At 38.3% G+C, this 127,261-nt stretch overlaps 6 protein-coding genes and 4 long non-coding RNA genes across 18 annotated transcripts; 5 read left to right on the top strand and 5 right to left on the bottom strand.

Annotated features, from left to right (window-relative positions):
• Nucleotides 1-29,065: 29,065 nt before the first annotated feature.
• Nucleotides 29,066-32,258, bottom strand: LOC126620769 (endo-1,4-beta-xylanase 5-like). 2 transcript variants are annotated; one of them, XM_050289047.1, is made up of 8 exons: nt 32,151-32,258; nt 31,978-32,060; nt 31,714-31,760; nt 31,334-31,556; nt 31,007-31,173; nt 30,687-30,785; nt 29,758-30,549; nt 29,066-29,629 (listed from the first exon to the last, which is right to left on the bottom strand). In XM_050289047.1, exons 2-8 carry the CDS (start codon nt 32,027-32,029, stop codon nt 29,279-29,281), a joined length of 1,731 nt encoding a protein of 576 aa, XP_050145004.1. In that variant the 5' UTR covers nt 32,030-32,060; nt 32,151-32,258; the 3' UTR covers nt 29,066-29,278. The 2 variants fall into 2 exon arrangements, with proteins under 2 accessions (XP_050145004.1, XP_050145005.1); XM_050289048.1 differs by having other exon boundaries at nt 31,978-32,055; nt 32,151-32,239.
• A 23,198-nt stretch (nt 32,259-55,456) lies between these two features.
• Nucleotides 55,457-58,345, bottom strand: LOC126624494 (endo-1,4-beta-xylanase 5-like). Its single transcript, XM_050293557.1, has 7 exons — nt 58,230-58,345; nt 57,710-57,756; nt 57,397-57,616; nt 57,128-57,291; nt 56,924-57,022; nt 56,055-56,843; nt 55,457-55,867 (listed from the first exon to the last, which is right to left on the bottom strand). The coding sequence occupies exons 1-7, from the start codon at nt 58,285-58,287 to the stop codon at nt 55,511-55,513; spliced, it is 1,734 nt and encodes a 577-aa protein (XP_050149514.1). The 5' UTR covers nt 58,288-58,345; the 3' UTR covers nt 55,457-55,510.
• Nucleotides 58,346-72,445: 14,100 nt separating this feature from the next.
• LOC126623827 (uncharacterized) lies at nt 72,446-74,440 on the bottom strand. Of its 2 annotated transcripts, none has more exons than XR_007623900.1 (3): nt 74,044-74,440; nt 73,624-73,708; nt 72,446-72,832 (listed from the first exon to the last, which is right to left on the bottom strand). It is a non-coding gene; the product is annotated as an uncharacterized LOC126623827 (long non-coding RNA). The 2 variants fall into 2 exon arrangements; XR_007623899.1 differs by having other exon boundaries at nt 73,624-73,697.
• A 4,985-nt stretch (nt 74,441-79,425) lies between these two features.
• Nucleotides 79,426-82,690, bottom strand: LOC126624649 (adenylyl-sulfate kinase 3-like). Of its 2 annotated transcripts, XR_007624180.1 has the most exons (8): nt 82,254-82,690; nt 81,901-82,041; nt 81,498-81,647; nt 81,269-81,387; nt 81,064-81,148; nt 80,697-80,826; nt 80,473-80,519; nt 79,830-79,922 (listed from the first exon to the last, which is right to left on the bottom strand). XR_007624180.1 is itself a non-coding variant. In XM_050293732.1 (7 exons), exons 1-7 carry the CDS (start codon nt 82,573-82,575, stop codon nt 79,824-79,826), a joined length of 963 nt encoding a protein of 320 aa, XP_050149689.1. In that variant the 5' UTR covers nt 82,576-82,689; the 3' UTR covers nt 79,426-79,823. The 2 variants fall into 2 exon arrangements, 1 of the variants encoding a protein (XP_050149689.1); XM_050293732.1 differs by lacking the exon at nt 80,697-80,826 and having other exon boundaries at nt 79,426-79,922; nt 82,254-82,689.
• A 5,093-nt stretch (nt 82,691-87,783) lies between these two features.
• On the top strand, nt 87,784-88,747 carry LOC126621252 (uncharacterized). Its single transcript, XR_007622861.1, has 3 exons — nt 87,784-87,883; nt 87,976-88,124; nt 88,672-88,747. It is a non-coding gene; the product is annotated as an uncharacterized LOC126621252 (long non-coding RNA).
• Nucleotides 88,748-91,658: 2,911 nt separating this feature from the next.
• On the top strand, nt 91,659-97,422 carry LOC126624767 (DNA polymerase kappa). 4 transcript variants are annotated; one of them, XM_050293876.1, is made up of 13 exons: nt 91,659-91,781; nt 93,000-93,172; nt 93,267-93,440; nt 93,567-93,690; nt 93,781-93,881; nt 93,990-94,076; nt 94,578-94,673; nt 94,828-94,948; nt 95,040-95,168; nt 95,258-95,349; nt 95,551-95,662; nt 96,153-96,798; nt 97,132-97,422. In XM_050293876.1, the coding sequence occupies exons 1-13, from the start codon at nt 91,703-91,705 to the stop codon at nt 97,262-97,264; spliced, it is 2,067 nt and encodes a 688-aa protein (XP_050149833.1). In that variant the 5' UTR covers nt 91,659-91,702; the 3' UTR covers nt 97,265-97,422. The 4 variants fall into 4 exon arrangements, with proteins under 4 accessions (XP_050149833.1, XP_050149834.1, XP_050149836.1 ...); XM_050293877.1 differs by lacking the exon at nt 91,659-91,781 and adding an exon at nt 92,683-92,851 and having other exon boundaries at nt 95,055-95,168; XM_050293879.1 differs by lacking the exon at nt 91,659-91,781 and adding an exon at nt 92,683-92,851 and having other exon boundaries at nt 97,144-97,422.
• Nucleotides 97,423-98,005: 583 nt separating this feature from the next.
• LOC126624408 (uncharacterized) lies at nt 98,006-99,417 on the top strand. The gene is made up of 2 exons (XM_050293464.1): nt 98,006-98,672; nt 98,814-99,417. Exons 1-2 carry the CDS (start codon nt 98,163-98,165, stop codon nt 98,982-98,984), a joined length of 681 nt encoding a protein of 226 aa, XP_050149421.1. The 5' UTR covers nt 98,006-98,162; the 3' UTR covers nt 98,985-99,417.
• Nucleotides 99,418-99,526: 109 nt separating this feature from the next.
• Nucleotides 99,527-105,384, bottom strand: LOC126624407 (mitochondrial outer membrane protein porin 2-like). 3 transcript variants are annotated; one of them, XM_050293463.1, is made up of 6 exons: nt 105,180-105,384; nt 105,006-105,073; nt 100,630-100,743; nt 100,441-100,524; nt 100,033-100,241; nt 99,527-99,888 (listed from the first exon to the last, which is right to left on the bottom strand). In XM_050293463.1, exons 1-6 carry the CDS (start codon nt 105,286-105,288, stop codon nt 99,582-99,584), a joined length of 891 nt encoding a protein of 296 aa, XP_050149420.1. In that variant the 5' UTR covers nt 105,289-105,384; the 3' UTR covers nt 99,527-99,581. The 3 variants fall into 3 exon arrangements, with proteins under 3 accessions (XP_050149420.1, XP_050149419.1, XP_050149418.1); XM_050293462.1 differs by lacking the exon at nt 105,006-105,073 and adding an exon at nt 100,820-100,887; XM_050293461.1 differs by lacking the exons at nt 105,006-105,073; nt 105,180-105,384 and adding exons at nt 100,820-100,887; nt 100,994-101,258.
• Nucleotides 100,134-100,771, top strand: LOC126624410 (uncharacterized). Its single transcript, XR_007624102.1, has 2 exons — nt 100,134-100,258; nt 100,370-100,771. It is a non-coding gene; the product is annotated as an uncharacterized LOC126624410 (long non-coding RNA).
• Nucleotides 101,212-101,569, top strand: LOC126624409 (uncharacterized). The gene is made up of 2 exons (XR_007624101.1): nt 101,212-101,340; nt 101,375-101,569. It is a non-coding gene; the product is annotated as an uncharacterized LOC126624409 (long non-coding RNA).
• Nucleotides 105,385-127,261: the final 21,877 nt, after the last annotated feature.

The raw sequence follows: 127,261 nt of genomic DNA, 5'->3' as shown, positions 1-127,261 counted from the left end.
GAAAGAGGTATCATCTACCCTTACAACGACCCACTGATCGTAGAGGCTCACATAGCCAACTTTGAAGTACGACGAATCCTGGTAGACATGGGGGCTTTGGTCAATATCATGTTTGCTGAAGCTTTCAAGGCACTTAATGCAGTTGAACACTTGTTCGATCGCTTGATTTCTCTTCTGATAAGCTTCTCCGGTGATATCATGCAACCTTTAGGGAGCATACACTTACCTTTCACCATTGGTACATGCCCTTACACAGTTACCATTACCACTAACTTCCTGGTGGTTGATTCACAACCCGCTGAAAAACTGGAGAAGGTTTCTTTATCAAAAGATTATCCGGATAGCATGGTGAAGATTGGCACCACTTTGTCCCCACCCATTCGGTTGGCATTAATCTCTTTTTTGCAAGAGAACACTGAGGTCTTCGCCTGGTCATACGAGGACATGCCAGACATCTCTCCCGATATCATATGTTATTGCTTAAATATTGACCCCAAGACCAAACCTGTGAGATAGAAGCAAAGATCCTATGACGCTGAACGGTACAAGGTAATGAAGGCAGAAGTTGAAAAACTCAAAGGCATGGGCTTCGTCTGCGAAGTCAATTATCCAACGTGGGAAGCAAATGTTGTCCTTGTTAAGAAGAATCCGACCAAGGAAATTCTCTCGCATCAAAAGGTCTTGTGGAGAATATGTGTTGATTACACTGACCTAAACAAAGGATGCCCGAATGATAGCTTTCCTCTTCCTCTCATAGACAGACTTATAGACTTTACGGCAGGGTGTGAACTCCTGAGCTTTATAGATAGACTTATAAAGTCATGCATTCGGCCTAAAGAATGCAGGAACGATTTATCAAAGACTGGTCAATTCAATGTTCGCCGAACAGATTGGGAAGAGCATGGAAGTTTACGTTGATAATATGCTAGTCAAGAGCAAACATGCTGACCAACACATCACCAACCTATCTGAAACTTTCACCATTCTGAAGAGGTATCGAATGAGGTTGAACCCCAACAAATGTGCCTTCGGCGTAGGCTCTGGCAAATTTTTAGGCTTCATGATAAGCCAACGAGGCATTGAGGCTAATCTCGAGAAGATCAAAGCAACCCTCGACATGAAGGAACTGGTAACTTCAAAAGACATCCAGAGCCTTACTGGTAAGGTGGTAGCCTTAACTAGGTTCATCTCTAAGGTCACAGACAGATGTGCTCCTTTCTTTAAAGCACTTAAGGGAAGTAAGAAGTACATTATATGGACTGATGAATGTGCTGAGGTATTCAAGAACCTCAAAGACTACATGAGTCAAGCCCATCTGCTCTCCAAACCTGAGGTTGGTGACACTCTCATTATCTATCTGTCGGTATCAGCTTTAGCAGTAAGTTCCATTCTCATTTAAAAGGATGGTAATGTCGAATGGCCTGTCTACTACCTAGCAAGGCCTTACAAGATGTGGAGACGCGATACTCCAACATTGAGAAATTGGCTCTAGCATTGTTCATGTCTGCTCGAAAACTTTGCCCTTACTTCCAAGCACACTCCATCATCGTGCTTACCAATCATCATCTTTGACAGATACTCTAAAGTCCTGACACTTCCGGGCGAATGATCAAATAGGCGATAGCATTGGGTGAGTTTGACATCTTCTACCAACCAAAGCCAGCTGAGAAAGGCCAAGAAGTGGCAGACTTCATCGCCGACTTCACATATCCTGTTGACATTGTTTCTACGCCTAAAGAAGTGGTTTCATTACCCTTGAAAGCTCAGAAAATAGAACCAACAACCCCAGCATGGAGTTTATATGTTGATAGCTCATCCAACCAACAGGGTTGTGGAGCAGGACTAGTCCTTACGACCCCTGACAAAGTGGCGATGGAGTATGCTCTTCGTTTCAAATTCAAGGCGTCGAACAATGATGCCGAATATAAAGCCCTCCTAGCAGGCTTACGTTTGGCCAAACACCTTGGGGTTAAACGAATTGATATCTTCAGTGAATCCCAATTGGTGGTTAACTAGGTCACCAATAACTTTGACGCTAAGGATAGCTCCATGGCAGCATATCTGGCACAAATACAATTGTTGCTCAAGCACTTCCACTACCAGATCACCTAAATTCCTCGAGCGGCAAACATTCATGCATATACTTTGGCTCGACTTGCCTGAGCAGTGGAAGACAAGATTGGGAGAAAAATTCAGGTCGAATTGTTGGTAGCACCAAACACCATGGCTGCGGAAGTGTGCAACTTACAACAGGGGGATAGTTGGATTACCCCGATTTATAGATTCCTTCCTCATGGCACCCTTCCAAATGACAAAGTCTAAGCTGAGCAGACTGTTACTTGATCATTAATGACCAACTTTACAAGCGGGGTTTTAACCTACCATACCTAAGATGCCTTACGCTCGTAAAGGCAAAAACTGTCATTCGGGAAATACATGAAGGAGTCTGCGGAGATCATGCTGGATCTCGATCCCTAGCACACAAGGCTTTTCACCAAGGATATTACTGGCCAACACTCCACCAAGATGCCATCAGAATATCCCGCTCATGTGATAAGTGTCAACGCTACGTAACTATTCCTCACTCCCCTCTCAAGCCGCTCATTTCTATGATCAGCCCTTGGCCCTTCGCCCAATGGGGACTTGATTTGATCGGCCCAATGCCTGCATGGAAGGGCAAGGTTTGCTATGCAATCGTTGCAGTTGACTACTTCACAAAGTGGGCCGAAGTAGAACCTTGGCAACCATTACTGAGGCAAAAATAGAAGACTTCGTATGGAAGAACATCCTTTGTAGATTCGGCATTCCCAATGCGATAATCACTGACAACGGGCAACAGTTCGATAACAATAAGTTCAGGATGTTCTGGTCCAAGTTCAACATCAACTTATGTTTTGCCTCCCCAGCTCATCCATAGTCTAATGGACAAGTTGAAGCCATCAACAAAATAATCAAGCGAACTTTGAAAACCAGCTTGGATAAGGCTAAAGGTTGTTGGCCATAATTTGTACCCCAAGTTCTTTGGTCATATCGCACTTCGTATCGGACATCAACAGGAGAAACCCCATTCTCACTTGCCTTTGGTACAGAGGCAGTTGTCCTAGTTGAGCTTGAGTAAGCAACGTTCTAAGTCCAGAACTACATGCAAAGTGAAAATGACAAATAACTTACCCTCAACTTAGATTTAGTCGAGGAACACAGAAACCAGGCTCACTTAAGGAATGTCGCCTACAAGCAGCGCATCTCCAACTACTATGACTCAAGGGTCAAACCTCGTTCTTTCAAAGTGGGGGACTGGGTATTGAAGAAAAGATTACTCTGCGACAGAGTCCCGAGTGAAGGAACACTTAGTCCAAACTGGGATGGATTGTTTGAAGTTGTTGGCATCAGTCGCCCTGGCTCCTACAAGCTTAGAAGCTCCGATGGCAAGACCTTTGGCCATCCATGGAACGTTGATCACTTGAAGTACTATTACAAGTAAACTCACATTGTACAAGTGTTAAGCTTCAGCCCTTCGGCATCCTATGTAACGAAGACTATTTGGCATGAATTCAATAAAGAGGTGATTTAGACAACTCGGTCCTAATCCTTTTACATTCCTAGCAATGAAACACTTGGGTTCAAAGCTTCAACATGAATGCTTTCAACATGAAACAAAGTCTAAGTATATGTCAACAAGACTATACAAATAAACTAACAGCTTCACAGTATATTCGTTCAATCATACATTCCAACACATTTATACATAAGCCAACTGTGCTTTGAAAAGGTTCAACATACTTTGTGTCATTCGACACTTGCTACAATGTGCCTAGACACCTTGCTCTTATTCTTACCAACCAGGTGATGAAATGTGAAGAAAGAACCCATCTTCATGCCACCAACCAAGTGATGAAATGTACAACCTGTACTTTCCTTCATGTTACCAACCAAGTGATGAAATGTACAACCCATACTCTAATATCATTTGGCAACTTGCCACTCATGCCACCAACCAGGTGAAGAAGGAATTCCTTTTTATGCCACCAACCAGGTGATGAAATGTACAACCCGTACTCTCCTTCATGCCACCAACCAGGTGATGAAATGTACAACCCGTACTCTAATATCATTTGGAAACTTGCCACTCATGCCACCAACCAGGTAAAGAAGAAACTCATCTTCATGCCACCAACCAGGTGATGAAATGTATAACCCGTACTCTCCTTCACGCCACCAACCAGGTGATGAAATGTACAACCCGTACTCTAATATCATTTGGCAACTTGCCATTCATGCCACCAACCAGGTGAAGAAGGAACTCATCCTCGTGCTACCAACTAGGTGATGAAATGTGATGAAGGAACTCATCTTCGTACCACCAACCAAGTGATGAAAGCAACTCACCATTCATTTCACCTACCAGAAAATGAGTGGTACAACTTGCATCTGCTTCAAACATTTCTCCTCTGTAACAATGCAAACACTACAACTCGTAGAAAGCTTTACACACTCTTGATCAAGACAGTGTGAAGCAAAACCAATTTATGGTACCTACAAGAGGTTCATCAAAGGAGTTCAACCACAATTCTCAAAAGCTTCACACACTCTTGATCAAGACAGTGTGAAGCAAAACCAATTTATGATGCCAACAAGAGCTTCATCAAAGGAGTTCAACCACAATTCTCAAAAGCTTCACACACTCTTGATCAAGACAGTGTGAAGCAAAACCAATTTATGGTGCCAACAAAAGCTTCATCAAAGGAGGGCAACCACAATTCCCAAAAGCTTCACACACTCTTGATCAAGACAGTGTGAAGCAAAACCAATTTATGGTGCCAACAAAAGCTTCATAAATGAAGGGCAACTACAACTCGTAGAAAGCTTCACACCTCTTGATCAAGACTGTTCGAAGCAAATTCAATTTATATGGTTCGTCCAAACCTTTGACTACTATAAGGTGTGGCTTGCATCACAATCTCTTGCTTAACAGTGTGGAAGCAAAATTTGTATATATTGTCTCTCCCACATTTTCAAATTTCTAGTTTCCAAAAAAAAAAAAAAAAAAAAAAAAGGGAAATTCAACAAAGCTTTATCAATGGAGAACAATTACAAATTCTCAAAAGCTTCACACTATCTTGATCAAGATAGTGTGAAGCAAAATCAATTCATGGCACCCAACAAAAGCTTCAACTCCAAAGCATCACCTACAAAGCTTCAACTCCAAAGCTTCACCTACAAAAGCTTCACCTGCAAAGCTTCAACTACAAAGCTTCACCTACAAAGCTTCAACACAAAAGCTTCACCCACAATAGTTTCACCTACAAAAGCTTCACCCTTAAAAGCTTCACCAACAAAAGCTTCATCCACAATAGTTTTAGCTACAAAAGCTTCACCCACAAAAGCTTCACTGACAAAAGATTCACCAACAAAAGCTTCACCGACAAAAGCTTCACCAACAAAAGCTTCACCCACTACAAAAGCTTCACCCACAAAAGCTTCACCCACAAAAGCTTCACCCACCACAAAAGCTTCACCTACAAAAGCTTCACCCAACAAAAGCTTCACCCAACAAAAGCTTCACCAACAAAAGCTTCACCCACTACAAAAGCTTCACCCACAAAAGCTTCCCTACAAAAGCTTCACCCACAAAAGCTTCACCCACCACAAAAGCTTCACCCAACAAAAGCTTCACCCACAAAAGCTTTACACTATCATGATCAAGATAGTGTGAAGCAAAATCAATTTATGGTACCCAACAGAGCTTCAACTTCAAAGTTTCACCTACAAAGCTTAAAAATATATATATATATATTTTCAGAAATTCGAAAATTCAAAAATTCAAAAATTCAAAAATTTGAAAAAAAAAAATTTGTAAAAAAAAAAAAAATAGAAAAAAAAATTGCCTAGGCCTCCTCTTCTTTGGGCCTAACAACTTTCATAACAAATAAATATGAACGAGGACTTTTGGGCTACCACTTAGAAAGGAAATGCCTCATTCATCAACTCCCTCGATCGGAGACTTGGGGGACTCCTACCATATGCTACTGCACCTTGATAATCGAAAGTCTCACGACTACTCAGTGACTTGGATTTTTCAAGTCTCCAACCAAGAAGTTTTCCTCACTCGGGAAATTAAGGGAACACTACCTCAACCTACATGCTTCACTCACAAAGCTTCAACATACAAGCTTCAACAAAAGAAAAAATTCAAAGAACTTAGTGAAGAAGGTTTTGGTGTATTTAATACAATACGTTGAAATGAAGCAAAACTTATTATTGATATCTCCGATAAGTTACAAATATATACATATACATGAGTCAAAATAAACAAACAAGAGGGAGCCTTCACAAAGGTTGCTTGGGAGAAGTCTCAGCAGTCAGTATAGACCTAGAAAGAGAAGGCACCGGAGGGTGATCATTCAGAGCCTCATTACTGGACAGAACCCCAGAAGGAGGAGGCATTGGAGGTTGATCATTTGGAGCTTCATTACGCGGTACCGCCCTAGAAGACGAAGGCAATAAATGCCTTTGGAACAAACCCACAAGCCTCTGATGATCAAGTAAAATCTGACCATCAGATTCTTGCATCTGGTCAAGCTTCCTCTTCATGTTTGTAGCATAATCATGTGCGAGCCTATGCAACTGTTTATTCTCATGCTTGAGCCCTCTAATCTCATGTTTGAGACTTATCACTTCAGCCGCCAATGATTCAACTTGGCGGGTTCGAGCAAATAGGCGTGGGGCCATATTAGGCACAGAACTTGCACACTGAACACTAAAAGCCAGGGAATCCTTAACAACCAACTCATCAGACTATTTGGAAAGTAGTCTGTTATCTTTGGGAGTGAGAAGGTTCCTGGCCACCACCGCAACGGTCATATCATTCTTTATCACAGAGTCTCCAACGGTAAAAGGACCAGTAGGGGATAAAAAGGATGGGCACCATATGTTGTCTTGATGAGACATATTTGCCTCTTCACCAAAGTTCAAGTCAAAACGACGGTCGGATGGGTCAAACATTTTCAGAAATGATGAAGGAAAAATGAGGTCCAATAAATCTCTTAAGTAACAAAATAAGGGGAAAATTCCTACAAGTAATAACTCTTTGAATGTACTTCTTGCACACAATTGGTGCCCTTATAAAAGAAAGGGCAACATGGTCGTTGGTTCAAAAATCGAAAAGGTACCACTCTCTGGATTTCGAAGAGGCATCACTTTCCACACGCAACACCAGTTTCTCGGGTACCACAGACAACTTTGCCAAAGATCTCTGACAAAGTTTAGACATAAAAATTTTGAAGGTCCAGCTACCCTACTATTACCCATAAGGGTAAAGGAACAACACCACTCTTCGGATTTCGAAGAGGCACTGGTTTCCACACGCAACATCAGCTCCTTGGGTACCATATATAAATTTGCCAAAGATCTCTGACAAAGTTTAGACACATAAATTTTGAAGGTCCAGTGATGCTAAAATTAACTTAACACACAAATTAAACTCTCTTTTGACAATTGTAGTATATGTATAAGTAGGGATCGTTCTGGACCGGGGATTAGGAAGGCTTGCTAATAACCTCTAAACTGACTCAAAAACATAAAACTAAACTTAAAAACACTTAACAAGACTCACAAGACTCAAAGCAAACTTAAAATACTCAAAACAGCTTAAAACAACCAAATAAACTTAAACTAGACACTAGGAATGACTTTGGACGAAAATTAACTTTTACTTGAATCAAAACACTTAAAAACACAAACTAAAATAGATTCTAACTAATTAGACACACTAAAGTAAAGGGGGATTAAGTTTTGGATGAATTTAAAATAAAAACAAGTAACTAAAACTTAAGACAGATTTTGGACGAATTTGGTTGAATTAGATGGATGATAAGCTAGCTAGAGGCTCTTTCTCCACACATGACATGTATGCAAACGAATCAATTTCCAGTTACTCCTTCATCGAATTATGAATGACAATGCTCCAAATTAACTGTGACATCACTAGTTAACCCTCAAATTTTCCTTGTATTATTGGATTGGATGACATCATTCGACAACCCAAAGCATTCTTCAAAAGTTCCCTGCATGACATCATAATAAAGATACAATCAAAGATCATTACGTTCAATAAAAATCATAAGCATTGACAAAGCACTTGCAACTATGACATCATGTCACTCATGCTAGGAATTAAACTTAACGCGATCGTTTATAAGCGACATCTACTACTTGTAAATATAAGTTTGTAACGATTATGTGAAACTTTCTTATATTCTAGCAACAGATTTATGCATGCCAATTAAGTGTCAACCCTTAATCAACAAATACAAATAAGTTATCAATCAAATAGTTAAGCCAATTGCATTCACGATTCAAGAACTCATAACTGGAATTTATCAACTCATATTGCACACATAATCATGGCTTTGAAATCACCCCTAGCCAAGAAGGGTTTAGTTCCTCATGTTCGCAAAACAAAGATACATAAACTTAAACATTGAAAACAAAGAATGAAAACACCTAAAAACGCTCCAACAATCCAACTTGAATGGCAAACACATCCAAGGGTCCTCATTCTTCTCTTTGTTGCGACACAAGGTGTGGTTTGATGGGTGAGTGGTAAATTATGGTGGTGGATGGATATAGGTGAGTTATGGTGAAGGGTGGATGGGTGGACTGTGTTGATAGATCTCCAAATCTCCTCCCCCTTGGCTGTTACACACACTTCCTTTTATAGAGGAGTACACGGCATGAGGGGGGTGTAAAATGGAGTGGTGTGTGCAGCAATGATTCAATGGAGTGGTGCTGAAATGATTCATTGAAGGGGATATGGAATAGTGCTGCAATGAGTGCATGGAGTGGAGGTTAAAGTGATGAAATGGTGCATGAAATCTGATATGATGGAGGGGACAAGGAATGGTGCAGTAATGAGTGCATGAAGTTGAGGTTAAAGTGATGAAATGGTTCATGAAATCTAATATGATGGAGGGGACAAGGAATGGTGCAGTAATGAGTGCATGGAGTGGTGGTTAAAGTGATGAAATGGTGCATGAAATCTGATATGATGGAGGGGACAAGGAATGGTGCAGCAATGAGTGCATGGAGTCGAGGTTAAAGTGATGAAATGGTGCATGAAATTTGAAATGATGGAGGGGACAATGAATGTGCACAACATGGGTGGATTTCTGCACTATTTGCCTTGTGTTCCAGCTCACTTCCACACGTCCTAGCTGTTAGACAACTTTCACACACATGTTTTGCATCATTTCATCTTGCAAACACCAACTTTTGGCCACTTTACACCTCTTCACACATGCACCTGCTGCTAGATACTTTCACACACATGCTATGCATCATTTCAGCTTGCAATTATGTTTGTAGTTGCTGGAAATGTGAATACAACTTGTAAAGCAATCCAACAAATGGCATCTTTCACTTCTTTTCCTTTCAAATTGTTCCTTAAGTGTATGTATCTGCATACTTCCACACTTCAACTTCATTATTTAGATTTTTGCATATGTTGAAAACCTTTTTAAAACACCAAAACGTCCATCCAACTTGCTCCATATGCATGCAATCCATTTCAGCCTAAAATTGCTCCAAAATGCACTTTATTGCCAACTTTGTTATTAGGACCTACAAACACATGAAAATAGCTTAAAATACAAAATTGACTAAGAAATAACAACATAAATGCACAAGAACGAGCTAACTAAGTCGCATAAATATGCTCTTATCATCCAGCTACCCTACTATTACCCACAAGGGTAAAGGAACAACACCACTGCTTGATAACTGGAAATTCCCTATGTGTGTCAACCTCCGTGCTCCGTGGCAAGGGAGAATGGCAAAAATGCCCAACCTTTACTCACATTCGAGAAAACACTCCTAACAAGATTGCTTGCTCAAAAATGGAAGAGGCACCACTCTCCGATTCTCAAGAGCCAGACTCCCAACAGGATTACTTGCTCAAAAATCGAAGAGGCACCGCCCTCTGAATCTCGAGAGCCAGACTCCCAACAGGATTACTTTCAAAAAAATTGAAGAGACACCGCTCTCCGAATCTCAAGAGCCAGACTCCCAACAAGATTGCTTTCTAAAAAATCGAAGAGGCACCATTCTCCAAATCTCGAGAGCCAGATCCCCGACAGGATTGCTTGTTCGAAAACCGAAGAGGCACCGCTCTCAGAACTTTAAGAGCCAGATTTCCTTGGATAAAGCTTGTCTGCAATCTTCACACACAACATCAGCTTTCCAGATACCACAGACCACTTTTTCAAAGTGCTCTGACAAAGTTAAAACACGTGACGCTTGCAGCTCCCACTACATTGCTCTGACCAAGAAGGGTAAAGGAATAGCATTACTACTTGTTGTTAGGGAGACTCCTATATATGTTGACCTTCATCCTCCACGGATAGGCATACCTGCAAAAATGTTCAACTTTTCCTCATATCTGAGAGGGAACTCTCAACGAAGCCTCTCGAAATACTCAGCTTTCTTCCCCCGCAATAATACCTATGCAAACCAGCCGCACCAGAGCAAGAGTATCTTATATCATCGGGGTCAAAAGCAAGAGTATCCCATATCATGCTTTTTCCCTGTCTTTTCATTTGCCCTTGTTCTTACCTGCAAGACAAGGAGAAAGAGAGCAATCAGTCATCACTTGGAATCAAGCTTCCAGTCAGGAACTGACTGCCTAGAAACCCTTACCTGATTACTTACCTGACATTGCTCTCGAGTACTCATCTTCAACATCTTATGCTTCTTGAGAAGATACCACATCTGCCTGAGGAACATATAGGGTAAGTGAGAAGGATACAAGGAAGCATGTGGAGACAAGTGTAACAGAACACGTGCCGATACATCCACTACTTTGTCAACAGCAAAAGTATTCCATATCATCAGGGTCGAACGTACTCTAGATTTGATGGACTTGTTTTGACCTTCAAATTCTTGAGTCCGCCTTATACTCTGGAGGAAACCAGAAAATCCTCCAGCTCAATTCAAGAATAAGCCTGTGGAAAGTTACTTCTTCAAAAGTAAAAATATCTCATATAATCTATTCTCATTTTTCTTCTCTTTATCCTTCATGCTGCCTGCAAGATAGTGAGAATGAGAACAATCAGTCGGAATTCGAAATCAAACTTCTGATCTGGGACTGATTGCTTGGAGCTCTGATTGCTTACCTTGTCTGTCACCTCTTTCGGCAAATCTCCTAGCTCGGCGACTTGGGGGACTCATGCTACATTGTTTGTATCGCGCTTGACCAAGCCTGAAACTACAAGTAAGCTTCAAGTGAAATTGATACATTACCTTGTGCATCTCCATCGGTTAAAGATACCACCCCTGGATGGAGGAAAATTACTTTCAGAGAAGATGCCACATCTATCTATGAGACAGATAAGGCAAGTGAAGACGATACCACACTTCGGTACTTAGAAGTTTTGTGATTACTCAGCGGTTTGGATCTTGTAAGTCCCCAACTGAGAAGCTTCCCTCATTCAGGAACTTAGGGGAGCACTATTTGTACCATACTTGACCAATCCCGAAACTACTAAGCACCGGTCAACGTTATACTGTCAAGGACCCATAAGAGTTTCCCTCCAACCAGGAAGCTAATTACAGCGCGACACGTGTCGACATCAGAAGCCAATCATAGCACGACACGTGTCAACATTAAAAGCCAATCACAACACGACATGTGTCAATGTCAGAATGAAACTAGAAACTCTCTTCTATAAATAGAGATCATTCTCTCACAATATTTCCTAATTTCATTTGTACTAAATCATTCACTAGTACTCACTAAAGGAGAGCTTAAACCTATGTACTTGTGTAAACCCTTCACAATTAATGAAAACTCCTCTACTCTGTGGACGTAGCCAATCTGGATGAACCACGTACATCTTGTGTTTGCTTCCCTGTCCCTATCCATTTACATACTTATCCACAGTAGTGACCGGAGCAATCTATCAAAAGTCACAAACTTAACACTTTCTGTTGTACCAAATTGCTCACTGATTTTGTGTATCAACGATATCATTCACCATTAAAGGAATGGTGGAAATAATTCTAATTCATTTTCGTTATTCGATGGTTAAGATCTAGGGGACGAGATTTATTTTAACGGGGGGTGAATGTAACACCCCGAAAATTTTAAATACACATGAATTACATATTCATCATCAGGAATATGTGGAAAGAATCGAGAATTTATATTAATTTATTGAGTTTAGTCGTAAATTAAACTAGTTTGGAATTTTGGAAATGTGAACTGCGAATGGCTTGATCCCTGTTTAGGGTACGTAGGTAGTCTAACGAGACGTTAGATGCAGCCATACAATAATTGAGATTAAATAATTGAGAATTAACATTTAGATGGAATTTTGATCTAAGAGAAGGAAATGCTTCTAAATAGGAAGTGAAATTGTATGTTTTGGTAAATGATTAATGGTTATGGATTACGTGGGATGAAGGAAATTATTTGGAGAATAGTGACTAATGATAGTGAATTCAAATGTTAATTTAAAGATATGTTTTGACATTTAAGAAAATATGGATAGATTGTAAGAATTCTAATTATTGACTTAGAGGAATGTGATTAATGGAAATAAATTAACTATGATTGTAAGTTGGGCCTACTATAATTAACTCCCGAAAACATATATTTCGAGGGCGGGGCATGTGAAATAATTATTTCAGAAAATAATATCGGTGATAGGCCCAAACTAAACTCTTGTTTAATTAACTACAATTAAACACAATTCTTTATGTACATTTATTAACCACACATCAAATCGTTAACCAAAGTTTACTTACCAAAAACATAAGATGAACCTTGATCTTATTCACCAAATTTCTTTTCATAGTTCAAGTTCCCAACAAAAATTTATCTCAAATTATTTAAGAAATTCTTAATTTCTCACAAAACCTATAGCTAAATTTATTTGACCAAACAGAGGTTAAATTTATACTAAACACCCAATCCCTTTTCGTCCTTCAAATTTTCGATAAAGGTTTATCTTAATTATTTTTAAGGCTGCATCTAACTCCTGTTAGACTGCCTATGTACCCTTGAACGGGATCAAGCCTTTCGTAGTTCACCATTCAATCTTAATCCATTTCCAATTATATTCCAAATAAACGAAATATCCAATATTAGTTCTAATGATTGAATCACCTCCAATGGATATCAAATTCGTACTTAGAATATCCAAATTTGTACAAAATGATAAAATTGGCCCACTGGCCATACACCACCGTGGGTGGCGGTTTCCGGCGAATGGAAACCCCAAATTTTGACCAACACTAAAAATTACCAAATTTTACAGACAAGTAGATCTCAGTGAGGGGGGAAATTTTAATACCTGTGGCCAAGTCCAATTTGGTTGGGAAATACCCCAAATCGTCCTCAAATTGCCGAAAAACCCTAAAAATTGGTTGTTTCAATCCATCACTTCCGGTGCTCTGCCACCCCTAAGGTGGTTTGGCCCTTGTTCCTAGGTTCAAGGTAAGTTCAATGGTGGTGGAGATCGAAGGAATCCGTTTCAAAAATGGCGGATTGAAGATAAAGGACCCTCGCACCCATCGGTGTTGGTTTCACCAAATTCAAACCAATTTCATAAATTTTGGGGTGGAGTGGATAGAGGGAAAGACTAGGTTCAAAGTATGGATCATTTTGGCATCGGTCCCGTCATCAACGGTGGTTGAAATTTGAAAATCAGACAGGGTCGGGTTGGCAGGTCATAGGGGATCCGATTTCCTCTCTCATTTCTCTCTTTCCTCTTTCATCTCAGCCACCCGCGTGGCACTCCAATTGCTCTAGATTTTCTGGAGCATTCTAAAATAAATGGGAAAATGACTATTTTGTCCTCAACTCCAATTGTTAATAACTTCTTCGTTATAATTCCGTTTCATGAACAGTTTGCTCCTACGTGCTCCTGAGATCGAGCTCTATTCAAAAATATAAATGGTGACCTTGAACGGTTTACAGATTTTAATTAATTAATTTCCAACGATGAAGTTACGAAAATGAATTAGAACTATTCCACCATTCCTTTAATGGTGAATAAAATCATAATCTTAGTCTACGATTTTATTCAGGCTCCAAAAATAAGCAAATCAACGAATAATAATCAGGATTCTTACCCCCATTCTCAGATTCCCAACCACATTTATTGGTAGAATGAATATCCACATCAACCCACAATCCTCATGGCCTAAAATAAATACTAGATTATCAAAGCGCATCTACCATTGGTTAGGTAAATACTACCATAATAATCAAAGTCATTGGTAAACCATTTACCAACACTAGCTATACCCCACTGTTACAACAATTCGTCCTTATAATTTCTAGTCACACTCACGGGTGATACCAACATCAGAAAATTTTTGCCATACTCAATACTGGCAAAAACAAATATCATAAATTCCAGTTATAACTATCGTAGGCCAAATATATATCATAATTTCAAGCTATAATCATCAGTGGCTAAGTACATATCAAGACTTCAAGCCAAACCATTTGAATTGATAAATCAAATATAAAAAATTCCAACTAAAATTATTGGAATTTCAAACTTAATTACTCACCACTATATATTGAAATAAGATTTGCAATACCGTTACCATGGAATGAAATCAAAATCTCATTCTATGATTTCCTTCATTTTCGCAATTAACTAAATTACCCATAGTAAATTTAAAACCTTATCTCTTTTTTTTTTTTTTTTTTTTCAAATCTCTCTTTCAATTGGTTTCATCATCTAAGGAAGAGAAATTTAAATATATTACAACTCTATTGGCAGACAAATTAAACCTCATCAACCACATAGCCACGAGAGTACATGCTCATCATCAGTTTTGTTAGCAATATCAAATCTAACAATGACAACTCATAACTGAAGCAACCCAACCAATCGAATACGTAATTATAACTTTCCCCATCAATTCTTTTCATCAAATGCAAAAACTCAACTGGAGAAACATTTATATTAAACGAACTCAAAATCTCATTCCATACTTCCATTCATGTCCACCAATAATAAATGAAAAGATCTTCATGGTGAAAGATCTTTTCACCATTCCAATTAAAGTGATCAAACCATAACCACAGTGTATAATTTCATTCCCATTCGATAAATCATCATGACTTTAATAAATATTAAAATTTCCAACCATAATTATCATTGGCCACAATATTTTAAAATTTCTAGCCACAATTATTATTGACAAAACAATGATTTCCTCTCTTTTTTCTTTTATCCCAATCAGTGACTTGTAGACTGGAAAAGGTTGTAATATACCTGGCCAATATACATCACACATTTTAATCGCTTCAATGATTTGCTCTCACATCCCACACATGGAGCTTCTCCTTGGAAACATTGGGTCTCTGTGCCCATTCAACCATTCCTTCACATTTTTCGGGTCATTTTGCCCAATTCATCGTTCACGAGCCACTTTGCCCAATCCCACATCCTCAGACCCTTTTGCCCAAATCAAACATTCCTCCCATTCCACGGGCCATCACGCCCAAATCAACATCCACGGGCTTTTTTTGCCCAAATCAACATTTCTCAATTGCATAGGTATAATATGACTTTTCCATCTACTTGTCACAACTTCATAATCATCATAACATTCAACATTTTCATAACGCATAACATAATATCAACTCAATTCAAGATTAATCCGAGACTTTAATCAAATACTCATATCCAAATGAATTCATTTACATTCAATTAAACCAATTCACTTCTTAGGGATTCACAATATAAGAATTTCACATGACTTCCTCATTATTCAAAGAACTTAGGGAATAATGCAATATCAATACAAATCATAATTCCCACTACCGAAACTTCATAACCACCATGAAATTTGCACCACAATCACAATGCAAATCATATATGTATCACACACACACACACACACACACACACACACACACACACACACACACACACACACACACACACATATATATATATATATCACTTTATTCACAAAAATTATGAAATAATGCAACCACAATGCATATTATAATTCACACCAAAAAGAACTCGAGAGAGAATATTGCACTTTGTAGAGCAGGATCATTCGCTCTGATACCATTTGTAACGCCCTACCTTGAAATAATTATTTCGGAAAATAATATCGATGATAGGCCCAAACTAAACTCTTGTTTAGTTAACTACCATTAAACACAATTCTTTATGTACATTGATTAATCACACTCCAAATCTATAACCAAAGTTTACTTACCAAAAACATAAGATGAACCTTCATCTTATTCACCAAATTTCTTTTCATAATTCAAATTCCCAACAAAAATTTATCTCAAATTATTTAAGAAGTTCTTAATTTCTCACAAAGCCTATAGCTAAATTTATTTGACCAAACAAAGGTTAAATTTATATTAAACACCCTATCCCTTTTCTTCTTTCAAATTTTCGATAAAAGGTTTATCTCAGTTATTTTTAAGGCTGCATCTAATTCCCATTAGACTGCCTACTTACCCTTGAACGGGATCAAGCCTTTCGTAGTACACCATTCAATCTTAATCCATTTCCGATTATATTCCAAATAAACGAAATATCCAACATTAGTTCTAATGATTGAATCACCTCCAATGGATACCAAATTCGTATTTAGAATATCTAAATTTGTACAAAATGGCAGCATCGGCCCACTGGCCATGCACCGCTGTGCGTGGCGATTTTTGGCAAGCAGAAACCCCAAATTCCGACCAACACTAAAAATTACCAAATTTTACAGACAAGTAGACCTTAGTGAGGAGAGCAATTTTCATACATGTGGCTAAGTCCAATTTGGACGGGAAACACCCCAAATCATCCTTGAACCGCCGGAAAACCTTAAAAATGGGTTGTTTCAATCCATCACTTCCGGTGCTTCATCGCCCCTAAGGTGGTTTGGTCTTTGTTCTTGGGCTCAAGGGAAGTTCAATGGTGGTGGAGATCAAAGGAATCTGTTTCAAAAATGGCGGATTGAAGATATAGGACCTTTGCACCCACAGGTGCGGGTTTCACCAAATTCAAACTAATTTCATAAATTTTGGGGGTGGAATGGATAGAGGGAAAGACTAGGTTCAAAGAATGGATCATTTTGGAACCGGTTCCGTCGTCAACGGTGGTCAAAATTGGAAAATCTGATTGGGCCGGGTCGACTGGTCATAGGAGATCCGGTTCTCTCTCTTTCTTCTCTTTCCTTTCCCTTCCGTTCCTTGTTTCTAGATTGGGCTGTCCCAATCCCTCATCTCTCCCCTTTCTCTCCTTCCTTTTTCATCTCAGCCACCTACGTGGCACTCCCATTGCTGTAGATTTTCTTGAGCCTTCTAAAATAAATGGCAAAATGAATTTTGTCCTCAACTCCAATAGTTAATAACTTCTTTGTTATAATTTTGTTTCATGAACAGTTTGTGCCTACACACTCATGAGATCGAGCTTTATTCAAAAATATAAATGGTGGCCTCGGACGGTCTACAAATTTTAATTAATTAATTTCCAAACTTCACTCTTTGTAACTAGATTAATTAAAATCTAAATTCAAATACATTAATATAAATTCTCGAAATAAAATAAAATCTCAATAATACAAATACGTAAATTATAATAATTTCCAGAAACAAAATTTTAAAATTCCTCAATTAAATTTTCATAACCATAAATCGATTTATTTTCAATTTTCTCCACATATTCATAATGATGAATATCTATTTCATATATTTATATTTTCAGGGTATTACACTTAGCCTGTGAAACCTGTTGCTCCGAAGGTAGCCACGACCATTGCTGAGAGGATTGCCCAGCAAAAAGGTTCAGTGCTGCCCCTGATGTCTAGGTTTGTGTAGAAGCGTGCGTCTGGAGCTAAGTCTAGTTCAACTTTTGAGAGGCTTGCCGCTATGAAGAGCGGGAAGGTGGATTCTGTTGCTAAGGTTCCACTTGGGCCTGTTCCTCATTCCGTTGTGACTGATTCGTCTTCTGAGAAAGAGAAGTCTGCTCTCATTGGTAATTATGAGAGATCCATTAAGGCTAGGGAGTTTCCCGAGGTTTGTGCGCTACTGAATGTTGACCTACTTGAGGATGTTGATGCATGCGCCAAGTTTGTTGATAGCATTGGGAAAGTTGTCGTCTGCTTAAACTCTTTTGTAAAACGTCCTACCTACTGGAGGAGGTCTTCCCTGATTGCTAGAATGCATAAGACTTTGATCCTAGCAATTGAGTCTATGTGCATCAATCATGATGTTGTCGAATGTGCTAAAGAGGCCGAAGTGGCATTGATGGCTCAGCTTCGCTCGGCTGCTGAAAAGATAGAGAAACTCAAATCTGAACTCGCCGTTTTGAAGAGGTCAGGTGTTTATGCCCTCACTTCTATGTAGTTGGAGACTGTTCATCAAGAGGTCATCCATTTGAAGGCTAAGCTTAGTGCGACTCAAGCGATGTTGGAAGATGCAGTGAAGGAAGTCAGTTGTGTTGCACTAATGGTCAATAACCTTGAGCGTGTCAATTCAGAGCTACGATCTGTTTGTTTCGCCAAGGACGAGAAGCTTGAATCCAAGGAAATGGATCTGCAAGGTGAGCTGTCTGCTAGTGAGAACCTGAAAAAGGAACTAGGTAAGCTGCAGGATGTTCATGCTGGGCTTATTGAGGAGAATATGCAGTTGAAGAATGGGAAGGTTTGTCATGAAGTGGTGTTTGCTTCTTATCAGGTTGATTTTTACAAGCTTGGCTATGAGTTTTCCAAGAAGTACTTCGAGACTTTCTCCATTTCTCCAGTTGATCTACTTGACTTCTCATTTAAGGATGCCTTTGGTGGAGCAGCTGAGGGTCTGGCAGTCCAGATAAGGGTGGCTGAGGATGAACTGATGGAAGCTTTAGCTGCTAAGAGCGGTGTGGCTGCTGAAGGCGTGGCAGTCGAGGGGCGAGTGGTTGCGCAAGCTACCGATGAGTAGTTTTTTGCTTAGACTTAGGAATTTTCTTCTTTTCCTTTTTGTTCTGCTTTATTTGAACTTTTTTGGCCTTCGAGTTGGTTTATCACTTAGCTAGAAATTTAATAAACAGTTTTCCTTGCTTTGCTTCATCCTTCTATTTCGCCATGTCTTTTACAAAACTTTACTATAGTATGGGCGACTAGGTGAGCTGCCTCAATGAAGTAGTTGATCCCACGTCGTCACTTAGGTTCTAATCTCGACTTTGATGCTCAAGGAGTTTTACCTGGATGAGGAAAAAAATGCAAGATTTCTAACATATAGAGCCGGCGGCTGAACTTGTAGCCTCCAAAGAAAGCTGGCGAGACCGCGTACCTGCTATAGTTATGAATCTTGGCTTTAGCGGCTGCACGAGCCTTGGCCCTCCCGGGACATGTTGTAGAATTTTTAACTTATAGAGTCGGTGGCCGGACACGTGCTTCTTATAGAAAGTAGAGGAGTCTGCATAGCTGCTACAGTCATACATTTCGACTTTAGCGGTTGCACAAGCCTTGGACCTCCCGGGGCATAATTGAAAAACTTTTAACTTATAGAGCCGACTGCCGAACATGTGCTTCTTATAGAAAGTATAGGAATCCACTTAGCTGTTATGGTAGTACATTACAGGTTTAGAGATTGCACGAGCCTTTGCCCTTCCTGGGCATAATTACAAAATTTTTAACTTATAGAGTCGGCTGCCGGACACGTGCTTCATATAAAAAGCAGAGGAGTCTGCGTAGCTACTACAATCATACATTTCAGCTTTAATGGCTGCACGAGCCTTAGCCTTCCCAGGGCATGTTGCGAAAATTTTAACTTATAGAGCCGGCGATCGGACATGTGTTTCTCATAGAAAGTAGAGGAGTTCGTGTAGCTGTTATAGTTGTACATTTCGGCTTTAACTCTTACAGATTACCTTAGGCTGCCAGCTGTTGAGTCGTCGGCCGGACGTCTTACTTACAGAAGGAAATGGCCTGCGTGACCACTTAGGCATTGTCCTTGGCTCTCGGAGGCCTTTTAGGCTTACGGTGTAGGCAAAATCGCGCCTCAGAGGCTAAATCTTGTCGAACTGTTGGTCATTTGATCTTTTAAGCTGCACGCAGCTCGATACGGATCTCTAAGGCAACAATTTGTAACTCAATTCTGCAGGTCACTTAACTAGTATTGCAACACTTTAGAGCCAAGTTACGTTCATGAAGACTTGCACGTTAAGGAAGGAGCATCTAGTCACACAAATTATTTCATGGCAGGGACCCTGCACTTAGTGTCTTTTCCGGTTAGAGACCTGGGCTCTCGGTGAATTGAATCCTTCACTAAACTAAGTATTTTTAGGAAAAATCTATTGTGGCCAATTTTGGGAGCAGTCAGGCGTAGGTAGTCAATGCATTTAGGGGGAACTGGGTAGTCTTAAAACCATCCACGTCTGGATATCCCGGATCAGTTTACCTTTCATGATGGGATAACACACGTCATGTTTGTAATGGTAGAGGTGTCTTCTGCTGTCACAGAAGTGGTCATTTTGTTTATGCATTTGACCTATGCTTACAAGTAATTCCTTTAGTGTTCATTGAAAATAAGGAAATGTATTAACTTTGCTTGTAGGCAATAATAGCATAACAACTGATTGTCATCAGCATGCGAGGTCTTGTTCGTCGAGTTGCTTGAGTCTTCAAACTTTATTTATCTTGAACAGGGCCCAAGGAATGGTAGGAGGCCACTTTTCGATTTCTTTGTCATGGTGAGGGTGTAGCTGCCCTTTCAGCTTACTCAGCTGATTTTGTACGGACCTTCCCAGATGGGAGCCATTTTTTTAGAGCCTTCTCGGCGGACGATTACGAAGGCTTTTTTGAGGACTAAGTCTTCTGGTTGGAACTGCCGGATCTTCGCCCTCTTGTTGTAGCTGGAGATGAGTTGTTGCTGATAGGCCACAGTGCGGGTGATAACTTTCTCATGCTCTTCCTCTGCCAAGTCTAAGTTTGTGGTCACCTCCTTTTTATTCTGCTTAAAATTCGATAATACAATGCTAATGCTCGGCACCACGATGTTGGGAGGAATGATTGCCTCAGAGCCAAACGACAGGGAAAATTGAGTTTCACCGGTTGCTCATCTTTTGGTGGAGTATAATCATCTTTTTGCACTTCAGCTAACACTGCTGAGGCAAAAGACTTATTATTTAACTCCTTGAGAACTTGTACAGTGCATTGCCGAGACATGGCCTGGTTGCCTTTGATCTCTCCGACTGCTTTTCTTGGGATGCAAAATTGGATCTTCTAATAGTCGATTGAGGTCACAGCTTCGATCTTCACTAGCTTAGGTTGGCCTAATATCTCGTTATGGGGAGATGGGTCACTAACAATCATGAAGGTTTACGATGAGACAATTGAAGGGCTGGTTACATCGAGCGTGATTGTGGACCTATGTTTTGCATTTGATCGTTCTTTGCAGGCCCATTTTATGGATGACTGACAATTGTAGGATATTGATTGAGATGCCGTTGTCCACCATAATTTTGTCAACGATGGCGTGGGCCAGTTGAGCAGAAATCACCAAGGTGTTGTCGTGGGGAAAGTTTACTCCCTCAATGTCATGCTCGGTGAAGCCGATGATTGGTCCAGGTACATTATCTATGGCTTGAACCTGAAAGACCGAACTCGTCTACTGGATTTTCCTCTTCTTAGAACTATTGGTAGCCCCCAAATGCTCGGATTCGACAAAGATGCATTTGATTCGGATTGTCTTGGCTGGGGGTTCGACTTCGTCATCTGCTTCTTGCCTTGGCAAAGCAGCTGGCTTATCGACATACTGGTGTCGCACTTGCCTTCCTTCATGAGCTTTTCAAGGTACTTCATCCATGTGGTGTAGTCGTTTTACATGCCCCGAACCTCTGTGGATTTCACGGTACTTTGTCTGGTCCATCTTGGAGGTGTCCCCCCTCATGAGTTGCAGCATCTTGAACCACAGCTTGTCTTTAAGGTCACGAAAGATCTGGTTGATCGGAACTGAGGTGCAGTCGTTTTACGTGCCCTGAACCTCTCTGTGGATTTCACAGTACTTCATCTGGTCCATCTTAGATGTGTCCCCTCTCATGAGTTGCAGCATCTTGAACCATAGCTTGTCTTTAAGGTCGCGAAAGATCTGGTTGATCAGGACTGAGAACTTGGTGTACGTTTTAGGCGCCGTGCCTCCTTTAGTTGGGGATCTGTCCCTGCTTCTACTTTCTGGCTTGTTTTTTTCATTGAGTGGTTTATCACTCGCCTTCTACTAAGCTGGTTCTGCATTTTTGCGCGGCTACTCAGGCGGCTTCTAGGAGCGCTTGGCCTCATCCTAGAAGAAGTGCTTTTCTGCCAAAGCATAAGAATCTGCCAAGGTCAAGTTCTCGCCCATGAGCAACTCTTTGAAAAGTGGGTGATCTGCTAAGAACCTATTTTGGAAAGATAAGCTTGCAAAATAGTCATCGCATCCGACGATCTTCGTCTTTTCCGCCTTGAACCTCTTGACGTATGTGCTGAGTGACTTCTTCGGGTTCTTCTTCATGTTGAAGATGTGGTCAGACTTTTTTTTAATCGAGCGGTAGGATGAATATTCCTTATTGAAAACCATAGAAAGTTTGATGAAGTTTCGGATTGAACATGGCGGCAAGGTGGGGAACCAGTCTTGCGTCTTACCTTGGAGCATCATGGCAAACATTTTGCATATGAGAGTGTCATTGTTACTGTAGAGGGTCATGGTGCTTTGGTAGTGCATCAAGTGTCTTTCCGGATCTTTATCTCCTTTGAACAAGGTGAAATGTGGCAGGCTAAACTTCTACGTTGACTTCGTCTCCTCAACTCATCTGTAAACGGTGACCTGCTCATGTTGGCCACTTCTTTACCAAAGGCATCGTCAGTAGTCTCAATGTGCTAGAATCCACGCAGCTGCTCTACTACGAACATTTGTACTTCATTTTGGATTTACGCTTGGTGGGGCATCGGAGACTTCGGCTACCTCCGGTGTTGACTTGCTAGTCCATGTTGCTATTCGGCATGTCCTGCTCGTTTATGCTACAGTCTAGTGCATGTGGTTCATTATATGCTGCTCGCTGTCGCGCTTGGCGGGGGCTGCTAGTTGAGTTGGAGTTGAACTGCTCTTGTGTTCTCCTCGGTCCGTCATGTGGCTTCTTACTCCGATGCCTCGCAGGAGGATCTCCTTGTGGGCGTAGCCTCGTGTGGACGCTTCACTTAGAATGTCTTGAATGCTCATCAGAGTATGGACTCAACCTCGAATGCACACTGACTCGTTAACCGAGTTGGGAATAACACTTCTATGTGCACTGAGGTGAGATAAGAAGTTTTCTCGAGGGCTTAAACAAGAGTGCACACTATTCGAATGCACAATTCGTGGCTGGCGGAGCAGCTCTTTCATGGGACATCGCTGGAATAAGTCACGTTCTTCCGTCCATGTCCTGCTTCGGGACACCTCGTCTGGTGCGCGTTGCGTCTTGATGGTCTGTTGTGCGAGGGCGCTTGTCAAATTGATGACCTAATAAGCCAGGTGGTGCTCGCCATTTGGATTGGAAGAGTCTAGATAATAGGCGTATCCATGTATGGTGGAAGTGTAGTGGACTGCAGGTACAAAGCTTGAGCCTAGAGCGGGGATTTTTGCAGAAAAGTGAAATGAAAATAACCTTGGGTCGATCGCCAGACCAGTGGTTAGAATCTGGATCACTGGAGGTGGCCTCGAATTGGATTGGGTCGCGGGCTGGGTCGCTAGAGCAGGTCGTAGGGCAGGCCAACCTAGATGGATGGCTGGGATGTATGTGTGGGCACGCTGGGCTCACATGTGTAGCAATTGGCCTTGGGCTGCTGGTTGGGCTTCAGCTGCCACAGCTTGGGCTGCAGTGGTCTGAGCCTCTTAGGCACGGCCTGCTTTTCCATGAACCTAGGCCTCCTGCCCAAGATTTTGGTGGTCTGTGCGCTACATGGGCAGCAGTGTATGAGATTGTACTGTGGCCTGGTGGCCTTGTCGTGGCTGTTGGGTTGTGGTAACGATGGTGGTGCGGTCCGCAATGGTGGGGCTCCTCCCACCGTCGTGTTGAGTCTTGAGAACCGCCGTCATGGGGTTATGTCATCGTTTCTGCTCTCCGGTTCAAATCCTTATACGTACAGGGTTCTGTTCGTCATAGTTTCTAAATTTCCTATCATTGTATCATTTCTCTAGGGTTTGATCAATAAACTTTTCTAGGAAAATTAATTGATACGACGTGTGTGAAATTCAACGTAATAGAAAATTTAAGAAACCAAATGCAAAAGGCTTCTTTGTGTATTTGAATTAGCTCTCAATGAAAGCACCAATTTGTCAATGCAAATTTCTGCCTTCTCTAGCTTTGACGAAATTGCACTTGCAAAACAATCAACACCTTTGATCAATGACCTAAGCCTCACATGCCCACAAGGTGGGGAGGAATTAAGTCAATGGATCTCTGATGTCTAAGTTAGTTTCTCTGAGAAGAGTAAAATGTTTAGGGCTTTTTAGGGTAGCAAAAACCTACAGAAATTTGGTAGAATATGGGGTATATATAGGAGGAGAGGACCGACCATAGTGTTAGGGTTTTACCCTACACATGGCAGCATCCTATTGGCCAAGGTTTATGGAGAAATATTCTCAAGATATTAAATAGGAAATAATATATTGAGATAATGAAGTACTTATCCCTAATTGGTTTAAATTGGGATTACTTGAATGAAGTCAATCTTTAATTAGGAATTTATTAAAGATAGGATTTGGGTAATTAATCCTTATCTTTAATGCTTTGACTTTTCCTTGCCAAGGGCATGTGAGATGCGGGCAGTCATATTCAGCCGCTGGGACCTTCAGGGGTGTGAACTGTGCATGGGAGTATCAGCTGCTGGGACCTTCAGGGGTGTGAATTGCTCGTGGAAGTATCTAAGGAGCCTGCCCATTTAATGAGGGCAATTTGGTCTTTCTTGAGCAAAAGTTCACATATCACCTCCAGAATTTTTGGACTTATTTTAGGCTCTACAATTTGGTTATGTACAAGTTATATAAGGTGATCACTAATTATAAACTCAATTTTGACCCAAATACAAACTTTGAGTCCAAAATTGGTGGCGTGTAAAAGGCTAATGAGTGACATGTACAAGTTCTATAAGGTGATCACCAATTATAAACTCAAAATCTTGACGCAAATACAAACTTTGAGTCCAAAATTGGTGGCGTGCAAAAGGCTAATAAGTGACATTAATATTTTTTTCCCCTGCCATTGGAGCAACCAAAATGTTTGGTCTTTATTTTTCTGGATTCTGAGATGGTGTTGGAGGGACTCACACGGCTGTAAAACCTTCTCTTTTCTCTCATGTTTTAGAATCATCTGGACCTATAAATTGGCATTGGTATTTGCGGCCATTGAAAGCATCCTAACAAGATTGTCTAGTGTACGCGTGAATAAATGTGAATAAGTCTAGTCCATCAAGAAGAATGTAATATATTAGTTGAATTTGTAATTTAATTCCACAAAAAATATATGCCTTAAATTAGATGTGACATATGTGAACTATGTCAATTGATCAACACAGTATGCCCATCCTTCGCAACCGAGTACGAACCAGAACCTCATATAAATTAAAACGTAGTTTAGATATCACATTATAACAAAAAATCCTTATCCCACTAAGTGAGATCGACTGTATGAATTCTGAAATACCACTACACTTGATTTTGGGCCAAGTTTCTTTCTTTCTTTAGTTTTTGTATATGATGGGGTATTAGGCTGCCTAACAAAATATAGTCCCAACGTTTAGAGAAAATTTGATAAAACCCAAAATAAATTGTTCACAAAATTCGATCACGGAAGTTTCCTTTCGAGCTAGTTACTTAAAAACTTACCTTTTGACAGCAGATAATTAACCAGAAATCTTTTGGATCACACCAAACCACAAGTCGACAACGCATGCAAAATGAGAGTTCAATCCTTGCGAATATAAAACTGAACAGAAACATTGCAACATCTATTGCCTAGTATACAGAGCCAAGAAATTACATGCAGAAAATTAAATCATCGGTAGTTGACGACAAATGTGATTTCCTGGGGCCCATCCTGGTGTGGATCTTATATCACAGAAAATAGTAGGAAGCATCCTAGAAGCAGCTGAAAACCGTGTTATAAGCAAAACTCCAAGAACTTATTGTACAATCTGTGACACACTAGGTTAGCTCTCTCTCTCTCTCTCTCTCTCTCTCTCACACACACACACACACACACATATATATATATATGTGTGTGTATAGATTTCCTTCACTACTATATATGTCAACAATATTAGGGATGAGATAGCTGCTAGGTCTTTTTTCCTTTTATTTCCTCCTGTCTAATGCTCAGAATTCAGTTCTAGTAGTACTTGTAATGCCATTGCATGTGATTGTGGTGATACCAGAAGGAAATGGCTATTTTGGTAATGATTTGTGCGGGGCTGAGTCACTGCGCTTCGACTATTTGGGAGCTGCAAGAAATGCGTTTCGCGGCCATCTTTGACGATGTAAGCCTTGTTGCAATCACCATTATTATGGCAGCAGTGTCGTGCTTCATAGCTATAAGGAGCTAGGCCATGAAAGTGTTTTCTCTCCTCTTTTGTTTTCTTTCTGAATCTTAGCTTAAGCATTGCACATGCAGCATGTAGTCAATATGTAGTTTGTATATACAAATATATATATATATATATATATATATGTAAATAAACCATCATTAGTGATTTCTAAACGTGCTTTAAATTGGTAGCTGTTTGAAGTTTTGAGACTCTTGTCGCACATTGGGGAAAACAAAATTCCCAAAGGCCTTTATATAGATTTAGTGCTTTAGTCTAGTAATTACAACATGAGCCATTTGGAAATGGATTGAAGGCTTGGGCCTTATGGATTAGGCTTGTATAATATAGCCTAAATACAATTAATGTTAATTAATCAAGACAAGTGCCTTGGGATTAATCTGATTCATTAATTTTAATTTTCGGATTAAGTTTTTAATTAATTTATTAATTAAAAACGTTTTGATTAAAAGACACAGCTCTTAGAAAGAGTTGTGTACCTTCAAATACACTAAACAGGTATTTTATATCTGCAATCACAGTATCCAAATAAATATATCTTTTCTTGCTCTTTCCTTCTGTACGAATTTTCTAGAGAGTAAACACACAAAAAGCAAATTCGCTAGAGTTCTAGAATCCAGTGCGGATTGTAGAATTAGGTAGTTGAATTCTGGTCGAGCAGACGTTATAGAACCACAAGCACAGGAGTGGGACGAAAATATTGTTTGCAGGACATAGCTTTTACGCTAGCCTTTACCTTCTGTAATCAAGTTAGTAACATTAATTTATGTATTTATTGTGTAATTTTCGTTTTGTATAGCAAGTATATTTTGATTAATAAAATATTAGAATTTTTATTATTTTTGTTTATTTCTGAATTGTTCTCGCTTTGGTTCCATGGGCGGGGTAATCAGCATTGCCTATCAAGTTGCTTACTCACCCACAATTGGATATATGCGGACTTGCATTTTTTTTTTTTTTGGGTCAATAGATATGGACTTGTTATATGAGGCCATGATATATGGATATGATGATGAATTCAAATATCAAATTCATATTTGATGTGAGTGTGTAGTTTATTTGGTTTGGCGGCCATTGCCAAATTCAAGGCAAGGGCAAACTTGTGTTGCCTTCTCTTGGCCTATGCTGGCAAATGACATAATCTGTCTATAACATATTATAAAATTGCTCGGTCCCAATGTGTAAGCCATTAACAAGTATTGTATTGTATTGTACGTCATGCTTTTCGGGGGAAATATTTACTGGAAACAAATTCACCATCACAGTGATAATAAATCTATTACATGTAAGTTACTCTCACTTGTCCAAGCTAGCTAACAATAGTCAGTTCGTCTCAAAAAGGAAGTGTGCAATTTTCTCCTTTCATATTCTAGAAATTAACGTTGCATTGTAGCTGCGTTATAAACTAAAAGAATTGTGGATTTAGAATTATTTAGGCTAAGAACTTTGACAGACAATTAGGATTACGTGTTTCCGAATTTACATGAATTTATAGCTGAGTAATTTAATGCTAGAGAAATTCAATTTGTAGACTAAATTTGTAAATTAAATGATTGTGGAAATTGATAAATTTCCAAATTTATGCTCCCTCTATTTTGTTTAAATTTCTTTGTCTTCCCAAATTTTTTATGCTCTCATATATTACAGATTATGGGGGTTTTAATTACAAAATGTGGATAAATTCATTCCCCTTCTAATTGAATTTGAAAGTAAATGAATTCGTAACATTCTCAAATTAGTATTAAGTAATAAATGCATGAAGCGGAACAAAGAATAATTGTTTGGCGTTTGTGAATATTTGATGTTATTCAATCTTTGATTATCCATGCAATGAACCTTAACTTTGTTTTAGTAAAAATTGGACAAATATGAAAACTCTTAGATAGAAATTGCAGACGTGGGTACAACCACTTGGCTAGTGCAGGTGTGCTCCCTTTATGCACTCGAGTCCGAATCCCCCCAAATCCCCCATTGTGTAATTTATATTAGATTGGGGCATGCTTACTTACCATAATAAGGTATGGAATACCCAAAATCAATGTGGATGCACTTATTTTCCGTTCTGCTGGCTTGGAAGGATGCTGTTAAATAGAAATATATGGCAGTAAAGACAATGACAGTGGTGCTGGAGTTTTACTTCACCTTTTTACTATGTATTCACTTAGGGTTTGGTCTCATAGTCATTGTAGAATTATGACACAACTGTCCTCTCTTAAGTAGTGTATTAGATTGTATTATCTGAGGTTAAAGGGGTTCAAAGAGTCTAGATCTCTATGTTGGCGTGTGGATCAAGTTATTGGCTTTCCAGGTGAATTGTGGGTTCTTTTATGGACGGAACTCTATGATATATGCCACTATAAATACAAGGGATCCCTGCACATATAGTATACGCATCAAAGCTTACAAACTCCCCATTGAGTCTATGGCACATAAAGGCTAGATTTCCTTGTGGTTCAAGCAACCAAAGCTTTCAGCATCTCCAGCTCCAGGTCAGTCCATATATAGTCATGTATTTTATTGATTTAGTTATTAAGGTCTAACAAGTGGCAATGACTGCAATTTGTTGCGTATACTCTTAGGCAACAAATTTTCAACTTTTGGCAACAACTGCTATTAACTATCACAAATTTCTGTAGGCTGTTGCACCAGGATTTTGTGATAATACTGTAGAAATTTATTTTTCTCATGTATACATTGTGTTTCAGTTTCAAGTATCAATATGAACGTGAACAATTGCCTGCGGTTCATGAGCTCGTGCAACCCTAAGACTTAGGGTAGCCGAGGTATTAGCAACGCGGCCTTCTGCAGTTATCTCATAATCACCGTGGAACAAAGAAACATCGATATATCCTTGATCATCTGCTATGATTTCCTGAGTGTTAGAGTTCCACTCCTCAATCAGCTTATCCACAACATCTCCTGCTGGTGTATTCTTGAAGTTCTTATCTACAAGGGTGGTCACATTAAACCCGGCTATCTCTGGACCTACAAACATGATGATCCCTTGAACCGCCGGATGAGAATATCCCTCCCTTAGTACCTCTTCCAAATACTGAGCCTGCAAAAAAAAATAAAATAGTAGTGTATTAATATAAACTCTTGCAATTGAAAATGTCACGGGCCAAGTTTGCTATTTTTGGACTTTTATTGATCATCAAATTGCTTTACATATTGCAGTTTTCGTACCTGATTCGGGTCTTTTTCCACATCCACTTCTGTAAGCCATATTGGCAGTCCGATTGCACCTAACATGTCTAAAGTAGATCTCATGTACGCAAGATTTGGCTGACCAGAACCAAAGTGACCTTGCAACCCTATTCCTAGCGACAAATTTTCATTTCTGGGATATGATAAGATCTCCTCAAGTTTTTTCTTGTAGTTGGCTGGACTTGATTTCTCGTCGCTACTATATTCCATGGTGTTATACTCATTCATGAACATAGTTGTGTCAGGATCAAGCTGTTGAGCTGTGGAATAGAATTCTGCTGAAGCATTCTCGCCGAGGTTATCTTCATAGAAACTAAAATGAAGATTCTCATTCACTACATCCCAAGCAATGAGTTGTCCTTGGTATCTAGAAACAACTGAATTGATTCGCTTTGCTGCTGCTGTTCGTACTTCCTCAGGGGAAAGGGATTTAACCCAGTCGGGCTGGTACTTGGGATCGTCCCAGAAGACATTGTGACCTCTAATAGAAATGCCATTTTTTTGTGCAAATTTGACCATGTTATCTGCAATAGTATAGTTTTCTTGGCCACGTGCTTTCTCAGTGCTGTACCATTTCATCTCATTGGTGAAAGTAGTCCATTTAAATCTCGAGGCGAACCATTTCTGGTAATCGGAGTTTGTGAGGATGTAATGGTTCATGCCACATCCAAATGGGAAATGCGACTTAACTTGCTTGATGGAGACTTTAGTACCATTAAGAGGATTTTTACTTGCCTGAGTTACATGGAACCTCACCTTACTTTTTCGCAGCTGCAGGGATTAGAGTGAACAAAATTATCATCAAATGACACGACATAAACACAACCTGCGAATACGAATTGACACTATCCCTATACTTATGCATAACGCAAAACAAGGGATTCATCGTGTTTGGGTGTACCAGGTACCTCTTTAATGCTTTTGTCTTGGTGGGATCTCCATTCCTCCTTGGTGAAAGGTTGCAATGAGACATTATCCACCATTATTTCCACTGATGTATTTTTGCTCTAGTTAAAAGATACATACAAAAAAGCATATCGGTCAAGAAACTCATTTAATTTTGAATTTCTTGTGGTATCAGTAGGATACTTGTGATTCTTCCTTGATCGATAGTTTGAAAATAGAAATGAAGAATTGCCAATATTACAAGAACCATAACATATACATATTCATATATTCATATATATATATATATATATATATATGGATATATGTCACCTTACCGTACCTCAAAAAGAATCTCAACAGGGCTTGTGAAATTGGCTACGAAACCGCCTTTTAGCAGTGTCCAACACCCATGTTCAGCTATTACATCACCACCACGCACAGCATCGCGGTTGGGAAACTTGAAAACAACAGCTACTATCCCACTTCCTTCACTCACTTGAACAGAAGCTGAAAATTTCCAAAACTTGCCTCAATCAAATAATAATGTAACAAATAATTAATAAATCACATAAGTTCTAGCTGAAACAAGTATTATACTCTTAAATCTACAATATATACATTACATCCAATTAAAAATAGCTTTTAAATTGATGATGAAATTAGTTACCAGAAAAGCTATAGATTTTCCCTTTCTCAACCCAAACCTTCTGCGAGAAACTGTCTAGTGGATGTTTTCTACTGTGTGCCACCATGAACCTGTTTCCTTTCTTCGATATCCGTTCTTCTATTTTCCCTTTTCCAAAAGCCTCCCATCTTTCAATGTTGTAATTAAATTCTGGATTTACTATAATCCCTCCTCCATATAGGGCATCTAGTGGCTCTACCAAGCACTGTAGCTAGGAGTTAATGATTTTCAACAATGTTTCACAAGTCATGTATAATAAATTCATATATATATATATATATAATTTATAAATCTGATCATTAAGTGACAAAACCTATACAAGCAAAAGAAAGAAATTATTGTGAAGGGAGTTTGATTCTTGCCTTTGTTGTTGTGGAGTAGTTGTAGTATGATGCATGGGTGCCATGCCCTGTAACAGTTGAAAAGGTTTACTTTTAGAAAGATGAATTTATACGACGGCAAAACATTCATTGCATGATTTAACAGTAACCAAAGGAACAAGAAAAACAATTAGGATCCTAATGCTTAATCACTTTTCTTGGCAAGGTGAAGATATATTTTTGTTAAAATAACATGAAAAATTTACATATATATAAGAGAGAGAGCGAGGAGAGAGAGAGAGATACCAAAATACAGAAAGATGCATGAAAGCAATAAGGTGCAAGCTTCTGTGAACATCTTGATCCACTTCAAAACACAACAGTCTTTCCTAGCAAGAAATAAAAGTTAATTACTTCATAGTTTTGGGAAGAAAGATCTAGGTATGTTATTGTGAAGCAACTGGAGACACAAAACACACAATATTGCAGTGGAGGAAGAAACCACTCTGTGATGACAGTCTACACAAGAACCTATCTTCAAAATGCCAGACTTGTGGTTGTGGCGTCGACGCTATTGGGGTATTTATAATGTAAATTGAGTTGAGTGTTTTGCATGGTATCTTTCAAAAGCTAATCTCCATAATAATTTTTGGTTTTCTTTTAAAAGTCTCCTCGTGTGCCATTAAATGTCTTTTTGTGCCAAGTGATTTGCAATATAAATAAATGTATCCAATTTTAATATCTCATTTTACCTTGATGCTTTCCTCTAAAGTTTTGTTTTTGTGCCGTTGGAATGTAATAAGCGTGAGTTTATATTAGAGAAATTGGGTTCATAAAAAGACAATAACCACGGGTAACAATGGCAATAGTTGACTGCTTAATTTGCAGAGTTTCATGGTACCCCGTGAATTATCTTCAGTGTTTGCATATAATGAGGTTAAATCTAGAGTGCTACGAACCTGTGATTGTTAAGAATAAAAAATATTAATTAACAAGGGAACAAAAACTCTGATCTATAAACTTTAAAAGTACATTGATTTAATAGGAGCTAGTAGTGGAGTCTGCACTAGGATGAATACATCCAAATTTTGATGTGTCGTATTGGAAGTCGCCATCTCCATTTCTTCAATGTTTGTTTGCCTTTTCCTTACTAAGCGATCACGAAGTTTTAATTAATTAATTCAAAATTGTATATAAGTAAACATTTGTAAAATAGGAATTAGTAGAGGAAATGGCAGTCTTTCCTCTTATCCTACAGCTTTTTTTTATTAACTTTCATGCCCTAAATACCAAGAGCATGTGACTTACCGGTAGGGACATTTCTACAACACAAAGCTGGAGATTATCATGAAGCTCGTTTGGAAGGGCTTTAAAGTGATTGCAAACGCTTTTGGTGAAATTATTTTTGAGTTCCACAAGCATTTGAACTTCATGTACTTTTTCAAGTGTTTTTTTAGGATTCATTTGCATTTTTATCAATGATTGGTTTCAAAACACTTTCACAAAAAACACTTTACTAAAAGCATTTCTATTAGAACTTGGTTTCAAAAACATTTTTACCAAAAATGCTTTTAGTCATATTAAAATCATTTTTATTAAGGATTGTTTGATTACGTACTTATTTTGAAGATACTGCTAAGTGGCATTCTAATACGGAATGTCAGATTGCCCTGAGCGGTTAAGTTGGTCAGGTCAGAGTCCAACGTACCACGTCTCTCAGGTCTGAGAGGTCCAGTTACGGTGGGTGTGGTTAAATAAGTTTGATTGCATGACAAGTAAGTTAGGATATATTTATCTAAATCCAGATTAGTCTCTAGTTTATGGATTTGGGTGATCTAAAAAGTAAGGAGATATCTTACTAGATTTCCTCTTGGATTCAGAACTACACACGGACTAGCTAGGGTTGGCAATTCTTTCAAAGACTCTCCAATCACCACTGTAAATGTCTCTATTCACCCATCATCTAAGGTATGCAATTATATATTCAAGCTCCAAGGCTACTGCTCTGAGTGTCACTTTCACTCTTTGAGGGTTTTTTGATAGCTTTAGAGGTTATTCTAGTCATTCTGATTACTGCTGCAAATTGTGCTCAAACAATAATTAAATGTCCATAACCGAAATATGGGAGGAGAAAAAAATTCACATTAATTGAAACGTCGAAAAAAATTCCAACTTCAAAGAGCAAGAACCAAGATCCCTATGAGGCAAATAAAGAGTGTCTAAAGAGAGAAATTACTTTCGTCCTTGAGTTTGTAGAGGAAAAACTTACATTTTTGGGTCAGAAAATCAAGAAGTACTTGCTAGAAATCATGACTCAATAGATTTCACATTTTGATGAATAGGCAAAATAATAGTAGTGTTGCAGTCATATTTAGAATAGGAATGTGATTGTGTAAATTTAAGTAGATATGGGAATGTATCTTATATTCTTATTAGGAGTATATTACCTATTAAATGTTGTAATCCTAAAAGAAAAGGTTTTTACCTATCCTACTACTATAAATAAAGGCACAATGGCATGAACCCCTATATGTTTATATTTTCCTTTTGATATATATATATATATATATATATATATATATATATATATATATATATATTTGTTTCATGCATCGCACAATTAAATTGTTATGTGGAATATGTGAGTCAATGTATAAAATTAAATTAGAAGCATATTTAGGGTTTCCTCAACCCTAAGGGATTTCGAAAAAGGGGAAATTAAACATGGTGCGGTACACCCACCGCACCATCACTGTGCACGCAGAAACCAGGCCTCGGCCTGGGGTCAATCTGATAGGCCTGAAGCCCTTCGCCTGTTTGTACCATGGCCTGTGCCATTCAACAAGCCCAAATTGGCTGGGTTTTCCCCCTGCACCCAGCAACCTTTATGGTTGTTAGGTTTTGTGTTGCCCAGGCCTGCAACCTGCACCTTGGCCCGCGTCACAACTCGTATCCTCCACGTCAGCCCATAAGGCTGGGCTTGGTCCCTACGACCCACTCCACGCATCACCTGCAACTAGCCCATGTGGCTGGGCTTTCCGCGCCAAACCCACAGGCCAACTTTTGCTGGGCCTTGTGATGTGCCATCCCCTAGGCCAAAATTGAAACCCAGCTACTGCTGGGGTTTCTCCCGCCCCTCCCCCTCCCGGGGCTACAACCCATTCCCGAGGCCCTTTTAGGCCTTGCCTTTTACTCAAGGCACCCACCCCGAGCCCAAATATTTTTGGGGCTATATTTTTTATCCAATAATATTATTTTCGATCCAACACATGCCTAAAGCAACACACGACTGGGAGCATCTTCGCTTCCAGGACTTTAAGTCAGTGAATGAATACAACTCTAAAGTTTGTAGAATTGTCCTGCAGCAACAATATAGGGCACAAAAATTCACCAAGTTTTCAGATTTGATCTCTGTTTTACTTCTCGCTGAAAAGCAGAACCAGGTTTTGATGAAGAATCATCAAGCTTGACCAATTGGCTCGAACGCCGCGCCTGAAGCGAAAAAAATACGATTAATTCTAGCAGCCATAAATGACGAAAGAATCATCGTAACCGTGGCAATGGGCAGCAAGCCCCACCACAGGCCCACGATCAACAGAGTGCCGCACCTAAAGGAAGAAATGTGATCTAACAGCGTCCACCACTCACCCTTAAGGCCCCAAACTTCATGAACAAGGGCAAAGCTCCAGTTCAGCCTGCTTCTACTGAACTGGACATGTGTTATCGATATGGATCAATGGATCATTGGTCATGCATATGCTGAACTTCCCCTGAGGCTATTGCCAAGTATCATTCTCGTCGTGAGTCTAACTTTGCACATGTGGATCATTCGGAAGATGCAACTACATCAATGGAGATTTTTAGGAGACGTAAGCTCTTATTGATGAATAAATTAGACGTGTTTTAGAGTGTTTACCCCTAGTGGCCAAACCTACTATGAGTGGCCGACCTTACCCCCTTATTTTTCTAGGTTTATGGTTTAATTTTGAACAATTTTTCTAAGTATTTGGAATAATTTGTTTGGTTTTGGTTTGTTTTGAATTATGGATTGTTATTTGAATTGATATTATTTTCTTGAATTGCTTAATTGAATGAAAGGACTTATATTTATACATGTGACCAGTGCAACCACGCACACCATCTTGCGTGAACGACGACACTATTTTACTAACTTAATACCCAAGAAAGCTCATTTGACAACTCTCTCAGGCTCATCCAACCTGGTTGAATGATACGGAAAGGCATGTATCATGTTGTCCAATGGTACAAACTTAAGATAATGGTTCTGAATTTCTTTGTGTCATTTTGTACGAATATGGCCATAAGCGTATTCATGAGAAGTTGGAACGTCTGCTGAATAGGTTGTACATCATAACCATTCGCAACATAGAAACCCACAGTGTGGCCGGCCCTATGCATGAGTTCTAGGACTCTTTGTTGCTTTGGCATGACCGTTTGGGACATCCTATATGTGACATGATGCGCCGTATCCTTAAATCTTCATACAGGCATAAGTTACATCCTTATGTTAGACTCCTGCCATGCAAAGTGTGTTCTTTAGGGAAGTTGAATACTCAACCCTCATATAAAAAGATTGTTCATAACCCCCCTAAGTTTCTTCAGAGGATTTAAGGGGATATTTGTGGACCTATCCAATCAACCTGCGAACCATTTAGATACTCTACGGTGTTGGTTGATACATCGACAAGATGGTCACATGTTTGCCTGTTGTCCACAAGCAACGTCGTTTTTGCTAAACTCCTAGCTCAAATTATTAAGCTTAGGGCTCACCACCTTGATTATCTAATTAAGTCGAATCAACTGGACAAAGGTGAAGAGTTTACATCACAGACTTTTGACGATTATTGCATGTCAATAGGGATTGATGTGGAACATCCTGTACCCCATGTTCATTCCCAAAATGGCCTGGCAGAAGCTTTCATAAAACATATTCAATTGATAGCTCAGACTTTGGTTATGAGAATCAAACTGTTGGTATCAGCCTGGGGCTATGTAATATTGCACGCAGCTATGTTGGTCCTCTTGAGGCCCACCACTACTCAACCACATTCACCGTTACAGTTGGTCACTGGATACGAGCCTGACGTCTCGCATTTACAGGTGTTTGGGTGTGTCATTTATGTGCCAATAGCGCCGCCGTTACATACCAAAATGGGTCCTCAAAGAAAAATGGGAATCTATATCGGTTATGATTCGCCATCAATTGTTCACTATGTAGAACCCTTGGCAGAAGATCTCTTTACCACACATTTTACTAATTGTCACTTTGATGAGATTGTCTTCCCGTTAATAGGGGACATAAGCATGCTAACGTTCCCATAAAACGCCGTGAATTGTCGTGGTATGCTCCCACTATGTCTCATTTAGATCCCCGCACCACCCAGTCTGAAACTGAGGTGTGACGAATTATAGATCTTCAAAGCATTGCTCAAAGCATGCCATATGCTTTTAATGAACTAGCAAAAGTGACAAGATCAAATATACCCGATGCAAATGCACCTGCAGGGATAAATGTGCCCCGTGTACATCCACAACTTACTTGGGAAGGTCGAACCATCCTTAAAAGTGGGGAGGCCGCACCTTCCACGCGATAAGGTACAATGGCGGGTAGCCAATCATCTGCTTCGACCCTGAAGCGTGGCAAATCCCTTGGTTCAAATGATTCACAACCTCAGAAGAGGAAGATGTCATCAACTAGTGACCCTAGTTTGAATCCAACCATCGCTCACTCATCCGTTCTAACGCATAAGGTTATTCTAGATTACGGTAATGCTTCAGACGAAACATGCCGGCCTTCCGAGAATCATGAGATTTCAGTCCATTACGCAGTATTGGAAGATGTTTGGAATATGAATGAGATGATCGTCGACGATGCATTCGTGTACTCAGTAGCTACTGACATCATACTTTGCGATGACATTGAACCACGTTTCGTCGATGAATGCTGAGGTAGAACTGATTGGTCAAACTGGAAACAAGCAATCCAGGTTGAACTCGATTCGCTCGCGAAACGTAAAGTATTTGGACCTATCGTTCTTAAACCACCACGTGTGAAGCCCATTGGCTACAAGTGGATTTTCGTGAGGAAGCGTAATGAGAAGAATGAAATAGCACAATACAAAGCACGTCTCGTAGTGCAAGGCTTCTTTCAGTGCCTAGGATTGATTACGAGGAGACGTATTTCCCCGTAATGGATGTTATAACGTTCCACTACCTAATCAGTTTAGTAGTTTTCGAAAAACTGAATCTGCAACTTATGGACGTGGTAACTACGTATCTCTATGGGTATCTAGATACGGAAATTTGCATGCAAGTTCCAGAATGACTTCTATTGACTAGTTCAAATAGTTCTAGACCATGGAATACTCTCTCAATCAGGTTGAGAAGGTCACTCTATGGATCGAAACAATCCGGGCGGATGTGGTATAACCATCTAAGTGAATATTTGACAAGTTAAGGTTATGTGAACAACAAATTATACCCATGCGTGTTCATAATGAAGTCACATTCCGGATTTGCAATCGTTGCAGTTTATGTTGATGACATAAACCTCATCGGGACTCCCGCATAGCTTGAGGAAATTGCTGCACACTTGAAATCAGAATTTGAGATGAAGGATCTTTGGAAAACTCGATACTATCTCGGCCTGGAAATCAAGCATTGTTCATATGGAATCCTAGTACATCAATCGAACTACACCCAAAAGGTTTTGTATCGTTTTAATGAGGATAAAGCGAAGCCTTTGAGTACACCCATGGTTGTTCAAACTTTAGAAGCTAAACGAGATCCTTTCAGTCCAAAGGAGGATGAAGAAGAGAGTTTGGAACCCGAAGTTCCTTGCCTAAGTGCAATTGGGGATTTATTGTACTTGGCTCATTGCACTAGACCCGACATCTCATTCGCTATGAATCTTTTGGCAAGATATAGCAATATGCCCACACGCAGGCACTAGAATGGTTTTAAAGACATTTTCCGCTACCTCAAGGGTACTACAGATTTAGGCTTGTTCTATACCCACGAATCTTCGAGTGTTGCCGCCCCTTATGGTCCTCGGATTGATTCTCGCCTTGTTGGTTACGCATATGCTGGATATATGTTTGACCCACATAAGGCACGTTCTTAAACAAGTTATGACTTTACCATTGGAGACACCGCTATATCTTGGAGGTCTACCAAGCAAATGCTAGTTGCGACTTCGTCGAACCATGCTGAGATTCTTGCCCTGCATGAAGCATCGCGTGAGTGCTTTTGGCTAAGAGAAGTTATGGGACACATTCTAAGCACTAGTGGTCTTACATCGGTCGTTGACCTTCCTACGACGATCTTTGAAGATAATACAGCATGTATCGAGCAGTTGAAGAAAGGATACATCAAGGGAGACAGCACCAAGCACATAGCGCTGAAGTTCTTTTACTTACACCAGCAGCAACAGCACCAGAACATTGAAGTCAAGCAAATCCGTTCCTAGGACAACCTGGCCGATCTTTTCACTAAGTCATTACCCAAGTCTGCTTTTCAGAAGCTCGTCCAAGGAATCGGTATGCGTAAATTATCTAAGTTGAATCATTTATAGTTCTCTTATTTAGAAGTTATGTCTAGCTTAAGGGGAGTATCTAGAAGCATACTCACATGATCTTAATGTACTCTTTTTCCTACGATTAGGAGCATTTTCCCATTGGGTTTTTGCTACCTAACGAGGTTTTAATGAGGCACCCATCCTGGGATGATCATACTCCATTGAGTTCACTATTTTCATCATGTTTAAGGTTTGTTTTAGACATTATGCATACTTCTCACTTGTCTCCTTCGTCTGTGGGTTTTTCCCATGCCTTGGGTTTTACCATAGCGAGGTTTCGTTAGTTTTACTACAAATGCATACTTCAAATAAATTTGAGACTCGTGATCATCCGTTGTGCCGATGACTTCATCAACTATTCTACCTTATATGCTGAAGATCCAATGCGATGGTTTGTTGAGTATTTACACACTCAAGGGGGAGTGTTGCAATCATATTTAGAATAGGAATGTGATTGTGTAAATCCTAGTAGATATGGGAATGTATCTTATATTCCTATTAGGAGTAGATTACCTATTAAATGTTGTAATCCTAAAGGGAAAGGTTTTTACCTACCATACTACTATAAATAAAGGCACAATGGAGTGAATCAAATACATCTCACAATTAAATCACTCTCTTCTCCCTCAATATTGCCAGCCCCTCCCTCTCTCTAAACCCTAGATCATTCAATCAAATAGGCCTACAACAAGTAGGCCTTAAAAATGATTTTAAAAGATTTGAAAAAGTCTAAAACTTGGTACTCTATAAAAAAAAAAAAGTTTATGAAAGTTCGGAGATTAAAGGAGTTTATAAAAGTCCACATGTATTGAAAAAACATTGATTTGAATGGATTTTTAAAAGAGTAATGCTAGGGAGACAATCTTTTTAAACTATATTTTGTAAATCATATGACGTGGTTGTTAAAGATTGGATTATCACTCAAATGTTAGTTAATGTGCTTATTTTCTAATTGGTAACACATCACATAATTTACAAATTTAGTCTAAAAAGTTGGTTCACCTTGAATTTTATGAGAGTTCATATATAGTGTAGGTTCAACTTTAGTTATGGGTTACTACCTCTTATTTATTTATCAAATGCGTTTTCCTCATCTGATTTTGCAGTGTAGTGGTTTCACGACATCACAAAGTTGTAATTTTTATATGTTTTCCACTCAGCTTTTTATGCTCAATTCTCATTTGACAAACAGAAAGCATGAGATTTCTGATGGAGGGGGAAGAGGGTGGATAAGTTGCAAGCATGCAGCTGTGGAAGAAAAGCAAAGGGAAGATCAAGTAAAGAAAAAGGGTTAAGTAATGTGCAATAAGAGTATTGGCGATGTGGCACAGTTTTAACTCTTCATATGTATTTTGTTGAGAGTTCAATTTCACATCAAAAAGAGAAGTGACCTTGTATGTGCTTATAAGTAATTATGTTGTTACTCTCCATCTAGCCAATTGATTTTAAGAAAAACTAAAAAACAAAAGACTTGAACACTTTGAGTTTTAACCAAAAGGACAAAAATGTGTTGTAAGTGAATAGTACAAGGAGTGATTTTTTAGAGTAAAAATCTCCTTAACATTAAAAGTGAACAGTACCAAGAGTATTTCGTTAAGACTCCCTCCATTTTATGGTGGAACTTCAACTTTTTTTGTAGTATCAGAACAAATTGTCCTACGTGTGAAGCCTAGCGGCCACAAGTGCTAGGCTTGAAACTTCGCCACATGTGAAAAACGTGTTGAGAGTATCAATCCCACATCAGGAAAACACGGGACCTTGCATGTGCTTATACGTAATTGCGCTACTCTCTATATAGCCAATTAATTTTATGGTAAAACCTCAATTTTCTTCATATTTAATGGACAAGAATAAAATCCATGAGAATCCATAGAAATCAAGTAAATTATTAATATTCAAACTCTCACAAACTCTACTGAAATCCAAATAGAATTTACTTGAAATATTCACATACATGAAATCTATGGAAATCAATTGAACATCCAAATAGAATTCACTTGAAATATTCATATACATGAAATCTATGGAAATCAATTGAACATCCAAATAGAATTCACTTGAAATATTCACATGCATGGAATCTATAGAAATCAATTGAATTCTTTCAAAATCCTTGAATTTTTAACTCGATCACGAGTGTTTAAAATCTCAATTGAATACACCACTTAAGCAATGATACAGCACCTGACTTTGACCAAAAAAAATAAAAAAATAAAGATACAGCACTACCTGGCATGACTGAACACAACAATTCATAGTTTTCATAGTGGATCACTTGCACGTTTGGGGTTGAGTTGAGCAGTTCCATTAAAATTTAACAGGAGAATCGTAAGAGAGATCGTGATTGTTTTGGATTATTTTTTAAGGCATGCAAATCCCACTTTTCAGGGAGATAAAGTGCCTTGCCATTATCTCAAAGTGGATTTTCATCACGCTAGCTTCGTGTACCACTAGTACAGCAAACAAGGATCTGTGAAAATATACAGACTCCAGGGCTTTAATGTTCTTCGTAAGGCATTAACTTAAGCTCCAACTACACCATAAACCCTTATGGTGAAATGTAGAGAGAGGTAGTCAACTTGAAAAGAAGAAATACCATGGTAGCTTCATCAGCATGCCTATTTCTCCTTTTCAAGACGTCAATCAATGTGTCAAAATTTCCGTTGTCATACCTGCGTAAGGAGACCTGTTGGTTGCCCTGGTAATTCCAACTTTTAGCCTTTTTATTTTTTTTATTTTTTTTTTGCTTAGAACACGGAAATTTTCACACTCAGATGGACAGAAAGTTTCTAATCAAGGACATGGATTTGTGTTTTTTGTTCTTGAGGTCGAAGGTGATGCTGCTGGTGTAATTTTTCTGTTCTTAAATCTTAAAAAGGTTCACTCGGTATTAGGGCGATGACGACCATAGCAAATTAAGAATACATTTTTTCGGTTCCATGATGACCCGCTGTAAGATATTTCTGAAATCATAAGAACAACAACAAGAGATTAGGATCACAGATTTGATAAACCAAAATTACAATAAATCAATTACAATTTACTTATCTTTGGAATATGGAAGACATGGCTCTTGCGGGTAACAAATTAGTCTTCTACTTTCAACAAGCGGAAGTGTTCCAGCAATAATAGGGTTTGCTCGGAATGGAACGTGTGTTTTGTGAAAGCAGGGACACCCTTAATATAGTGATTAGGGTTCCCCTAATTCCGCCTATTATAGTAATTAGAGGAATACACCAAATCACCATTTATTCTTAATGTTGTCCCACCAAGGCATGTACAATATGTCCTACTTAATTAGGGTTTCAATTAGTCAACTAAATATATCTTGGTTCCATGATTCTTGCCAACCAATATTGAATCACATTAAAAGCCAAATATCTTGAAGATCAAGTTATTTGTCTTTCAAGTAATTCGATTCATAATAATTGACAACTCAACATGAGTCTTACACCCGCATCTAAAGTAATTAATAACATATATAGTCACAAAGGTATATAAGAATATAATCAATTAGTTATTAAGGAGATAACATTAACAACACAAAATGCAAGAGCATAAAACTTGCACTAAAACGTCAACAAAAGGCATAATAGAATAAAACTCAAGCAGAAAGTTGGAGCTGCAAACGTTGGTGGGACGCAGTAGTTGGTGCCACATTCAGTGTTTGAACTAAGGACGAATTGGTCTCCACTGATGGCCGGGTGATTTTCACTTCGTAATCACCATGCGGGAGAGAGGCCTCAAAAAGAAACCATTAGCATCTGTCGTGCCAGAAATAATATCTTGGGAAATAATATCCGGTGTGTGTCATCCGTTGGATGAATAAGGAAATAATATTCCCAATATATTAATTAGGAAAGAATATCTTGGGATGATGATGGAAGCATATCAATGATTTATTGTGATAGGGATTCCTTACTTGATGAAGTTTATCTTCAATTGGGAATATAATTAATCATATCTTTAATGTCTGCTTTGAGGTAGTCAAGCCGCTTAGACCTCTAGGGCTGCTGAGCTACGGTAATGAGGGCATTCTTGTTTTTGTCTTCTAGATTTTTTGGATTATTTTTTGCTCTACATCCTACAACTTAGAGAAATTTCCAAGTTGAACTTCTCAGCTATATATTCATTTAACTGTGTATGACTTGTGTCTTTATTTTTGGGTCGATTGTCAGACTTATGTTTAGCAACATCAATGGTTATGTTTGTTTTTATTCATCAAAATTCTGAGTTCTTCATGTTGGCCCGCAGATGAAGCACACAAATATATATATATATATATATGTGTGTGTGTGTGTGTGTGTGTGTTCGCTCGCAATGTATAACAACATAACCAACTAATAATTGTAGGAAAACAACAAAATCCGTACATCATAAACTGTAATTACATTGGTATCTGGTACCAAGAAATCGTAATCCCATGCCAATTAAACGCGAGGATACTTAAACTATTTTTAAGCAATATGAAGGACAGTTACCCTTTATGCCCATATGCAGAGATTCATCTTGAGCTGGCGTCCAGAGCTGATAAAATCACTTGGGATTAAAAGGAAACCTGTTTTAGGAGGCCGGCTATCATCATTAAGTACCTGCTGGCGCGGGATGCTCTTGGTGAAAGACTCTAATATGAGAGAATTTCCATTGCTTTTTGCCACAAGATCATAGTAGAAGCCTTCCAAGAATGTGCATTGAACACAGGTAACCATCACCGCATATCCTATATCTTCCGTAGGATAGTTCGCAAGGACAAATAATGTGCCATCTTTCTTTTCATGGAGAACAAGCAAGGTGTCAGAAAGATATAATGTAACGGAAAATCTGCGGTTATACTCAAATCTTGTTGCAGCGGATCCCTCGTGAGCCCTGCTGAATTGTGGGTATAACTTCTCGGCTTAAGAGCGATAGGTACAGCCTAGATGGGGACATGAGCAAGGTGAGTACACACATGCCTTTTGATGTGCACTTCTTAGATGGTATGTCACAGATTCTTTACATCCATAATGTACGTTTGGGCATGATCTTGCAATTGATTACAAAGCCTTCTCGATTCCCCGACAATGATTAAAGCCAACTGACCCGGAGCATGAGTAGCATAGACATTTATTTTTACTTTTGGAGCAGCAGGAAACGCAGGCTAAGTAACAATTTTTGCCACATTGAAAGACAGGGATGGTCAAGGGTTCATAGCAAATTGAACAATCAAACACTTGTGGGTTTGTAAGCGTTACGACAATATTATCAGACCCCTACTACTTGTGGCTCATTATTAATTGGCTCTTTGTCTGCCATATGATCATCGTCTTCGATTTCTTCATCTTTTTCTTGACTTTTGTGGCGAAGTTCTTCACTTTCGGACCTGCATGTGCTGTAGGCCTTCGAGAAACGTCATGAATCAGACGTGGTCTGTTACACCTGAACCAGATGGGTTCTTCATATTCTTCTGAAAAGCCACTTAACGGTGCAAAACGCTTTTGACTTTGAGAAAAGAAGTCTTCATTTGATATATATAGCCATCTGCTGGAAGAGTATAAATCTTATTTGAATACTACTTTTTGCCATTCCGTTTTCAATCCTTACTTTCATCAAGCAAAGAGGCCTGTTTGGGGAAACAAGGCTTTGATAAAAAGAAATGGACAAAAAAACCCCAAAAATGGCAACTGATTTGAAAAATAGAATTATAATCCATGAGTGAATTTTCGTAAAAGAACAAGATGACAAATAATAGAAGAAAAAAATAATAAGCAAAAAAATAAAAGAAATAAAAATACTTTTCCGAGAATGGAGTCACATACTTCTCTCTGCTCTTATTCAGTTTTTAATTGTGTTAAACTGAAATTACTTAACACCATTTGTTGATCAATTAAAACCGAAAATAAAGAAATATCCCAAGAGAAATAGAAATCAAGAGGAGAGTTAGATGTGGGAGGCATTAATAGTTGGTGTCGCATTCAATCTCCGAACCGAAGAGGAATTTAGCACCAAAGGGTGATTGATTTTGACTTCATGATCTTCATGGGAGAGGGAGGCCTCGAAGAAACCATTAGGCCATCTCCAAACTGAGGGTTGGCCAGAGGGCTCATTTTAACCCTCTGGCCCTCCAAGATATTAATATTTTAATGACTAGTACAGGGTCATATTTGCCTCCATCTCCAACCAAGGGCCAAAAGGCCATAAGGCTCGTTTTAGCCCTGTCACAAAAAACCGTCTCCAACCAAGGCCATAGGGCTCGTTTTAGCCTTGTCACAAAAAATCGTCTCCAACCGAAGGCCAAAGGGCCATAGGGCCAAACATAATTTATTATTTAAAAAACTACTACTTAAATTCAAATCCAACGACTAAGTGACGTCAGCATGACGTCAACTAGCCGTTGAATTTGAATTTTTTTTGCTATAAATAGGGTGGATATTGGGCTATAAATCACACAGCTTTGAATTCAATCTATTTCAATTCAATCTCTTTCAATTCAAGTTTGCAATGAATTCCAACTTTGGATTCTCTTCGAATTCCAACTAGGGGTCCTCATCCAATTCTAAATTGGAAGAAAAATAGGTACAAATGAGACAAGAAGATGAGGAATCTGATGAAGAAGTTCAAGTAAGGCGCAACAAACAAAACAGAGCAGCAGCCATGGCTGTGGCCATGGTGTGTCAACCAACTGAGGAACAACCTCAATGGGGTGGCTCTGTTGCTGGTCGCTCTTACAAACCACAAAACAGAGTGATGACGCATGCCAATCTGATGAACAACTACTTCAACCCCAACTTAGTGTACACAGAAGAGGATTTCAGACGTCGCTTCCGGATGAGGCATTATGTCTTCGAATGTTTACTTCATGATGTCCAACAGGTCAATCCATACTTTCGACAAAAGCGGGACAAAGCAGGCCGCCCTAGTTTCTCACCTCATTAGAAGGTTACTGTTGCACTCTGAATGATGGCCTATGGCTCCCCAACTGATTTGATGGATGAAACCCATGGTATGTCTGAGTCTACATGCCTTGATACTCTTGAACAATTCTATGACACAATTGTTCAGGTTTACAAAGACGAATACCTCCACAAGCCAAATCAAGAAGATCTAAATCTGCTCTTTCGCAAAGTTAAAGACCGTGGGTTTTCGGGCATGATAGGATCATTAGACTGCATGCATTGGGATTGGAAGAACTATCCCACCAAATGGCAAGGAGGCTTTAACGGAAGGTCGGGAAAGCCAACTGTTATGTTAGAGGCGGTTGCCTCATATGACACATGGATCTGGCATGCTTTCTTTGGAGTCCCTGGATCCCAAAATGACATTACAGTTCTTGGGCGTTCACCCCTCTTCAATCGTCTGACGAAAGGTAAAGCACCTTAAACTTGACTACTACATCAACGACCGTCAATACAATATGGGGCATTACCTGGCAGATGGCATCTACCCAAAGTGGGCGACACTTGTCCAAGCAATTCCAAACCCTAAGAATGATGCAGAAAAGTTGTTTACCTTACACCAAGAGGCATACCAAAAAGATGTTGAGAGAGCTTTCGGTATTCTACAAGCACGATGGAAGATCATTAGCGAACTGGCAATAGGGTGGAGTCGAGAAAATTTGGACTCCATCATGATGTCTTGCATCATATTACACAATATGATAATGGAGGATGAGTGAGATGGGTATATTGATGGAGAGTCCGATGATGACCAAGAAGATCCAAATAGGTCAAGAAGGGCTCGTGCAAAAATATATGATAGGCCTAATTTGCCTTTCAATCCAAGAATTGGTAGTATCTCTATAAATGAGTACATGAGGCGTTATAGAATGATACATTCTTGTGCCACAAACAAGTACCTACAACAGGATCTTGTTGCACATCTTTGGGACAAAAGAAGCATGGAGTAGGCGTTTAAGTTTTAAGTTGTTAAATGTTTTTAAAAATGTTGCTTAAGTTTCATGTTGTTAAATGTTTTATTTATGGTGTATAATTTTTGTGTTGGTTAATGTTATTTAATGTTGTTTCATATTGTTTAATGTTGTTTCATGGTACTTAATTTAATTTAATGTTGTATAATGGTTTAGGAAGTTATAGGAAAAAAAATAGAATTTAAAAAAAAATATGAAACAAATTTTGTAAAATAGAAGTTATAGGAAAAAATAGAATTAAAAAAAATATGAAACAAATTTTGTAAAATAGAAGTTATAGGGAAAAAATAGAATTTAGAAAAAATATATGAAAAAAATTTTGTGAAATAGAAGTTATAGGAAAAAATGGAATTTACAAAAAATATGAAACAAATTTTGTAAAATAGAAGTTATAGGAAAAAAAAATAGAATTTATAAGAAAATATGAAACAAATTTTGTGGAATAGAAGTTATAGAAAAGAATGAAATTTAAAAAAACATAGGAAACAAATTTTGTAAAATAGAAGTTATAGGAAGTTATAGAAAAAAATAGAAGTTATAGTAAAAAATTTCTATATAAAAATAAATAAATAAAACTGTAAACCAAAAAATTCAAAAATAACGGCTAGTTGACGTTAGCTAGCCGTTGGATTCAAAATTTTCTTTAAACAATCATATCGGTTATAATCGACATGAATATATTTATATTAAATATATTAAATATCCTCTTGTCGGTTATATCTGACAAGATTACTCTGATTTTCTGGCCAGCCCAGGCTGGCTAGCTGGCTGTATGCGGCCAGCCCTTTGGCAGTTTCAAATTCTGTGGTAGCCACTAGCCTTCTGGCCTAGCCCTCTGGACCCTTCAGTTGGAGATGGCCTTAGAGTCGGTTGTGCCCGAAGTCAAGCCCTTCAATAATCCCCTTTCATGGAGTAACTCGTCTATAGCAACTATGATGGGCAAGTTTTTGAAATTAATGTTATCTATTAAGCACATTCTGTAACATCCCTTTTCCGCGGTCCAGTGCACATAACAATTCCTTGAATGTGAGGGTGAGCATGTGTCTCCCTTAATATCTGCTCCAAGTTCAATGCCTGACCATAGAAACAAATAACTAAGCTTGTTAGAATGCCATAAATTCCAAGCTCAACTAGAATCGTTCATGGATTCACTATAATAATGTTAGAGTTACTAAATTTATTCATCAAATTGTTAGATTTGGACAAACAGTGAGTAAGTAACATTTGGATTTTCATAATATTCTTATTATTTAGTCTTATTCATCGCGCACTCTGATCTGATATTCAACTTGGTATCAGAGCAAGTTTGATCTTTCGGGATTTAATCTTTTCTATTTGCTCAGAAGTCACACCACGCCCAGATTCCTGCATACCTGAACCCCTGATCCGCCAGCTACTCCACCAAATTCAATTCGACGTGTTGCTCAACCCGTTGTTGCATTTGATGCAATTTAACCTCCGCATCTGACCCGTCTCTATCATGACGTACTAGATCCGACTCACCATTGTACCCATCTCTGTCGTGCACTTGTTTTGTGCATTATGGAGAAAACCACTACCCAGAGAAAAAAAAAAGGAAAAGAAAAAAAAAACAGAGAAAAAAAAAAGTGAGATAAGCCTACACAGGCAAGGAGAAAAATTGTTAGGTTTTGAGTTTCTGAGAGGCCCAAACAGGCAATGCGGCATGTTGTTGAAATCTTCTATTGTTGGTGTTGGCATGTTTTGGAGAGGGTTGTCAATTTTTTTCCGAAAATTCCAAACCAAACAAAAAAATTCTAATCCCATACCGAAAAATTCTGAAACCGATAATACCAAACCATGATCAATACTGAACCGATCCTGAACTTTTCGGTATGGGAGTTGGGATTACATATTCAATGGTTTGGAAATCTTGAACCAAACCGAAAATATATATATTTATTTTGGTTGCATGATGTTGAATTTAAATAGTTTCATAGTAGACTATATTAGTAATAGAAGTATGAAATTAAGTAGTTTGGAACTTTGGAACAAGTCAATCTTTTAAAAAAAATAATTATTTTTTTCTGTATTTTTAAACAATTTTTTTTTATAATTTTTTTTCAAATTATTAATATGGACCATTGGATTTCAAAAAGATTGAAATCCAACAGCTCAAAATTGGACACGTCACTAGCCGTTATATTTCAAATTCAAATTTTTTTTTACCATGGGAAATCCAACGGTCTAGAAAACTACCGTTGGAAATCCAACCGTCGTTGCCGCACCATATGGCCCAAGTCCCGTGTTCCTTAGTTCTCATGTAGCACGGGCCCACCCCTCTACGCGCTGTCAGGAACGCGCGCCCACTTGCGCGTGTAACGACTCATCCCCAAAAATTGCGGTTTTTATAATTTTAAAATATGAAATTACAAAAATGCCCTTCGAGGTAAAGACATTGACTTTTGCTAACCGCCTTGTCGTGTCATGTAAGATCCATTTTCTTGGCGTATACTCGTAGTACTCTTCACTACGAATGCGTAGGCACAAAAAGAACGTAATTTGAAGTTATAACGAAGAAAATATTAACGTTTAAAGTTAGGGGCATTTTAGTAAATTTATCATTCACTTTAAAAGGCTTCAGATTTTCGGGAGCAATCTGATTGAGCCACATGCACAGTTGTGATAATGAGTGGATGAGAAAAATGAGAGAAATGGACGAAAGAGAAGGGGAGAAAAGGAGGGAAAATGAGGGAGGTTGGGCCAATGGGGGGAGAAAAAGAAATGGAACGAATCAGAAAGAGGGAAAGGAAGGAAAATGAGAGAGGAAGAAAAAGAGAGAAACAGGCTGACCCGTATACCCCCATCGAACCCGACCCGTACCACCACCTTTCTGATACTTTATCGTCAATTTTCCAACAATCCAAACCTCTCCACCCCTGCAAACTAACCATCATCTTCCCCTCTTCCATTTCCAACCAAATTTTATGGAGTTTAGCTTTGAATTCGTGAAGAACGAAACTCGTTGGTTCCGGAGGTGCCACGTCGGAAATGTGATGATCGTGAAGCTAACTTAGCCAATTACCACCATTAATGGACCCCCCTTAACCCCAGGAACAAAGCCTAAGCAATAGTTGAGGCGTCAGTGCTTGTTTGGAGTCGAATGAAGAACACCCAATTCAAGGGCTTCCTGTGGTTCGGGGGCGATTTGGGGTGTTTCCCAGTTGAATTGGACTTTGGCCCATGTATGAAAGTTGTCCCTCTCATTAAGATCTTCATTCCTATAAAATTTGGGAATTTTTTAAGTTATTCGATTTTCCAGCAAGTCGGGGCGGCTGGTAGCCACGTGCAGTGGTGCGTGCGACGACACGTGGGAGAAAAACCCGAGGTCCTTCCTTAGGTTTTCTGACCTATCGAATCCAAATTCGCCTTCCGTTTTCCCAAATTCTATCGTTGAGGTATAGTTTTACTAAAAGGTCTCTAATTGTGCTTAGGCGCGTTGGCGGGAAGCGACGTCATTCTCAATAGTTCGAGTGGCTTCTGGGCAATGGAAAACTTGTGAGTGGACCCTTTCTTAACTTACTTGTTTTTATAAAATGTTAGCCTAGCATGCATTCCATATTTGATGATTTGAATATAATTTATAATATGCTTTATGGACTTTTATAATTATGGTTTATGAAATAGTTTGATTTGTCAAAATTACGTTTTATTAAAGGTATTGAATTATTGGATTTGCATATATGGATTTCTATGATTTTCGAATACGATTTATATTACAATTTTACGGACATGAACTATTTTATGGATTTCATGAATATGATTTATCTTGGATTTATGAGATGAGGTTTGACCTAGCAAGCTCCAGATTTTGATACGAGTTTTGAAGACATGCTTTTAGTACTACCTAGTGGGTTATCATACAACACATCCGCACACCACAGGTATAGATGCCTATGGCCATAAGACACAAATGATGGAGGAGTGAGATATGATATCTTATATACCCCCAGCTTCACTGCCGAAAGCATTGTCAGACAGCTTTACTAGCCACGACTAATGTCGGTGTGGATGTATGCTATTTTATACACCTTCACCTTTGGGTGATGGACAGGTTATTTAGCTTCACCTTAGGGTGATGGACAGTTACTACCTTCGGGCGACTATGATACCCCTAGTTGGGGTGTCTCAGTGCGTGTTTCCCAAGCGACTGGCGTAAAAAAAAAAATTATGTCCTTGTCTGACATTATGCTGGCATCAGCCTGACGTCAGATGGGAGGGTTACCGGGTCAGTCCATTCTAGGCTGGGTAACTAGCTGGCCTCCACCTAAGCCCAGCTAATTGGATGGGGTGGAATGGTTTGTTTGTTTTTTTTTTTTTTTTTTTTTGGGGGGGTGGGGGGAATAGTATATGGGACTAGTCCACCCTAATTAAGGTTTCTAGGTTTTGCTCTATATAAATATAGCTTATAGTTTAGTATGAAAAGCAAATTAGACGTAGACTTTTGGAGTTCTGTAGCCATTTCGGCATTCTTATTTGTTTAATAATTTTCTTATTATTATAGTCTTATTCATCGTACACTCTGATATTCAACTATGTTGAAGTGTGCAGAAACCCAGCTAGACAACAATTTCCCCAAAATCCACCCGCACAACCACCCCCAACAACACAGCAGCGCCTACCCACCAACACCCAGAACCAACCCCAGTCCCAAATTTTGCAGGACCACCACGGCTCCCAACACCTCCACCCATCTAGGCCTCCTATGCATATAATTTCTAATCGTCAAATTCCAATTAATATGTCACACTATTGTGTGAAAGAGAAATAACATGAAGTGCACAAAGAACTCCAACCTTCTTTCAGAGAAATTAAAATGTAAATTTTCATTAACGATATCCCACGCGATGAGTTGGCCCTTGTATCTATTCATAATGGAATTTAGCCTCTTGTAAGTAGTCAACCTAAGCTTTAGCCGAGAGAGTGATTTGACTAACCTAGTTGGTAGTATGGATCGTCCCAGAAGACATTGTGGCCTTGGGACTGCAATGTTGAGTTGTTTTGCAAACTTAAGCATGGCATCAGTTGCCAAATCGTCCTCGTGTCCCTGAGCTGTATACTCTGTGCTGTACCATTTCATTTCATTTCCAAAAGTTGTGAACTTGTGATTGTAAACCAGGTTTGGTAGGCAGTGTTGTTGAGGATGTAGTTGGTGATAGCACAACCAAAAGGGAAATTTAGAGATTTGTGTTGAATGGAGATTGTTGCATTTGCCAGTGGTTCCCTTGTGTATCAATTGCTTGGATTCTCACATTGGAATTAATTTGTGTGTAACTTATTACTAATTGAGTTCAAGTGTTAATGTTTAACGTTTAATCTATTTGTATATCTAATGTTCGTAAACTCACATAAGTAATGCTTAGATCTTGATGAGGCTTCCACTGCTTTTCGATGAATGGTTGCAAGGAGATGCTACAACCCTTAACTCAACTGATGTGTTCTTGATATCAAATAAACAAAGTTTAAGGGTCAGCATCCTCACTCGGGTACATTTAGATTCACAATCAAAGGGCCTTAATAATATCTTCTCCCAATTTGGTGCATACAAGGAAGAATGGGGAGGAAATGTTGGAAAAATTAGGGTCTAGTTGCTATATTAAATCACTAGAAAATTAAGAAATAATTCATGCAATTATATATCAAAGTAATGCATACATATGAGTAACCAATGTTAAATGAACCTGACATAATGGATTAGAAAAACTTAGAAATAGAGTCAAGGCAAATGTCAGATATTTTGTTCTTAAAACAAGTTTACACCCCACTATGGTATTCATATTGATCAGTCATCGTCTTCCAAGATACAACGACCAAGTTCTTATAATAGTAGCATTCAAAATCACAAGGCTCCAATGGATCACGATTGTATTGAATACCCCCTCATATGGACTCAATGAAACTCTGCAAACTCTCTAACAATTAATAGTGCACCATATGAATGAATATGTGAATGCAAAAGTTGTTAAATGAGATTATAGGGGGGATTCCTTATGTATAGAATTTCATGTACTTTTTTGGAAAGCATGTGACTATTTATGAAAATCAAAATATGCAACTCTTTATTTGAATATTTCCACCAAACGACACTACTTCTAATTTCCATTCAACTAATAAATCAATATAATAATATTTTATTATTATTAAATTTTCTAACCATCCTCCACACAAATGGAAATTGACTCAACACTATGCGAATTACAATGTAGACACTAGAGAGAATTCAATTGCAAAAGTACTAAATCGGGATAGGTAGTTTTAGCTTTGAACCTTCTGTAGTGAATTACTATCGGATTTACTTAGCTAATCAATAAGCGCGATGTCTTAAATTGCTCAGCCGTTTGTGTAAACCAAGACAATAGTAATCACACAATACCCTTCTAGACATTTCATGGTTGCTTAGTTGTGTTCATTTCAGCCGTAAACAATTTCCAATTTTTCATGAGTGCTTTAGAGAATTAAGCCCCTAAGAAAATTCTCATAAAAGCGACCTATATATTCCTCACTCAAGATAGGTGACTTCTATTAAGAGTATCCTGCAATACCCTACTTGGACTTCTAAGTATTCCAAACCATCGGAATCATTAAAAGCATAAAGCTTAACCTAATCTCAATGGTAAACAACACTTCTATCAATTACGGGACATGGGTAGAGGTTATATCTCCAGTGTAAGTATTTCGCTGCATCAGATATTGCTTCGAGCGACTCACTGGTACAAGCTGTTGTGAATTTTCAAAAATACAGACACAGAGTCAAAATTCAAAGGGAAAGTGGGACGATTCCACCCTTTTTGGTATTTTCCTCCACAAATAGAATAAAGCAAAGCAGAGACACTGCCGGTCTCTCTGTGGCCTAGTGGCTTTGTGTTTCACATGAGGTCCACGAGGTCGTCAGTTCGACCGGCACAAGAAGAAGAAAAAAGAAGAAGAAAACTGTTGAAACAAAATGAGGTATTTTAAAATACCTCTGTTTTTGTACTCTCTTTTGCACCTTTCAGAGTGCTTACAAAGAGTAAGAAATTGGCATTGATAAGAGAAAATGTAGCAATTTTATTTACATTATTTTGCACATTTTATCCCCCAAATTTGGTGAAAGTCTTGTGTCGGAGTATCTAATCACGTCATACTTATACAGTATATCTCTTAACAATTTGGAAATCCTTGTATTTGAGCCCTATCCGAATCCATTTGGTTTGAGAAGTGCCCTAGGTACTTACGTAGGTTAAGATGACAATTTTAACCGTTAAACGTTATAACCATGAATAACCATCTGAATAGATTGGATTTGGGTATGAATTATGTATGGGGAAAACCGTGAATATTATTTGGTTATGGTTTTAGATATGGTTATAGGGGTCCCCAATCTATATCCGTACATGAATCCGAACTGAATAATAAATAATATTATTATGAAAAACTTTAACGAAAAGCTTTTGGTACTGTTCATTTTAATGAAAAACCATATTTTTACACTAAAAAGTCAATCCTGGTACTATTCATTTTACCCTTTATTCTTATCGTTAAAACTCAAAGTTTTCAAACCATTTTCATTAGTTTTTCTTATAATTATATATAATATTAAAGTATTATATAATATATGTACACACACACACATATATATATATGTATGTATGTATTCATTATTCACCGAATTCATTACCTTGAGAATACAAAATTGCATTGTGTGAGTTACATTTTGTGGCAAAGTTCAAAAGTTTTGATATGAATCAAAATTTATGAGAATTTAATGGTATTTATGGGAGATATCAAAGATCAACCAACATTATCAATGTTTAGCTTTAATTTTTATGCTCCACAAGATCGATTAATTAAATCATTTTATACATCAAATATTTAATGACGGAATTAATATTTACTAAATTATCATGCGTCAATTGAGCGAATGTATTTTTTATATTAACGAAAATGGATATAACTGTTAACCGATGGGGAATCCGTTATCCAGTGGGTATGGTTATGGATAATACCCGATGGTTAATTTGCGGTTATGGATATAGTTAATTTTCGTAGTTATGGATATGGTTAATTTTCGTGATTATGGAGATGGATATAGCATTTCTGTCCCCAAACCGATTTGTTGCCATCCCTACATAGGTAGCCTCAGTAATGAACAAATGTTTTGTCATTCATTACAAAAGAGAACAAACACTTTCGTGAGTAAATTTTAAGCAAAAACTAAAAAAAAAAAAAAATTAATCGCCGACCACATTATATGGTTTACAGATTATGATTTAAATAAATGATCTTCTTTGCATTATCCTACTAATAAACAAAAATGAACAGAACTCCCTAGTGAACAAAACTCAAACATTAACTTGAAGCTGCATTTGTTGCGGGGACTCGACAGATGGTGCCACATTCAAACCCGAAACCAAGGGGGAGTTTACGAAAGGATGAGTAATTTTGACTTCGTAATCGCCCTGGAAAAGGGAGGCTTCGAAGAAGCCATTAGCATCTGTCGTGACAAAAATTTCGTCAGAAGTTAAACCAAACTCATGTGAGAGCTTGTCAACAACATCACCGGTGGGCAAGTTCTTGAAATTGTTGTCCGTCAAACACATCCTGTAGCAGCCCCAAGGTTTCCATGCGGACCAAATCACAATGCCTTGAATCTGAGGGTGAGCATGCACTTCCCTAAGAATCTGCTCCAAGTATGATGCCTGCATATACAACCAAAAAACAAAAGCTTGCAAATCCACAAAATTGTGATTTTTATTTATATAATCAATACTTCCCTTCACATGTGACATAAATAAATTGCTCGCCCTGATATCATGTAAAATTTAATGTATCGAATGCAAAATCAATTATACAATGGGTGGAAACTGGAAAGGCGAAGTATTTTACCTGATCGGGACTACTTTCGACGTCCAACTCTGTAATCCAAATTGGCACCTTTGCAGCAGCAAGAGTATCAATAGAAGATCTTATGTACGGAATGTTAGGAGTCTTGAAATGTGACTCGAGGCCAATCGCCATCTTCACATTTTCGTTACCAGGAAACCCTTGTATGTCTCGCAGCTTCTGAAGGTACTTAGCCGGCGTCGAATCTTGATCTCCACTCTCCTCAATGGTATTGTAGTCATTCAAAAACAATGTGGTTGTTCCATCGGCTTTACTAGCCCAATTGTAAAATTCAGCTGAAGCATTTGCACCCATCTTACTCTCAAAGAAGTTAAAGTGCAAATTTTCGTTACAAACATCCCAAGCAATGACTTGTCCCTTGTATCTTCCCATGACAGAAGTGAGCCTCTTGTACGCAGCATCAGAGAATTGTCGGCCAGAGAGCGAGTTGAGCCAACTGGGCTGGTAATGAGGATCGTCCCAGAACACGTTGTGGCCTCGGACTGCAATCTTGTGTTGTTTTGCAAACTGAAGCAAGGCATCAGCGGCAGAGTAGTCCTCACGGCCCAAAGAAGGCTCCGTGCTGTACCATTTCATTTCATCTTCGAATGTCGTGACCGTGAAGGGCCTTGAAGTGAACCAGTTTTGGTAGGCCGTGTTGGTTAAGATGTTCTTGTTGATTGCGACACCGAAAGGGAAGCCTGCAGCCTTTTGTTGGATGGTTATTGTTGCATTTTCTAGTGGATTTGCTTGCTCATCGACTGCTTGAACTCTCACATTCGTCTTACGAATCTGTAAAAAGAGTATAGCTAGTTAATCTGTGCTTAATTAGCCTTGTTTAACGATTAATTATATGGCCTGATTAAACTCACCTTCTCAATGCTTTGTTGTTGATGAGAATACCACTGCTTCTCAGTGAATGGTTGTAAGGAGATGCTATCAACAAAGATTCCAACAGATGCGTTCTTGCTCTGAATTATTAATTTAACAATTGTCAGTTATAAGAGATTAACGTACTAATTCATTGTAACGTAAAAAAAATCAGTAAATGTCGTACAAATAGCTAAAACAAATACCTCAAAGTAGAGCTCGGCAGGACCCGTGGCATTGACAGTAAGGCCACCCTTGAGCATGGACCAGCAACCGGATTCGGCTACAATCGCACCAGCATGTACAAATACGCTATTTGTCTTGAAAATTGCTGTCACCGGAGCACTACCGCTACTCACTTGTATCCAAGCTGCACCAACACAAACCAGATATATTGTACAATTATCGACTGATTTATTAATTAACTAATAATTATATCATTAATCAGTAAAAAAGAGAGTAATAGGGTAAGTACCAGAGAAGGTGTAGAGCTTGTTTCTATGCAAGTAGGTCTTCTGAGAAATACTGTCATGTGGCTGGTTTCTACCATATGCCACAATGAATTTGTTGCCTTCTGAATATCGGTGTTGTATTTTTGCATTGCCGAAAGCAGACCATCCTTTCAGGCCATCATTAAGTTCCGAGTTTACAATGATTCCTCCACGATATTGTGGTTTGTGAGGCTTTGCCAAACACTGTAAACAAGAGGAACAAAAGAGGTCACAAATTTGTTAGATTTAATTGATATCTCTATGTAAACTTTACAAAACAATTGTTGGGAAACTTGCCTCAATACTGGCTGTGTAATCATAGGATAAGCAATTTACTTCAATCCCTGTAAAGCACAAAGCAATTGTTTAATTGTTCATCGTATTATGTTGTGATGAAATAAAATTAAAATACATAGGTAATGTTGTCAAGGTAATAATTTTGATATCGCTTAAATGCAAAATAAAAAATCCTCCTAGATAGCAGAATCAAACAATAGCAGTACTGTTTTGCCTTGAGGCACAAGTTATGGCTCATCAGCGTCAATATAGCAGTATTGTTCCCTTGCTTAGGGCGACTTATAGGTGTCTTGGCCTCGATTGTGCCTTTTAGATGTAACTGGCTGTATAAAATTGGGGATAGGGAAGTTATTCTCCCCAGAAGGCTTAGTCGATGGGCCCCACCAAACGAATTCAACATTAACACCAAAATTAACGATAATGAGAGACCGTGCCAATAAGCGTTTAATCTTCATTCTGAAGCTTTACACAAGCTCAAAGTCAATTTTTCATAACAAGATGACAGAAATACAAAGCAAACCTGCAAAAGCGAAAGCCCATAACAACACAAGCAGAATGTTTTTGCCCCGAATCTTCATTGTAGGTCGATTGCTAGTTCAAAAACCGACGAACAGATCAGAAAGGCAGAGAGAGAGAGAGAGAGAGAGAGAGAGAGAGAGAGAGAGAACGCTGTAGAGTGAGAAGCAGTGGCCTGAGTTGAAGCAAATCATGCGTTGTAATTTATAGGGAGGTGAATGCTGCTCGGTACATGCCCAGATTCTATATAAAGTTGGGATTTTGTAGTATAATAACAAAAATAATTAATTATTCCAATCGTTTTGGCAAGTTTACAATTTTCTTTCCGCTTTTACACTGTATTAATTTGGGAAAGAATCGTGATTCTTATTTTCCGTCTTTAATGTCTCAACCCATGTCGCCTTAGGATTTTATTTATGTATTCTCTTTAAATTGTAGGATTACTAGAAGGATAATGCTATTAATATAAGTCATGGTCTAGTGATATTCATTTTCACTTATAAGTAAAAAGTCTTATGTGTTGCAGTCATATTTAGAATAGAAATGTGATTGTGTAAATCCTAGAGAATCTAGGAATGTATCATATATTCCTATTAGGATTAGATTACCTATTAAATTTTGTAATCCTAAGGGAAAGGTTTTATCCTTCCTACTATTATAAATAAAGGCACAATTGGGTGAATCAAGCACACCTCACAATTAAATCAATCTCTCTTCTCTCTAATAGTGGCCGGCCCCCTCTCTCTCTCTCTAAATCCTAAATCGTTCAATCAAATAGGCCTACAATACGTTATCAGCACGCTCTTGCCAAAAGCTGAGGAATTGACACATCATTGGAGGAGGTCATCATCCACCAAATTCAAAGGCTTATTCGTTTTCTGCTAATCAAGTACACTTTTAATAAAAGAAGATATTTGAAACGTCCACGAAGCATGAAAACATTCCTCATGATGCATGAACCCCTATATGTTTATATTTTCCTTTCGATATATATATTGCATATGTTCATATATTTGTCAATATATATATATATATATATATATATATATATTTGTTTCATGCATCGCACAATTAAATTGTTATGTGGAATTTGTGAGTCAAAATATAAAATTAAATTATAAGCAAATTTGGGTTTTTCTAAAACCCTAGGTTTGAAAATTGGGTATGTTTTTTGTCTCACCGTGGGATGGCATCACCCTCTTTGGACTACCTGCGTAGCCCCTGTAGGGCTTGCTGCTCCACAACCATTGGCCTGGAGCCCTAGTTTCTGGTCCACAGCCCGCAAACCTAGCTTGTTGGGCCCCTTATGTCACGGCATGCCTCATCAACAGCCAGCACATGCGCTGGGCTTAGCTTCCCATGCCCATGACCCAGGTCCCAACCTTCGCTAGCCTTTCCCACGTGCTCGCCCACAAGCCAGCGTGTGCTGGGTTTGTTTCCATGCCCCCCTCATGGTCTAATTTCGAAACCCAGCTTGCGGTTGGGGTTTCCTCCCTTCACCGTGGCTTGCAGACCACCCCAAGGTTTTTTTTGGGCCTCGCCTTATGCTTAAGGCACCCATACCCATGCCCTTACCCACGACACCAAGCCCAAAATTATTTTGGGGCTATATTTTCAATCCAATAATATTATTTTAATATTATTTAGCTTCTACAATCGACCCCATGTGGCCCTGATTTATTGAATTAATTAATGACCTGCAGTCCATTAATCTGATAATGAATCCAAAATTATTAACCTGAAGATCACTTTTGGACATTAACGATTCAATAATTTATTTTTATACTTTGAATCGTCACATACTTTCGTAGTAACAAAGCTCTCATACTTGAGTTCCTGAAAAACCTCAAATCCACTACACTTAGTTAGTATATTGCATTCTGTGTTTCTTGCAGGAACCTCTCATTATGAACTAATTGTTCATAAAACTAAATTGAACCTGTAGTTTCAAATTTAGTGTCTTTGAAACCCGAAGTTTTCATTCAAAACATACCACATGAAAGTAGTTTTCATGCATAAATTAAACCACTACATGTCTATAGAACTTGTATGTTCTACGATATATGTCTATAGCTTACCATATGACTAATCACGTTTTCTCCCTCCGTTTTAGGGCATGTCGAACTTGAACAAGCTCGATTTCTCCGCTCTAGAAGTCTCTAGAAGAAACTATCTGAAGTGGGTTCAAGACGTGAAGCTCCATCTCACTGCAAAGGGTATTAGAGCCACCATCGAGGCACCTATTGCCGACAAACCTGTTGACGAAGCTCAGAAAGCTATTACAATGATCTTCATCCGAAGACATATTTATGATGCACTGCAGACTGAGTATCTCGCTGAGAAGGACCCACGCACCCTCTGGCTTGCTCTAGCCAACTGTTTCGATCACCAGAAAGACATATACTTGCCTAAAGCAAGACATGACTGGCATCATCTTCACTTCTAGGACTTCAAGTCTGTGAATAAATACAACTCTGAAGTTCGTAGAATCCGTTCTCTGTTGAAATTCTACAAAGTGGAACTAACCGAATCATATCTCTTGGAAAATACTTATTCGACCTTCCATGCCACCAATATTGTCCTGCAGTAACAATACAGGGCACAGAAATTCACCAAGTTTTCAGATTTGATCTTTGTTTTACTTCTCACTGAAAAGCAGAACCAACTTTTGATGAAGAATCATCAAGCTCGAACTTCGCGGTTGAAGCGCATGCGACCTATTCTAGCACCTATAAATGACGAAAGAACCGTCGTGGCCGCGGCAATGGGCGGCAAGCCCAAACATGGGTCCAAGGTCAATAGAGTGCCGCACCTAAGAGAAGAAATGTGACTCAGCAGCGACCACTACTCACCCCTAAGGTTCCAAACTTCAAGAACAAGGGCAAAGCTCCCGTTCAGGCTGCTTCTACTGAACTAGACATGTGTTATTGTTGTGGATCAAAGGATCATTGGTCACGCGTATGCCGAGTTTTCCCTGAGGCTATTACCAAGTATCATTCCCGTTGTCAATCTAACTTTGCACATATGGATCATCCGGAAGATGCAACTACATCAATGAGGATGTCGGATTTCCAGAAGGTGTCAACTCCTATGGATGAATAAAATAGACATGTATTTAGGGTGTTTACCCCTAGTGGCCGAACCCACTAGGAATGGCTGGCCCTACCCCCCCTATTTTGCTAGGTTTATGGTTTAATTTTGAACAATTTTTCTAAGTATTTGGAATAATTTGTTTGGTTTTGGTTTGTTTTGAATTATGGATTGTTATTTGAATGGATATTATTTTCTCGAATTGTTTAATTAAATGAATGGACTTATATTTATACATGTGACCAATTCAATCAATTTATTTTTAGGTATGTCTAGTGGGGAAGTTAGTTGTCTGGCAGATAGTGCAACCACGCATATCATCTTGTGTGAATGACATTATTTTACTAACTTCATACCCAAGAAAGGTCCTTTAACAACTCTCTCAGGCTCATCCAACCTGATTGAAGGATACGGAAAGGCATGTATCATGTTGTCTAATTTAATGGTACAATTCTGACCATTAAGGAGGCACTATATTCTCCACGTTCTGGAAAAACGTTGTTGAGTTTTAGAGATATTCGAGATAATCAATATCATCTTGAAACCACTGAAGATCATGGTTCTAAATTTCTTTGTATCACTTCGTATGAATATGGCCAGAAGCATATTCACGAGAAATTGGAACGCTTGCCGAGTGGGTTGTACATCACAACCATTCGCGGAATAGAAGCCCACAGTGTGGCCGACCCTATGCCTGAGTTCCCGGACACTTTGTTGCTTTGGCATGATTGTATGGGACATCCTAAACTTGACATGATGCGCCGTATCCTCAAATCTTCACACGGACATAAGTTACATCCATATGTTGGACTCCTACCATGCAAAGCGTGTTCTTTAGGGAAGTTGAATACTCAACCCTCATATACAAAGATTATTCACAACCCCCCTAAATTTCTTCAGATGATTCAAGGGGACATTTGTGGACCTATCCAACCAACCGGCGAACCATTCAAATACTTTATGGTGTTGGTTAATGCATCGACATGATGGTCACATGTTTGCTTGTTGTCCACACGCAACGCCGTGTTTGCTAAACTCCTAGCTCAAATCATTAAGTTAAGGGCTCACCACCCTGATTATCTGATCAAGTTGATTTGACTGGATAATGCTAGAGAGTTTACGTCACAGACTTTTGACGATTATTGCATGTCAGTAAGGATAAATGTGGAACATCTTGTACCCCATGTTCACACCCAAAACGGCTTGGCAGAAGCTTTTATAAAGCGCCTTCAATTAATAGCTCGGACTTTGGTTATGAGAACCAAACTGCCGGTATCTGCCTGGGGTTATGCAATATTGCACCCAGCTATGTTGGTCCGCCTGAGGCCCACCACTACCCAACCACATTCATAGTTATAGTTGGTCACTGGATACGAGCCTGACGTCTCGCACTAACGGGTGTTTGGGTGCACCATTTATGTGCCAATAGCGCCACCGCTACGTACCAAAATGGGTCCTCAGAGAAAAATAAGAATCTATGTCGGCTATGATTCGCATCAATTGTTCGCTACTTAGAACCCTTGACAAGATATCTCTTTACCGCACGTTTTGTGGATTGTCACTTTGATGAGATAGTCTTCCCTGATAGAAGTATTACAGGTTCACAAACTAATCATGAACATCACCTACATCATATTACTACTAGTAGCTAGTTAGTATTGTTAGAGTTAGTTTTGTGACCAGTTGTTGCTAAGTTAAAGTGCTGAGTCAGTACTCATTTGATGTATGTATAATTACTGTCTCGATGTATGATTTTGATTAATCAAAATGAAAGATTCAGTTTTTTCACTTTCTATCATGGTATCCCTTGCTGGTGTCTAACAACGCGTCGATCCTACGCTTCCCCTTTCTTATACTTTATTTTATTTTCTCACATTTTCTCGTCTCCCAAATAGATCTCTGCTTCTCTAATTCTTCCATTTCTACTGCAGTTCATCTGATTCCTCTCATGACGACAACTCTGAATTCTCCTAATTCTTCTTCTTCGAGAAATTCTTCTGGTAATACTCATCACAATGAGGTCTCCAATCCTTCGATTGTTTCTCTCGGATCGATTACTATTTAGAATATTAGGGGCATGGTACCGACGAAGCTTAACCGTCACAATTTCATCACCTGGAGCAGCATCTTTCTTCCTATTTTGAATAGATTCAAGCTTTTAGGGCTTGTAAATGGCAAAGATCCATGTCCTCCTCAATTTGTTCTTGATTCAGCTAGATCTCGAGTTCTCAACGCTGCTTATGAACTATGGTGTGAGTGAGATCAAATCCTGATGATTTGGATTCATTCTACTCTATCTAAAGATCTGCTACCTTTGAAGGTTGGTATGGAGGATTCTCGATCTCTCTGGCAATCTCTCAAGCGTTGATTCGCTGGTGCTTCGCGCACACATGTTCATAGCCTTCGCTCCAAGATTCAAACAATTCAGAAAAGTGATTTTTCTATGACTAACTATCTTAACTCAATCAAGGTTATCTTCGATATACTTGCCGCAACCAGTGAACCAATCTCTGAATCAGATCTGATAGCCTACATACTTTCTGGTTTACCTGATGATTACGTGTCATTTATTTACTCCATTAAGACCAGACTTGAACCTGTGCTTGCTAATAAGCTTCATGGCCTGCTATTGAGTAAGGAGATTTCGCTTCAAAAACACAAATCACGAGCTTCTTCGTCTTTTTCTTCTGATCCCTTTCATGCTTACACTGCTCAACAAGCTTCATCTGGTACGAATTCTTTCAAAGGTAATTCTCGTACTCGATTTTCGAATCAAAATTGACTTAATCAGTCAGCTGGTCGTAGATTTGGTCCCAATCGTAATAATAATACCTATGGTGGTGTACTTGGTACTGCTCCTACGAATTTTGGTCAGAATTCTGGATTTCAACATCTTGGTCAATCTTCTTGTCTCGGGTCGACCAAAATAGTGCCAATTGTGTTTACAATTTGGACACTTTGCTTCTACCTGCCGTTATCTCTTTCAGTTTGCTTCTGGTATGGCTATTGGCATGAATTTTTTTGCTGCACCTCCTACGGCAATGTCTGATATGACATCCTCTACATCAAGCTATTGGCTCACAGATAGTAGCGTTTCACATCATGTCACACCTAATCCTGCTTCATTGAACTCAGCTATACCTTATTCTGGCACTGAACAGCTCTTTGTTGGTGATGGTAAAGGTCTGTTTATTTCTCATATTGGTTCTGCATTATTACATACATCTAATGCTACTTTTTGATTGAATGATGTGTTACTAGTTCCTAAGGCATCACATAACTTGTTATCTGTTTACAAGTTTGTTACTGATAACGCATGTTCACTAACATTTGATCATTTGGGATTCTATATAAAGGACCTAAGAACTGGGAGGATGTTTTTTCAGGGCCCTAGTGAAGGTGGCCTCTATCCTTTCTATTGGACGGCCTCTAATGGTGTTTCTGGTATCACCATTTCTCCTACAACCCTCATGATTGCTAAAGCTGATGTTAATGTCTGGCATAAACGTTTAGGTCATCCCTATAGTGCTATTGTCACTAGTATTGTGCATAAGAACAAACTGCCAATTGTTGGTCCTATTAGTACACTTTCAGGTTATTCTGCTTGTCATATAGGCAAAGCTTCTCGTTTACCATTTACTAATCTTCCTTGTACATCCACTAGGCCACTTCAACTGATTCACTCTGATGTATGGGGCCCATCCCCCATAGTGTCTTGTACTGGTTACAAATTTTATGTGATCTTTGTGGATGATTTCTCGAAGTATTGCTAGTTTTATCCTCTATATCACAAGTCTGATGTATGTTCAGTTTTTCAACTATTTACTGCTAAGGTTCAGAACTTGTTTGATTCCAAAATAAAGTGCTTCAGATCAGATTCAGGGGGTGAGTTTTTGAGTAAAAGCTTTCAATCTTTTCTAAATGCCCATAGAATTATTCATCAGTTGAGTTGTCCCCATACTCCTGAACAAAACAGTTGTGCTGAAAGAAAGCATTGTCACATAGTAGAAATGGGCAGAACTCTTTTATCTCAAACATCGATTTTCGGTTAAAGCCTTTCAGACTGCAGTCTAGCTTATTAACCGGCTCCCATATCAGTTTTCTCATATTTCTCCTTGGCAACAATTGTTTAAAGCTCCTCCTAAATATCATACTCTCAAGGTTTTTGGATGTGCATGTTATCCATGGTTAAAACCTTATGCCCAAGATAAGTTGGATGTGAAGAGTAAACTTTGTGTTTTCATGGGATACAGTTTAAACCATAATGGTTATCGATGTCTAGATCCTTCTACCAATAGACTTTATATTTCTAGGCATGTCACCTTTGATGAATCTATCTTTCCCTACCAAACATTCCCAACCACTACATTTTCCTCTTCACCCATCCCTTCACCTTCACATTCACCTTCACACTCATTTTCTCTTACAATTCCTGTTTCTCATCATTTACCTCTAGCTACTGCTCCTTTACTCTCCTCACCTACATCTTCTAATTCCCCTTCCTCTTCTTATACACCATATATATCTCCTCATCCCCCATCCCCTACATTTCTTTTACCAACCTCTTCCATCGAAACAAATGCCTCTGCCTAACATTCAAACTTACATCCCATGGTTACTAGGTCAAAAGCTGGCATTTTTAAACCAAAAGTGTTTACAGCTACCAAACATCCTCTGTAAGTTTCTACTAATTCCCTTACTACTCTCCCTTCACCACCATCCACTTATCTTCAAGCTTTATATAATACTAAAACCTAGGAGTTGGTTCCACCCAGTCCTCATTACAATTTGGTAGGTTGTAAATGGGTGTTTTGACTTAAACATAAACCTGATGGTACCATAGTTGTTGTAAAGGGTTTTCATCAACAAGAAGGGGTGGATTTTTTTGAAACTTTTTCTCCGGTTGCCAAACCAACAACTATCAGGATTTTATTTTCTTTGGCAGTTCATTATGATTGGTTTATTCATCAACTTGATGTGAGTAATGCATTTTTACACGGGCATCTCAAGGAAGGTGTATATATGCAGCAACCTCCTGGCTTCGTTGACAGTAAAAGACCTAATTTTGTCTGTAAGCTACGAAGATCTTTATATGGCCTTAATTTATGTGGATGATATTATCATCACTGACAGTTCTACTTCTCTTTGTCAACAAATTATTCAACAGCTTGGTAATTTGTTTCCAGTCAAAGATTTAGGTGATGTTCATTTTTTTCTAGGTATTGATGTCCACAGATTAGACAAAGGTTTGTTTATGGTGCAATCTAAGTATGCTTTGGATCTTTTGAAGAAAACTGATATGTTGGCTGCTAAACCTTGTGATTGGTTCTACAAAATTAGATCATTCAAGGACTTTTTTATCTATCTTTCACAATACAGGTCTATTGTTGGTGCTCTGCAGTACCTAACTTGTACACGGCCAGATCTTTCCTTTGCTGTAAACTTAGTTTGCCAATATATGCATGCACCTAGAGATATTCATTTTACTGCTGTTAAACATATTTTGAGATACCTAAAAGGAACTGTGGATTCCGAAGTATGGTTTACTAAGGGTACTCAGGTTCTCACTGCTTGGAGTGATGCAGAATAGGTTGGCTACCCAGTTGATCGTCACTCTACAAGTGGCTATTGTGTTTTTCTGGGTCAAAACTTAATTTCATGGAGTGCTAAAAAGCAAAGTACAGTGGCCAGATCCTCTACTGAAGCAGAGTATCGCTTTCTAGCTAATACAGCATCTGAAATTACTTGGATTTGCAAAATACTTAGAGATCTTCATTTTCCTCTTCTCCGAACTCTGATTGTGTTTTGTGACAATAAAAGTGCCATTGCACTGGCCTCAAATCCCGTGTTCCATGCTAGGAAAAAACATGTCGAAATCGATTACCATTTTATTCGTAAAAAGGTTTTTCTTGGTCATATTGGGGTTCAATATTTTCCTATCATACTGCAGATTGCTGATATTTTTACTAAATCTTTACCCATGCATAGGTTTCATCTTCTTCGAAGCAAGCTTTCAGTGCATGCTACTCCCTTCAGCTTGAGGGGGTGTGATAGAAGTACTGCAGGTTCACAAACTAATCATGAACATCACCTACATCAGATTACTACTGGTAGCTAGTTAGTATTGTTAGAGTTAGTTTTATGACCAGCTGATGCTAACGTAAAGTGTTGAGTCAGCACTCATTTGATGTATGTAAAAATACTCTCTCGATGTATGATTCTAATTAATCAAAATGAAAGATTCAGTTTTTTCACTTTCTATCGATCCTGTCGTCACGGCAAGATAAGCATGCTAACGTTCACGTAGAACGTCACGGATTGTTGTGGTATGCTCCCACTATGTCTCATTTAGATCCTTGCACTGTCAGTCTGACACTGAGGTGCATTGAATTATAGATCTTCAAAGCATTGCTCAAAGCATGCCAGATGCTTTTAATGATCTAGCAAAGGTGACAAGATCACATATACCCCCTGCAAACACACCTGCAAGGATAGATGTACCCTGCGTACGTCAACAACCCGTCTGGGAAGGTCGGACTGTCCCCGAAGATGGGGAAGTCGCACCCTCCACGCGGCAAGGTACATTGGCGGCTTGCCAATCATCTGTTCCAACCCTAAAGCGTGGTAGACCCCTCAGTTCAAAGGATTCACAACCCTGGAAAAGGAAAATTGCACCAACTAGTGACCTTAGTTTGAATCCAACCATCGCTCACTCATCTGTTCCAACACATGAGGTTATTCTAGATTACGGTGATGCTTCAAACGAAACATGCAAGCCTCCTGAGAATCGTGAGATTTCGATCCACTACACATTATTGGATGAGGTTTGGAATAGGAATGAGATGATCGTCGATGATACATTCTCGTACTCAGTAGCTACTGATATCATGCTTAGTGATGACATTGAACCACGTTCCGTCGATGAATGCTGACGTAGAACCGATTGGTCAAACTAGAAACAAGCAATCCAAGTCGAACTCAATTTGCTCGCGAAACATAAGGTATTTGGACCTATCGTTCCTACACCACCACGCGTGAAGCCCGTTGGCTACAAGTGGGTTTTCGTGAGGAAACGTAATAAGAAGAATGAAATAATGCGATACAAAGCAAGCCTCGTAGCACAAGGCTTTTCTCAGCGCCCAGGGATTGATTACGAGGAGACGTATTCCCCCGTAATGGACGTTATAACGTTCCGCTACCTATTTAATTTGGTAGTTTTCGAAAAACTGAATATGCAGCTTATGGACGTGGTAACTGCATATCTCTATGAGGATCTAGATACGAAAATTTATATGAAAGTTCCAGAAGGACTTCCATTGACTTGCTCAAATAGTTCTAGACTCGCGATCACCCGTTGTGTCGATGACTTCATCAACTATTCTACCTTATCTGCTGAAGATCTGATGCAATTGTTTGTTGAGTATTTACACACTCAAGAGGGAGTGTTGCAGTCATATTTAGAATAGGAATGTGATTGTGTAAATCCTAGGGAATCTGGGAATGTATCTTATATTCCTATTAGGATTAGATTACCTATTAAATGTTGTAATCCTAAAGGGAAAGGTTTTCCCCTTCCTACTACTATAAATAAAGGCATAATGGGGTGAATCAAACACACCTCACAGTTAAATCAATCTCTATTCTCTCTAATAGTGGCCGGCCCTCTCTCTCTCTCTACACCCTAGATCGTTCAATCAAATAAGCCTACAACATTATGTTCGATTTTCAGCAAAGATAAATTCAAACCAAATTATTATGGCTAATCCATTGTGATGTTTAGTCTCCCACCCCCTTAGTATAAATAATATCGAATGTATTAAAAACAAACGATGAATATAAACCTATCAGTAGTGAAGATCCACATGGCTTAGGGATTGATGTCGTGTTTACTAAATTGTAACAAGGAAAATCATGAATTGAGACGGGAAATAAGGATTGGGTATGGGATCATTTAGTGCTTATTTAATCTAATTTTGGATTTTCCAAGTGTGGGAGGGATTTTTTAGTGTGATCGGTATACGGAGTGGTACATCACTTGTCATTATACAAATGGTAGAATATGTGTGCTAAAAAGTTAATCACTTAAAAAATAAAATTTCTCACAACTTCTATTAAAACACGTGGTGTACCACGTGTGTTCTCGTCACAATTAAAAATTTCTCCAAGTGTGGAATTGTGAACTTTAATATGGAGCATGAACACTTTTTTTTTTTCTTTATCGTACATGTATTAGTTTGTAAGCGGAGCATTAAACTGATTGGCTGTATGAAGGATAAGTCAAGTGGGTGAGAGATTTATTATCAAATTAAGGTCAAATTAAACATGCTCCTAGGACCTTAGGTGAGTAGGGCATTCCCCACCCCCAATGATGGGTGGGGAGGAAATTACCTTGTGAAAGTAAATACATGGGAAATAAGGCAGTTAGAATTATTATAATGCCCATATTGTAGGGAATCCAAGATTCAAACAATTTCAAGTCCTCTCGTTGCATGTAAGTAAAGACATCTTCATTTTGGGATTAGAGTTTAAACTTTATATTTAGATTGTTATTGGTACTCAAAAATATTCATGAAAATCCAACTCCTTTATCTTCTACTTATTCATGTGTGAAAATGCATGATAACATTTTTATCAGCGTAAATAACAACGATACTCTTTTAGATGTTATTGGTATTGACAAAAGCCAACAATAGTATTATCTTCTATCTATTCGTGTATGAAAAAGTGTATATTAAATTTTTATCAGTGTAAATAACAACAATCTCTCTTTTAGATTTTATCATTGTAAATAACAACAATCCCCCGTTCTTTTAATGAAGTTGGTTTAGTTAACAACTCTAAACTTAACTGTAGGAGTGTATGTTCTTAAGCAATAAGGCTCCACATGTTATAAATTTCCTTTTCTGTGTACATCAACATGTCTAGATCCATCAAAGATACTAACTTAAATATGGAAAAACTACCGACATTCCCACACATTGCCACATTTAAGCAAAACTCAAAGCCACAAATACTATCATAACCAAAACTCTAAAGTAACTCATAACTCTAAACTCTAACTGCCACTCCACATTATTGAAGTCACAGTACCGTCATAGAATTCATCGCATCTCGCGATAACAAACGAACATAAACCTTGATTTGAGTAGTTGGAAAAATAGCAAAATTTTATGAACAATCACTTATTAAGGCGTTGTTAATTAGCATAAGTCTAAACAAATAGTTTAATAACTAACATGTAGTGAGTTTCGTTCCTGCCATATACGCCATGCAGCAACCAGGAGTCAGAACTCTCTCTTGTCAATTATGGAGAGGATCGGCTTTAAATCCATTGGAGATGCATTGCAAGTTGCAGGCTATACAAGAGTTTTAAAAATGGCACGGGTGGAAGCATAAACCGAGCCCTGGTAACGCGCAAAAATGGAAGGCACCTGCTATGGGCTGTGACAAGTGCAATATCGATGGGGCTTGGGGTAAGCAACGGGGTCTGGGAGGTGTTGGGATGGTCGTACGAAATGAATATGGCGAGTTTATTGCAGCTGCGTTGAAGAACCACTGCAGGATTGCTTCCCCGCTGCTGGCAGAATTTGTGGTAGCCAGAGACGCGGCCCTTTCCATGCAGGAACTGAAGCTCATGGCGGTGGAAATGGAGGGGGAAGCACTGCTGGTTATGGTGGCATTGCAGCGGGCTGAGGAGGTCCCCAGTTGGGCATATTATTATGGACACACGCAGGGTGATGAAATCCATACCATGGATGGAGATTTATTTTAGCAAACGGGAGACGAACAATATTGCTCACAAACTCGCAAGAATGAGCTTGACTTCGGAGAATTCTGCAATTTGGTTTGAAGAACCCCTGACGTAATTCATGATCTCCGGCTTGAGCATAGTAGTTCATAATTGTTTAGGTGCAGAACACTCTTTTTCCTTTCAACCAAGTTGTAATTCCCGGTAAAGTTTTTATTGAGGCCCATTGTATGCACCATATCCTCAATGATGTACTTATTCTCCTCGTTATGAATGAATATCGTACTACGAATGGCTTGATCATATCTTAGGATACATAAGCAATCTAACACAAAAGTTAGATGTAATCATAAAATAAACGAAGGGATGCTATGTTGCTAAATTATTGAGTCCTTTTTAGTCATATCTTGAAAGCGAGGCGTGAGAAGACTGCCTTTATCGGTTAGGTACTTTGAGTGTTGGAGTGCTGAACTTGGCTTGCGTACAATATTAATTACTTTGGCCACCTTAACGCCAGTCTCTTGAAGCATGTTGGTTTTGTGCTAATTCAAAATCCAGTTTGTCCTGGGTTCGAGACTGGCGGCCAATCCACTCCAATTCCTCCCATTTCTCTACACCTCTGTAGAGGCCTTAAAAGCAAATGAGGTATTCTAAAATACCTCTGTTTTTTTACCACTTCTTTTGCATCTACTCTCTTTTTTGTTGAAGACCTGGAGCTCTCTTTTTGGTATGTTTTTAATTAGTAAAAGAAAGTAGGGTTTGAAATTGTTTAAGGAAGCCCTTTCAACTAGGATATATACATAATTACTAGCACCTTGCACGGACACGAATACGGCAACACGTGACACGACGATACGTACGGCGACATAGTAAATCTTAAAAAACAAGGACACGAAGAAGGCTAGGACATAGCGATTAAAATATAATAAATTACATATATTAAAAACAATATTTTGAATTCATCATATAACAAAGTACTACTCATTTCCCTAAATAAAGTTAAGCAACAAATTAGGTTGAGGTCAGGGCTCTTTTAGGTGTGCATGTTGCTCTTCATCAGTCACTCCATCAAACATTATGTATTCAATGAAGATTTTTTGTTGACTGCAGAATCAGTCACTCCAAATGTTTTTAGCAATTGCGAACTACATTCAATGAAAGAAGCAAAAGAGTACTCATAGTTCATACTACCTAATTTACTAAGATCCACAAAATCTAAAAACTACAAAATTTTGATTATAGAATCAAAATATACAGCTTATTAGAGCATTTCCTTGGTTGTATACTCTTTGACTGTCAAGGATTTCCGTGGCATTGATATAATAGCTCCACTACCACATTGAGATGCCGTAGGTGGTTGGAACATAGTTATGTACCTATAATTTGACAGAACAGTTTTTATAAGAAATAGTGATCCAGTCATAACATGAATTGCTTCAATTAAGGAACCATACTTATTCAAAGGTTCTCCCATTCCTTGAAAAAATACACAAAATCAAATTATTCAACATTTCAACGGTTCCCATATTTCTTCCATATGCATACCATTCAATAATAACCACAAATGTGAGAATTTGGAAAATGATCAAAGGATCAGGGTCACCCTGGGCACAGCTCCAGTTTGAACTTTATTGATAGCATCGCAGAGGATTATCCCACTTCTCAACCCAAGCCTAACTCTCCCTCCAAAGGATCCGCCGGCATATCTATAGCAGCAACAACAACAATCATCTTTCAGAGTCCTCCGGCCGACTCATTTCTCCTTGTTGCTACAGAGCAAAAGATTAGCTCAATTAGCTCAAACAATCAAACGAAACCCAATTTTCAAGTATTCAATTATTTCACACTTCATAGTTGAAGTAACTTAAGAAACTTTTAAAGTATCATTTGGTAAAGTTAAACCAAACAAAGGAGAGAGAGCTAATTTTCTGTTTGTTACTTAGAAAGTGAAGGAAAATTTAATCTTGACCTTTTGAGATAGGCTAAATAAATTCATAAACCCACTCCACATGCAATCACTAAAACCCATTAAACTGGTTCAAAAGAACCGGATTCCACAACCACCTATCTAAAGATCACAAACCTAACTGCACCTCTGAAAGATTAAGAATTGAAAAGCTGGGTGGTGTCATTTATGATGGCTACCTCAATTACGATTTGGATTTTTCTTACGCATGCATACAATACAAAAGTAGTATAGTTATTTAAAACAAAGACTCTGGCTTATGACTTGCAACCATGTTTCCAATTGCTCCATTTCTTGTGATTTATTAATTGAAATTACAAAATCATATTGAAAACCCCTATCGAAGCACATTAATAATCTAACTAATGAATGTGATTCGACACAGAACTCGCCCTTGCATTTCTGGTTTCAACACAGAACTCTGTACACAAAATCCCAAAAAAAAAAATCAATAAGTAACCTACTTAATAGATTAATGTAAGCAAATGTGAATTTGAATGGCTTAAAACTCAATAGGTAACCTACTTAACAAACCAATTTGAATGGCTTAAAACTCCAAAATTGTGACATTTTATAGAAAAGTTTCCATCAAACCTTATTTCAAAAACATTCCTCTGTTCTTCCTTATACTGCTGAACAACTCCTCCACCAAAACTGATTTACAACATCTGTTTCAAGCCTAATAATTATGAGTCAATTTGCAGATTTGATAAAAGATCTCAGAAATTAAATGAATAATTCAAATAAAAAAAATCATATCAACCATAACTTTAAAAGAAAAATTGTCCTAAACCCTGCAAATTTAAACAAAGAATTCTAAAAAAAAAAAAAGGTAAATCGATCTGATAAAGACATGAGTAAATTAATTTCATAAATTTGAAATCATAAGCATGCGATTCCTAATACTATTGTTGGTATGAACACGAACATAAGGATGCCTAAGAGCATTCATATGCAGATTATACAGTTTCCTTCAATTCATCTTAAAATGAACTAGTATTGAACATGCAATACCTTCATGTATCTCCTGAGAGTGAGAGAAGTTGTTTCCAGGTAACGGAAAGGCCCGAGTCGCCGGCGATCGGCAAGAATTAGGTCGCTGGAACATATGTCTGAAACTCTCACTATTGGTTACACAAAAACAACGACAAAATTGGCGACAGCTTGACTAAAAAGAGTGAAAGGGATGGGTTGGTAGTGGTTCGAATGAGTGTAGTGGTCGTTTTACAGTAGTCGAGGTTTGGAGGAATGGTGAATTGCTCGCGGAAGGGAAGAGAGAACACCGGAGGAAGAAACAGAGAAACAAATATTTGGTATATATAAGCAGTGGCAGACTTGAAATAACAGAAACTAAGAGAAGGCAAAACCGGAACAACACTGTGCTTATGAACAGTGTTTCAAGGAAAGATGGGTTTTAGTATATATTGAATTTCCAATAATTTCTCAGATATGTTTTTTAATTTACAAAAAGGCCCTTGCCATGTCTTGAGCGTGTCTAAGCCATATATTAACCGTGTCCAAGCGGTGTCTAGGATGTGTGCGAGGCATGTCGGAGTGTCCGTGCAACCTAGACTAGCACCCTCGTAATACCAGTCTCGTGTAACGTGTTGGTTTTCACAATCCAGTGGCCTGGGTTCAAGACTAGGAGCGCAACTTCAACAGCATCTCCAACATAAGGCAATTAAGTAAAATGAGATGGTATTATAACAGTAATATGAACATGCCAAAAGCAAGGGCCTGAAAAAGCTAGGTATGCTAGATGGAGTTTGAGATTTAACAGTTAGTGAGATTAGTAGGCAACCAATATAACTAGAGCTAAAAAGGGGTTGTGCATGGCCCTAAATCATGTGCAAAACTACGAAATATGACCTCTTCCCTTTTCCATAACCTTTCTTGCGACAAAGCAATGATCAATCATCGTTAAGAAGAAAAAAATCCTCTCTCCGAAGGGAGAGTCCTTCTCACTACTGCTTCTGTGAGACTTTCAGATCTAAGCATCTCTGGTGGCATCAGCCTTAGCTTCAGTTGGGGTCGGTTGTTGTGTCCTCTTTTCCCTCTTTTCCTTCTTTTCTCCTTGCATCTACTGCTGGTTCTCCCAATTTTTCAATCTCGCTTGTCCAATTCCTCAACCCCGTGGGTATTCCTCTTCCTAGCTCTTCCTTTCTCCAATCTTCAGCCATGTTCTTTGTCGAGTTCATGTGTAGAGTTCCGGCGCTTTCACCGACTCAGATGTTTCCAACACCACCACGTTCTCCTTAGTGTCTGCTATTTCTGGCAATGTCGTTCTAGGATTTCCTTGAGCTTCACACAGGTGGTTTGCTTCTTTCGCTTGGGTGCCAACTATCTCTTGCTTATGGTTGTGCGCAGGAGGTGTCTGAGGAGGAGATGATCGGTGGTGGTTGGAGAATCGGATGGCTGGATGCTCCTCAGATAGGCAATGGAGAAAGTAGTGAATGCTTTTTGGAACTTCTGTTGTTTTGGGGCTTTTGGGCTCACTTTCTGTTTCTGTTTTTTCTTTGTTTTTAGGCCCTTTTTTTGTTTGTTTATAGGTGTAAGTTGGGCATTTGTTTGTTTGTAAGTGTGTGTTCGGTGTTTATTAAAATTTCCCCCTCAGCAAAAAAAACTAAGAAATATTATATCCTGACAAGTTTTAAGGACGAACTCATTTTAACTTTGTAGGCACAATCAAGCAGTTTTTGGGTTTGATTGGCACTTGAATATGAATAGATAAGTGTATGGAAAATATAGCTTAGTTGTTGAATCCCAAATGTCTAAGAATGTTGAAACATATATGAAATGAATTGATCGGGAAGCCGAACCTGTGAGGTTTTTAGTAAGAGTTCCTTTTCTATCACGAAAAATCTTTCATAGATTATTAATGTTTTTATGTCTCAAAATATATGGCCAAAACTCATATCTAGGAAATCATCAATGTCAAATCAAATGAATTCATTATTTCTTTTTAACTCATGGTTGTTTGGGTTAATATTTAACTTGGGCTTAAAGGGAAGGAAGCCCAAGAAAGCTCAATAGAGGAGATTTTGCCCAAGGCCCAGAGTGAAGCCCAGATACCTATCTCAAGACAAGATGGCTCCCCATTAAATGCAAAGGTTAGGTGCTTACAAGGGAAGTGATAACCAATGGAAATCAACCAACTCTCGACCCAAAAGCACTTTTCCGAGTGGCAAAACATGTAAAAATGTTGATGACTCACTACCTTCTAGTTGCTTTCGAGTAAGAGTAGAAACAGCACAGTCGAGCTAATTCACCTATAAATAAGGGAAGATGGCCTAGAGACAATGACACTCAACAAATCAAACAAATAAACATACAACTTGCCTTTCAGTCAAGCAAATATCCAGAAAGTTGTGCTTTGTCCAGATTCTGCACACTTTTAGCTTTAGACTTCCTTTAGAAAGACATCTTTTGTCTATGTAAAAGCTCTGCTACCTTCTTCAAATGTTGTAGTATCGATTATCTTATGTAAACCCATTTACCTTTCATTCCTCTTTCAATATCTAACCCTTTAGAACTACAACAAAGAGATTGCAAGACATTCAACCTTGCCCGACAAGGTGAAATCTTGCCCGCCTCTCTTTGTTTTGTCTTTCAATTAATAAATCTATTGTTATAATGTATTCCCCAGTACATATTCAAATCATTTCCAGTCTTTTAATGATCCAAAGTTCCATCAATTCTTAGATCTGGTTCACTTAGTGTTTCTATGGTCATAAGAAGATTAAAACTGATTAACACTGATGACTTGATCAAATCTTGATCTTCACCCTTTAAGCATACAAGATAAAGAACCAAAAGTCCTTAATCTCAAGGCACAAAAAAGAACTTAATGTAGACTTAACTCATCTACGACAATCCTTTGATAACAAGAAGTCAGAATAACTTGAGGCACAAGTAATCGACTTAAATACACTTGTTCTACATCTGCCATAAAAAGATGGCAGTGGCATGCCTTAGCACTTAGCTAGTTTTGATTACGAGTCTTAAGGCCTACCCCTAAGGCCCCACAAAAGCACCTTTCAGAACTAACTTTGTCCTCCTTTTGCAGCATCTCAGCAAGCCGGAGCCCGACAATCAACAAAATGTCAACTCCTCGAGGAGCTATGTGCTCGAGCCAGGGACCCCTCCCCGTGAGATTTCCTGCTCGAACAATGGTATTGATCACAGTAGTGTGTTCGCCCCCTTCTATTCAATTTGTATCACCCTTTTCGTAACCTAGAATTAGAGGTGGGCATAAAAATAGTTGAACTGGAAAACTGAGTCGAATAGTAGTAAGAAAATACCATAAAAAAACCGCATAGACCAAAAAAGTCAAAACTGGGACAAAAGACGAACCGGACCATCTCAAACCGATTCTAGTTTCGGGTTGGAAATAATAAGAACCAAAGGAACTGAACCGAATCACTTAAATATAAATTTTATTGTTTTATTGTTTTATTTTTTATATAAACAAGCCATCTTTCCAGCCTGATGGTGTTCTAGTCTTGGTAAATTTCAGCTTGTTGATATGGTTCTAGTCTTGGCAAAAGGTGCTTTTGGTGTTGATATTGGGAGCTAGTTCAGAGTTGGTCACTCTTGTGAAAGGTTCGATCAACGTTCTTTGCTTTCTATTGTTTCAAATTAGAAAAATTGAGTTGCTTTACATGTTGCATTAATTGGGTAGTACTAGACTAGTTTACAAATATGAATCCATCATGTGGTTTTTTTGGTATACTCAAACCAGTGAAGTAAATACAAACGTTTTTTTTTTTCTCCAATATGAAATGGTGTTTTATTTGTGTTTGATTTTGAAAAAGGTTTGGCACACATCATTGATGAAGACGATTCAACCATCATGAACAACTGAATCAATCTCGCCCAATAGTTGATTTAAAACAAGTCTCATCACCATAAATCCTGAGTTCTTTTTTTTTTTTATTCTTTAGAAAATAGAGGATTCGAAAAAGTGAAAAAAATATATATAATTTTGGTTGGAACCGTAAATCATCATGATCTAATAAATTTAAGTGGAACTGTACAAAAATGAATCGTTGATATTTTTCGATATAGGTTCCAATTTGATGGTAGAACCTGACCGTGCCCAGCCCTACCTAGAATGATTAGAATACATGATCTTGTAAAAAAAAACAAAATAATTAATTAATGAGTGATACATTTAATTTTCATAATCCAAAGGCAACATTTTATATTGAACATTCAGCACTCGTACAAAAAAGGAAGAAAGAGAAATATCATCTCTCAGCCGTATAAATAAAATTACTTAAGAAGGACAAACGCTGGTCTCACGCGTAGCAGCTGGATATTGTGCTACACTCACAAACCAGCTGGTCCTGGGTTCGAGACTGGCAGAAGAGAGAGAGAAGAAGAGAGAGTACTGAAATCAAAATGAGGTATTCTAAAATACCTCTGTTTTTGTAAGGTGAGAATGAGAGTGCGGAAATAACTCTCGCCAAAGTACACCAAAATTTTAAAGTGATTCCGTTAATTGTAATTTGTTTATAGTGTACCTTTTAAGTCAAATTGGTTAGAGCAGTGTGTTTCTCCCTTCACTCTCAAAGTTCGGGTCCCCCTTCATGTATTTTAAATGAATTTTAAAGTGATTCCGTTAATTATAATTTGTTTATAGTGATTTTGAGTAATATCGTATACAATTTTCTTTTAGCATAAGGAAATGGCTTCAATCAAATAAGTTATTTGAAAGTACATTTTAAGTCAAATTGGTAGAGCAGTATGTTCCTCCATTCACACTCAAAGTTCGGATCCCCCTTCATGTATTTTAAATGAATTTCAACCAATAAAACCAGTCTTACGACTTGGTGTGGGCTATGGCCTTATTATGGTTGGGGGAGGTTAGGTGATGAGATGAGTTGGTTCTTAGAGGGTTCTCCATCTTCCCCCAAGTTCTTTTATGAGCATTTTCCCTCTTTTGTTATTCTCAATTAGAGCACGGTCCAGATCATGTACTTTAAAAGATTAAATATAATAACTTAAGAGGCTTTACCGCCGGTCAGTCATCCAATAACTTGTTAGCTTTGTGTTACATCTAAAGTCCAACAGGTTTTAGATTTGATTGGCATTGCATTGACGATAAATCACCAGAAATGTTACAAACAAGAAAAATGAAGTATTCTAAATTACCTTAGTCTTTGTTTCTTTTTACTAAAATTATCTAAATCACTAATAATAGCATGCCAAAGGCAAAGGCCTGTAACGAAAACCTCTTTTTGGTTTTTCTCTCTCTTTTCTTTTTGGTCTTGAAACTAGAGAGTAAATTCTTTATCATCTTACATTGTCTATAGAAAGCTCTTTTGGCCTTCTTTTCCCCCAAGTATTTGGTCAGATATTATATAAGATCTAGTACACATAGTATAACAGCAGTTTATCAATACAATTATATTCAAATGCGTGCACCGATGCATGTACAAAAGGCACGAGATTATTTACGAGTACTAGGGTTTATGATTCTTAAATTTCTAGAGCTGATACAAACACATCGAACACGGGATGAAAGAATCTGACCGAGAAACTCTACACACTATCATTTACAATGAGGAGAGCGCAACTCAAAATAACACCAAACATAGCAAAGATGTCGCATAAGTTAATCAAGCAATTAACTAATGCGTTTTACCAGAGCAGGTGATTTCTGCATCTGTTTTCGCTGATCTGGTAAGGCCAGACGCATACCATCCACATGGAGCGCTAGAAGCTATCTGCACTGCATTTACGGTACAGCTCAAAGTTTTGACAGTTCAAGGAAGGGTTCCACGGACTTCTTATGCCTGGAGGAACCCCTGATCTTCCAAGTAAGAAACTACTTCTTCGGCCATCTCACATGGGGAAGGACATGCTCCTCCTTTATGTGATAATACTATCTGAAGCCAGATAAAGGATGAAAAAACAGCAAATGAGAAATTCTCCTTTCATATTCCAAATAAAACAATAACATCGAGCACACTATAGACCGAAAAGGAAAACGTAACAATAGGTGAGTTGAGTTTATGTGCAGCTGTAGTTACATCATGTGTCCAGCAAGTATACATCAGATCATCATTCGTTTCATTCTGCGCCATATCCCTTCAGGCTAAATTAAAAAATGGAATTGAAATGGTGACTATGTGGAAAGCGACTAATGTATCTCAAATTTAACTTCCAAAAAGCATAGATTAAGCTCTTGGTTAATTACAGACTTTTTTAACAACAGCCTTTTCCTATAGAAAATATTTTCTTCTGGATTGCATTTTAAGTTTAAATTTTTTATTTTTAAGTTGCTATTCCCCACAGCTCTCACTACGTAATGTGTATTTCTTTTTAGCAAGAGAAACATGTATGTATATATATGATATCTGTAGTCTGTATGTAGCCACACCTGTTCAATTTTAGCTTAAAAGGTGTATTCTGCTTTTCTCTAGATAGTGTACATACCTCACAATCTAACGGTTGCTCATATGGATCATCAATCCCAGTAAAACCTGCAATGCCGGATTGATACAGTGTAAGTAATGACCAGCATTTCGGACTAGGAAACTGACAAAGTGATAAATAATATGGCCATTTAATCATAACTCCTTGTAAAATACAAAATGAAAAGATTCGGTGCACTATGGAGAGTGGGATTGGTACACATATTTCAAATAAATTTAACATACCAATTGTCCAGGATTCAATTAGTAATCAGAGTCGCACTTAAGGATCCATATATGAGATGGCGAAAGTTACCAACTTCAAAAAATATCCATGTCAATGCACAAGGGAAGATTCACAGATACACACCCACACCTAGAGGTTTGCGTACAGTAGTACCAGAAAAAATTAAGAATCTTCCAAATGATTGTTTAAACAGAAGTTTAATTAACCATAATAAGATTCACAACGTTTCTTGTATCTCACCGTAAAAAAATAAAAAAATATCAACGTAAAGATTTTAGTAGGACAGTGGCACCTTAAGCAGGCTGTTAAATTTTAAAGACAAACTCAATTTAGTAACCAAAACCCGAGATACTAGTTTGCATATACCTTCGATCTTCCCTGCACGTGCAAGCTTATATAGGCCTTTCGGGTCTCTAGCCTCACAAACTTGGAGTGGAACGTCCATGAACACCTTTCACAAAACAAGTTTGCTTTACTGATAATTTCTTCAGCAAATATTCCAAGCATAAGCCCAAAGCTTAGTTGAACTTGAAAAACAGTGATAGAGATTAAATAGCAGTGAATTACAAACCTCAATGAAGTCTCCAGCAGGTAGCATTGCACGGCAGGCATCACGATCCCTTCTATAAGGAGAAACCACGCTAGCAATACAAATAACTCCAGCATCAGCAAACAATTTTGCCACCTCCCCTGAATACAAGAGCAAAGGCAATGCTACATGAATACATAATGAAAACGAAAGCGGTAGTTAATCTAAAAAGAGGAATTAGTCAATTAAAAAGAGGCATAGACATGCATACCAATCCTCCGAATGTTCTCTGCACGATCTTCTGCTTTAAAACTAAGGTCGCAATTCAGGCCATGCCTGACATTGTCCCCATCAAGAATGTACGATAGTTTTCCCCTGTGATACAAACTCCCACCCAATGCACAAGCCACCGTGCTCTTCCCTGAACAAACAAAATCAATTATACGCAAGTGATGAACAACTTTCTCTCGGCACAGTCTAACGGGTTGTGGATGTTGTTAGACTATCAATCCGAATTGCAATTAAACAAAATCATATATGAATGCGGTTCTGATTCACAGTCTAACCAGATATAATATGCCATATTTCTATCATAAAGAACATAATACATATATATATATGTGTGTGTGTGTGTGTGAATGTAATATAAAAATTTGAATTAAGGAAAAACTAACCTGAACCGCTGAGACCGGTGATCCAAATGACACACCCCTTTTGTTTAAGCAACTTTTGCCTGTCAGTTTTGTTCAATGAACACTCATGCCATTTAATATTGGTTGAATTGCCAACCGAAGACAACAAGCTCCCATTTTTATCTATTTAACAAAAAAATTAAAACAAAAATCAATCCAGAAAAAGCATAAAGATTCCAAATTCTACATGAAAATTCAGAGTGGGTAAGTTCAGAAAAGGCTTAAAGATCCCAAAAATTAAAGATGAAAAATCATAAGTGGGTAAATTCTACATGGAAAACAAAATCCAATTCAGAAAAAGCTTAAAGATTCCCAAATAATTAACAACTAAGTGCCTGAACTCCCAGCGTGGCCTTTCAGACTCGCCGTTCTGGAACCCTCCACCTCCATGGCCTTTACTACAAACAAACTCCTGGCTTTCAAGCCATTCACAGAAGCACCACGGGGCAAGTTCAGGACCGCCAGCTGCGACAAAGAAGACGTTTCGACCCCGACCCGGAGTCCCGGCGACGGCGCCCATTGCAGTGACTTGGCTTGCATATCTCGCAAAATCATCAAATCCCCCCAAAAAAAAAACAAAATTTGAATTAAACGAAAAGAAAAATTGGGCTTTCTGAAAACCCAGAAAAATATATACACTGAAAGTGAATGTGGCATTAAAGTGCAATTTTGGTGGGGATATTTGGAGGGAGGCCGTGGGGAAATGGAAAGTTGAGTTTGTGTCGGTGGGAGAGTTGAGCAAAGTTGGTGGGGAACGGGGGTGGATAGGTTTTAACAAAAATGCGACCGTTAGGTTTTTAATTGATTTTGTTTTTTAAATAAACACTTTATACTACTGCTGTTAGATTCTCACGACGCCGTGAAAGCGGGCTTCGTTCAAGACGGAAAAATTAACTTCTCGTTACCGCCGCGATTAATTGCGATGATGATTCTGTTAATCTTTTAATTAATTCTTCAATTGGAGTTTCTTTATTTGTTTAATTATTTCTCTAGAGTTATTGCCATTTATTGTTTTTTTTTTTTTCAGATTTTTTTTTTCTTAGGATGCAAGTTACAGTTTTACATAATTAGTAACTCTCCTTGACATAATTAAATCACGAGAGGTGCAATATGTCAGATGGAATGACAGATGAATGTAAAGGTAGAAACTTAATTCACAATCGAAAAAACTTCTCTCTTATTGAGAGCTTTCTCACCATTTGTGTATGAGTGTATATCTAGCTTCCATTCTTCTCCTCGCTACCACCGATTCTAGCTATGACTAGCTTTGCTCCTCTTGTTTTCCTTTTCTTTCCTTTTGTTCCTACTTGTTTTTTTCCTCTACCTTTTTGTTGGTTCGACCATATCCTCATCTCTCTGGTGCCTCTGATTTCACTTCACCAACTCCCCTTTTTTTATTTACTTTTCCCTCCACCACCTTAATTTCCAACACTCCACACCCTACCCCTTCCAATTGACTCACTCCTCTATTGATCTGACACTTTACATTGAGTTCCACTAATCAACATCGTGAATGTGAATCTTTGCGATTCCCCTTTAGGAGGAAGAGGTGTAGAGCTTCGGATTTCATCGATGCTCCGGTGTTCTCACCACCTTCTTGCCTTTATTTTGCCTTGTTGCCTCTGTTGCTCGTGGGTTGTTTCCTGTGAGCTTCATTTGATTTGTGGTGCCGATCTTGGCTGTGCTCTTTGGAGGTTGTTGAAGCCTTCTTCTTATCCACTTTGGGGGGCTTGCATTGGCTTGATTTCAGGGTGGTTTGAGTTTGGTGGTCCTTCCGATGGCAGTAGCGTCAGAGGATGCAAGCTGTTGGGGTTTTTTCTGTTTTTCTGTTGGGCTTGGTTTCGTTGTACTTTGGAGGTCTGTAATTTTGTTGTTGTGTTTTTATTGTATGTGGGCCTCTCTCTTGTAAATATGTGTTGTTAGTAATATGTTATTACCTTTTTACAAAAAAAAAAACAAAACAAAACAAAACATGTAAAGGTATCTTTTTAGTCCAAAACGTCACTTAAATTATTTTTGATAACGAAACGAAGTTTTAACGAATGTAATCCTGAAATCGCATTAAGAAAAAATCCACTAATTAAGCTTTTAATCGAAAAGAAACCTTTGGGTACGTCAAAAGTAAAAGGATGATATGACTTATGATTGTAGATGTGGGCTTAGTCCGTTGCACTTGATATGAGCCAATTGGCTGATCAACAAAAGGTTCCTTTGTATGTCTCCAATAAAGCACCATCAACCTCCACAAACACATAATCGAAGTAATCACGTGCTTCCACCAATTTACTTTGGCTTTGATTGTACGATGAAAGCGACTTGTATAGTATAGATATATGTTGATTTTAGCATTTTATGTTCATAGTTTTAATATCATATGCAGATAAAATTTACATACGTCATTATATTATTAGTACAAAACGTAGCTGCATTTTTGTGGTGTGTGCAAGTGAGTGAGATTGCAATTTGCACTTGATAATTTGGTGTAGTGAGTTGTGACATCCCACATCGTACAGGGGAGTGGATCCTGTAAGCCTTATATGTATATTCTCATCTCTACCTAGCACGATGCATTTTGGGAGCTCACTGACTTCGGGTTCCATCGGAACTCCAAAGCATTCTCAGGATGGGTGACCCACTGGGAAGTTCTCGTGTGAGTTATCGGAAACAAAATCGTGAAGGCATGGTCATGGCCCAAAGCGGACAATATCGTGTTACAATGGAGTCGAGCTCGGAATATGATTGGGGCCCGGGCCGGGATGTGACATGAGTGGTGACACACCGTACACATATATTTCAAAGGAAAACTAACGAAAAATTCAAAAAAAACTTTCCTTTTAATGAAAAGCCGAATATGATTGGGGCTCGAGCGGGGATGTGACATGAGTGGTGACACACCGTACACATATATTTCAAAGGAATACTAATGAAAAGTCCAAAAATAACTTTCCTTTGAATGAAAAGCCATTTTTAAAGATATAATGAATAGTACTAGGAAAATGTATAAATATGATTTTTCGTTAAAAGTGAACAATACCAAAAGTATTTTGTTAAAACTCTCATATTTCAATGGTGGAAAAGTTGAACATGCATATTGCATGACCTAATTGACATTTTGATGAGAAGTTATTCTTTCAACTTACTTACATGTGTCATTCCAATACACCCAATCATTCCATTCTTTTTTTTTTTTTTTTTTTTTTTTAGCACATCATTCTATTCACTTTTGAGCCATCATGAAAAATCAACAACAGCCAACAATGTCACAATTATGAACATCATGATTATTGAAGTGTAACTCAAGTAAATGACAGAACATTTTGGTCATAACGACAACTTCTAAGCTTTGATGAAATCTTTTTTTTTGGGTAAATTACATAGTAGCCCCTCAGGTTTGAGGGTAAATTTTAACCCCATACAATAACTTTAAAACATTTCATTTTCATACATCTAGTACCATTTTATTTCAAAATAACACATCCGTTAGATTTTCCATCCATTAGTCTGTTAAATGCTGACGTGGCTACCACATTTGTGCTAATGTGGCTACCACGTAGAATTTTTTTTTATACATTAAAAATATTATAATATTAATCCAATTATAAAAAATAAAAATAAAACATAAAAACCCTAACCCAAATCCCCTTTCTTCCCCCTCTCCTCTCTGCAATCCCTACCCACTATCTCTCACCCACCCCCTAATCGACCCACATCCCTATCCCTAACCTAGAACCTAAAAACCTGCAACAACAACAAGAAGAAGAAGAGGAGGGAGGAAAAGAAAAAAAAACCCCAGTTCATCCCCCCAAAACCTGCAACAACAAGAAGAAAAAGAAGAAGAGGGAGAAAAAAAAGAGAAAGAAAAAAAGAAAAAAAAAGCCCAGTTCGCGGGAAGGTCGTCAGAAGGTCCGGGGGGGGGGGGAAGGGAAGGGAAGTGGATCGTGGCGGAGCGGGGGGAAGGGAGGTGGGTCGTGGGTCGCGGCAGGGCCGGGGGGGGTTTCTCTCTCGGATCTCTCACTCTTTCACTCTCTATCTCTCTCTCGGACTCTCTCCCCGACAGTACACCCACACACGCACCCATCTACACAACCACGCACGCACCGACGGCACACCACCACCACTGAGCTTCAAAATCCCGGGCGGGAAATCCAACTTGAAGTCGTTGTGGTTGATGCTGAGGATCCTGAGGTTGTAGAGCTCGAAAATGGCGGGCTGGAGAGGGCCGTGGAAGGCGTTGCCGCTCAAATTGAGGTGGATTAGTGAAGAAAGGTGGCAGATTTGTGGTGGGATTTGGCCGGAGAAGTTGCAGCGGGAGAGGTCAAGGGAAACAGAGGGAAGGAGGAGGAAGAAAGAGAAGGTACTTTCATGGTTTTAGGGGTGTGGGGAAGGTGCTGGGTGAGAGTGAGAGTGTGTTGGGAAATTTAAGAGAATTGGGGGTTTGATGGCTGCTTATGGGTTTTCTAAAGGGATGGGGTTTCGGCGGCCGGGGGGAAGTGGTGGGATTTGGGTTTTCTAAGGTTTTTTTTTTATTTTTTTATTTTTTTTTGAAGATTTAGGTTTTTTTTTAAAAAATTAAAAATTAAATTTTTTTTGCCACCTGGCAGCCACATCAGCACAAATGTGGCAGCTACGTCAGCATTTAACAGACCAATGGATGAAAAATGTAACGGATGTATTATTTTGAAATAAAATAGTACATGAGGTATGAAAGTGAAATGTTTTAAAGATGTTGTATGAGGTTGTAATAAACCTCAAACCTGAGGGGCTACTATTTTTTTATGATGTTTTCATTAATATTTCATGGCTACAGAAATTGTAAAATAAGAATACTTTCAAAAAGAGCGTCTAGACTTTATAGATTTTTATGTTAGTAAACCCTAAATTCTAAACTAGATTCAAGAATATGAGCAACATATCAACAAGACATCAACTCATTATAAGCAAATCTTTTTTTTCTTTTTTCTTTTTTTTTTTGGAAAACATTATAAGCAAATCTTGAAAAGAACATAGAGCAATTATGCCGTGTAATGGTAGTGCCACAAGAGAATCTAGCCAACGATAAGTTTGCTCTATATTTGAGACGTACATAATGCCAATAAGAGGGGAAAATTTTCATTGTGATCGGAACACGAGTGGTACATCACATGTTATTATATAAGTGGTAAGAAGTTTAAATTTTTATCACACATATCCCATAATTTGTATAGTGACAAGTGGTGTACCGTCCTGTGTTCCGGTCACATTGAAAAATCTTTCCAATAAGAGAAAGGGTTGTCCACTCACATCCTTTTGATACCCAATCGAATGCCTGAAACAATATTTCATCTTCACACGGCCAAACTCATAAATTACCCAAGAAATGTGGCATTCATTGTCACTTAAGATCACAACAATATATTTCACACACCACATTTCAATCAAACAGTATTTTTCAATGTTAGAGATGTCACAAGTTTGAACCACTTCTCTCCCCATTGATCTAAAAATAAGCAACAATCTAGAATATGATTGCATTCACATGTACCATATGACCCCATCGATCTAATTTTATTTTGTGAATTGTTATTAGTACTTCAAAATTTTCATTATACACTCTTCATAAGTGTATTTTTCTTTTTGGAGTGTAAAATAAGATTTTTTGAATACCAATAACAATTTCCTTTATTATTTTGAACAATGCTATTTTTACCACATTAGTATACCACATTATGTGGCATCTGATGTGGATGTCCACATCATCTAAATTAATCATATTTTAAATTAAATTTAAAACTATTTAATAAACTAATAATAAATAAAAAATCTGAAATTAAATGGTAATTGTGGCATACGAGAAATCTCCTCTCCTTCTTTCCTTCCCCATTGCTTATTCTTCCACGCCATTTTTTTGTTTCAGCCAAGATTTTTTTTCAGCAGCCTCGCCATCGATGGAAGCAAATCTTTTTGTTTCAATTCTCAAATGATTGAGGTAAGAATGCAAACCCATATTTCCAGTGTGATATTTCACCATTCGAGTCTCTTGAGTTGTATGTTTTTTATATTCTCTCTCTCTCTCTACAGGATCTAAGTAACCAGTCTAGCTTACTGCAAACCCAACTTTCTGAAATAAAAAAAAAGAGACTAAGGTGAATACCTGGGGGTTGAAGAAGAACCCGAAAAATTGGAGAACACTAACCACTTGATGATTATTAGCAGCCCCATATATGAAGGTAATTATTTTTATTATTTATTGGCATTCAGGTTCTACGTATCTGTTAATTTGATTCAAGAAATTGAAGTTTTAGTTTCATTTTTCTGTTATGAAAAGTTCGGAAAATTTGTATATACCATTTACTGGAGGTCTGTAATTCTGAGATTAATAGAGTAAACAGAACGGTTTGAATGAAGCCCACTCGATATAAATGTATATACCCCATGCATACAAACTTCAACGAAGTGGGATATAACTTTTAAAAACTTTTAAGAAGTGCAATATTTATAAATTTGTAAGCAATTGAGATTTCTTTTTTTTTTTGTTTTTTTTTTCTGCTACTCGGTCATATTTTCATCTTGTTGTGCATCTCTTTCAAAATATATTGATGGTCTACCTCCTTGTAGAAGTGATAACATAGTTGCAACACAAGAGAGTAATGTCGTTGTGGAGGTATGCGATAAATATATTGATCTTCTTGTTATCTTTTTCCTTAGTTAATAATCATTGTCATTGTAATTACATACTCTTTGTAATTGTAATTACTTTTATTCTTTGGGATTTAGCATTCTCATCTTACACAAGGAGTTCAAATTTGCATGCCTGCCAACCAATATCCTATTTTTCCCCATACTAATGTAAGTTGTGCATTTTGTCCTATTGATAGTGATTTTGAATTGCTTTTGTGTTAGCTATTGAATAAATATTACCTATTGTAGGAAAACATGACATTGTTATTGGCTCAGTCGAGGTAGTCATCCAAACCTGTTGTACAAAGAGTCTAAGATTGGAAATATAAGTTATCCTACTATGCATGGAAATTATGTCCAGGTAAACATTGAGAGGATGCATATAATCCTTTTGTAGTTATTAATTAAATATTTATTTACATCACATAGTATAATGCTTTATTTGTGGTTCTTATGGTTTTTTTTCTCTCTCTTTATTTAGGGTCAACAATATCCATACTGGAATGGAGGTTATAGTATGTACAATATGCATAGCTCTACTTCAAGAGGAAATGATGACCAAGAGCTCAACTAAGTAATGGAAGCAACAATGAAAGCAATTTCTTTATGCAGTTTGAGTTTTTGTGGTTTTGGATCCTATTTCTTCTAAACATAGACTTCAATGCATTTCAAATATTTTGTAATAGCAGCCAGTATGCAGACGTGTTGCTCTTCTAATTCTTGTTGTACTGAAAGCGGAGTTTAATCAAATTCTTAAAAGGAGCATATGTTTAATCAACGAAATTGAAAAACGAAAGGCCTAAACACCGCTTTCTAAAGCTATAAACCAGAAACCAATTTCTTCCTAGATTAAATCTTGCAATCCTGCAGCAACACTTATAGCTCAAGAAGAATGCAGAGGAAGTTAAGTACAAATATTCATATTTTGATCATGAAAATGTTTCTACTTTTTATTCACATTTACAAGTTGTAAACAATATTGATTGACCTGGTAAATCTATTGCATACAAATAGTGTCAAAAAAATTGAAGTAAAATCCAAACCAGAAAAAAAGTACAAAAAATCTTAGAACCAGAATGTTAATCATCTAACTGCAGAAGCAACAATATGAGTCCACCATTTAAGATTGCTTTAATGTCAATTCCATTCTCCAATGCAGGAAACCTCCAATTCATCAATGGCTTCTCTATCTTCCTCTTCTCCCTGACCTCCCAAGCTTCAGAAAGGTACGGCCTTGTAATTGCAGACTCATCAAAACTCTCATCTCTGCTATCATCCTTCTTTCCCAATCTTTGCAGCCTAGAAATGATTCTATCCAAGAACACTTCTGGCAACACACCTTCCAAATCAAAGTCGTTAACTCCGAGGACCTGCTTTATTTTCGCATCAACCAGCGGCTTCAACTTCGTGGTGATATTATGTTTGCCAATATCAGTAAGTAAATAACACCTTAAAAAAGTTTTTCAAAACAGAAAAGAAGCAATGCTTTACTTGACTAGTGCATTGTAACGACATAATTTGCTGCTTTTGTAAATTTTCCTGCCAATGGAAAATTGGATTGCATTAGTATCAAGAGGTGCAGTAGCATTAGAACTAAAGGTAGCACAAGGTCAATTGAAAACTAAAGAGGAAGGATACTCAGAAAATTATACACTCCTCAGTTGTATGTAATTGTCAATGTTTTCTTGCTAAAACTCCAATGATGTCATACTCACTACTATTCACATACATTCCCAAATTAATAAGTAATCAAATTATAAATTGCAACAGTCTAAGGCAGTACATCGTTTCCGCAACTTCCAATTATCAGTGGTAACATTTCAGTAGCATATAATATTGGAAAGCTAGGCCAATTACAATAATTTAAAAAATAAAATTAAAAATTTTAAACCAGACAATAAGAACACTTCATAGTACCGACCCTGTCAAGCGCAATAATTCTAACATCGGGTGGGTATATACACTAAATTTCTTCATATGAAACCTACAATTGGATGCAGAGGATACCTTATGTGTTCGAATCTGGTTAAGCGAATCTCTAAGTGAATCTTCCATTTGCCCCAAGTGTTCTACATTGTTGATCTTATCAGGGCTAGTAGAATTCAAGATTGGTAAAGCATTTGTTTAGGGGGGCATAGACCATAGTAAAATTTCACTGGAACATAAATTAATGAAACGTAAAATATGGCTCTCCAACCCAAATTTTCAGGTATTCACGTTAGTCTCTTTTTTATTTCGGAAAGTTGGGTTTGCAATAAGCTAGATTGGTTACTTAGGTCCTGTAGAAAAGAGAGAGAGAGAGAGAGAGAGAGAGAGAGAGAGAGAGAGAGAGAGAGGAATATAAAAAGCATACAATAATGAAAAGTTAAGACCAAGAGACTCGAATGGTGAAATATCACACTGGAAGTATGGGTTTGCATTCTTACCTCAATCGTTTGAGAATTGAAACAAAAAGATCTGCTTCCATCGATGGCGAGGCTGCTGTAAAAAATCTGGGCTGAAACAAAAAAATTGTGTGGAAGAAGAAACGGGAGAAGAAGCAATGGGAGAAGAAGCAACGGGGAAGGAAAGAAGGAGATGAAACTCTTCGTATGCCACAATTACCATTTAATTTCAGATTTTTTATTTTTTTATTAGTTTATTAAATAGTTTTAAATTTAATTTAAAATATGATTAATTTAGATGATGTGGACAGCCACATCAGATGCCACTTAATGTGGTATATTAATGTGGTAAGAATATCATTGTTCTATTATTTTTATTAAAAGATACATTTATATTAAAGGGCAAGGAATAAATTAGTATCGAATTAACCATTTATAAAATTCGTACCTAATTCTCATTTACAAATATAAAAAGTTATCATTAAACTATAATACTAAGCGATCTAAATTTTAAGAGTACTAAAAGATTATAAACGGTTCATGAATTTAACAATAACACAAACCTGGGCTTAGAGTCCTTAGTCTAATAACAGTTTGGGCAGCCTTTTTCTTGGGCCTTGTTCTTTTTATTTTCAAATAAACATATATGGGCCCACGGCACATCGGCCCTTTTCTACTCCCTTACTTTCCCTCCCCTTCTTCTTCTTCCAACGCAAGCTTTTGGAGCCAAAAAATTGTTGGCCATGGCGAACAGCGAAACCTCCGCCGATACTGCCCGGCCCTGGCAGTCCTACAACACCGTTTACACGAACGCCAAAGCCGGTGCGTTTCTCACCTAAATCCCAATTCAAAATTCCAAAAAATTCTAGGCTCCTAAATTCAAACAATGAATTCGAATCGAATTTACATTTCCGAGTGTCAATTGAGTGACTATTTTTCCATTTTACTGCTAAATTGTCAAAATTTCAGGCATGAAAAAATTAATTTAATTAATTCGGTTCGGTTTGGTTTGGTTCGGTTTCTAGATCACTAAAATCGAACCGAACCAAAAGAATTTGGTTCGGTTTGGTTTTTTCAATTCGGTTCTGTTTTTTGGTTCGGTTCAGTTTTTTCGGTTTCGGTTCTGTTTGGTTTTCGGTTTTTTTTCGGTTTTCGATTTTTTGAACCCACCCCTAATGGCTGCAGCCATGGCTGCTGCTATGTTTTGTTTGTTGCACCTTACTTGAACTTCTTCATCAGACTCCTGATCTTCTCGTCTCATTTGCGCCCATTTTGCTTCTCTTTTGGAATTGGATGAGGGCCCCAGTTGGAATCTGAAGAGGATCCAAAGTTGAAATTCATTGCAAACTTGAATTGAAAGAGATTGAATTTAAATAGATTGAATTCAAAGTTGTGTGAATTATATCCCAATATCCGCCCTATTTATAGCAAAAAAAAAATTCAAATCTAACGGTTAGCTGACGTCAGCTACCAATGGCTAACTGACGTCATGCTGACGTCACTTAGCCGTTGGATTTGAATATAAGTTGTAGTTTTCAAATAATAAATTATGTCTGGCCTTATGGCCATTTGGTCCTCGGTTGGAAATGGTTTTTTGTGAAAGAGCTAAAACGAGCTCTCTGGCTCTATGACCCTCGATTGGAGACGAAGGCAAATATGGTCTGTATTGTTTATTAAAATATTAATATCTTAGAGAATCTTATTAGGGGTAAGAGGGCTAAAATGAGCCTATTGACCAGCCATTGGAGATAGCCTAACCTTCCCTCCTCTTCTTCTTCCAACGCAAGCTTTTGGAGCCAAAAAATTTTTGGCCATGGCGAACAGCGAAACCTCCGCCGATACTGCCCGGCCCTGGCAGTCCTACAACACCGTTTACACGAACGCCAAAGCCGGTGCGTTTCTCACCCAAATCCCAATTCAAAATTCCAAAAAAATTCTATGCTCTTAAATTCAAACCATGAATTCGAATCGAATTTACATTTCCGAGTGTCAATTGAGTGACTATTTTTCCATTTTACTGCTAAATTGTCAAAATTTCAGGCATGGAAGGCGTCGACAGGGAGAGAGTGCAGAGGATAGTGTACGAAATGAGCAAAGGATCGCAGTACTTCCAAAACGAGGAACGCAAAGAGGCCTTCATCAGGGAGAAGATAGAGAACATGCGAGCCCGATGCGCGAAGCTCAAACCAGCAGACCTGGATCACTTCCAAACGGTGCGTTTTAGTGTTTCCAATTCAATTGTGTGATACTTTTTTTTGGGGATTTCTGTGAGATTTATTGGAATGGTGGTTGTTTGGTGGTTTCTAGGTTGCTGATAAAAGAATTTTGGAGCTTGAAGCGACGCGGGACCTTTCGAGGATTTGGGTACATGTGGATATGGATGCTTTCTATGCGGCTGTCGAGACTTTGAGCGACCCGTCGTTGAAGGGGAAGCCCATGGCTGTTGGTGGCATGTCTATGATCTCCACTGCTAATTATGAGGTGAAAGTAACTCCACATTACAAGTGTCGCAATTTCGGTTGCAGTGGAATTGCATATTACAAATTTATCTGTCCTGCATTTACCTTGTGAATGCATATTGATAATGTGATCACTGCCACCCTGCAGGCAAGGAAGTTTGGGGTTCGTGCTGCGATGCCTGGTTTCATTGCTCGTAAATTATGTCCCGACTTAATTTTTGTGCCTACGGATTTCGAGAAGTATAATCATTACAGTAGTTTAACTAGAAAAGGTTAGCTGTTGTTTCTTTAGGTAGATTCTTATTGTAGGTTTTTTATGCCAGGTCCTAACTTTAGGTCGTGACTTATTTTTTTTTTGGTAGTATATCAGAAGTATGATCCTAACTTCCTCGCTGCTAGTTTGGACGAAGCATATCTTGATGTAACTGAGGTTTGCAAAGAAAGGGGCACTACTGGTGAAGAAGTAAGTGTACATGTACATTTTTTATTCTTTGTTTGGAATTGACATTACCCTTTCGCTTTTGAAGTTTTTATGTTAAACCTCATTTTCTGTTACTTTTCCTCCATAAAGATTGCCAAAGAACTCAGAGCTGGTGTTTATGAAGTGACTGGTCTTACATGCAGTGCTGGAGTGGCACCAAACCGTCTACTTGCTAAGGTTTTTCCAACAACTCATTGAATGAAATATGTTACATCGATACGAATTCAAGTGTTTGCAATATGGTATTGTGCTTCGATTCACTTTCGTTGTAAAATAAATATGGATGTTTCACATGTTGTCTAGTTGATAAGATGTCAAAATAAATAATTCACTGTATACATGTAAGCTTGATAAAAAGATGAACTTTCTGCTTTTTTAGTTAGCTAATGGTAACTAAGGTTTGCAAATAGACGCATGCTACTGCCAACTGGCAAACAAGTAAGCACATCTAACTATTAGTTGCCTTGATATATGATATCGCATCTTGACATTTGCTTTTGTAACTTCTCTTTTTCTCAAGCCTTTTTTTAGCTTTTTATGTATAGGTTTTATGTTTTAGGCTTTAGAGTTTAGATATTATGACCAATACTGGATTTAGATGATTTCTTCAGAACATCTCAAATGCTTAGGCCTGTGTATGCACACAATTGAATTAAGTCTCCTGATCTTATTCCTCAGGTTTGCTCAGATATAAACAAGCCAAATGGACAGTTTGTTTTACCAAATAATCGGGTGGCTGTCATGACATTTATATCCTCTCTTCCTGTCCGAAAGGTATATCCACTTTTTGTACATTTGTTGCAGAATAAACTGTACCATTATTGTCTTTGTTGGTACAACTATGGTTCACATAATAGCAAACTTTTATGTGCTCATTAATTACATTTCACATACTAATGAAGATATGGAATTGAAAACTCTTATACAGATTGGGGGCATTGGTAAAGTAACTGAGCATATATTGAAGGATGCTCTTGGGATTAGTACATGTGAGGAGATTCTGCAAAAGAGCAGTTTAATTTGTGCGCTATTTTCTCGATCTGCAGCAGGTTAGCACTCTGTCCATTCCCATGCATATCATATGATTGGAGACACCACCTGTTTCTGTTCAACATCCGCTTCTCCTATCATGTATTGCAGATTTTTTCCTCTCAGTGGGACTTGCCATTGGGGGAACAGATACTCCTGAAGCAAGATTGAGAAAAAGTATAAGTAATGAGAGATCATTTTCAGCCACAGGGGATGAAGCATATATTTATCGTAAATTGGGTATGTAGTTCTATTACTCAAGAATTAACTGAAAGTCATGACTCATCACCATTTAGATTTAGTAACTTGGGTATATTTAATGCTTGCAGCGGATATTGCAGAGATGCTATCTACTGATTTGCAAAAGGAGGGTCTTTGTGGGCGAACATTGACTCTAAAACTAAAGACAGCATCGTTTGAGGTATTTCTTCTGATGCTTTATCACCAATTCTTTTGCCTTGCCAAAGTAAGATTGTTCATGCATTACCATCAGTAGGGCTATTTGTGATGCATGACTCCCCTTGTATATGACTCTTAATTCTCCCATCAATTCTTTTTTTGTTTTTAGCTGTGATCAGTATTTTCTTGCTGTAAAGTTTTAAGTATGTTCTACAATCTACAGGTTCGCACCAGAGCTGTGACTTCGCAAAAATATATATGCTCAACTGAGGATATTTTGAAGCATGCTTCAAAGTTGCTTAAGGCTGAACTTCCTATTTCTTTGAGGCTGATAGGTAGGCTGTTGCACATTATATACAAGCATGCAAGTATAAATATTAAATAGTATACTTGATGTCAGATTGAGATGTAATTGTAAATATGATTGATAGTTTGAGATGTACATTATATCAAGCATGCAAGTACAAATAGTAATGATGCATCTTTACTCATCCACGGTGCATCTCAATGGTCCATATCCACTATAATGACAGACATAAAGATGATCAGTAATCAGACAACTTGATGTCGGATTGTCCGTCATTACATTTAAACATGAATTTACCTGATCAATAGTCTTAATACAATTTGTAAAACATGTTACCAATATATTATGAATATGGTGATATTCTATTAATAGACATGATACTGGATTTCATGTACGACAGCATTGCCAGATGTATATGTATATGCGTATAAATATATATTTCAGAAGGGGAATGATATTAAAGCTCAATCTTGCAGCTCAGGTTGCTTAGGGTTAAATCTATTTTCATCTGTTGTCAGGCTTGCGGGTGTCTCACTTTGATGAAGAAAAGGTTGGTGCTCCATCTGATCCCACACAAAGAACTCTCACGGATTATATTTTATCAGGAAATGTTTTAAGGAAAAATGTGGGGAATCAGAGCTCCTTGGAAATGGATACTAATGGTTGCTGCATGATGCATGGTGAAGAACCCTGTTTATTTGAAGATGGCCATCAAACTTCTCGAGATTCTCTTGATGGAAACCACTTAGTAAATTTGGACGACAGTAAGTTTACTTTGGGAAATTTTGATGAAAAGGAAGAAGTTTATGAATCTACGAGCAGTGTAAATGCAGAAACGGTGTGTGTGGACATACAGAATGAGGACAACGTACAGGGTGGAGTGTCACCATTGTTGGCAGCAGGTCATTCTTTTTCTGGGCAGTTTGAGGGCAGTACCCTAGACAGAGTGAATAATGTAACTAACAACCGTGAGGACGTTGCAAGTTGTTCGGTCAGTCAGAAAGAGTTACTTTTGTGGTTGAATGACTACAAGTGTTCGATATGTGGGATAGAAGTGCCAGCTAGCTTCGTTGAGGAAAGGCAAGAGCACTTTGATTTTCATCTTGCTGAGAAACTTCAGAAAGAAGAATCTGGCGCTGACTCAACATGTATGCTGAGGCAGAGGTATGTTACACTTTCATTTGCTGCTATTATTTTCTCATACCCATCAGCTACGAATCTTCTCTAAATGTACAATTTTGAGTTGAAGTATGATGTTAAGCGGTTGACATTGTTACTGATAATCCGCACTCGCCTGATTACAAGAGAACATGGTTTGCATCTTTAATCTAGTAAAAAGTTTGTTTTCGTCCATAGATCTTGTCTATGCTTGCCATCGAAATAATTTATTTTATTTTATCGACAACGACCTTATACGTTGAGTTTCTAACTTGCCTCTCTCCGTAATCCCTTTTTTCTTCTCTTGATAAGTTAGTTTTACCTGATATTTTTGGTTAGAAACCATGTCAGAAATGTCGAGAAGGATCATCGTACAAGCCAAAGGAAAAACAAAAGGCCGAAGCTGTCCCAGAAAGAAGGCAAACATATACCTATCGATTCATTTTTCGTTCGGAGCAACCAGAACTTCTAGGATTATACTTTATTTGTTATTGTCTGTATATCTGTACATGTCCCTGTATTTCATTTATTTGGTAAATATCAGACTATTATGTAGATTAATTAAGAAGAGGGGAACATGTTCGAAACTATTACGATAATTTAAGAGATGAGAAAGTTTCGAGCCCGGTACCCACCAGACTATTTATGTGAATACAATCACAGAATGTGCAATTTGTAAAGATTTGGGTTCTAAATGGATCCGTCAAGAAAAGTTCCTTGTGTTCCTTATTTGTAAATCCACAGGCTTCCTACAGAACTTTGCACGTTACTTCCATTCTCATCGTGAGCTTAGCCAACCATCACACTCCCTTAGTGAAGTCCATTGCAAATCTGAACTACATTATTACTAGTCCATTGCAAATCCGTCAAGAAACTTCATTAAACTCTCTCCTTGAACTAAGATTATAAAGACTTTTGCTGCATGTGGTCTAATATTCCAGTAAATAAGGTGGAATATTCCCTCTTCTTCCCCTTCATATGAATAACTATACAAAAAAAAGAAGGAATTTTAACGAAAAGATCTCGATACTGTTTATTTTAACGAAAAACCACATTTTTACACTAAAAAGTCAATCATGGTACTATTTATTTTACCTTTTATTTTGTCCTTATCATTAAAACTCAAAGTTTTCAAGTCATTTTCATTAGTTTTCTTAAAAAAAAATATTATCAGCATAGGACACATGATGGTGGTGGTGTAGCCACGTGTAGCTTATCTAAAACCAAACTCCATCACGGTAGCCAGTGTCTCCAAGCTTTGAGATATGAAACTGAAAGAATCCAATTCTTCATGCTTCTGAATCACTTCACAAACATTTCTGTAAAAGAAAACCCCAAAACCCTAATCCCAAAAATTAAATCAGAAAAATATGGAACTATCATCCATATCAATGATTTCAACTTCCAACCTCTCCATGCCAAATCCAACTGTTCATTTTCGCCGCACCATAAGCGTTTTAATCCGAACCAGAACCCGAATTGTTTCTTCATTACTCACCCCCACTACCCTTACCAAGAAAAGTAGAGAGGCCGGCACCGGACCCACAATGCCAACCATGGCTGAGATACTGGACTCATCAAAATCCCAGAAGCTGGACCTGCAGCTCCAAACTGTGGGACCCTTTTTCAGAATCACGGCCAGAAGCTTGGGGACGAAGAAAGAGCTCGGAAAGGCCGAGGGGTTCATAAGGGTCTGGCTGAAAGGGAGGATCCTTCACTTGGAGTCCATCAGACTCAAGAGAGAGACTCTGGGGATGGAGAAGTCGATATTTGGGATCGGTTTGTTTCTTGGAGCTGTTGCCGTTCGGTATGGATACGATTGCGGTTGCGGAACGGCTGAGCTGCTGGCTATCAATGACTCCGATATTTACCACCACAAGGTTCGTCTTTTTATTTTCTGTTTACAGTTGACGTAGTGAAGAAGCTCTATTTCTTATTGACGGTTTGTTTGTAAAAGGTTCTGTTTTATACTCTCATAACACAAATAGCAAAATGGTGAAGCGTCTAATTTTTTTGTTCAGCTTGTGCGGTTCTATTCAAGAATCGGATTCAAGGCTGTACATGAAGTAACTGGTTCGACATTTGGAGACTTCGCCCATATGCTGGTCTGGGGAGGAATCGGGACCCGAACGGATGCCAGTGTTGAAGCGCTACTGATCAAATGGTGCACCAGGTTCAAATCTCCAAAGTGACCATTGGACCGCACAACCTGTTGTTACTAATACATTTGCAGACTGCTGAATGTGATGGCTGTAATACTGAAATAGAAATGTTCTCCATACACATCGATTTTATTGAACATCCCTCTGCGTTCAAGTCTGCTCTCAAGCGGAAGATTTTCATGCTTTTGCTGAACATCCCTCTGCGTTCAAGTCTGCTCTCAAGCGACGGAGAACTTCTATGGCGCAGGTTAAACTGGATAGAGCGAAAAACAAAAAGTGGATGCTGCTCCATAAACTACTGAGTAGACGGGAACAAGAAGTTCCAAGCCATTAGATAAAATCAGTGGGAGATGCAATACTAGTTTGGAGTTGATTTGTAAGTGTGTCAAGATTTATTTTTTGGGAATTCCCAGCCAGTGTGCAACTAGATCATATAAGTAAAATCCTTCGGTTGTCGCTGAAATGATTTCGAATTTCAGATGCAGATTGCTTTGAAACACTAGCACTAGATCTGTTGAACCGGCAGCTTTCTAAACTGATAGAATCATACAGATCTAGAAAAACTTATATCAGTAGAAACATCTATCTAATAATTGCATCAGTTGCAGATGAATATTGCGAAATTGTTTAAGGGGCAAGAGAAAGTGCCAGTCCAATTTTAGGAATCCTGTCAAGTGCCTTGGTGTTGAACTCGCCGGAGATAGACAAGCGCGACTTGGGTCTAATACTGTACTGCAGGAGAGTCTTAACATCTCCGCTACCATCGAGTCTAGCTTTCACCACTGTTTGATGATCAACCATGCACGATCCTCCAACTGTCAAGGTGCTTCTCTTTGTTGAGAGGTTCTGAGTGAACTCCACCACTGCTGCATTCTTCTTTTCTTGATCAAGATAATGAACGTACGATGCTGTTACCAAGCCACCCTTGTTTCCCCTAAACATATCACAAAGATAGCATATTAGAAACTCAAATCTGCATTTTGGCCTCTACAAAATTTGTCGATAAATTTATTTTTAATCAGACGCTTTATCCGCCTTCATAGTTATAGGGTTTGTAGATTGAAATGAAAAGACTTACAGAATTATTGAAGCATCAGAATTGAGACTCTTCATGCTAATGCCTGCATTACATTTGGAGAAAGTGCTGGAAGCAGTCTTGTATTCTGCCTCCATACCGATGACAAAGCTTACACTACCGACGGTTGCTGAAAGGTTGATTGCAGGGGACTGGCACAGAGAAACAGACACAGCTGCGGCACCATATTCTTGGCGTGTTTGAAACCGGAGCTGTGAAACCAAGACGAGTGAGTTGATTTATAGTTTGAATTAGATGTGATCAGCATGCAGCATCGAAAGGGTGAGCAATTTCGGCAACAGAAATTTCTTTTATTTTGTTGTTATTTTTTCTATGGCAGATTTCGTAACAAGAACACCAGCTCAAGGAGTATTTCCAGACAAAAAGATTGTCAGACAATGAGACCAGTACCTTGCTAGACTTGTACTCCGGCAAGCTGAATGAAGCTGAAGTCTTTGTGCATGACGGAAACTTCGTACCTAATGTTCCAGTAACCTGTCATAACAAGGGGGACATAAAGAAACGCTTGATCCGAACCAAAAACAGCAGAGCTCAAACTTAATAGGGAACAGTAAAACTACATAAAAGAACCAAACCCACTTTTGAATCCGTATCAATTCGGCAGTTGAAGGTGGCATTCTTGTATGTGTACGATCCTGCAACAGCTGCACTTGATCGTCCTCCAATCTTCGCGGAGGTTGAACATGTAAGGTTCTGAATACAAACCCGAAAATACTCTCAACTTTCTGTCCAAGGTTTTAGAGGGGGTGCCAATATAAGAAGAACATACCACTCCGCCATCAATGTGGGATGAGAAACTGAACCTCTGGCCCTTGGAATATCCCGCTGTAAGCAAGTCTGCCGGAACCCAAGAGAGGTAAGTTGTAGGAGAATCCTCGAACAGGCTTTTTGCGATGCAAGAAACGAAAAACACAGAAATCTGGACAAGAATTAGAGAGAAAACCTTTAGCTTTGTGACCGAAGTCGGAGAAAAGTGGAGGGCCCTTGCTGCTGGTTGTGCTTTTGCTCTTGCTCTTGCTTTTATGCTTAGGCTTGGAGGAGGACTTGCTCATTTTTCTTGACGGAGACACCAATGGACCTTACAGAAAGACGACCATATCAAAATATAAAGCTTTTTTCTTTTGATCGACTAGAGAGTGGAGACACTTGTATCGTTGTCTATTTTATCGCTTGACTCGTCTCCTCGTCGGCGCATCCTACCCGCAACGGGTAGTTAGCCAATACCAAACTTTTTGAGATAGGGTGGTGCTTTTCACACACACGTCTTGTTGGAATATATTAGTATTTTAGGTATTATATTTGTTGGAATATATTAGTATTTTAGGTATTATATTGTTTGGGTTTTCTTATAAGTTTAGTTTGGGTCTAGCTTGTTAGCATTAGGGTTAGGGTTAGTTTATTATAAATAAAGTGCTTTGTTATTCATTAGATAATTAGTTATTCACAATGTAGTCTCTTAGGGTTTTGTAGCCGTTTCGACATTCTCGTTTGTTTAATAATATTCCTATTATTATTGTAATCTTGTTCGTTACGCACTATGATATTCAACTTGGTATCAGAGCAGATTTGATCTTTCGGGATTTAATCTGTTCTTGATAGGTATCCATGTTGTTTGTTTGATATTAGTTTTCAGTGTTAGTTTTGAAAAGGATTTTTTTTTTTTTTTGCATATGTTTGCTTTGAACCCCCACCAGAATCTCATTGCCATAGCACGCTCACCCTGCCCTGCAATCAAATTTGAGGATTGTTGCACTTGTTTGGAGAAAAGAAGAAGAAAAAAAAGAAAAAAAAAGGAAAAAGGAAAAAAAATTTGTTTGGAGGTTTTGACGCCCACATGGGCAAGGAAAAGAAAATGGCTAATGGCTTGTTTGCTCATTTTTTTGTGTTGGAAGCCCACACGGATGAGTTTTGTTGTGGAGTTTACTCGTTTGTCGCTCGAGTGATAGTTGTGTTTGTTCGTTCGTTGCTACAATTGAGATATGGAAATCTCATCCATTTAGTGATGGGTTCTTTCCATACTCTCAACATTAGCTAGTCAAGAATCAAGTCAAGTTTGCCAATTTGCCAGTCAAGTCAAGTCAAGTCAAGTTTACATGCCTGCCAGTCTGCCTAACGGAGCCAGTCCGCATTTGCTTGTTTGCAAACCCATGTCGTATACCAACATGAGTTTGACGGGAGGTGTTGGAATATATTAGTATTTTAGGTATTATATTGTTTGGATTTTCTTATAAGTTTAGTTTGGGCCTAGCCTGTTAGCATTAGGGTTAGGGTTAGTTTATTATAAATAGAATGCCTTGTTATTCATTAGAGAATAAGTTATTCACAATGTAGTCTCTTAGGGTTTTGTAGTTGTTCCGGCATTCTTGTTTGTTTAATAATATTCCTATTACTATTGTAATCTTGTTCGTTGCGCACTATGATATTCAACTCATCTCAATTTCCGATCGTCGAATCGAATGAATTGAAGAAGATTAATGGATAAAAATAACAAATATGTATGGGAGTAAAAAAATGTGTGTAAATAACACTACTATTTTAGATATAACATGTCTCACAATCAACTTTTTTTGTTTTGGTTGAAAAACCGGGCTAAATGCTAATAGCCCAAACAAAATTATACAACAATAAATTTAGACTAGGACATCTCACGTTGATCCTCACAAACAAAACTAACTGAACCTAAAAGAGAATTATCAAAATAAAAAGTTGTCTAAATCTAAATTAAGACTATAGGTCGTTAAACTATCGACTACAAAATGTTTGTGAATGGTTGAAGTTTAATACTCACAAGATTGATAAACCCTATAGAATCGAATATTTGCCCCATTTGTAAGCTTCTCCGTATTTGTTTAAGTTTAATGTTGATGGTTGCAAGAGCAGAAATAATAATTTCTTGTAAGTGTTGTTTGGTAAATGAATTTTAGTGTTTTGTGCCAAATGTGGGCACATGCAAGATTCTCATTGCTGAGCTATAAGAACTTTATTTGGATTTACAATTGGCATGGAGATTATGGATTAATAAATTACTGGTGGAATCAGACTCTGCACTCATAATTCATTTGATGTTGCAAGTTGCTGGCAATCATCATCTTTTGGGTCCTCTTATTTTGGTTTGTTAAAAGGTTGCTTTCAAGATCTTGGCAATGCAAACTTTTTTATTTTTTTATTATTACAACAACATTCTTATTAGAGATTAGAGACATTGGAACGACTTGAGACGATGTTAGAATAGAATCTTTATCTCCAAAATCTTCTCCATAATTATCAAAGGGAATTGTTATTAGCACTTGTCATGCCCCAGACCCAGGGTCGATAGGATCCCACGCCCGGCGCGTGTGTAAAAGTAAAAGTAAAACTTAAAACATAAAACAAAAACAATAACTTCTCTTATACAAGTAACTATTACAAAATCCTTACAAAGTGTACAAAAATAAGAAAACTCTTAAATCCCTTGTCTAACACAAACTTAGTTTGTCTAACACTTGTCTTGTCAAATAACTCATCTGTAAAATAAAAAGGTGAGGGATGAGTAACAACTACCGTCGCTCAGTGAGTAGAATATGTAATATGCCAGTTAAGCAATGACATTTTAGTCAATATAGAAAATACAATAGTAATATCAAATCATTAATCACGTAGTGCCATATCACAATAATAATATCACATGCCCAAAAATATAATCTAATGCTCAACAATATAAAATATATTCTCAACAATATAATGTATATTCTCAACAATAATTAAACTATTGCTCAACACTATAATCTATTGCTCATCAAATTCTCCAACAATAATATGCTTGCACACAAGTTTATTCAGTAGAAATTTTGATATGAACAGAACTGAGTGTAATATAAACGCTTGCCTTGGATCCAAGTAGGTGTCAGTCCTGTCGTACATGTTGTAATAGGGAACTCTGACTCGTATGTGACAGCGCATTAGCGCCAGTCTTCACGTGATTATAGTACACGCTTAAAATGTCCACCTGGACACCCAAATCGCGATGTGATGGGCGACACCTGGAAGGTGACGAAGCCATAAAGTATAGTGATGTAGAAAATGTGAATAAATTAAAACCTAAAAGTGACTAATTTAGAATGCGCATGTGAGCGGGGATTGAACCCATATCACATAAGTGATGTCAGAGCATAGATAAATTGGAGTAAAAGAAGAGTAATGACATTTATGCCGAAAGAAGAAGTCTCCTACATAACAACTTTTGCCAACCATCCTCATCGTCACAAAGCCTCTGCCACTAAAATCCTAGAAAGGCAAAAAACAGGGGTGAGTGGGGCTAACCAAAGCTTTATAAAAGCCTTTTTGAAGACATAATTACCCATCGCCGTAAAACAAGTATAGTTTCCAAAATATACATATTGCGTATAGTAAGAAAATACTTACCATAACCTGCAAAATCTCAAGAATTTAATACAGCAAAATATTTCGTAAGTATGCACATGACTTCCGTAACCACATGACTTTCGTGACCACATAATCTCGCATAAGCAAATATATCATATTGAATGCTCATCAACACATGTTGACACAAGAGTCCATGCAGAGGTATTATGATATGAACATGACTAGGTGTAACAATAATATAAACTCTAGTACTACAATCACGTGAAGACTGACGCCATGCGTAGCACATACGAATCCTAATTGACTAGCAATCTAGGACTGGACTGGCACCTATAATGGATCGAAAGTGAGCGTATGGCGCAATGTGCATATACACTTGAAAGCCTGAACCTGGTCCGGGCAAGTATTAACACCGGTGCAGCAACGATGAGCAGATAACGTAAATAAAATCAAACAGCGGTAAACCCATAACTTACGCCGACATAATACTATTCGCGGAGGTTGAACATGTAAGGTTCTGAATACAAACCCGAAAATACTCTCAACTTTCTGTCCAAGGTTTTAGAGGGGGTGCCAATATAAGAAGAACATACCACTCCGCCATCAATGTGGGATGAGAAACTGAACCTCTGGCCCTTGGAATATCCCGCTGTAAGCAAGTCTGCCGGAACCCAAGAGAGGTAAGTTGTAGGAGAATCCTCGAACAGGCTTTTTGCGATGCAAGAAACGAAAAACACAGAAATCTGGACAAGAATTAGAGAGAAAACCTTTAGCTTTGTGACCGAAGTCGGAGAAAAGTGGAGGGCCCTTGCTGCTGGTTGTGCTTTTGCTCTTGCTCTTGCTTTTATGCTTAGGCTTGGAGGAGGACTTGCTCATTTTTCTTGACGGAGACACCAATGGACCTTACAGAAAGACAACCACATCAAAATATAAAGCTTTTTTCTTTTGATCAACTAGAGAGTGGAGACACTTGTATCATTGTTTATTTTATAGCTTGACTCATCTCCTCGTCGGCGCATCCTACCCGCAACGGGTGGTTAGCCAATACCAAACTGTTTGAGATAGGGCGGTGCTTTTTGCAAACACACCTCAATTTTTGATCGGCGAATCAAATGAATCGAAGAAAGTAAGAATAACAAATGTGTGTGTAAGGTAAAAAAAGGTGTGAATAGCACTACTATTTTAGATAGGCTAAATCGTCAAAATAGTTCATGAGATTTGCATAACTCATCACTTTGGTCCCTGAGATTCCAAATCGATAAAAGTGGTCCCTGAGATTGTTCACTATCCATCATTTTGATCATTCCGTTAAAAACTTCGTTAAGTGTCCCGAAGGAAGTTTGGGCAATTTTCAAAGCTTCGTAACTCAATCATTTTTTAACCAAATTCGACCCATAATATATCAAAATGAAGATAGGAAAGTGTAGAATGAGATTATACCTATTTCGAAGCCCAATGGTTGCCGGAGATGGCCGGAAAATAGCCTCAAAGTTGACTGGTCCGAGTGAAAACTTGAAAACTCGCCGGAAATTGGGTAAACTTTAAACGTTCATAACTTCTTCAATACTCAACGAAATCAAGTTATTCAAAAACAAAAACCATACTTCTTGATGAGACGAAGAGAATGGTACCTTTTTCGACGGCTAACTCGCCGTGGTTTGGCTGAAAAACAGCTCGAAAGTGGCTAACTTGAGACCAAGGCAGCCACTTTAAGCCGTTTTCCGGCCAAAACATGGCGAGTTAGGCATAAAAAAAAGCTACCATTCTCTTCTTCTCATCGAGAAGTATGATTTTCATTTCTGAATCACTTGATTTCGTTGAGTATTGAAGAAGTTATGAATGTTTAAGGTTTATTCAGTTTCGGGCGACTTTCCAAGTTTTCACTCGGACCAGTCAACTTTGAGGTTATTTTCCGGTCATCTCCGGCAACCATTGGGATTCTAAATAGGTATAATCTTATTCTACACTTTCCTATCTTCATTTTGATATATTATGGGTCGACTTTGGTTAAGAAATGATTGAGTTACGAAGCTTTGAAAATTGCCCAAACTTCCTCCGGGACACTTAACGGAGTTTTTAACGGAAGAACCAAAATGATGGATGGTGGACAATCTCAGGGACCACTTTTATCAATTTGGAATCTTAGGGACCAAAGTGATGAGTTATGCAAATCTCAGGAACCATTTTGGCGATTTAGCCTTTTAGATATAACATGTCTTAGTGCTTGAGTCATCCCTTCATCGACACACCCTACCTGCTGCGTGAAGGCCCTAAGGCCGTGAGAGTATGGGTCTTTTGTGTGCTTGACTTGACTCATTCTCTCGTCTCACAATCAACTTTTTTGTTTTTTGTTTTGTTTTTGTTTTGGTTGAAAAACTGGGTTAAATGCTAATAACCCAAACAAAATTATTCAATAATAAATCTATACTAGAACATCACATGTTGATCCTCATGAACAAAACTAAATGAACGTAAAGGAGAATTATCAAAGTAAAAAGTTGTGTAAATCTAAATTAAGACTGTAGGTCGTTAAACTATCAGCTACAAAATCTTTGTGAATGGTTGAAGTTTAATACTCACAAGATTGATAACCCCATAGAATCGAATATTTGCCCCATTTGTAAGCTTCTTCGTATTTGTTTAAGCTTAATGTTGATGGTTGCAAGAGCGGAAATAATAATTTCTTGTAAGTGGTGTTTTAAGATATTTTTATGGTAAATGAATTTTTGGGTTTTGTGCCAAATTTGGGCACAGGCGAGATTCTCACTGCTGAGCTATGAGAACTTTATTTGGATTTACAATTGGCATGAAGATTATGGATTAATAAATTACTGGTGGAATTAGACTTTGCACTCATAATTCATTTGATGTTGCAAGTTGCTGGCAATCATCATCATTTGGGTCCTCTTATTTTGGTTTGTCGAAAGGTTGCTTTCAAGATCTTGGCAATGCGAACTTTTTTTATTTTTTATTATTACAACAACATTTTTATTAGAGATTAGAGACATTGGAACGACTTGAGACGATGTTAGAATAGAATCTTTATCTCCAAAATCTTTTCTATAATTATCAAATTATTATTAGTATATGATTCTTTTCACAGTAGAGATTGTTATAACTGTATATATTGTACTCTCTTTAATAATTAATACAAGGAGAGTCATAATTTACATACAGTTGCATTTGTTTATTTTAGAATTGACTCTAAAATAGAAAGCTTCTTGGTATGGGTGGGAAAATGGGTATAGGAACCACAGGTAGGGGCGGGTAATTCAGGTTTGGGGCGGGTCCAAAATTTCTAAATACAAAACGAGGCAGGGTGGTTCGGGCCCCCGGCCCGACCCGTTTCTAGCATGAAATAATAGAGTTGAAATTTTTTGCTCATCCCAGTCTTCTCGATATCTCCTCCCGACTCCTCTCATTTCACTCATACCTCAATCTCTCATTTCATCATCAGAAGCTGCAGAGTGCCGGTGTTGGTTTGCATGCTGGCGATTCCAGTTATGGGGTAGAAAACTTGTGGAAATTGATATAGTGGAAGTGGCAGGTCTTGATTTTGGTTTTGATTTGCGGGAGATTGGTTTTGGGTTGGGGGATTAGGATCATAGTGTTTTTTGTGGAGAGGAATTTCTATCTGTGGAAGAGAATTTTGTATTTCGTATATGGAGTTCGAAAGGCGGTGCAGAACTGCCTTTGGCTTGGCCACATGACATTTCATGTTTGACAAGAAGGTGGAGATGGAGACCAAGAGTGAGTTGCTTTGTCTCTAATTGGAGTGTTGTTGTGGCTTGTGAAGACGTTGATCTCTCCTCCTGACTCATAGTCCTCTTCAGTTCTAAGGTATTACGTTTTAGGGATTTGGGATTGAAAATTAAATTAGGTTTCTAGATATAGGGATTTTTTTGGGTTCTTGAACCTTGACCTCTGTTATGTTCCAATTTCAAATCTTTTATTGAATTGAATTTGAATCGACTGAGTTTGAAACTTCTGTTGAATTAAATTGAATTTGAGCAAAAGAAGAAGCAGATTTGAAATACATGAGTTTGGCCTCGGAAAGGATCTTGAAGATGGCGTTAAAGGTGGCGTGGGTGTGGTGGAAGTTGGGCTGGCGGTCGACCCAATCGAAGAACTTGAGGCAGGAGAGGACATCATGGTCGTTGCTGCCGTACCTTAGGACCTATGGGGACCCATAGGAACCGGCCCGTTTCAAAAGGGCCGGGTCAAGTCCGAATCCTATTTTGAAAAATCCAAAACCCGCCCCGTGTTATTTACAAATTGGTTCGGTCCGGTTCCTTCAATTTTTGGCCCGGCCCGGCCCCTGCCCACCCCTACTTCTTGTTCGACCAAACTTTTCCTATTGTTTTGTTAGGGATTAGATTCTCTCGCTCGTGCTTTCTTTGTTTCGAAGTCAAGAGTACCTTGCATTTTGGGTTTGGTCTCACTTGCATACTATAGAAGTTCGTTTAATAGTCACTTATTACTATGGTCTAGTGGTAATCATCTTCATTTGAAAGGTTTTATATTCGATTTTTGTTAAAGATAAATATAAACCACATTATTGCTAGTACATTATGAGGTTAAGCCTACCCCCTCGCATTCATGTAAATGATATCGTTTGTTAAAAAAAAGGGTAAATTACACAAAACTACCTCAACTATGGGTCGAACAACAATCTCATACTTCATGTTTTAAACATTGCAATTTCATTCCTCTACTTATGAATTCGTTGCAATGTTAGGCCTCCGTTAAATTTTCTGTCAATTTGGTTGTTAAATGATGATGTGGGAGAAGTGGGGTCCACTTATTCCTCAACTAAAATTAAAAATTAATTTTTTATTTAACAATTAAAATGAATTAAAAAAAATATTTCTTCCTCAAAATTTTCCATTCCCCAAAATTTTCCAGTTCCTCAATTTTTTCAAAAAAAAACCCCTCGAAACCCTCACCGATTCCGTCCACTCCCGTCACCTTAGGCGTTTCAATGGAGGCGAGGACTACCTTGTATTTGATGGCCTTTTTGATATCTGCCAGGCCTCCGCCAGCAGCTCAATCGACATCGTCGGTTCTAATGTGATTCCCATTTGGGTGGTTAAATTTTGGGTTACGACCCGTGTTGAACTCGCCGGCGAACAATGGGGCGACGAAGTGTTAGGACCCTGCACTAATTTACTCTTGCCTTGGTTAATTTACCTGCCTCGTAGTGGAATATAGGAATGTGGTGACTCGGCACTTGGGTTACCTAAGTCTTTTGTCTGTAGTGGATGATGTGGGGATATACTAGTCCGTTGTAACCTCATTTGAGTTATGAAATAGAACTTATCTTTCTCTGCAATTTTCCTTTTCTCTGCAACTTTTCTTTTTCCTGAAACTTGTTCCCCTTGGAGCGACTGGAACCTACCATTTGGTATCCAGAGCCCAGGTGTGCATCAATGGGCAAGAGCAAGGCCTCAGTCATGGTCGCCGACATGACGGAGGCTGAGTGGGATCGTGAGCTTCAGCACCAGCAACTCCAGGAATTTCAAGAATCCTTGTCGATGGTGAACAGCCGCTATGAAGACATCCAACATCACATCGCAGACCTTCAGCACTCCATAGCAGATTTGTCTGTCCACCACCTCCGCCAAGACCAAGTTCAACAAACCATCCTTGATGAAGTCCATTCCCTCAGGCAGCTACCCCACACCCAACCCAGCACCCAAATACCCATTGGCTCCATCCCCATTTCCCTCGGGTCCACCCCCTTTTCCTCCATTACTACTCCTATACCAACACCCTAATGGGGTTTCTCTCCCTCCTAACCGATCACCAACACCTACCTACCCGGATCCCATTTAGCCGCGAGTCCATCTTTCATTCTTTTCACCCTGCTCTTTCCTGACCAACACCCCTCTCTTAGTCGCCATTCAACCTCCAAATATCTTCCCCCTTCCTCCAGTGGCCCGTTCCTTCCTCACTTAACTCTAGAGCCGTACGGATTTACACCCAACTTACCCTTTTCCCCCACCGTTTCTGGACCTCGACATCTCAAGATTGAATTTCCTCACTTCTTTGGGGACTACCCTTATGGCTGGATCGCTATGGTGGAAGTATTTTTGGAGTACCACGAGGTTGACAACCACCCCCGTGTCACCATAGCGGGCCTCCATCTCGGCGGCGACGTTGCCCACTGGCTTCGTTGGTTGAAACTGAGATATCCCTTCACCTCGTGGTCCACCTTCACCACCCAGTTGCTTCACTGGTTTGGACCATCTAACTCCTTGAATTTCAACATGGCTTTTTCTCACATCCAACAGACAACCATGGTTAAGGCTTACGTGGGGCATTTTATCCGGCTCTCATGCCGCACACCTGATTGGACCAACGCTCAACTCTTAGAAGCATTCTTAGGGGGTCTCAAGGATGAACTTCAAGATGATGTGGTTTCCCAGGTGATAAGAGCATATTTATGTGACTGAGTTAGCTTGTTCTCATGCTCTTATGTTGTTATTCCTTAGTCATTTTAGTGTTTAAAGTCATTTTCGTGCAATTTCAGGTTCTAAGGACAAAGTATGCACAAAGGTGCATTTTGGAGCCTTTTGGAGCAATCTTGGGCATGAATTGAATAACTTATGTTTGGAGCAATATAGATGGACGAAATTGAAGACTTAAAGAAGTTTGGAACCTGCCAAAGAGAGGAAGAAGATGGATTGACCAAATCAAAGTTTCCTAATCTTAGTGCATAAGAATTTCAGCTACAAAGAAGGAGTCCTAAACATTTTTAGGATACCTATGTCTTTGTTCTAGGAGGTTGCCACACCTTTCCCTTCATTTTCCTATCCCTTGCAACACAAGAAAACCCATTCCCTTTTAGAATTAGGGCATAGCCGCACCTTATGTCCTTATTCCCTTGGGATTTTGGTTTTAACTCCTATTTTCTCTAAGTTTTGGATTTAATTCCCTAACCTAATTTAATCATTCCACCACACCTTCCTTTGCCGTGCATAACCATCCAATTTCTGCACCATCCCTCACTCTTCCTTCTGATAGGAGCATATTTATACGACTTAGTTAGCTTGTTTTCTTGCTTTTAATTAGCTAAACTATGATAATTATAGTGTTTAAAGTTATTTTCGTGCAATTTCAGGTTTTAGTGTCAAAGTATGCAAAAAGAAGCAATTTGGAACATTCTAGAGTATTTTTGGGCCAAGATTGGATTGTGCAAGCATGGAGGCATGATGATGGACGAATTTGAAGACAAAAGAGGCTATGAACATGCTAAAAATCTGGTGAAACAAATACAAGTTGCAAGAAGGGATAAATTTCTAGAAGGATTGACCAAAACTTCACTCAAAACCAAGAAATTCTTCAATGCCGTGGGCATTGATTCACTTTCACCAGAAATTTGAGTGATGATGCAATGCTTAAATCACCATGACATGTGAGTGGATGATGCAATGCTTAAATCACCATGACATGTGAGTGGATGATGCAATGCTTAACTCACCATGACATGTGAATGGATGACTCAATACCTAACCCACCAACAATTCCCACTCTTTGCCTTGCTCACCTACTCAATTCCACCAGAATTTTGTGTTAAACAAGTCCATCCTTTTCCTATAAATACCATGGCAGCAACCTCATTCAAATCATCCAGAAATTAACCATTCTCCAAGCCTTCCCTTGCCTCTCCCTACATATCTAAACCTTCCCCATCCATTCCTCCATATAACCAACCATTCAACCACCATAACCACCTTGTGCCGCCACCATTGAAGGAGAGGAGGAGTAGTGCCGTGCTTATGCAATCTGCAACTATTAGAGTGTTTGGAATTCTTTCTTCTTTTAATTCTATGTTCATGTTTAATTTAACTTGCTGTTCAATTATGTTAAACATGTGGAACTAATTTCTTTTTGGCTAGAGGTTAATTCAAAGCCATGAATATATTTGTAATATGAATTGATTACCTTCAGTTGTGATTTCTGAGTTGTGATTTAATTTGCTTAACTGCTTGATTGATAACTTATTTTTGTATGTCGATTAAGAATGCATACTTAATTTACATGCATGAATTTGATGCTAGAATATAAGTGAATTTCACCTAATCGTTATGAACTTATATTCACAAGTAGTGAAGGTTGTTATCCACAATCGTGTTAAGTGAATTCTAGGCTGGATTAACATGCGTATTCCATAGTTATGAATGCCTAGTCAATGTTTATGATTTCCGTTGAACTTAATGATCTTTGTTGAATGTCTCTATCATGCGTATTCCATAGTTAGGGACTTTGATGAGGAATAATTTGGTTGTAATGCGTATTCCATTCAATCCAATGAATCTAGGGAAATCTAAGAGTTAATTTAAGCGGACCTAATTAACTTGGAACATTGTCATTCACAATTTATTGAAAGAACAACTGAAAATCAATTTAGGTTGCATATGTGTCATGTGTGGAGAAGAACCCTCTAGCTAGTCCGTCACCTATCCTTTCACCTTAATTTCATGCTTTTGTCAATTCTGTAATTTATTTAAGTTTAATTTACTTCTCGTCAAAACCAAACCCCCCCCCCCATTATTAAATTATATTATTTAGTTAGTTTTCATTGTTGTTAGTCTTTTAATTCAATTTCCGTCCATTTCAGTTCCTAGTGTCTAAATTGATTGTTTTCATTATGTTGAGTCATTCTAAGTGTGTTTCGAGTTATTAGAGTTTTTAGCCTAGTTTTGTGTCCTTGAGTCTTGTTTAATATTTTTAAATTAATTTAGAATAGATTAGCAATCCCTCCTAATCCCCGGCTTAGAACGATACCCTACTTACATCTATACTACAATTGTCAAAAAGAGGGTTTAATTTGTGTGTCAAGTAATTTTTACGCATCAAATTTTGGCGCCGTTGCCGGGGATTAGCAACTTTGCTAATCCCTTTATTTTTGTTTTTGTTTATGTTTATATTGGTGTTTGTGTATTTTACTTTTGATACTTGATTTATTTTTCTTTCTTTGATTTTAGGTTCTAGAGAAGTAAGACATGGATTTTGCTAACATTCAAGCTCAATTGGCGAATCTTACTTCTCAATTGTCACAGATTGCCGGAAGGACTACAATGCAAAATGTCCCTACATTTGGTGTGTCTTATGGGCACGGATATCAAACTCATCAACATCCTCAATTCACTGTCAACGAAGATGCTTGGGGTTATCAAGGCTGTGATCAACCAAGCAACAACATGTTTTCCAACGCTTACAATTCGGCTTGGAGAGATCATTCAAATTATATGTGGGGGGGACCTCAACAATTCCAACAAGATGGATATTGGCAGCAAGAGGAGGAGTTCTATTCAAAACCTATGCAATATGCTCAATCAAACTCAGGTTCGTCAATAAATTATAATCAAATTCTTAATGAATTAAATTGTTTGGTGCAGGGCTCACAAAATCAAGCCAAGGAGGCTCAACAAGTATTGGCAGCCATATGAGGAGTTCTACACCACACCTATACAGCCACCACAGCACCCCCCACAACAATTCCAATCAAATCAAAGTATGCCCATGAATTATAATGAAATTCTTGAAGGACTAATTTCTTTGGCGCAGGGTTCACAAAAAGAAGAACAATTGCCGCCATCAGAAGAGTTCTATCAGTGGCCATATGAACCGTCACAGCCACCACAACAATCAACCCAATTCAATTCAGGTACGTCCTTGGATAATGATACACTTAATAAGTTACTCACCTCTTTGAATCAGGGAGTAGAAAATCAAAACCAGGAGATGCAAGACCGAGTCAAAAGAGTGGACAAATTGGATATGCAAGTTGAGCAGATTATGGAATTCATGGCACAGATTCGAGATCAAAGTGAACTTTCCAACTCAAACATTGCAAATTCAAAGGCAGAAAGTGAAATCAATGAAGCCATCACTTTGGAAGGTGACATGAAGGATGAAGCTGTCCCAGAACCATCCAAACACAGCCCGAACATGGATGAATTGCTGTTGCAAGCAGAAGAGGTGGAGGACGACCTGGGTAGTTTAGAAGAATTCTTGCTGCAAGCTCCTCAAATCCCTATGTCATCCAACTCAGGTGAGGAAGTTCTAAATTCACCTCATTCTAACATTATTCCACCGAATGTCCTTTGTCCTTGCAGGTTTTTGATTCCAAATATCAAAGAGAGTGAAAAAGACATTGTGGAAGCTCTTCCAAAGGTGCAAAGTGATATCCCAATTCTTGGTGCACCAAAACAAGTTCCCGATGGTATTGAAACGTTCAAAGAACCTTGCACACCAAGAAAAGGGATTCAAGAAAATGAAGTGGTTGAAGCATATCAAGAATACATCCAAGAGGCTGTGCATGAGACAATCAAGCCCAAAGCAGTTGAGTTTGATGACACGGGACAAGCCACAACCATCATAGTAAACCTGGCCAAGTTCAAAGTCCCGGAAATGTTCAAAGATGTGGTGTTTGTCATTGAGTTTGTGTCGGAAAAAGAAAGTTAGCCATCTTCTCCAATTTTAATTTTAATTTATACTAACATGTTTCTGATTTTGATGATTCAGGCACCCACTCTTGAATTTAAACCATTGCCGAATCATTTCAAGTATCACCTCCCATTAAAAGATAAATTCCATGCTTTGGAGCCGAGTGGAGTTTAAAGGAAAGATTCGTCCGGCTAAAGACGTTAAATCAAGCGCTTCTTGGGAGGCAACCCAAGCATTCAACGAAGGGAGACTTTGGAATCGCTAACCAAATCAGATTTGCATTCTTACACCCTTATCTTTACTGCTTTCATTTTGTTTTGTTCAGTTAGTTGTGTTATTTGGTTGATTTCTGTGAGTTTGTGTTATTTAGTTTAAGTGTGGGGGAAGGTTAAACAAAGTCTTTTTACATTGATTTACATATTTTACATTGATTTAAAAAAAAAAAAAAACACACCTAAAAAAAAAAAAAAAAAAAAAACATAAAAGTAAAAATATTTTACAATGATGTGTAAACTAATAGCATTCATTGGTCAGGTGGTGCTTCAGTAGTCGGCGAAGCTTCAGCAGTCGGCGGGGCCACGGAAGGAGGAGGTATCGGAGGTTGATCAGTTGGAGCTTCACTACGCGGTGCCGCCCCAGAAGACGAAGGCAGATGCGGTTGGAACAAACCCACAAACCTCCGGTGATCAAGTAAAATCTGACCATCATTTTCCTGCAGCTGGTCTATTTTCCTCTTCATGTTTGTGGCATAATTGTGTGCAAGCTTGTGCAATTGTTTATTTTCATGCTTGAGTCCTCTAATCTCCTCTTTGAGACTCTGTATTTCAGCCACCAACGATTCAACGTGACGGGTTCGAGCAAATAGGCGTTGGGCCATGTTGGACACAGAACCCGCACACTGCACGCTAAGAGCCAGAGACTCCTTAACCGCCAATTCATCAGACCGTCTAGCGAGCAGTCTGTTATCTCTGGGGGTGACAAGGTTCCGGGCCACCACCGCAGCGGTCATGTCATTTTTCATCACCGAATCCCCCACGGTAAGGGGACCGGTAGGGGATATGAAGGATGGGCGCCATATGTTGTCTGGAGAAGGAGGAGTTGCCTCTTCACCAAGGTTCAAGTCAAAACGACGATCGGAAGGGCCAGACATTTTCTGAAGGTGTTGAGAAAGAAGAGATCGGACAGATTAAGATTTTGGAAGTTTACAGGAGGGAGTGTTTACAGGAGGGAGCTCAAGTGTGTTATGGAACAAAATTAACGCCTCTATAAAAAGAAGAAATCAAAGAGGCGCTCCTCAGAGAAGCGTCCTCTCGCAAATCGAAGAGTCGGGGCTCCTTTCTCAAAAGTCGGATTCTTTTCTCAAAAGAGGCGTTTCATTTCTTAAAATTTGGGCTTGCTCAGAAACCACGAGCCGAACCCCGGATTTCAAAAGATCAATTTGTCCAAACGTGTCGTCACTCGTCACATGCAACTTGCAGCTTTGCGGAAATTACGGGCAGCTTTGTCAGAAAGCGCGTAATTTGTACTATTCATCCATCCACCGGCTGCCGACAATGAGTGAGGGAATAGTTCTGGTTGTGAAGAAAAGTCCTATAAGTGTCTACCTTCGCCTTCCACAGCAAAGGCACACCCTCTCAGCGCTTCTTCATCTCCGAGAATGTATTCCCAAAGAATCCTCCTAAGTTATTCTGTGTTCCTCATTCCTTGGGATATTCCTGCGAACAACCCATTCAAAGCAAAAGTATTTCATATCATAAAGGTTGAAAGCAAGAGTATCTCATATCATGCATTCTCCATGTCCTTTTCCTTGTCTTTGTTCTAACCTGCAGGACATGGAGAAATTGCTCTCGAGTACTCGTCTTCCACTGCTGATGTACTTCCAAAGAAGCTGCCACATCTACCTGAAGAACAGATAAGGCAAGCGAAAATGATACCAGCAGCATGTGGAGACAATGTGCAGAAGAAACAAGCAGAGAAGAATGCAGCTTGCACAATCATCCCAGCAGAAGGAGTCTGAGATGAAGAACTAGAGAAGCTGCCACATCTGCTTGGAGAACAAATAAGGAACTGCAACATTCCCAAAGAGCAAAGCCTCGCCGTACAATATCATCAAATCATCACTTGCAAGTAAAAAGCTAAGTGTCACCCCGTTCAAGAGGAAAGCTGTGGAAAGTCAACAAGCACGACCAATGATCACTTATTAGTTCTATTCATTGTCTTTTATCGTGATTTTTAATTTTACATTTTCTTGCGTTACTTAACTGAATTATTTCTTTTCTTTGCAGGAACTTTTGGTTCTTTCCACCCTTGAAGTTGATTGCAGAATTTTAGCTTGGGGGGGTCATCACTTGGTTTTACTGCAAACTAGGGAAGTTTTCAGTCCAATTGCTTTATTTTGTTTCTTATTATTTATTTATTTTATTTTTATTTGCATTATAGTGTTTTCTGACATTGGGGACAATGTCCGGTTTAAGTTTGGGGGTAAAGAGTATAAAAAATGACCAAATTGAAATTTTTTTTGTACCTTCAACTACGAATGAGTTTCATTTGTTTCCATGTTGTTGCTTTTTGTTTTCTTAATTAGTTTTGTTTTCTTTTAAAAAATAAAAAATAATAATAAAAAAAAATATTTAAAAAAAAAAATTTAAAAAAAAAAAAAATCGGAAAATTTAAAAATCCAAAAATATTGTCTTGTTTCCCTTATTGTTTTGAATTAGATTTTTGTTAGTTTCCTGACCCAATGATATAATTGGATCAAATTTGAACCATGATCATCAAGAACTTAGTTAACATGTGTTTTGTGAAATTCCTAATTCTCTTGTTAGTTTTGTACATGTTTGATCATCTTTGAAAAAACCAAATGCACATAGCCTTGTTGATGTGAAACTAAAGCATGACTTAAAGCTTCATATGTGAATTTAGTGACCATATACATCCTATGTGAGTTTTTGAGCCCATTGAAAGTGTGTGCATTTTTCATACACTCCTATTTTTTTTTTATGTGTGATGAACTTATGTGAGATACATCTCTAGAACTTGCGTAACGATCTTTCTAAATGTTTGTCATTGATTGCATGAACTTGGAAATGATAGAGGCATTAGGTTTACCACTATGGCCCAAATAACCATGTTTCCCAAAGAAAAATGATATCATTAGATTGCCAATTTGAGCCGTGTATGTTGAGCCTTTTATTTCTTATCACCAGATATGTCTACCCTTATACCTGAAACATTTTTTCCTTACCCTTTCCAAGCAAGCTAGTGAGCAATGTGAGATTGTCTTATGAGAAATGTTTGTGAAGTACTTTGAAGGTGTTTGGCAAAAGAATAAGTGTGGGGGTATTTCATGTTTGTATTTAAAAAAAAAAAAAAAAAGAAAAAAAAAAAAAAAAAAAAAAAGAAAAGAGAAGAAAAAAGAAAAGAAAAAGAAAGATTGTATACAAAGAAAATAAAAAGTTTTTCAAGTTTCAGTTAAGGGTGTGGTTGGAGGTGCTAAAAGAATCGTTGGAAAGATTGAGTTCTTATAAATCTAAACAAAAGAATTGCTTGCAATGTAGCTTGGAACTTGTGTTTACCTATTCTTTCATTTCAATAACCCTCTCCCTAAACCTCATTACATCCAATAAAAGTCCTCTTGATTTAAGTTTTGCAATTATGACTGTGGATAAGTGATCTTTATGCAAGCTTATGGTAGAACTTTCACATTTGATTCTTTGAGCGAAACACATTAAAACTAAACACATGTGTGATTGAGTGCATATCCCGTGAGAAGGTCACTAGTTTGCATATGATGATTTTAAAAATAAAAACTTGAAATTGCATTAGCATGGCTATCTCACACACTACACTTCAAGGATGATTCAAAGATTACTGCTAATATTTGAATAAGGAAGATGAACTTGGATTAGCTTGTTTGGTGCCAGCTATGGTTCTTGTTGATTTGTGTTCTCGAATGAAATTCTATGAGGGTCACATAGGGGGAAGCTAATGTTTTTCTTGTTACTTCTTGTTCTTGTTTTCTTTGTTTTGCTCGAGGACTAGCAAAAGCTAAGTGTGGGGGAAATTGATAGGAGCATATTTATACGACTTAGTTAGCTTGTTTTCTTGCTTTTAATTAGCTAAACTATGATAATTATAGTGTTTAAAGTTATTTTCGTGCAATTTCAGGTTTTAGTGTCAAAGTATGCAAAAAGAAGCAATTTGGAACATTCTAGAGTATTTTTGGGCCAAGATTGGATTGTGCAAGCATGGAGGCATGAGGATGGACGAATTTGAAGCCAAAAGAGGCTATGAACATGCTAAAAATCTGGTGAAACAAATACAAGTTGCAAGAAGGGATAAATTTCTAGAAGGATTGACCAAAACTTCACTCAAAACCAAGAAATTCTTCAATGCCGTGGGCATTGATTCACTTTCACCAGAAATTTGAGTGATGATGCAATGCTTAAATCACCATGACATGTGAGTGGATGATGCAATGCTTAAATCACCATGACATATGAGTGGATGATGCAATGCTTAACTCACCATGACATGTGAATGGATGACTCAATACCTAACCCACCAACAATTCCCACTCTTTGCCTTGCTCACCTACTCAATTCCACCAGAATTTTGTGTTAAACAAGTCCATCCTTTTCCTATAAATACCATGGCAGCAACCTCATTCAAATCATCCAGAAATTAACCATTCTCTAAGCCTTCCTTTGCCTCTCCCTACATATCTAAACCTTCCCCATCCATTCCTCCATATAACCAACCATTCAACCACCATAACCACCTTGTGCCGCCACCATTGAAGGAGAGGAGGAGTAGTGCCGTGCTTATGCAATCTGCAACTATTAGAGTGTTTGAAATTCTTTCTTCTTTTAATTCTATGTTCATGTTTAATTTAACTTGCTGTTCAATTATGTTAAACATGTGGAACTAATTTCTTTTTGGCTAGAGGTTAATTCAAAGCCATGAATATATTTGTAATATGAATTGATTACCTTCAGTTGTGATTTCTGAGTTGTGATTTAATTTGCTTAACTGCTTGATTGATAACTTATTTTTGTATGTCGATTAAGAATGCATACTTAATTTACATGCATGAATTTGGTGCTAGAATATAAGTGAATTTCACCTAATCGTTATGAACTTATATTCACAAGTAGTGAAGGTTGTTATCCACAATCGTGTTAAGTGAATTCTAGGCTGGATTAACATGCGTATTCCATAGTTATGAATGCCTAGTCAATGTTTATGATTTCCGTTGAACTTAATGATCTTTGTTGAATGTCTCTATCATGCGTATTCCATAGTTAGGGACTTTGATGAGGAATAATTTGGTTGTAATGCGTATTCCATTCAATCCAATGAATTTAGGGAAATCTAAGAGTTAATTTAAGCGGACCTAATTAACTTGGAACATTGTCATTCACAATTTATTGAAAGAACAACTGAAAATCAATTTAGGTTGCATATGTGTCATGTGTGGAGAAGAACCCTCTAGCTAGTCCGTCACCTATCCTTTCACCTTAATTTCATGCTTCTGTCAATTCTGTAATTTATTTAAGTTTAATTTACTTCTCGTCAAAACCAAACCCCCCCATTATTAAATTATATTATTTAGTTAGTTTTCATTGTTGTTAGTCTTTTAATTCAATTTCAGTCCATTTCAGTTCCTAGTGTCTAAATTGATTGTTTTCATTATGTTGAGTCATTCTAAGTGTGTTTCGAGTTATTAGAGTTTTTAGCCTAGTTTTGTGTCCTTGAGTCTTGTTTAATATTTTTAAATTAATTTAGAATAGATTAGCAATCCCTCCTAATCCCCGGCCTAGAACGATACCCTACTTACATCTATACTACAATTGTCAAAAAGAGGGTTTAATTTGTGTGTCAAGTAATTTTTACGCATCACCTTCCACTTCCTTGGCAAAGTTGATGCACCACTTACTCACCTTTCCACCAATGCCATGCATCACCATTGTCCCCTTCATTATTTCATGCACCATTCCACCACACCTTCCTTTGCCGTGCATAACCATCAAATTTCTGCACCATCCCTCACTTTTCCTTCCACTTCCTTGACAAAGTTGATGCACCACTTACTCACTTTTCCTTCCACTTCCTTGACAAAGTTGAGGCACCACTCACTCACCATTCCACAACACCTTCCTTTGCCGTGCATAACCATCAAATTTCTGCACCATCCCTCACTTTTCCTTCCAATTCCTTGACAAAGCTGATACACCAGTTACTCACTTTTCCTTCCACTTCCTTGACAAAGTTGATGCACCACTTACTCACTTATCCTTCCACTTCCTTGCCTTGGTGCACAATATTCTTGTCCACTCCTTTGAATCATTACACACACACTCCATGTCCCCCTCCATTGCCTTGCACTTCCTCTATAAAAGGAAGTGTGTGTAACATAAATGGGTTCATACTTGGTTAGATCATTCACTCTCATTTTAACACAACCTTCATCCAAACACATCCATTCATCTTCACATCCATTCCTCTATACAAACAAACTTTCAAACACTCACCAACACCTTGTGCCGTAGCAAAGAAAGGGAAGGAAAGTGCTTAGACATGCTTGCTGTCCAACTTGGATCGTTGGAGCGTTTATGTGTTTTCTTTCTTTTGTTTCTAATGTTTAAATTCATTTCCTTTCGTTTTGTTGTAAATATGAGTGACTAAACCCCTTTTGGCTAGGGCTGATTTCAAAGCCATGATTATGTGTGCAATATAATTTGATAAATTCCAGTTATGAACTCTTGAATCGTGAATGCAATTGGCTTAACTATTTGATTGATAACTTATTTGTATTTGTTAATTAAGGGTCGACACTTAATTGGCATGCATAAATCCGTTGCTAGAATATAAGGAAGTTTCACATAATCGTTACAAACTTATATTCACATGTAGTGAAGGTCGCTTATAAACGATCGCGTTAAGTTCAATTCCTAGCATGAGTGACATGATGTCATAGTTGCAAGTACTTTGTCAATGCTTATGATGTTCATTAAACGTAATGATCTTTGATTGTATCTTTATTATGATGTCATGTAGGGAACTTTAGAAGAATGTTTTGGGTTGTCGAATGATGTCATCCAATCCAATAAAACAAGGAAAATCTGAGAGTTAACTAGTGATGTCACAGTTAATTTGGAGCATTGTCGTTCATAATTCAATGAAGTAGTAACTGGAAATCGAATTGTTTGCATACATGTCATGTGTGGAGAAAAAGCCTCTAGCTATCCCATCCATCATCTTATTTCTCACATTCGTTTTACAATCTGTCTAGTTTTTCATACTTGTTTGTTTGTTTCAACTTCATCCAAATCAAAACCCCCCTTTTAGTTTCTTGTTTCAAAGTGTTTCAAATCTGTTTTAGTTTGTGTTTTTAAGTGTTTTGATTCAAGTAAAAGTCAATTTTCGTCCAAAGTCATTCATAGTGTCTAGTTTAAGTTTATTTATTTGTTTTAAGCTGTTTTGAGTATTTTAAGTTTGCTTTGAGTCTTGTGAGTCTTGTTAAGTATTTTTTTTAGTTTAGTTTTATGTTTTTGAGTCAGTTTAGAGGTTTTTAGCAAGCCCTCCTAAACCTCGGTCCAGAACGATCTCTACTTATACTTGTACTACAATTGTCAAAAGAGGGTTAAATTTTTGTGTTAAGATAATTTTCGCATCACCAGGCACCTTCATCGCTTGCACGTGCCATCGAACTAGCTCGGATCTACGAGCACAAATAGGGGTGTCAAACCACGGTGCGCTCCAGGTTTTCCCGTGTCCCCACCTATACCCCCAAACTTATTTCTTCCTCTCCCACCAACCCATTCCCCACCACCATTCCTTCCCGACCCTCTCCCATCCCATCCCATTCCACACCCCAACCCACAACACTCACAACACCTAAGCCGATCCTTCGGCTCACCCAAGCTGAAATGCGCACCTGTCGTGAACAAGGCCTCTGTTTTAACTGTGATGAGCAATATCATCCGGGTCATCGTTGCTGACAATCACATATCCTACTTCTCCTGGCGGAAGACGATGCCACGGATCTTGTCCCAGAACCAGATGATACTGTTCCCCCACCCCCGACCGTGGTTGAACACCCTGAACATCTGATTGCCTTCAATGCCATATCTGTCGCTAAGCATGCCCGTGGTCAAGCTATGCGTTTGGAGGGTTTCATTCACAAAAAACCACTTCAGGTGTTTATCGATTCTATAGCAGACCAAAGCTTTCTTAACCCGCACATGGTGGCTCGTTTGGGGTTGCACGTGGATCCCTCTCGCACAGAAGCCGTAATGGTGGCAACGGGCCGCTGTTTTCGTACAAAGGGCGTGGCGCGCCAGGTGCCTGTGTGCCTTTAGGGGTATACTTTACTAATGACTTCCATCTCCTCGCCGTTGTGGGCTGTGACATGGTCTTAGGAATCGACTGGTTGAAGACTTTGGGCTTTATTGGGTGGAATTTTCTCATCCGGATCATGGAATTCTCGATGCATGGGATAAACTATCGTTTGGTGGGCTCTTCCACCTCACCCATGTTGGAAGTATGCCCACAAAGCCACTCATTTGATGTAATAGCTTTTTGGAATACTTATTGTATTAAACTTTTATGTGTTTAATGAAGGGCAAAGCTTATTGTTAATCACTATTTATTGTATCATGTGTTTAAGCAATAAGGGAATCCAAGGAATGTATTTGTTCTAAGAGAGAAGTGATCTAATGAGTTAGATTATCGAGACCTCTCTCTTATGTTCATTCCTAAAACGTTCCTAGCCATAGGATTGCCAGTTGGGCATTGACAATCCGCTAAGGTTAGTATGTGTTATGTTGACTCAAACGTGAGTATGAACTAGTCTCAAGTCATTTGGTGTTGGACACTGAGACAAACACATAGGTGCTCGAAAGAGTAATCGAGTACACTGAACGTCGATCAAAAGAGAGTTCGAACATACATGTCATGTATGAACTCTAAAGTTGCAATATGCAAAGTAGTCCTTTGACCTGAGGCATCATAGATGTCTAATGGTTAGGTCCTTGATCTTTGATCATGTCAATGGCATTCCTTCGGATTGTCCACGGCATTGTTGGGGTCAAGCTATCTAGTCATGTAGGCATATGAATGCACAACAAGGGATCTCTAACCTTCCATGGTGGAAGGAGAATACTCTAAGATATGATTCTAAAGTCTTTGGCCAAAGCATATGAATATGACTTAGGAAGTTTGTTCCAAATCATATTCAAAGGAGTCATATAGGAAAGTATCACATTGGATAGTATCACATTGGATAGTAGACATGAAACAAACTATCACTTAAACAATGTGATTAAGAGTATTGTATTAGAGAAGGACCGTATTGCATTGTAGTTGTAACTGGATAGGTTCTCCAACCAATTCTACTCAGCTTGGGTAACCATGATATGCTGCTAGGTGTCACTCATGGTTTGTGGAAGCCCTGAAGATTAGCAAACACTAATCTTAAGGGAGAATTGAAATGTGGTTTCAATTCACAATCGATCGTTAAGAGTAACATCGCCCACTGCCTCGCTAATTGGAACCTAATGGATCGCACACCACATAAGGATGTTAGTGAAGAAATTATATGAAATGGATAAGCAATTAAATGGTTTAATTGAAGAATGGTCAAGATTAATTAATTAGTTAATTAATTATACGAAAAGTTCGTATTGGGCTTATAAGTTGGTTTTGGGTTTCGGGGCCCAAAAGTGTTTTGGTCCACAAGGCCCATTATGTTTAAGTTGTATGACAACTAAAACAAAATGGGCAAATTAACCCAATAACAAGGAGAGGCCGGCCATTAGGGTGAATGGGCAAGCTTGCTTAATTACAAGTTTGCCACTCACCAAAGAAAATGTTATAAAAGCAACTTTATAGCAATTTTCTCATTAGGGTTTTCTAATAGAAATTGGGTGAAACATTTTCTCTCTTTTTCTACATAGAGGCCGGCCACTTAGAGGATTTTTACTAGCATCTAAAATCTCTCTAAGTCATCCATATCATCTTCACAATATACAACCTTGGTGAAGAGACTTAGAGACATCAAGCTTTTGATGTTTTTGGAGAACAAATCCTTTTTCCTCTAATCATCAAAGGAGCACTAAAGGGAGGAAAACACAAGGAGGATTCAAGGAGCTTGGAGGTGACTTGAAGGCCCTCCACTTGGGTGAATCCCTTGTGTAAACAAGGATGAGCTTCAAGGGTAAAGAATCACTAAATCTTTACTTCTCTTTAATTTTGTTAAAGAGTTTATTTTGGTTCACCATATACTAGGCTTTGAAAGTCATGGGTTTTATGAATTGTTTTTGGATGCATGCCTACTTTAAAGTGTTGATAGCTTGCATGTGTATTCAAATGTTCATACTTGTTCTTAGCTAGGACAAAATTTTTCCTTCAAGTGGTATCAGAGCCTAGGCCTAGTGTATGGTGAATCCTTTTGGGTTTTGTGATGTTCATATTTTGTGATTTAAATGTTGTAAATGTTACAAGCTTTGTTCTTGCTTTTGAATATATAAATTTTGCTAGAAAATTTAGCATCTCAAATGTTGTAGATGTATTTCATTTAAGCATGAATATTGGAACTAAAATTTGGTGCCATGTGTTTTGGGAAATTCGGCCAAATCCTTAGGGTGACTTTTTGGGTTCATGTTTGTCTTGTTAAAATGGTTTTAAGGTGCCTTTTGGAACCCCTAAGTACCCTAGGATATTAGCCCTCTTTTGAGAGGTGAAAATTTGAGTTTTGGTGAATGAAAACATCCATGGAACTATTATGAGTTTTCATGGTGTTCTTCATTGTTCTTGAAGTTCTTGCCAAGAACAAAAAGGTTTGAAGTTTTGATTCAAAAGTTTTATGTTTTTCATAAAGTTTTGGTTTAATTTTGATGGGTGATGGATATTGGTGAAGCATTAATTTTGGTTTTAATGTTAGACAAATATCTTTAATGTTTGTCTAAACTCATTAATGTTTTTACAAAACATTTTCTTACAAACCATCAATTTCACCTCACCCACCAAAATCAACTTGCATATTGCACATGCATGCACTAAAACCCTTTCACACTTGTTCACACACTCCCTTGGCCGGCCACCCCTCAAGTGGGGTGTTTTTTGGGTCTTTTGTGCAATTACATAAAGTTGTGAAAATTTTGTGTTTTTGCATTTTGGCCCAAAAGTTTACGTTTTTACGTTAAGGTCCTAAAACGCTAAAGGACAAATTGTTTTGATCCTTTAATGATGTTTTTACATTAATGAAATTTTGGGCTCTAGTTGTATTTACATGAAGTTGTGGACTATTGTGTTTATACAAAGTGACCCCAAAAGTTTTTGTATTTGCATTATGGCCCAATTGTTGTGGTCATAGTTTCCTTTTGGCCCAAATAAAATGAGAACAAAATTGTTTTGTCTCTTTAATGAGAATTGGATTTTCATTTCATTTAGTTCCATTTAAATCAATTCTATGGATCCAAAAACCAATTGTTTAAGTTGCTTTCTTAGTTAATGTGATTAATTGAAAAAAGGGTGATTATGAACCAAAGGCCACGATAATTGAGCTATGTGATTGGCCGATATACATTATGAATGTTTGGGTTTTAGTAGTATAGGTTTGAATGTAATTTGATTAATTCAATTGTTGTAAATGGACATAAGTCCATCATTTGATTTATGTTGTAAAAGGGCATAAGCCCTTATTATTATTTCATGTATTCCTTTTGTTTATATGTATGCAAATGGAATAGTTGGGTCCAACGCCCAATAGGAAATAACGGTTTAATTGGATTAAACGCGTAACTAAAATCAACAACTATCTACCTTAAACCCAAGGTCCAACACAAGGCTCGTGTTGGATCAAATCAAACGGTTCATAATCATCCTAAAACCTAATATGACTATATAGTCCATATGAGGATGCAATGCATTCGTTAGTAGTTCCATATAGTCTCGCTTGTTTCAACGAAACAGTGGGAGTATTATATGCTACTAAATCATATTGACTTGGACCAATAGTTGTGATAGGCCCAAGTTCTTTTAATGTGATTAAAATGTTTTGATGTAGCCCAAAACTATTCCCTCAAATCAAATATTAAGTTGATAAGCGAGAGATGTTTTGAACATCTCTTCGTAGGCCTTCCACCGTGGTGGGTTCCAAGCGTTTGTGACTCATGCACCGGCTTCACCCTATCATGGGGAAGTACAAAGCATGTGCTTACATCCAGGAGGAATTCATATACATATGATGAGGTGAATGTAGGCAACGAGGATAGCCGACATCGTATCATCGTGAGGCTATTCTTGAACCCCTATACAAACTAAGCATGGTGGGAATAACTTAACTAAGTGCAATGAAGCCGACATCGTATCATCGTGAGGCAACATTCTC

Source organism: Malus sylvestris, chromosome 5 (genome assembly GCF_916048215.2).
Source record: "Malus sylvestris chromosome 5, drMalSylv7.2, whole genome shotgun sequence".
Taxonomy (NCBI): domain Eukaryota; kingdom Viridiplantae; phylum Streptophyta; class Magnoliopsida; order Rosales; family Rosaceae; genus Malus; species Malus sylvestris.
The sequence above is the reverse complement of the archived record's forward strand: the minus strand, read 5'-3'. Positions and strand labels throughout refer to the sequence as shown.

Bases quoted from the DNA above. Each gene is read 5' to 3' on its own strand.
- LOC126620769 (XM_050289047.1), bottom strand. From the start codon at position 32,029: ATGTTCACAGAAGCTTGCACCTTATTGCTTTCATGCATCTTTCTGTAT. The intron at 31,761-31,977 runs GTATCTCTCTCT...CAACTGTTACAG, and splicing joins ATGCATCTTTCTGTATTTTG to GGCATGGCACCCATGCATCA. The intron at 30,786-31,006 runs GTACGGTAAGGT...TCTTTTAACTAG, and splicing joins CTGTTGAGATTCTTTTTGAG to AGCAAAAATACATCAGTGGA.
- LOC126624494 (XM_050293557.1), bottom strand. From the start codon at position 58,287: ATGAAGATTCGGGGCAAAAACATTCTGCTTGTGTTGTTATGGGCTTTC. The intron at 57,617-57,709 runs GCAAGTTTCCCA...TCTTGTTTACAG, and splicing joins ATTACACAGCCAGTATTGAG to TGTTTGGCAAAGCCTCACAA. The intron at 55,868-56,054 runs GTAAAATACTTC...TTGTATATGCAG, and splicing joins TCGAAAGTAGTCCCGATCAG to GCATCATACTTGGAGCAGAT.
- LOC126624649 (XM_050293732.1), bottom strand. From the start codon at position 82,575: ATGCCACATTCACTTTCAGTGTATATATTTTTCTGGGTTTTCAGAAAG. The intron at 82,042-82,253 runs GCACTTAGTTGT...TTTGTTAAATAG, and splicing joins AGGCCACGCTGGGAGTTCAG to ATAAAAATGGGAGCTTGTTG. The intron at 81,648-81,900 runs GTTAGTTTTTCC...TTGTTTGTTCAG, and splicing joins CACCGGTCTCAGCGGTTCAG to GGAAGAGCACGGTGGCTTGT.
- LOC126624767 (XM_050293876.1), top strand. From the start codon at position 91,703: ATGGCGAACAGCGAAACCTCCGCCGATACTGCCCGGCCCTGGCAGTCC. The intron at 93,882-93,989 runs GTAAGTGTACAT...TCCTCCATAAAG, and splicing joins GGGGCACTACTGGTGAAGAA to ATTGCCAAAGAACTCAGAGC. The intron at 95,350-95,550 runs GTATTTCTTCTG...TACAATCTACAG, and splicing joins TAAAGACAGCATCGTTTGAG to GTTCGCACCAGAGCTGTGAC.
- LOC126624408 (XM_050293464.1), top strand. From the start codon at position 98,163: ATGGAACTATCATCCATATCAATGATTTCAACTTCCAACCTCTCCATG. The intron at 98,673-98,813 runs GTTCGTCTTTTT...TTTTTTGTTCAG, and splicing joins CCGATATTTACCACCACAAG to CTTGTGCGGTTCTATTCAAG.
- LOC126624407 (XM_050293463.1), bottom strand. From the start codon at position 105,288: ATGAGCAAGTCCTCCTCCAAGCCTAAGCATAAAAGCAAGAGCAAGAGC. The intron at 100,744-105,005 runs GTATGTTCTTCT...GTTTGTATTCAG, and splicing joins CCCACATTGATGGCGGAGTG to AACCTTACATGTTCAACCTC. The intron at 100,242-100,440 runs GTACTGGTCTCA...TTGGTTTCACAG, and splicing joins CGGAGTACAAGTCTAGCAAG to CTCCGGTTTCAAACACGCCA.